We start from the raw sequence: 144179 nt of genomic DNA on the forward strand, positions 1-144179 counted from the left end.
ATTACCAATTGTCACCTCATTGTGTTGCGGGAAGAATAAGAAATACAGGCTGTGAACTGAATGCCCATGGGCTCCTTTCATTTTTATTTCCTTGAACAGAGGATTCATATGACTTATGCCATCCTCATGATTACTGCTCCTGCACACACACACAAAGAAAAGGCTGATCGATTTACCAGATGATCTGCAAACTAAAAACCTATGATTAAATTATATACCTAAGACTGTTTCAATAAAGAATACCTAGGTTCTTGAATTTAAGAAAACGTAAGCATTTTTTTTTTTGTCTCGGTCCAGTTAAATGTTATATATCAGAAACTCCTCGCTCCACTGAAATGTTCTAAAACAGCTGCATTACAGTAGGGCCCCGCTTCTCGGCGCCCCACTTTTCAGCGTTCTGCTAATATGGCGCCAGCAGGGCAATCAGCTGGAGGGGGGCTGGAGCTCCCCATATTCCAGCTGATTGCGCCGGAGGAGGGGAAGATCAGCTGTAGTGTGCTACAGCTGATCTCCTCCTCGGGTGCAGTCAGACTCCCGCACTCCAGCTGATCGCGCTGGAGGAGGGGAAGATCAGCTGTAGTGTGCTACAGCTGATCTTCTCCTCTTCTGGTGTGATCAGACTCCCGCTCGAACTGATCGCGCCCGGGGAGGGGAAGATCTGATCTTCTCCTCCTCTGGTGCGATCAGCAGGTTCTAGACCCCTGCGCTCCAGCTTATCAGCTTTCTGGCGGTTCTTGCTTTCCAGCAGGGGTATGGAACCTAACCTGCCATATGAGTGGGGCCCTACTGTATATATATATTATCACATTCTCAGTAACTATGTATCTAATGCAGGTGGGGGAACCTTGGCTCTCCACATATTGCTGACCTAAAACAAACAAAGACCTTTCCATCCAACAGGGCTCTAGAATTTTTTTTAAAAAAAGAACTTTAGATTTACTTCCTTAAGCCTAGAGGACACAAAATCTTACAGAACCTTGTGAACTGTCCTTAGAACACAGTGGGCTCTAACAACCCTGCAGTCTTAGCAGCACATGGGGATTATTTTAGTGAGCAATACCAGAGAAATACACAGAATTCCAAGATCATCTCCCCCAGATCCAATTTAGTAAGCAAAATTCAGATCTATGGATATGCAGAAGTAAATCCAAATTTTATTTCCCTGGTATAACTGGATATCAGAGGGTGTGAATGGAAGAGATAAAAAAGGCAGGAAGGCTGTAGATGTACTGAGAATTCCTTAGGGATCCTGTTTAGACTTTTGGATGTAAAGATGCTTCTGCAATCCTGTGTTTCTTATTAAACTCTTTTCTTTGATGGCTCATATTCTTATGAACTTCTTTGATATGAGGCATTTTGACTTCACCCTGAATTTCTTGATTTAGCTAACTAAGAAATTAGATTAAGACAGAGGACCAAACTACATGTTATGTGGGGATCCATTATTGACTCTTCCATGAGTTTTGTTTTTACAGGCTTGAGAGGCTCCACATTTGATCAAACTGCAGGCACTGAGTGGTTTCCCAGTGATATAGGTTTTCAAAAAGGTAAAATAAAATTGGGAACATTACCTAATGATGTGAGCCAAGCAGGGAGGGGGCAGACAGACAAGGGCAAAACAGAGGATGAGGGACTGGGAACCTGGGGAGGGGACAGATAGCGGGATGGACTCACAGGGCGCCCCAGCCCCCATCTTGGACAGCTCAGCCCCCTCAGCTCCTGACCCCCCTGTGGAAGCACGGCCACCACGGCCAGAGATTCATCCTTGTACGTCAGACATTGCCCAGCCGAGTGCTGTGCAGCTTCCCTCACCCAAACTGTCAGCTAGCAGTCCCCCTCTGTTGGAGATGGAAGCTAAGATCAAACCACCTTTGCCCCATGCTCGGAGGCATTTGAGATGAGTAGTTCAACACTCTGAGCTGAGGAGGAGTCTGTGTGTGCGTGCGAGATCCAAGCCTACTTAAGGAGACTCGGGGGGGGGGAAGGGAACCCAGTTACTGAGTCAACATCTTAGAGCCATGAAGACAAGCTTAGTCAGTGTTAGTTCAGGGCAAACGTTCCTAGAAAACTTAGTTATGTTAATGAGGTTCACTACTTTTGATGTATCTATAACTTTAATAAAAAGAGAAAAAATCAGACGTGTCTTTCGACTTTGGGCAGGACACCTAAGCAAGTTAGGATAATTTGCACAAGATAATTTGGACTGGAAAATTTTCTGACGTCCTAGAGCAATCTTTGCCAACCTGGAGCCCTCCAGATGTTTTGGACTACAAAACCCACCAGCTGTCGGATGACAAATGATGGAAATTGTAGTCCAAATCATCTGGAGGGCACCAGGTTGGTGAGAGCTGTCCTACACAGGGATCTAACGTAGCATGTTTATTTTACTAGCATTTACTAAACAAGGCTAAACACTTTAAGACTGTCAAGCTCGCCTAATATTGTATTTGGAATTGGTATCCATTCATTGTTACTAATGAATTTATGAAATGGATTTTTTTCTGCAGAAACATAGAGCATTGGAAATTTTTCTGCCCATTATTGCTCCTTTCTAATTCAAATACCGCCACCCCCCCAAGTTGCTGTTAGCCACACCAGGTTTTCCATAGAAATAACAACAGGATTTGGGAAGGGGATGATTTAGATCAGGAAAATCTATCCATCCCACACTTCTTCGCTATTCGCATGTGGAACCTGCCCCTCCCCAGGCTACATGTAACATTATTATGAATATAACAATAAAAATATTATTTTTTGTTGGGAGATATACTCATGGATCTCTCATATAACATGTGTTTTGCCCTAGACAAGATATTAGAGGGCTATTCTGGGCAAGCAAAATGTAATGATATCCAGTATAATATTAGGGATGTTGCATTATATACCACCTCACTTTGTCTTTTTCTCAAAAATGTAAGAAATCCATGTTCACAATCATTCCACAAAGGTACAGGAATACCCCGCTATACGGACCTTCACTTTACGGACACTCGCGAGTACGGACATATTTACAGTAGCACCATTCCCGTTTACGTACGCTCGCTTCGCAAGAACGGACACGTAACGGCATGACACCACCGCCCGATCAGTTTCCAACTACAAACTTTTCCTTAAAATAAGGCCTACTGTGTATATTTTAGTTATAAATGCGTTATTTACATCAGTTATGCCCGTATATGACGATTGCAGTGCAGTATATGCATCAATAAGTGAAAAAAGGTAGTGCTTCACTTTAAGTACATTTTCGGTTTACGTACTCGCTCTGGACCCATTGCGTACATTAATGCAGGGTATTCCTGTAGTGTAATGCATGTCCCCAATGATAAGAAGAAACGATGAGGCAGGGCAGCTGTCTTAATGCCTTGCTTGTGAGCACCCAGAAACATCTGATTCCACTGCTGGAAATAGATTACTTGAGTAGATGGGGTTTATATTATCAGGTGCATAGCTGGCAAATGCCTAATTTTGGCTAAGAAAACACACACACACACACACACCAAAAGTCATCCATGTGCAATTGGTCCCTTTGACAATATCGCAATCTTCCTTTGTATTTAAAAGTATTGTCTGCAAGATATAATGTTCTTTTCAAAGGCTTATTTTATGCAATTTTACCAATTGTTTCTTAAATGCATGCAAGTGCTTATGGTTTGAGAAACTAGGGATCCATTTTTACGATGAAGTGAAGGTCATACCCACAGCAACTTGGGTCTTTTAAGAAACATGATTTGACAAGGTCTGTGAACACACCATATATTTAAAGCACACTGAAATCACATTATTGTCCCCAAAGCATCCTGGGAAATGAAGTTAAGGGTGCTGGGACTTGTATTTCTGTGAGTCATGAACTACAGTTCCCATGATTCTTTGTGGGAAATAATGTACTTTCAATGTACAGTATAGTGTTCATGCAGCCATTCTATCCTGTACTTTCTACTGCAGTGTTTTGTTTTTTTTATCATGAATGAATGTAGGGAAGAATGGGGGTGTGGGGAAGTATGTGCAAAAATCTGGTTGGTACAAAGGCTAGAAGTCTGGGTATTTTTAGGATCGGAAATGGTACGATTACTCATTTAATCGAGATAGTACATTAGACAAATGTATAAAGTACATTTATATCTCTATAAAGTAGTCTCACGTGATCTCCCATACAGACCTTGACTGAAACCTGCTTAGCTTTAACAAGTTTGCTGAATCATGGACCTGCAGCACCTTAGCACTATACATTTTGTTTAGAATAGGCTTTAAAATATGATTAATGCAAGTTAAATGGAAATATTTTTTCATGTGAGAATGGCAACATATGTATATGCATTGTATAATGTTAGTAAACCAGAAGACAGTGAATTGACCTTACAGAATTGTCATGATTGTTATTATACTTGCCCCAAATCTCTGGGCACTGAGAACTCTAGGGTAAAGCTCTGATTCCTTGGGATGAAGGTCAGGGGAGAGTTGAGGTGTTTCTGTGAGATAACACAAAGGCTGAGCATAAGATGGGAGTTCACAGCATTAATTCCAACAGATCTTGCTCCTAGCAGATTTCTAGAGGAACTCCCAACACCATAGCATTGGTATCTTACAGACAGCAAGCCAGGCCTCTGTATCTCTCTTTCAGATTCCGTTTCAGGACTGTCAGGCTATTGTTCTCTTACACCCTGAGAGATCCTTCAGTGACATCACCTCCAGCCAGAGAAGAAGGGAGGAAAGAAAAACATGCCTCTCTCAAGAATGATTTTCAACCAATAGCTCCAATAGCAACAAATCACCTGTACATGGCCATCTACTTTACAGGGCAGAGCCAGACCAGTGCAGTCTTTTTTTACAACTAAGTCACAGGGTTGGATTTGGTGGCTCCTTGAGATTTCAAGGTTCTCACTAACACCTCAAATATACAAGAGTATCATTATCTTGGTCTCCACTTCCTGCATATAAAAATGGGAATAAGGATGACCCATCTCACAGAGTTTCTATAAGGATTAGTAAGATGTGATATTTTGTTATTCAATAAGGAATGTAAGGGTTGGGGTAAAAAGCATATATCTCTTGCTCTACAACTATAATGAATGATGGCTGGAAGAAGCAATAAAGGCTCTTTCCAGCCCTGTGTTTTCCTTTCCCCTTTTCTCCATGTGTCTCCTGCAGTGTCTCCTTTTGCAAGCTCCCCCCATCCCCTCCAAGGCAAAAGAGAAGAATCATAGAGGTCAACAACATACTGTACTTGCCACATCTAATAGTAACTGGAGACTCCAGATCTCTTCTAGGAGGTGGATGGGTTTTTTCTAGCTTATCCAGCTTTGCATCATGCACAACTTGCTTTTGTTGGCATTCATTTCACAGGTATCAATAAAGAGTGAAGTGTTTTCAGGTTATTCCAAAGTCAATTTTGTCATTTATACATGAGGCATGAAATATTTAGCAGCAATATTTATATTTTCATGAGATTTCATAATTTGTGCAACTATTTTGATAAAACACCGAATTTTGAACGTGAACGTAAATTTACAACAGGCCCAAGTTTGCAAAGTCAGTAATCCAAGATGAAATAAAAAATTAATTTGGGAACTGCAATTTAAATGTCAGGCATAATTAACATTATTTTTAAACTGTGAAACAGTTGTCTGCTATTAAAAGAACGTGCTGCCTGTATGAGGTCGGTGGCAATGAATTAGACACCACTTGAATATCTTCTGTCTTTAATCAGCAGGAAAGAATGTTGGGTCATAACACTTTGAATCACTTTTAAAGAAACACATTTTGCATCAAGTTCATAGCACAACCCTTTATTTCAATAGGACTTTCAGAAAGTGATGAGATGAAGGAGGGAGAAGCAAAGGTTTGGGGCTTTTTAGCTTAGGGAAAAGGTGAGTAGGAGGAGACATGATAGAGTTGCATAAAGTTATGCATGGTATGGAAAGAGCAGATAGAGAAATATTTTCTCCCTCTCTTACAGCATGAAGCTTGGGGATATCTAATGAAGTTGAATACTGGAAGAGATTCAGGACAGCCAAAACAATTTTTTTCATACAATGCATAGTTAAACTATGAAATTTGTTCCCAAAAGAAGTAGTGATGGCCACCAACTTGGATGGCTTTAAAAAAAGATTAGACAAATTCATGGAGGATAAAGCTATAAATGGCTACTAGTCACAATGGCTAGGTTCCACTTCCACTATCAGAGGAGGTAAGACTCTGAATGCCAGTTACTGTGAATCAGAAGTGGGGAAAGTGCTGTTGTCCTGATTTCGTACTTCTAACAGGCATCTGGTTGGCCTCTGTGAGAACAGGATGTTGGACCAAATGGGCCATTGGCTTGATCTAGCAGGCTCTTTCTATGTTCTTAAAGGTGAGAGAAGTGGTAGTTCCTGCACCTGGAACTCCTATGGCACCAAAGAATGCCAAGCTGGTACAAATCCAAGAGTGTTTAAGAAGAATGGTTTGTTGTTCTCACCAGACACCACAGTTGCACCTTGTGGGAGTGAGAAAATTACCTTCCCTCTCACCATTACACAGAATGCTGGTTATGTCCTGTACTCAGGGCATACCATAGAATAATAGAGTTGTAAGGAGATTATAAGGCCATTGAGTCCAACCCGCTGCTGAGGAATCCATATCTACAGGAATGATACTGAGCAGTATGAAGATGTGCTTAATAAAAAAAAATCCCTGAGATGACTTGGTGGGGTGCATTTCACTTCTTCCCAATGGCTTGTTAATCAAAGATTGGTAACATTGAGCCGGAAAGAACTTGGGGATACAGGTCCTGAATTTAATACTGGGTTTTATTCTTTTGGCATTTGATCACGTGCTGTCCAGAATACCTATTTTTTACTTGCAGCATTCCACAGTCTGGATTTTTGTTGTTGAATGAAACAATGAAACTGGGAACCCAAGTTAAAGCTGTGTTTAAATATTATTAAGAGAGGTCAAACATTGCTGTTATTTGATGGAGTAAAAAAAGTATTCTATTTCAATACGTTCACATATTTCATTCTAAATTCACACTGCCATTTAGGACTTCAGGCTTCAAATTAAAGGGAATAATTGTTTATGAATAATTACAAATGTAGCTGTTACATACCAAAAACATTCAACCAGTCTGTCAGACACAATTATGTATGCATGCATAGAAATGTGTAGGACAGAAAACAAGACCTTTTGCAAAACTATAATAAATGTTCCCACATGTCCCTTTGTTTTCTGTTAATTACTATAACTTGACTCTTTCACAGATTCCCCTCCCCTCCAGAACCATAAACCATCTGCCTGGTTAGTCTGTTTTCTTGATATCATTCCCATTTAAGCCTTCCCAGTTTCTGACTATTTTAAGCAAAATGCTCATTAAGGACAGTCACAGCTGCCACACAGTGGTATTTGAAAAGAAAGATTCTCCCTTTACTTCTGTGCCAAAAACAAAAACAAAACAAAAGAGTATCCCCTTTGTATGATTATTAAACTTCTCTGCTCTCTGAAACCTTATCTATCTTTATTTGTATTGCCCTGCATCCCACAGAACGTAAGCAATCACAAGTATCTTTTGGAAAGGTTTTTGGAAATGGCCATGGCAGGAAGTGAAAAAAGGTACGACCGGGTAATTAAATACTGTACATTATCTGACAAGACTGCAGATTAAAAAGTTCCTTTTATGACCAGAATCCTAGAATGTTTTGGGCACACCCATGGGTATTTCTGATTTGTTTTCTCCTTGCAGTGCAGAGCTCTGTACTATATCCTAAATTGCTTTTACATTTTCTTGCATTTTCAAAAGCAGTGTGTGATGTGACATGGGGAAAGAGGTTTTTGTTAAGAGAAACCTAAGGCAGGCAGATAGGCTAAACTGCAGTTATTTAGATCCTAGCCAATAATCTTGTGCATGCTGTAGAAATTAATGCAGTAGGGCCCCACTCATACAGCGGGTTACGTTCCGGACCCCCACTAAAAAGCAGAACTCATTTAATAGAATGGTGCGCGAAGCCCGAAAACCGCTGTAAAAGCGGAACAAGCGCCGTATGAGTGGGGCTTTAGTCTAATTGAGACCGATGCATTAGTGAAGCGCCGTAAAGCGAAGCGCTATAAAGCAGGGCCCTACTGTACATGTATTAGTCATACCTTTCAGGAAGTCATTTTATATACTTACCTGCATTTCTTTGGCAAATGTGCTGCATTCGTTTTATTTTTAGTTCCACATTCTCTTACTTTTCTAAAGCTTAGCCTGTAAACTTCACATTACCGACTTAGAAGTCCCTGGCATATTGTATCTTTAAATAGCTTCTCATGAAGAATTCATTTCTTGCTATACTGTATTATTACACTATCTAAATTGAGTGTTCAGAATCAGGCACTCTACATTATATATTGGAAGTCATGTGACAACAGCCATTTTGGATCTCTTGAGATCAGTAAATGGACCACAACTTAACTGTAACATAATTAATAACATCTCACAAGTGATTAGTGCTTTAAAAGTTTAATGGCACCATAGGGGTATGATTAAATATAATGGTATGTGCATTAATATTTTACATGCAACCAAAGGAAGAAAAAAATAAGCCTAAAGACAAATAATGCATCTTTGTAAATCAGTGTAGCTATATAGTTAACAATAATGCATCTTTGTAAATCAGAGTGGCTATATTGTTAACAAGCAAGATATTTTACTTGTTCTAACGGCAGCTCTCAGAAGAGACTAGTCAAACAAGCTTTGTGACCCCCAGAAAAAAAACAAAACTTTTAAGAACAGAAGTAGGAACTGCAGCTTGAGAATTTTACATTTATATTTTAAAAACAGTCAGTTTTGGTTTTATAGTATAATGTGGAAAGCTAACATAATTTTTTAAGCGTCAAATACATGGCACATTAGTCAGTATTGTTTTTACCCATGCTCTTTCTAAGAAGAGTTTGTGGGCTGTATTGTCACCAATGGATATGGGTGTATGTGTGGACATGGACACACAACTGCTCTACATCTGCATTTTCAAAATATATTCCCCAATGCCCTCCACTGCACCCCCAAGTTACCTTTTACACTCTGCTGAACTTTAAAGGGAGGGGGAAGAACTGCTGTGCTGTGGGAAAATATCTTGACATACAACATCAGCTGCCATTCTTATGGTCTTTTGGGCACCAGGTGAAGATGTTGCTCTTCATCCAGGCCTTTTAAACAACTTGTGCTTTAAATCTGGGCCTCTCAAACATACATTCTGTGTAAAGATCAAATGTTTATGCTGCTTTTAATGTCTTGGGTTTTTAATTTTGTACTTCTGGGGTATACTATGTGGTGCCTGTGGATGCCATGGTGCCCTCAGATACTCCTTCAGGCAGGGCTGTGAAGTCGGAGTCGGAAGCAATTTTGGGTGAAGTCGGAGTCGGGAGAAATGTACTGACTCCGACTTCAAAATAAAATTAATATTTTAATTTTAATATTAATATTAATTTATTAATATTAATACATTAATATACATTTGCCATTTATGAAGGAGTCAGAGTCAGACAATAGAAAAATGCCATTTATGAAGCAGTTGGAGTCGGACAGTAGAAAAATAGAGGAGTCGGAGTCGAAGGTTTGACATACCGACTCCACAGCCCTGCGGGTGCCCACAAAAGCCCCTTGCCTCTCCCATTCTAATTTTTACTTTAACCTTGGCTGGCCCTGGGTTGATTGGAACACAAAGTGGAGGCATTCAGCCACCCCACCCTCTTCCCTCACTTTCTTCAGAATGCCTCTGGGGTCGATGTGGGCTCAGAGGCATTCTTCATAAGAAAGGAAGAGGGCAGGGCAACTGGAGGTTGGTTCATGGCTTCTAATCCCCTGCTGAAACTCTTTAGAAAAGGAAACAGGCTCCTGCTGCTGAATGGCGAGTTTAGTGAGAAGGAGAATGAGTGGGTGTTTTGACACCTTGTGGTAGGGGAGTGTGGTGTAGTGGTTAAGGTATTGGACTACAACCTGGGAGACCAGGGTTCAAATCCCCACATAGCCATGAAGCTCACTGGGTGACCTTGGGCCAGTCACTGCCTCTCAGCCTCATGAAAACCCTATTCATAGGGTCACCATAAGTCGGAATCTACTTGAAGGCAGTACAGGGGAGTGTTTTCCTGGATTTTTTTTTCCAATCTGTGTGTTGCCTGCTTGTTTGTTGGGGTGAGGGTGCTTGGCCTGCTTTTTTATTTGGTTAGGGATATGTTTTGTTTGGCTGTGTATGTGTTTGCCTGTTTTGGGGTGGTGTTGCCTGCTTTTTGCCTGGTTTTGTTTTGGGGGGAAGCGCACAGGCAGCTTTTCTTCCTGTGAAATGGGGAATTTTGTGGTACCCACAGCAGGTTCTCAAATGTGTCACTGGGCCCCAAAAGGTTGGAGAACCCTATTGTACTTTGTTGTTTTAATTTTTCTGAGCTACTGAGAGAAGAAATGTTATTGGGTGGCCTTTTTTTCCCCATGGGTGATACAGGGTTGTTTGGAAAGCAAACTGCAGGCAGCCAGTTATAATATCTTATTTAGTTAAAATATTATTTATACTACCTTTCACTAAAACAATCATAAGGTGGGCCATAGTAATACAATTCATTAAAATCTGAAAAAACAAAACACAACCAGGAATACAACAGCTCCCTAAGTAGCTTGTCCTAGCTTCCTGGCAGCAGACCCATTGCCGCTTACCAGGAGAGAGAGGGGTAAGGCAACAAGGAAGTTGGCACAGTATGGGCACACCAGCAGAGCCAATCTCATGCTCCCATTGGTGTTCCCACACCATGCCAACTTCCCCACCCTCCCCATCCCCATAAGTGGCATTGCCAGGGAGCTAGTGCTGTGGTTCCACCCACTGGGTGAACCACTTCTGAACAACTCTATGGACCCAAAGCAAATATAAACCAAAACAGTTCTGGTAACGGTGTAAATTAAGGGCCAGTAAAGGCCTGGGGGAAAAGGTATGTTTTCAGCAAGCAATGACTTCACTGTCAGCGCCTACCTTTTGTCAGTGGGGAAATGATTCCCTAAATGGAGCACCACAACAAGGCTCTCTGTCTGGCTGCTGCAAGATCTATCTCAATGGGCTGCAGCACAACCAAGAGGGCCATTAAGTAAGTAAACAAATGTATATACGCTGTAGCTCACCTGCAGATACAATAGCTTTGCAGTTTACAAAGAGAGTTTCTAAAATACGTATTTTCAGATTACTTTAAATTGCCTTAAGGAAAATAACTGAAAGTAAAGATAGACATTTTGAACGTTTGTATGTACAGCATTCTTAACAATGAAAGTTTGCAAGGTTAATTATGTATTTGCAAAGAAGAGGCTTGTAGACTAAATACATTCAAAATGTAAGTAGCCACCTACTCCACCTCCAATACAGAGGAACTCTCAGCTTCATCTGGGCATTTATCATACAGACTGCTTACATGCTGTCATCACCACTAGACTCAGACAAAACATGGTATTCACTAATAGGCAAAAAACCTTGCGGTTTAAGAAGATATCTATAGCCCACAGATATTTCTATCAAACTTTAAAAAGCAGGGAAATTGGGCAGCTATAGTGAATGCACCAGGGGAGCAGAAGACCTGACCATCTCTCTGAGATATTGTACTGCCCTACACATTTGTCAAAATGCAAACACCATTTGGGTTGGTCTGTGTCAAATTTATTTTTATTAATTTCAAAGCCTTTTTATTGGTCAATGTCATATGATGGGGAAGACAGCCTTTTGTGTTTCAAACTGGAGGTTATGTTCTATTTCTATTTTGGGCGCATTAACAGTTGAATTTGAAAATGCAGTTTGATGTAAAATCAGATGGATTACAATATGTTGCTACTTCAGGAATGACTCTAGCTGTTGCAAAAAAGAGGATGCATGTTTTCAGCCTGCTATATTTAAACCACTTCATTTAAGGCAAGGTGGGCATGGTCAATTAAAAACATAGAACACATCTAGAATTTTGCTAGAATATATTTCACCTCCAAATCTTGTGCAAACTGAGACACTCCTGAGGTCCACTGGAGACTATTCTGCAGAATAGTCAGTGTCATTATTCCTAATTATTTTTGGAGTTTGTTTAGTGTAAATTTTGCAAAGTGTTGCTGTACTTCACATATTCACAGAAAAAAAAAACAACAAAAAATATTTCCTATAGGAAACTTCACTAAAATTGCAAAGTAAATCAGACATATTTAAAGTGACCATCTGAACTATATCAACTGTCTTAATAATGTTGCTTCCTCCCTGCTAAAACAAGATCAGCACAGCACGTCTTCTTTCTATTCTTTGGGCTGATTGCAGGTGTTGCCACAACTCACCATATGCTCAGAGGCACATGTTACCAAATCCTTCCAAGCTACACAGGAAATGGATTGGACTGTGAAGGACCAACCCAAATTATGTTTGCATTTTGACAAATTTCTGGGCAGTACAATATCTCAGAGAGGAGGTCAGGTCTCCTGCTCTCCTGGTGCATTCACTATAGCTGCCCAGTTTCCCTGATTTTTAAAGTTTGATAGAAATATCTGTGGGCTATAGGTAAATTCTTAAACCGCAAGGTTGTTTTGCCTATGAGTGAATTTCCCTGCTTTTTAATCTGGGAGGTAAGAAATTGGATCCTGCGCAAGTTTGCTGAGAATTTGCATGCTTATTGAGTTCAGTAGGATTTACTCTGCAATCATGCTTAGGATAGGTGAAACTGATGAGAGGATGGAGAGGGGAGGAGAAGGAGGGAGGGGAGGGAGGGCAGAGGGGAGGAGGGGGATGGGAGCAGACAGGAGGGGGAGGGGAGGAGGACAGGTTTGATCATTTGCATGTTTATTGAGATCAGTGGGATTTACTCCCATGCAATCATGCTTAGGATAGGGAAAACTGACCGGGGGGGAGGGAGGGAGGGTGGGAGTGGGCAGGGGAGGAGGAAGAGGGGAGGGGAGGAAGGAGAGGAGAAAGGCAGGTCTGTTCATTTGCATGCTTATTGAGTTCAGTGGGATTTACTCCTATGCAATCTTGGTTAGGATAGATAAAACTGACCATGGGGGAGAGGAGCATATTGGAGGGGGGCAAAGGAAGGGGGAAGGGAGGGCAGGTTTGATCATTTGCATGCTTATAGAGTTCAATGGTATTTACTCCTGTGCAATCATGCTTAAGATAGGTAAAACTGACCATGGGGAAGCAGAAGGGGAGGGGGAGGACGGGACTGGAAGGGGATGGGGAGTGGCAAAGGAAGAGGGAGGAAAAGGGCAAGAGGGGGGGATAGAAGGGAGGAGAAGGGAGGGTGGGTTTGATAATTTCCATACTTTTGATTTCAATGGGATTTATTTCTGTGCAATCATGTTTGAAAATGGAAATGGACTGCCTTCAAGTCGATCCCGACATATGGTGTGCCTATTTATTTATTTATTTATTTAATTACATTTCTAGACCGCCCTATAGCAGAAAGCTCTCAGGGCGGTGTACAACAAATAAAATCACAACTAAAATATGAGCAAGTGTGGAAAAAAAAATATATAGTACAATTATAAAACATTAATAAAATTGCCATTGAGATTTAAATTAAGATCATATTAAGTTTAAAATGTTAAATTAAAATATTTAAAAATTTACAAAATTTAAAAAGCCTGGGCGAAAAGGTAAGTTTTTACCTGGCGCCGAAAAGATAACAGAGAAGGCGCCAGGCGTATCTCGTCTGGGAGGGCATTCCATAGTTTGGGGGCCACCACCGAGAAGGCCCTAGATCTAGTTGTTGATCTCCGGGCCTCTTTATGGGTTGGAACCCGGAGAAGGGCCTTCGACGTCGAGCGTAGTGAACGGGTAGGTACATAGCGAGAGAGGCGCTCCATCAGGTATTGCGGTCCGATGCCGTTTAGGGCTTTATAGGTAAGAACCAACACTTTGAATCTGGCCCGGAAACATATCGGTAGCCAGTGCAGCTGCGCCAGGACAGGTGTTATATGGTCAAATTTCTTTGTCCCAGTGAGAACTCTGGCCGCAGCATTTTGCACTAGCTGAAGTTTCCGAACCGTCTTCATAGGTAGCCCCACGTAGAGTGCATTACAGTAGTCCAATCTAGAGGTTACCATAGCATGGATAACTGAGGCAAGATGCTCCTTGCTCAAATAGGGTCGTACTTGGGCTACCAGCCGGAGCTGGTAGAATGCATTCCGTGCCACCGAGGCTACCTGAGCCTCAAGTGACAGGAGCGGATCTAACAAGACCCCCAAACTACGTACCTGTTCCTTTAGGGGGAGTGTAACCCCATCTAGGACAGGTCGAACATCAACCATCTGGGCAGAGGGTCCTCCCACCAACAGCATCTCAGTCTTGTTAGGATTGAGTTTCAGTTTATTAGCTCTCATCCAGCCCATTATCGCGGCCAGGCAGCGGTCTAGTACATCAACAGCCTCACCTGAGGAAGATGAAAAGGAGTAGTAGAGCTGCGTATCATCAGCATATTGCTGGAAACGCACTCCAAAACTCCTGATGACCTCACCCAGCGGCTTCATATAGATATTAAAAAGCATGGGGGACAGAACTGAACCCTGCGGGACCCCATATTGGAGTACCCAGGGACTCGAGTAATGTTCCCCCAGCATCACCTTCTGGAGACGATTCCCGAGATAGGAGCAGAGCCACCGCCAAGCAGTGCCTCCCACTCCTAAATCCGTAAGTCGCTCCAGAAGGATACCATGGTCGATGGTATCAAACGCCGCTGAGAGATCAAGGAGAACCAACAGAGTTACACTCCCTCTGTCTTTCTCCCGACAGAGGTCATCATACAGGGCGACCAAGGCCGTTTCTGTACCAAACCCTGGCCGAAAGCCCGATTGAATTGGGTTTTCATGGTAAATGGCATTCAGACGTGGTTTTACCATTGCCTTCCTCTGAGGCTGAAAGGCAGTGACTGGCCCAGGGTTACCCAGTGAGCTTCATGGCTGTGCGGGGATTTGAACCCTGGTCTCCCAGGTCATAGTCCAACACTGACCTGGGGGAGGGGCAGGGACGGTAGGAGGAGGGTATTGGGTGGGTGGGCTCTGGACAGAGGGGAAGCCCCTTTCCTTTCCAAAAGAAAAACATTGTGAACAGTATCACTACTTTTCAGCATTTCCCCCACTTTTTTATTCTACAGCAGGCACATGTAGCCTTCTACCCAGATTTAAACCAGAGCTGTCCCTGGCCACATCCACACCAGGCCTTTATTTCACTTTGGACAGTCAGGGCTGTTCTCAAAGAATCCTGGGAAATGTAGTTAGTGAAGGGTGCTGAGAGTTGCTAGGAGATGCCCTGTGCCCCTCACAGGCCTTCAATCAGAGTGGTTGACTGTTAAACTGGTCTGGCTACTGGAGCTCTCTCAGTGGAACAGGAGTCTCCTCTCAGCACCCTTCACAAGCTACACTTTCCAGGATTCTTTGGGCAAAGCCATGACTGTCTCTGTCTCAAGTGAAATCAAAGTGTGGTGTGGGTGTGCCCCCCTGATTACCCAAGCCAAGCAGTTGGGACTCTGGCTTTTAGAACATTGACAGTTGGTTCTTACTGAGCATGCTTGGCGTTATCATTCAATAATAATAATAATAAAATTTTATTTATCAGACGCCCATCTGTCCGACTGAACGGACACTCAGGGCGACGTACAATATAAAATACAATCTCAACATATACATAATCATCACAGTATTAATATCATAACATCTCGTCTAACAGAACCATCCTACGCTAACATAGTATAAAACCTAACCCACCCCAGAGATCCCATAGGCCTGCAAAAATCAATGTTCAGTTCAATTCAGTTCAATGCAAAATTACTTAAATTAATTAAAAATCAGCCAGGTATTTTTTAAACTTTTAAACTGCAGAAGATGAAGGTCAGAGTATGGGTCAAGGTCAGTAATAGGATTACAGGTACTCTGTGAACATGGCTGATTTTAAATTAATTTCAAAATTAAACATTATGAGAACTCTGACAGAAAAATGTCCAAAAGGGCTCAGGGTTTCTCTCTCTCTCTTTTTAGACTTTGAACTCTCTCTTCTCTCTGACTGTTTTGTGTATCACCATGAAAATGCATTTCTGAGTTCAGACCATACATTTAGTAAAGTTTTGTTTTGAAATGAGCTTATGGGAAGCATCAGAATGGCATGGGGGTATTTTCAATTTAACATTGTGAAAAATCCATGCTAGCTATAGTATATAGCCACCCTTGTGGCTGTATAATTTATTCATATGCTATATATAACAATTCCCTCTACTTTTAATAAATGAACTATGTTGGCACAGAAAAACATAGTAAATGCCAACTTGTGTTGTGCGATTATTGCAATATAACCAGAATACTAGATGAATCTGAAGTGTGGCATCCTGTGCATTTTATTCGGCTGAATCCTCCTTTGTGCAAAATCTACTACTGTTCTTATAAATTGACAACTATTTTGTTGACTAAGCAGGGCACTGACTAATCTCACGTGGCGCCTGCCATAAAATCTAACACCATCTAGGCCAGACTGCATGCATCACATCATAAGGAGACAGTGAAAAATGAATGCTAGTGTATTGTGCGTGTCCAACTTCAGCAAAATTGCATTTTCTTTTAGTACAGTAGGGCCCCACTCATACCGCAGGTTACGTTCCAGACCCCCGCCTAAAAGCAGAACTCTGTCAATAAAATGGCGCCCGACAACCGAAAAACGCCGTAAAAGCGGAAGAAGCGCAGTTGAGAGGGACCTTAATGTAATTACTCTAATTGAAAGCCGCCTTATTAGTGGAAGGCCGAAAAGCGGGCTGCCAAAAAGCAGGGCCCTACTGCACTTTAGTTTGTATATGTGAACATGGTTCCATGCTTTTCTTTACACAACGGTAATGCAAAGGTTAATCAAATTGGTATCCCCCTCCTCCCCATAGTCTGAAGATGTACAGTTCTGTCTCCCAACACCAGTGGGTTACAGTGTTGGACTGAGATCCAGATTCAAATCCCCACCCAGCCAAGAAGCCCACTGGGTAATCTTTGGCCAGACAGAGTCTCTCAGCCTGACCTATCTCACAGGGTTGGTTAAGGATAAAATGGAAATGGGGGGGCTATGTGCAGCACCTTGAGCAACTTGGAGGAAAGGTGGGATATAAATGCATTAATAATTAATTAAATAAATACATTCCAATTGAAGTATGTGGACCCCAGCTTCAGCCAACCTGCTGAGCATTTCATAAACAAACAAACAACAATGAAGCAGCAGCAGCAGCAATGTGGTAGTGGTGGGGATGCTAGATAGTGAAGACAAAAGAGTGGATAGATTGAGGAGGGGGGTTAGTGCTTTTAGGCCTTGGGATGATCATCAGAACTGATGAGTTAGCATGCACTTGGGGAATAAGAGTGGAACAGATCAGCACATGCACACACACAAAGACACTTGCCCCTCCAGAGGTGTGCATGCATTTGAGCATGTGGGAGGGGGAAAGCCTTCAACTGCTGCAGCATCTTGGAGAGGGAGATTGGGGGGGCAGAATGTAGGTAGAAGAAAGGCAGGGATGCTGACATGCACATTTAGCCGCAGAGATGGGGGAAGAGCAGGTCCTGAGCTTCCTCACTGCACCTTGGCTCTGTCTGGGCTGAAGGCGAGATCTGGGCAGCCTTGAAAATAAGAATAATTTTTAAAGGGCAATGGCAGTGAATCAGGAGCCAAGAAAGACAAGCAGGCTGGCTGCCAGGAAGGAAGATGACAAGCAGCCTTTCCTTGCAGCCTTGTTTCTTTATGCTTCACAAAAAGCCCTCTTCTCTCATTGGGCGTTGTCAGCAGCGGCAGTGAGAGAGAGGGGAGTCGGTGATCGTAATCCCCTCTTCTTCTTCCTGGTAGCTCCACCCTCAGCTACTCTGGCATCTGCCTCCTGTTTTATAGGCAGATGCCTGCCCTCAGTGCGCCTGAAATATGCTCTGGTGCTTCAGCAAAAGTCCTCCCCTCTCATTTGGAGCATGGGGTGGTGTTGTCGGCAGTGGCAGTGGGGAGCAGAGTGTCCAGGGTGTGAAGACTTTTTTAAAAAAATAAATAAATAATTCATTTCTTTACTATTTGCGGCCCCCTCTGGCTTACTTCGTGACCCCTCAGGTTGGGAGCCACTGTTCTAGAGTGTCTCAGAATTTTCTCTTCCTCCATCATTTTTCAGTTTTTCTTAATTCGTGCCCAATTTTTTTATTGTTATATGAAAACATAGTTTCTTAACTTCTCCAGAGCTTCATAACCTGCAACATTCATACCCCAACATTCAAGGGATGTTTTAAGTAAAATGCTGTGACTTGGAATACTTATTTTATATTCTTATTCCTGGGTAAAATGCAGGTTGCTTCTCTGTGTTAAGCTTCACTCTTCCAGTGAAATATTTTGCTCTTGTACAATTATACCAATAGACCAAAAAACCAATCCCTTTCCTATATCTGCCCTACTTTGCAGAGTTGCACGTTTGGCAGTCATTATTGTGGTTTTGGATTCAAATTCCTCTTTCTATATTTATCAGTACCCAAAATATATGGAGGAAATGCCATTGCTGAGCAATGGCAGGGTGCATCTGGAATGAAATACCTTCGTTCAACAAGTCTTTTAAATAAAGACCTTAACCAGTCTCGGTCTGTTCTGGAATTGCTTTTTCAGTTGTTTTTAAGAAGCTTTGTTTTAATATGTTTTAAAGTTTTTCGTTTTTAAGATGTCTTAAAGTGATTTTAATGTTTTTGTTTGCTGTCCTGGGCTCCTTCTGGGAGGAAGGGCAGGATATAAATTTAATATCTGTATGCGTGTACCCCAATTCGCTTATACAAATGCTTTGGAAATCCACGGTGTGGCATTTGGAGTAGTTTCTGGGCTTGGTTGTTCAAGCAGAAGAGATAAAAGAACGAAAACAAGCACATTAAATACTTTACTCTAAAGATATACGAGTGAAAATAAGCATGATAAAGAAGCTGGTAGAATACCGTCTGATGGGACTGTTCCCGTAAACCCAGTAAAAATTCAAGTGTTATTTGTGAAATGCTGAATAGCAATTTTTTAAATGCATTATAACCATCTAAACTTAAAGTTGTTTATTCATGGATGTTGATCAATATTTCAGGCAGCCATGTTATAACGATGTAACTAATAACTTTGTCTTTGGAAAGTTGGACGCATGGGCACTTAAGACTGTCCTGGTTACAATAGCAATGCTCGGAATGCTTTGGCGATTGGGACAAAAGGCATTAGGGTGCATCTATAGATTGGCTGACAGCAAAAATATAGTAATAATAGTACAGTAACAACGAAGTGTCTTGTGGCACCTTGAAAAGTAACAGATTTGCTTATAAATTTTCGCGGGCTACATCCTGCTTCGTACATGTGACGAGGTGGGCTCTAGCCTACGAAAGCTTATGCTACAATAATTCCATTAGGTCTTTCGGGTTGCAATCCTATAGCCAGTAAATTCAGTGGCAGTAAGCACAGACAAAGCTTACCCTAAGAAAGATCGGTACCTGCCTGAACAAGCCACCGCCTCCTCGAAAAGGTTTACTTGTAGGTAGCGGCAGCCGCTTCAAGGATGAGAAGCGCATGCGCTTTTCGAAAAAGACTTGGGGGGCGGACACTAGCAGCCGAGAAACAAGGAAAGCGCTGCTTCGGCCACAGTCCCCCTTCCCGAGAGCAGCCAACCTGAGTCCGAGAGAGACCAACCGAGTGAGAGCATGTGAAACTGTTGAGGAGTCTAGACCGAGAAAAAGGAGAGGAGATGAAGCGCCCGCCACGATGGGTTTACTTCACCACACGGGCACTGACTGACTGGCTGCGTCTTTGGGCGGGCACTCCCATTGTTCCCATTCACCGTCTCAAGCGGCGGCTCTACCTTGGCTCCTCCTTCCCTCGTAGCTAAGGCGAAAAGCCTCGGCCGTCGTTTTTTCCCCTCTCTCCCCCTCTTCGTCCCTTTGTCGCCTCCTCCCGGCAGCGCGTTGCCAAAGCAGGGGCGGGGAAGGGGTGGGGCGAGCCGGAGCAGCATGATGGCGGCGGCCGAAGCTGGAGGCGAAGAGGGCGGCTCGGGAGCGGCCGGAGAGCCCGGCGGGCACTGCCCTCCCGCTGCCGCCTCTCGGAGCAACAAGAGCGCCGCCGCCTTCTTGGGGAGCTCCGGCTTGAGCGCTTGCCCTGCGCCGGGTTTCCTCTCGTTAGTTTCCAGGCCTGCCCCTGCGGAGATGTCCAAGGGCCTGTCGCCGCCGGCGCTCCCGCTTCCCGAGGGCGGCGGCGGTGGCACCGTCACCACCGCCGCCGGGGGCTTCCCTCCACTGCCGCCACCTCCGCAGCCGCCGCTTCCGGCTGGGGGGCTGAGCACGGTGGACGAGGGCGACTCGCTGGACGGGCCCGAATATGAAGAGGAGGAGGTGGCCATCCCATTGAACGCGCCCCCCACCAACCAGTGAGTATCGCCTTTTCCTTTCCTCTCTCTTTTCTAACTTTCCCAAGTCCCTGGAACCGGGACCCGGCTGATTCAGGTCCGGCACCGCACCCAGTGCGAAGTAAGTGTGTGCGCGCGTGTCAAACTCCGGGCAACTCCTGAAAGTTTCTTAGCGCCCGCCTCTTTCTCCTCCTGCTTCGCGTTGGAAGCAGTCTTGGTTGGCTTAGTCAGCTGCCTGCTTTTCTAGGAAAAACCTGGGATCAAATGTCCCCTCCCCTTTAAATAAAAAATTCGCTTGGTGCCAAATATGGATGCTCTCCTTCAGAAGCCCCCCGCCTCTCCGCGTGTGCACTCCCCCAAACCTTGGCCATATTTTCCACAGCCTATACTACCATTTTCTCTAGTCCGGTTATCTTCTCTCCCCCCCCCCCCAATCCAGAACACATCTTTCATCTCGACCCTTTTGAATAGGGTCCTCCTCCATTTTTATTTATTTTGACAGCTATGTCTGCCTATTCCTATGTTCTTTGCAACTGCAGAAAATATTAGTGTCTTGCCATTTTCATTATATATATATATATACATATATATATATATATACATATATATATATATATACATATATATATATATATACATATATATATATATATACATATATATATATATATACATACATATACATATACATACATATACATATACATACATATACATACATATACATATACATATATATATATATACATACATATATATACATACATATACATATACATATATATACATATACATACATATATATATATATATATATTGGTACATAGGGAGCTGTTTATGCCTTGTTGGACCATTGCTCCATCTTTCTCAGTGTTGTCCACAGTGGAGCAGCTCCCTGAGGTTTCCTGTCTGCCTGAGTCCTACCTGGAGATGTTAGTGATTGAATCTGGGACCTTCTACATGCAAAGCTTTCTGAGCTTTCTGATTGTGTTAGAGACTGTTTGCAAGTGTAGCTGGTCATGTAAAGTGTTAAAAAAAAAGTTGTAGCTATCAAAATCTCTTCTTTGACGTAACTGGCAGAAGAAGTAAAGGAATGTACAGTAGTCTCATTTTATATCTCTCTGGTCACCCATCTTGCTTTCTTTGAATGTCTCCTTTAAAAAACCCCAATAAAAATAGTTGTGATGCCACTGGCGCAGACTGCCATGGCACATGCAGTCTGCTTGTGGGTCCCAGCCTACCACAAAGACCAGTGCTCTTGTCTTTCCAGATGTTTTCCGTCTCAGATCAAAGCTCGAGTGTACAATATATGCATAAGGGTGTGTGTTTAAAAATAAATAAAAGGGAGATTGTGGCATACTTCTAGAAATTCTAAAGATGCACACTCAAGATAATTTTGCGTGAGTTAGTTTAACACCTTATTTTTTAACATCCCCTTTATTACCCTTCATTATCCAAAAGGATGCTTAAAATATGTAACAGTTATGTCAATACCTATTTATAGTACTGTAGAGGGGGGACTTCAGTATGTTTTAGGCTGCAGTCCTGCTTACGTAGAAGAAAGTCACATAGTGGGGTTTCTTTGTGAATAAAGATGCATAGTAGAGGATTGTGAGTTATTTCAGTGCAGTCAAACAAGCATCTGACTTCATGTAGCACAAGTTACTAAATATTATATTTTTCTGCTCTTCCTTGACACGGAATGAGTTGGTCTTGATATAATGTTTTTCTCCACACAGTTGTAAGCTATAAGAAATGTTAATGCTGGTATGTAAAAACATTTTCAGAGAAGTAGCCATTGGTTGGAGCAAACAGGAATCTAATTATTCATGAACAAGTCTACAGTTTTTGGCTGGGCTTGCCATAAATTGTGCCAGGTTCATCTCTGTTCTCCTCTCCTGTTGGGTTAATGGAGATTGCTCAGCTGTAACCATGGAAGCCCCTCCATGCTGTTGTGGGGGGAGAGAAGTAGGGAGCAGTCTGGTTTCAGCCACTGCTTGGTGAAGTGACTTGAATCTCCATCACTAAGCAGTGATGGAAAATGCCCCACTGCCTCTCTTTTGGCTGGAGAGTGCTTTAGCCACTGTGTGCTGTGGCAGTCGTGTGGTGGCAAGCTATAACTGAAGAAGCCTTTGCTGCATTTTCCTGCTCTGGGTAGGAAAGGGTAGTAGGGTAGGGCTTTCTGGTTTGATTCTGTTGCCTACAGGCATCTTGGCCACATAGTTCACCCCATCCTTCCTTCCAAACATGGGGCTGTGGAGGGTTGGAGATGAACATGTGACTTCTGGGAAGGAAGCCCCATTGCTTTTTACACTTGGAGGGGATGTTGCCATATTCTCCATAGTGATTTTGGTGAATGTAAATGCTGATGCCTGTTCATGTCACTTTCTTACAAAATTCATATAAAGCTTGCTTTCATATGTATTGCTTTGTAGGTGTGCCTTTATAGAGGAAAAGCTTTTAGTTTATTTATTACATTTATTTATATCTTTTATTTCAGGATACAAATATTTCCAAGCCAGCTCAGAAGTCACATTAATGTGCATTTAGAAAAACCACAATAGCAATATCAACATACTGCAAGTCATAAGGATCCTTCCCACAGGGCCGTTAGTGGTAGTTGACCTTGTGGCAGCGGGGAGGACAGCCCAGCTGGGGCAGGCTGTGGTGATTTCTTTGCCTGCTCTTTTTGTTCTGCTTTCCTTCTAATGGGGCATTTAGCAGTAGCTTGCCCTGTGGGGGAGGGGAGAGGGGATTCTGAATTGTTTCTGCAAAGAGATGAAGTGTGGCTACCGTTCTGGTAGCATTCTGCTATAATCGAGCAATGTTAATTGCATCTTAGTGCATGTTAGATCATTGGACTGATGGTGTTTGTGTACACATTTTTTAAATTTTATTTAAGAAATGTGTTACCTGCTTTTCAGCTAAAATTCTCAAGAGTGGTTTATAAGGGTCTTAGAGAAGGGCCTTGGATGCTGACTTGAATATCTGGACATGTTCATATGAGCAGTGGTGATCATTTAGGTAGCCAGCTCCCAAGACATTTTAAAGTAATCTATCATGTATTTTTTGTTTGTCTCTGTTTAGAGTGACCCACACAAACTGACACAAATATTTATGGGACTGAGTGTTTTTTATTTGGAGTTGGTACTTCAACCAGGTACATGTGGGAATTTAATAAAATTCCTGAAGCAAATATATGAGATCTGATAGGATTATGTTTTAAAGTTATTTCTGTTCTTGAACGGTAGGACTATCAGTGTAGCATGAACTAACAGGTGCATTTTAAACCCTGATCCACATGTTCATGAAGATGTCTCATTGATTTCAGTGTGAATGAATAAAACTGAAGTCGGCTGTTTTCACATACATTTATTTAGATTCAGGATCATAAGATATGCCGCAGCCACACGGTGTTAGGATGGATATATCAAAAGCTATATCAGCACAATCTCATCTAGAACTGCTATTGCTTTTTAGAATTGGACAGGTTGTTATATAGTGTGGGAGGGAAACTGATTAGATGTGATATGATCATTTTTATATGATGTTTCCCTTGGAGTTCAAATTAACTTTTCCCTCTTTCACGTTATTTTATATTAATATGAACCCAGGATACTTAGGTTACTTACAAAAGAGTATTGCTAATTCTTAAATTGTTCATGATGAGCTGACTATTTTATTGTGTTCAAGAAAGATTTGAAGGTTTGGAGACTTTGCAGGGTAATTTAAAGGAAATTTAACAAACCAGTGTGATAGAGATGGGACCAAATTAGATGATATGTTAGATGGATGACTCCTTTGGTTTTGTATTTTGTTTCCCTCCGACCATGTTCCTCTCCCTTCCACTCCAAACCGTGTCTGTATATATCTATATATGTCTATATTTTCTGTGCATCTGATGAAGTGGGCTCTGGTCCACAAATGTTTTTGCCATAATTTGTTAGTCTTTAACACAGTATTTTTCCTTTTGCATTTAATGTATCTTGCTTTTTGTCTGTAAAAATTGCAGCTTGTAGAAGGGTCCCCAGTTGGGAATGTGGAACATGGCAAGTATTGGTACATATTTTTCTCCTGTACCAAGGAGAAACCAACACCAACACACAAGCACCCAGCTGCTGTTCTTCCTAGGAGGGAAGCTTCCATTGGTGCCAATGGTACCTTTGCTCCTGAGGGAGTAGCAGTTGTAAGGTGACACTCATTAGGGCATGTGGGAATGGAAAGTGTTGAGTCTCCCCATCTCATGTGCTGTGGTTCTGATCCTGATTCAGGCCCCTGAAATGGCTGACATTTAAAAAAACAAAGCAAGACAAGCTAAATGGAGTTACACATTTAATATTGTCTACTTTGGCCCCAGCTGATGTGTTGTAACATGAGTTTAGATAGGTAAGCTCTCTATTGTTTGACTTCTCTGGAATAAGCTAATTCTACAGCTACTGGCATTGCTGTTTACCAGTAAGATGTCATAGTTTATGATCTTGGGTGGAATGAGATATTCAGTTAGGACAGCCATAGTATAAAAAATTCCTGAGAGTCAGATTGGCAATGGTCCTTTTGCCTTTGGGGATCATACATAAGGTAGCAGCGCAATAAAGTTTTATATGAAATATACATCGCGTATTGCTTCTGAGTAGTTACCGCTTGGGGCATTAATATTATACCTTATCCAAGTCTTGTGTGTAAATATATGAACTGAACCATAGAGATAGAGCCAAACCATGGTATGTCCATCAGATCTGATCCAGCTTATATGCTAATTCCCTCCCTGGAAAACCACGGCTTGCTCATTTTGAATGTAGTAATAAACTGGTTGCTGCCAACCAGAAATGTGGGAAGGGAATTACTTGGTGTGTTTCCTCACTTCCCTTGCACATTCCAGTTCCTTTTCCAAAATACTGAGCACAAAGACCATATATATTTGCTCACGAAATTGTTGAAGAAACAAAGATGCGAAAACAATTCGTATTTCGAGTGGCATTTCTTCTTTGTTTAAATGCCCCTCCTCGCCTGTAGGGCATGCCACTGCTTGCTAATGTCGGATAGGCAATTTAATGAGGAAGAAATGAAGGGTGCTTGGCAAGAACTGTGAAGATTTTCAAATACTGTGTACACTATTTACTTTTGTGAATACATTTTTAACTTAATAGCTATGAATGTTTTTTTTCTCGAGGTGAGAGCTTTTAAATCTTTTGGGACCTGCGGAAAACTCGTTTACCCTCCCAAACCTTTTCTGGCAAATAATACCAGTCTCTTCTTAATCTGTTTGCTTGGGATTTACTGTTTATATGGTTATTACTGCATATGTGTTGATTTTATTGTAATTATGGTATATACCACTTTGCGATTTTTCAGTCAAAAGTAGCATAAAAATATTTTAAAAGAAATATTTGGTGTAAATTAACTATACCCTTCCTCATTACTTGTTGTGTTTAAAATTACTATGTTAGAATGCAAAATATGTTTTATTATTGTACCATGAAAAGGCAGGTATGAGCTAGTATATCAAGCCTGCAAAACTGCTTGTGGCCCTCCCTACATATTCTCTCTCCTGTATATCCTGTTCCTGACGTCATTCATTACAGTATATTAGTAACTGGAAATTTTTGCTTCTGACTGTGGTTCTCTTTCCCAGTGCAACTTTGTTCCTTTAGTGTGGCAGCATCTATTCTTGGGAACTCCCTGCCTATTGACATCAGGCAGGCGACTTCGCTGTATTCTTTTTGGCGCCTGCCTAAAACTTTTTGTTTGGGCAAGTCTATCCAGACACATAGATGTTGATCTGTTTTAATTGTTTAGTAGCTGTTTTACTTGTTTTAAATATATTTTTAACTACTTGTTTTTTATTGTTTTATTGATTATTTTAATATTTTGTAAACCACATAGAGGTCTTTATATTCAAGTGGCATATACATTTGTTAAATAAACTTACCAGAGAGAAATGAACGCAACTGTAGTCAAGTGTGTGCATGCTAATGAAAAGAAAACCTACTGTGATTTTTCACAACAGAAACAAAAACTTTCTGGAAATGACAAACAGCTGTAGAAAACCTGTATCTGGCTAACTCACAGTCCACAGTAGACACATTGAAACCAGTGGACTTAACGTTAGTCATGGCTAACTTACATTTTTTATTTCAGTGTGTCTACTCTGAATATGATTTAGTTGTATATAACTCAGGGTCTCTCTCTTTCTCTATGTATACAGTTCCCATTATTCTTGACCATGATGGGGCTGGAGTGTCAACAATACCTGGAGGGCTGCAGGTTGGTGAAGGCTGGTCTAGATTCTGTCTCTCCTTACTTTCATCAATGGTTGGATTTCCCCTGTGCAGAGGATTAGACAATTTATTACTATAAATTGAACTACACCTCTTGTTCTGTTATTGAACTTGCACCATTCCTTTGGTGTGAACTAGACTTTGGTGTGAACTAGACTTGTTGCATAATATCTCCAGCTATTTGAAATAGTGGGCATGGTAGAATACCTACTGTGTTGCAGATATGCGAAGGGATTTGACATATGATGTAACAAAGACAAGAAAGATAGTTTTTAAAAGCCTGTGTATGTGAAACTTCCATGCCATGTCACACTAAAGAGATAATAGCTACTTTTCCAATGACTCTCAAGACAGCCAAACTAGAAATTTGCAAACTTGAAAACTAATTGCATAGTGCAGAGGGGGCAGAGATTTCTTGATTGCAGGGCAAGGTTGTGCCTGCTGAAATCCTGTTATGTGCTTGGTTTTGCACTCCCAAACTTCTGATGCTTTTGGAGATAGTTTGAACAATTTTTTTGATAAGCCAGTGTTTTTGAGTGGAAAGTTTGCTATGAGAATACTTTTGATGTATATGTACAACAGTTGCAAAGGCGATGAAAGATAAGAACAAAGATCACAGTGGCTTATTTAAAGGCCGGTAGACATTTCACTACATAACAAATGCATATACAGTAGACACATGTTATACTGCAGGGATCGGGAGACAAAGAATGCACCTGCATTATAGGGCTTCTGCATTGAAAGGCACTTAGAATGATTTTTTTTTTTTAAAAAGAACATCAGGGCAGAAGCAGAAAAAGCAACCAAATCTAACAAAAACAGTAACTGGAGCAGAAAGAGGGAACTGGGAACAGATGTAGGGTTGCGGAGGAAGAAAGTGAGAGAAACTCTTCAAAAAGGCAAATTGCTGCCCTCTACAGCTGGGTCAAAACCACTGTCAATGTGGATGAAGGATGGAACAGGAAAGGAAAAAGCAGGAGGAGTAATGCTGAGAGAAGAATAAATTAACAAATTAAACTTCTTAGATGATAACGAAAGGGCTTGAGAAGTAACCAGAGCGAAGGAGAAGTGATAAATTACCCCTAGAAAAAAGCCACCAGGATGAAGAACAAGGTACAACACAGAGAAAACATAAAGTAGAAAGCGAGGCTGGTACTGTATAGTATAAGAGTGAATGAGAAACCTTCCCCAGCTGCATTTCAGCTCAGGCTCACCTTTAAGGGTTAAAGCCATCAAGTACAGTACTGGTACCTAGACAGGAGTGAAGTGAGGAAAAGTGTTTGGAAGGTTCCTAGACAGGCACTGAAATGAGGAAAATTGCTTGGAAGGATGAGAACCTCCGTGTTTTTTGATCTTGTGAGTTAAAAGATATGTGAACTACTATACTGTATATTTTACTCAGGGGACATGGTTATACCCATGGTATATACAATACCGTGGTACATTGAGACATGTTATTATGAGCTTCTACTGTAAAACTAAAGATATTCAGAATTCCAGTTTAGTTTTATTTATTAAGAAGCAGATTATAATTTACTATTGAGGTTTTTTGCTGCTACTTTGTGCACAATATAATCCCCTCTACTTCTGTGTGCCTACTTTGTGTCAGCCTGTGCCAGAGCAATTCCTTTTAAAAAGCTCTGGCACCACAGGTGAGTAGTTGGGCTGTATTATATTTCCCCCCTTTAGAAGTTCAGTTTTGTATGTCCACTTCTGTTTGACAGTGATATCAAACTGGACTATTAAAAGACCTTTTGGACTTAATAACTGGACAGGTATTTATACTAAACACTAGTGAAGATTCCTTATGAAAGTGGTTACATTAATTAGAGAATAAGCAAAAATCTAAAATGTGCTTAAAATTAGAACACATTATACAATTATCTTACTCTATATAGTTTATTTGCACGATCCTATGCAGTTACAGGTTTACATGAATTGTATACTAGGCTTATATAAAAGCAAGAAAAGGAGTTAGAAAATATACAGTGCCTTAAAAAAGTAGTCAGACCCCTGACCAAAGCACTCACGTTACTGAATTACAAATGGTACATTGCAGTTTTGTTCTGTGTGATATTTTATTTTGAAACACTGAAACTCAAAATCAATTATTGTAAGGTAACAATAGTTTTATGTTGGGAAATGTTTGTAAGAAACATAAAAAAATGAAATGTTGCTTGCATAAGTATTCAGCCCCCACACATTAATATTTGGTAGAGTCACCTTTCACTGCAATAACAGCTTTATGTTCTTTGAGGTAGGTATGTACCAGCTTTGCACAGGTTGAAGGGATTTTGGCCCATTCTCCTTGGCAGATTTGCTCCAGATCATTCAGGTTGGTTGGACGTCACTTGTGGACCGCAATTTTCAAAAAGTGCCACACTCAATGGGATTAAGATCAGGACTTTGACGGCCATGTAGGACATGTACCTTTTTGTTCTTGAGCCACTCCAATGTTGCTTTGGCCTTGTGCTTGGGATCATTGTCCTGCTGAAAAGTGAATTTCCTCCCAAGCTTCAGTTTTAGTGGGCTGAAGCAGATTCTCTTGCACTGTTTCCATGTATTTTGTTCCATCCATTCTTCCTTCCATTTTAACAAGATGCCCAGTCCCTGCCGATGAGAAGTATCCCCACAGCATGATGCTGCCACCACCATACTTCACTGTAGGGATGTTTTGAGGCATGGACAGTATTAGGTTGGCCCCACACATAGTGCTTTGAGTTTTGGCCCAAAAGCTCTATCTTGGTCTCATCTGACAACAAAACCTTTTCCCACATCGCAGCTGGGGCACTCTCAAGCTTTCTGGCAAATTCCAGACGTGCTTCCTGTTTTGAGTAACGTCTTATTTCTTGCCACCCTCCCATACAGGCCAGTGTTATGCAGAGCTCTTGATGTGGTTGACTGGTGCACCTTTACTCCACTCCCAGCCGTTGAACTCTGTAGCCCCTTCAAAGTGATTGTTGGGCTCTCTGTGGCTTCTGACAAGTCTCCTTGTTTGAGCATGGAGTTTAGAAGGACAGCCTTTTCTTGGCAGTGCCTGGGTGGCATGATGCAGTTTCTATTTCCTGATTATTGATCCAATTGTGCTCACTGGAATATCCAAACATTGGGATATTATTGTGTACCCTTTCCCTAACTTACGCATTTTATTACATTATCTCTCACTTCTGTAGAATGCTCTTTATCTTTCTTCAGATCCACAGCCTGACCAATGATCCTTCAACAGTGGGCTTTTTATCCTGACAGTGTGACAGCAACTTTAATGGTTCATAGATGGAGGCCAATGGTAAGCTAATTGTGTCCTTGTTAGGGCAATTTCTTTCATCTGTGTAAACTGGGAGCTTCCACAGCACAGAGGTCGAATATGCAAGCAACATGTTTCAGTTTTTTATGTTTCTTACAAACATTTCCCAACATAAAACCAATGTCACCTTACAATAATTGATTTTGAGATTCAGTGTTCAAAATAAAATATATAGAACAAAATTACAATGTACCATTTGTAATTCAGAAATATGAGAGCATTGGTCAGGGGTGTCAGCTCTACACTGCATCAGCAGTGTCAGGGGGGGCTGGAAATTCCTGGGTCTTTGGCAGGGAAGGAAAGTCCTTAGCCAGCAGTTGGGTTGTAAATCTGTCAGGCCTATCCGAAGCGTACTTGCCGAGTCAGAAGTCCAGAAGCGAGGTCAGTGGAGGTCCGGGATCAATTGCCAAGGAGGTCAGTCAAAGAGATGCTGCAGGGAAACTAGGTTTACACAAAGCCACGCCTGACGTTGCAGTCAGCAACAAGCTGCAGCCAAGGTGTGCCTTATAAAGAGCAGGATGGACAGCAGTTGTGAGTCCTCAGCGTTTGGGCCTTAAGGAGACAGGCCTGCCCCTCTTCTGCTTGACCTTCTGCTGTCTACATTCTCTAGGTGAGGGGGGAGTATCCTGTTCACTGTCTGTGTCTGGCTGCAGGGACTCTGCTGTATCTGGGGTGCTCTGCAGCTGAGGGGCAGAAGGAGCTGGATTCTCAGGAGGCTCCTCCATGTCTCCTTCTGAGTCTGCTGCTCCTGGGTCTGCTGCTGTTACTCCCGAGTCGTCCTCATCTGAGGAGTCCTCTGACGGGGCCATGACAAGGGGTCTGACTACTTTTGCAAGGTACTGTAAGTGAGTAATCTGGTCAATACACGTGCATACAGGCGGGCCCCGCTTATACGGGAGGTTCCGTTCTGGACTGCCACTGTAAAGCAGTGTACGGAAATCGCCGTAAAACGAAACCCATTGAAAATAATGGGGCGCGTTGTGCAAAAATGTCGCAAAATGTCACAAAAATGGCCTTAAAATGGGGAATTTCCCCTCATTGAAAGCCGCCGCATCAGCGGAACGCTGGCAAACGGAACGCCAGCAAGTGGGGCCCTGCTGTAGTTACTTTTTTTTTTTGAAGGCAAGGTTGAGATACAGATATAAAACACATGACTTTCATTAGAAAGAGTATCAACATGGCAGGAAGTAAAATAACAGCCAAAACACAGCTATCATTTTAGATTTTTTCGAAGGGGTTTCAAATTGGAACATGATGTGAAACGTTTATCTTGTAAATCAGAGTTAAACATCTAAGAGAAATATTTCAGGGATTGCTGAAGGATCTCAAGAGTTTTGTTTTCTGACACATTAGAAACTAGAGTTGGTTGGAGGAGTCTGGGATAGACTCTTTAAAGAATTCAGTCTTTATTTTGTCGGGCTATCTTGGGGGGTGGAATCCTGGCTATTCTTGCTCCTCCTAGCAGCTTGTGCGTGTTTAGGGCAGGGATGGCTAACCTGTAGTTCATGGGCTAAATCTGTCCCACCTAGCCACATTAAGTGGCTCACCAGACTCAATAGCTTTCTTTTAATCTGATTGGGAGAAAAAGTGCTCTCTCTGCTATAAGAGTAAAAGGCAGCATTAGAGTGGAGGTGGGGAGAAATGCTGTCTTTTAAAGATCAAGCAGAGGGTTTCTGATCATACGCTAAGGGTGGGAGCTAAAAGCCCTCTGCTAATGTTGAGGTGATGTTTTTACTGTTATACTATTTTTTAAAATCTTTATGCTACCTTGTTACATTTTCTAAAAAATTGTGATTTGTAAGTACTTAAATTAATAAAAACAAATAACATTAAAAACAGTATTATCCTGGAAAGGTATTTGAGGTGTGCGTGTGTGTGTATTATAGGGGTTGCCAAAATGGTACACGCTAGGCACCAGTTTGCCTACTAGTACCTTCTGTGATGCCCACAAAAAGTCGTAAGTAAATAGCCACTCAAAAATCAGCAATGGAGAAAATACTGTTTGCTCATCTTGCTCAGTTCCTGTTTGCTCTGGTTCAGCTTCTCCTACATTAAACATGCCCCCTTAAACATTTCATTGGATGCCAGGATTGGATACCCATCTTCCCATCTGTTTTGAACAGAGGAGAGGTGCAAATAGCTTCTTTCTGTAAGCAAGCACAGCAGTGATTGATATGTGCCTTTTCCTCCATTGGTGAGGCCGATATGGAAGCCATCTTGTTTTAAGCCATATCCCCATGGCAGCCATTTTGTGGCTGGGTACCTATGACATTTCCTCATTTTCTGAATTGTAAAAACTTAAGGTCCAGTGCAGGTATATCATTCCTGATCTCCTAACTATGATGAGAGGATTGGGAACAGTCATGAATGCTTCCTTCTGTACTTCTTTCTTCATCTATATTTTGCTTTAACTATGTTGGAGTGTTATATTTGGATTGCCGCTAACCAGATTTCATGCTCTGATTCATAGTCTGACATGAGAGTTTGCAGCAGGTTTCTGACCAGTTTTGAGATGATCTAGTAACTTTACCCATACTTGGCCCAGTACAGGCATTTATTTGCTGTACCATGGAATCATGGAAGAGAGAGAGAATTTCCATGAGAGTGGAAGAGGGTGCTCATAAGCCCATTGTACTCTCACAATTATTAAAAGAATGAGGATATTGCATCTGCACAGGAGTGAAGGGATCATTTTAAGTGTTTAATAAGTTTAATTGAAATTACTGTTTGGGAAATGACTTTAATCACAAGAATGGAAGTTACCTATAATTGGCAATTAAGCAAAAATTGATAAGATTGTTTCTTGCAATCTTTTCTAAACAAATAGTAATCAGTGATGTAACTTTGAAGATGCTATATCCTAGGCCAGGAATGGGGAACTTTTGGTTCTCTAGGTATTATAATAATGATAATGATAATAATAATAATTTATTACATTTGTATACCGCCCCATAGCCGAAGCTTTCTGGGCAGTTTACAACAATTAAAAACATTAAAAACAAATATACAAATTTAAAAACACTTAAAAATAAACAATTTAAAAATACATCCTAAAATGCTTGGAAGAAGAGAAGACATGATACAAACAAATCACAATGCATGCTCAATAAACAGTGGAAATTATATAACCTCTCCACAAACTTTGTGCAAACAAATAATGGTGAATGCTCAAAAAACAGGTTGTCTGGAAGTGATGAGGTTTTGACTGCATTCTTGAGTCCTGCTAGATTAGGCAGAAGAGTCCATCTTGGCCTGTATCCTGTTTCCAACAGCAACCAGGCTGCCAGGGAAGGCTTGAAATCATCTGGTATGAGGAGTTTTGATGTTCGCAGAAAATTCAGGATATATCTGAACATTTGGCCATCTCTGTCAATGAAGTAGTGCTGCTTCAGGCTGTCCAAAACAATTGGCTCTGTGCCATCAAAAAGCCTTCCAATTCTTGAATCAGGATATTTAGTAAGTGTGGCCAGGCTGCTGGTATACATGTGCCCACCCATGCCAATACGTTGCTGAACTATAGTTCCCATCAGCCCTAGTAAGCATAGTCAGTGGCCAGGGATGATGGGAGTTGTATTTCAGCAACACCTGCAGGGACACAGGTTCCCCATACCTGCCCTAGGCTGTCTCATTAATTTTAGTAGGCTTGCTCATGTACGTGACTGCTGAATGAAAGTTTTTGTGTAAAAAGATAGTAAAAATATTTTATTTCTCTTAAAAAAAAAAACCGACTGAGTACACATAGATCTAACTTTTCACTTGTTCAGATGCTGCTACTCTGACCCCTCTCTGTATCTGTATGCAGTGAGATAATAGAGACAGTAACGGGACATTGAAGGTAGGCTGGGTTCTTTGAGGACTTGTTGAGCCCCATATGGCACAGAGCTTTCCCTACATAGCCTTCACTAAGAAATATATGAATTTTTCTTGGAGTCCTTGCAATAAGTACAAAAATAATAAAAATGGGGGAGAGGAAACTAGCAAAGTACTTGAGAGTGGCAGAGATCACAGATGGAAAGCTGAGCAAGACTGAAGCACCAGTTCTAGATGGGCTTTCGTATTTTAGGCTCCATTATGTGAGGGAGGGGTTTCTCAGAGGAGAAGGAGGAGAAGAAGAAAGGAAGGTGTTGATAGTGCTTGTGGAATTTTTTATCACCTGTTATGAATTATGGGTGCAAAGATACGTTGGATGCAAGTGGAATTCTCTAACCTTAATTGGTCCTTTTATGGTTACTAGTGGGTTGCACAGTGCTTGCTGGTTTCCCTGGCTGAATTGTTTGTCAGTAGGTGTGCCAAATGGCTTAAATGTTAGGAACTGAATAGGGTATGGATGTACCATAGGTCCAAGCCTGCTAAATAGAGGATGGGGAGATTCCCATAGTCTGTGTGTGCATGCTATTTTCTTGTCCTGCCTGGCTATCACTCTGCTTAGTATACTTCTTCCAGACAAAATTGAGATTTTGTAGCCAAAGTGCTTCATAACCATTATCATTATTAATGTCATTTGTTAGTTGCCTGATACCAAATGGTCTCCAGTTGACTTCTGAAAGATGCAAATCATACATAGATTTACAATGAGAATCATAGATAAAAACTTAATCAATAAAACTCATCAATACATTGAGAGCTGTACATAATAAATAAAACTTAAAACCCATCAAATAACAAAAAGGAACAACTAGGACAGTGCACATTAAGGGCCAAAGGTCTGGGTGAAGAGGAAGGTCTTTGCCTGGAGCCTAAAGATAGATGGAGAAGGCGCCAGAGTATTCCACAGCTTGGGGGCCACCACTGAAAAGGTCCGTTCTCACGTTGCCACCTTCTGAGTCTCCTGTGAAGGGGGCACATGAAGAAGGATCTCTGATGATGAACGCAGGGTCCTGGTCGGTTCATATGGGGAAAGCAGTCCTTGGTGCTTTGACAAACACTTTAAAAGATAGTGGGCCTAACCCTCTAGGTCAGGGATCTCTTTTGGAACCCATGGACATATTTGGAAACCGGAGAAACTATTGTAGGCACTACATACATATCGTAACATATTATATTTGGTACACTAGAATGTCTCCTTTGAGCCTAATGTCAGTGAGGGGAGGGGACACAGTGGAACCAGGAATAGAGATGTAAAATTTCCGGAATTTTACAGGGGGGGGGGTAAGTGTTGTACCCATTTTTTTCTGGGAAAAATAGAAATTATGGGGGAAATTAAAACATATGCAAAACTTATTTTTTTAGCACCCTTTACAGAGTGAAAGTCATTTTGTTACTTTAGGAATATACAGTGTATAATGTATAACTTAATTTGCCCAAAGAAGTATCTTGTTTGGTATACTAAAGAATACCTTTATTTATTAGTATTATTCAGGCAATAATAACAAATTAAAATTACTTTTCATTTTTTGTTAAATGCTTACAAATTGAGCTACAAGCTGCTTAACTGTGAGGACCCTAGTGTCTCTTTGTTTTTGCCAGTTTATAAAGAGTAGGCAAAAAAACAATAAAACAGAAGAAACCATCTGCATTATATTTATTCAGTTATTTATAAGTTAAATTTATATCCCTCCCTTCCTCCTAAAGAGCCCAAGGTAGCAAGCAAACAAGCAATAAAATATCTAAAAACATATTTTTAAAAGTAAAACAAAGATAATTATGTATTATGGAAATTATGTCTCCTTCAGTCCTCCACAGTGTCAATCAGTCTCTTCACTATCGGTTTCTGCTTTTTTGTGTTGCTCTGTACTTTCTCCCGTCTTAGTCCTTTGAGGCCTAGTCAAGAGGACAGAAAGAGGTTCACCAACTATGCCAGCAAGAGGAAGCCCAAAAGCAAAGAAGGCACTGAATCCTTCTTCCTTCTCTTGTGTCAGTTGCAGTGCCTCTTCAGGACATGCATGCATTTTGCTCTTGCATTTGAAAGTTGTACTCTCCATGTACAGTTCAGGACTTGCTTGTCCTCAGTGTACGGTAATTGTAGTGATCTGACTCTGTACATAGTCCTACTTAAAGAGTCTTCTTGTAAGTGGTTTTTGAAATCATTTGGGAGAGTAAATACAGTGGGACCCTGCTTTATGGCGCTCTGCTAATGCAGCGGTTTTCAATTATATACATGTTCCCTATGATCTGCACTTGTTCTGCTTTTTTGGCGTTTTTAAGGTAAGGATGGTGAGCGGGCAAGGGGGAGGATGAGTGAGGGAGCCAGCGTAGGGCGAGCGAGGGAGCGAGCAGGCAGGGGGGAGGATGAGTAAGTCTGTGTGTGAGCTCATTGTGTGTGAGCTTGAGGGAGGAAATTACGTTTTAAGGGTAAAGGGATTATTTTCAGTGCCTTGTCGGGGCTGTTCATGCGGCGCTGCTTGGCCGCCTGAGGGAAGAACAGCCTTTCCCCTGGAGGAGGAGCACTAGCTGCCGCTGAAAGTGCCTTTTCTCCTCAGCGGCTTCCTCATCAATGCTTTCTGCCAGAAAGATGCTGTGGTGGTGCCACCATTCGCCCACCCCTTTCGTCACAGGCCCCCTCAGAGCGTCCAGTTGGGTGTGGTCTCTTACCAAGTATTCCCCGCTGTAGCACGCCATCCTGTCTTCCCACCTCTGCCTTCTCCTCTGGGCGGCTCTGTCTTGCTTTGCCAGCCTTGGGAAGCAAGGCTTGTGAAAGCAGGGCTGTGCCAAAGCTGGGCACAGATTCCTTGCTTAGCAGGAGTCACCCACCCACCTAGTTACCTACCCGTTGCCTCATCCACCCTCCTGCGCCCTGGCACCCTGAAGGGAAAGCGCTGCCGTTTTTAATTCCCCTCCCCCACCCCCTTCCACTGTTTCTGGAGCACACCATTTCAATTAAGAAGTTTGAGGTACAATGCAGCGAGCGAGCAAGCGGGGGTGGGTGGGGGGAGGGCAAGTGAGTGGGGGAGAGGGTGAGTGAGCGATCAGGCAGGGGGGAGGGCAAGTGGGTGAGGACTAGCCAGGGAGTCGGCAGAGGGCGAGCGGGCAGCTCCCTCCCTGCGAAGGGGAGCACTACTCCCAGGGAGGGTGAGTGAGCAGGCGAGGAGGACGAGCAAGTGAGTGGGGGGAGAGTGCGAGCGAGCGAGGGAGCTGGCAGAGGGCGAGTGAGTGGGCACAGGTGGGCGGACAGCTCCCTTCCTGCGATCCTGTCATGGAAGGGGAGCACTACTCCCAGGGAGGGTGAGTGAGTGAGCGGGTGAGGAGGACGAGTGAGTGAGGGGGGAGCAAGTGAGTGAGTGGGCACGGGTGGGCTGGCGAATGGACTGCTGTGGAAGGGGAGCACTACTCCTAGGGAAGGTGAGTGAATGAGTGGGCAAGGGGGAGGGGGAGTGTGCCGGTGAACAGGTGGGCAGCTCCCTCCCTGTAAGCACTACTCCCCCACCATAACAAGGGCGAGTGAGCAAGTGAGCGGGGGGGCAGGGGAAGAGGGTGATGCTATGTTCCACCTTATGGCGCTTTTCAGCAGGGGGCTGGTCCCTAACCCGCCGTGTGAGTGGGGCCCTACTGTATAGGAACACCTTGTCTTAAACATTTTATTAATGTTTTTTAAAAGAAAATATTGGAGGGGGGAAACACTCCCTCCTAATTTTTCTGTTTTTTTTCCGGCCCTTCACATTTGTAGTCAGGGAAGACATCTGTGTTACCCTGCTTTAGGCATGACTATTCAATAGCACACTCCTCTCTTATGTTTCTTTAGATTTCAATGGGAAAAGTTGCTGAAAACTGTAGTTGTAGTCATTTTAGTATGCCTGAAAAGGTTGGTGTGAGGAAAAAATTAATTACCTTTTGATTTTAAATTTAATTGTATTGTATTCATTCCAGTTGCTCAGTTTGACCAGTATTGTATCTGTTCATTATGTTACTAATTATATTATGAAACAATACATTTTTAAAATTAGAAAATCTGTGGGAGGAAAATATAGCAGCAGAACAGTTTCCACCCCATATTGTTGTTTTTTACTTATGTCAGATCTTAATACTTTTCTTGGATTCAGCTCTGACTACGATTGGGCTGTGATCCAGTGTATACTTGTTTGGAAATAAATGCCATTGAAGGCAATGAGACCTGTTTCTAAATAAAAGTCTTTTGGAATTAGAGTTTAGGGTTTAGAAAAACTATTGATAAGTCTATACTTGTTTTGTAGCTTTTTAGCACTGTTGTATTATTTTCATAGATCAGGAATGAAGCTGCTTTTCACTTCCCTCCACCTCAAGAAAAATGAACTTTGCTTACCACAAAACTCTTTCAAAGGCTGGCATTTCAGTGTATATCCTGTTTTCTAGAAAAAGTGTATTATCTACAGGAGTTTCCTCAGGATATTTGCTAGAACAGTTTACTGCCATGTTTTCAAAGTATGAGCTACTTCCATGGTCTGTTCCACTTTTCCAATCAATTTTAGCCACAGTTATGCTAAGGTTTGCTTGTATATTAAGAAGTATGAGTGGTGTAAGAAAATAAAAACACAACATGCCTTTATTTATTTCTTATATAACAAGTTTAGCAAAATATACCACCTTGAGTTATTTTTTTCAGAGAACAGTAGGTTTATGCACATGGTTTTATTTTCTTACCAACTCAATCATTAGGAAATATGTAGTATGTTGCATCTATTATAACTTCTTCCAGAGAACATCAGCAGCATTATCAGGCAATGGTCACTTGTTCTCAGAAGCAATTTTCTACAACTGGGTTTGTTTCTAGAAGCGGGCTGCCCTGTGCTAAAATAAATGATGCATGCAGCATCCCCAGTTTGATCCTTATATCTTTCACATGAGGCTTTGAGACTGTATCAGTTTTCTAGTGCAGTAATGTGAGGATTATGTCTAAAATCATAGGTAGAATCACCAGGGAGGAGACTGAATTAGGCCACCCTCCAACAGGTGATTAATGCTAGAAAGGATGAAAGCATGAGTCATCTCTGCAGTATTATGTAACAAATTGCTGTGTGCTGAGATTTTGGATTCAGGTTCATGTGTTATGGAGAAGAAATTCATTTGATCTGCTTTTTCTAGTGGACTGATGCTTTCAAACTTACTTGCAGATCAAAATGCAACTCCCAGTCGAATTACACACTTCTCCAGATTTTGCAGTTCAGTTTTTGATACTCACAAGGATGTACAAAAATACATATTTTAGGTAAAAATGCATTCAAAGTATGTATTATACGTAAGGCATTTTACTAAGTCTGTACAAAGTACATGCAAATGCATAAAATTTAAAAATGGACTTTTCCTTTCATTTTTCAAAACATCTGCACAGAACTGAACACAGCAGACCTATGATTGAGTGCCGATGAAACAGAAATGGATTCCTGTATTGAGCAGGGGATTGGACATGATGGCTTTATAGACCCCTTCCAACTCTGTGATTCCATGATTTGGATGAGTTTGCTCACTCCATCCATATGTTAAATCTTCAGCCCCACTACAGGTTTAAGTGTAGCAGAAAGAATTTTCCACCAGAGCTAGTTTGAGAACTGTGCCTGGGGTTGGCAAAAAAGAGGAACACATTGGGTAATCCCTTCATCAGTGTATGTTTTGAAATTCTACCTTCCTTTTGCCTTTACAAGGATATGGGCTAGCTCAGGGGCAACTGTGATTGGAGGCAGTACAGTTGAAGCTTGTTATAACATGGGTTGATGGACAAAGGACGCACCTGTATTATAGGGCTTCTGTATTGTTATGAAAGCTGCACTCTGTAAACAGTATTTTACTTGAGGGACATTGTAATCCCCATGGCAGGGCTGCCACCAGAGGGTGGCCAGGTTGGGCCCTGGCTGAGGGCCCCTGTGGCCCAGAGGGGTCCCTAAAGGACCCTTCCTTAGGGTGAGAGGGTAATGCTGCCATTCCATGATCTGTGAGAGCATTGACTCCCAACCCTGCCTCAGATCACAGAGAGGGAGCTCCTAGCCCCTACCCACAGCCCACAACGCCCTCAGCACATACCACTTACGTTTCCCATTGCTATGAATGCTGTGCACACTGCACACGGATACCTGCAATCAACTAAGATGGCAGTGGAGGCTTCCCTAAGGGGCTGACACCCCTGCCACCATCTTGGTTGATGGCAGGCATGTGTGCATGATATGAAGTGATGGGAGAGGTAGGTGGGACGTGTGGGTGAGCACCGCAGGCCTGGGGCAGTCTGGTGCCCAAGGGTCCAATCATGCCTGCTGCCAGTCCTACCCCACAATATAGCTGAGTCCATGGTACAGTGAACTGCATTATAACGAACTTCTCCTATAGAAGCAAGAGATATTGCTAGATAGCGAGTGACAGTATTTTATTATTCAGTATCATATTTGCTGCATGCTGGCTAGATATGTGTAGCAGGTCAACCTCAATTCTTCCTGTAGTATCTGTCATGGGCCCCAAGGAGAACCTTTGGCAAAATTTTGGGAGGATGAGGAGTAGATTACACATGTCATTGAGGGGGTTGGGGAAAACATAGGAGAAATGTTTCCAGAAATCTCTGGTATCTCTGAGTCTGGTGAGACACTTCCCAAAGCCTCTAGCAACTCTGAGTTTAGTGAGGTTAATGTAGGCCATCCCCTAACCCCCCATCTCTGACAACTGACGAGGTTTCCTCACGGGCACCCAGCCCAGACCTAGCCATTGAAAAGATAACTCTTAGTGAACAAACGAGTCGTCCAGAGAGAGGAAAGCAAAAGCAGTCTGTCTGAGTCTGTAATTATGCTTTCACCAAGGTCACAAAGATTAGGAAAAAAGACAGCTTCAGAAATTGCTCTCAGCTCCCCGAAAGAGCCCCCGCCTTGCAGCAAAAGCCAGAAAGTACTAGAGAATGTTCAGACAAGCGACTTCCGGGAAGGGTGACTTAGCCTGTGCCTGCTTTTGAGACGGGCTCCTGCCTCAAAAGAAGCTTATTCAGATATATCAGTCAGATTTTTTTTTTTTTTTGACTGATTAAACTTCTCCCGGGTAGGGAGAAACGAAGAGATTAACCTCAAAGCCTATTTTTGTTGGGACGACCAGATCTCATTAATTTATGGGACGAGGTCCAGCCGACGAAGGTGGGACGGATTTTCAACAACAAGCTCTATCTGATAAAGCGAACGTTCATCTTATCTTCTAAGAGAGAACGCACTAACAGGCAAGCACCCTTCTTTCTATATTTTTCTTTTACTTGACTTAAATTGTTGCTGTTTAAAAGAGATTTGCCAGATTGATCGGTTTTTGACATCTCACTGGGGAGCCATAACTTCTCTCTGCTACTCACTAATTAATAGCTTATCTCTGTTTTTGTTGCAAAAAGCTGTCCTGGATTTGCATTCTAAAGATATACACAGAAGAGGGATTTCTATTCCAGATTTTTATTTTGAAGAATATTATATTGTCTGAGACTACTCTCTTTTTGGTCTATTTTATTTTGACGAATCTGTTTCCTGACGACCGCCATTAATTGTTTCGATCCTGGGAACTGCATTTTGTTTACTTAAGCATGGAGAGATAAGGCTGTCTGCTCTGTTTATACTGTGATGTCACCAAGTTTGGAGTATTAACCCAATTGTTGCTGAAATAAGAAGTGGTTTTCCTATATTTTTCTTTTAAAATGGCAATTAAGAAAGTGGCTGAGAATCTGGAAATAACTATGTTTCAGAAAATAATGGATGAGATTGAGATAACGAAACAAAACCTGCGACAGGGTTGTAAGGAGCTGAAAATTGAATTGAGTAAAATGAAGCAGGAGATTAAAGATATAGGGGTCCCTGTGAGAGAGGTGACCCTGGAAGGGGTCCCTGTGAGAGAGGAGACCCCGGAGATTGGAACAAACGTGGAACAGGAAAAAGATTTGGAGTCTATGGACTTTAGAAACAAAATCTATTGTTTGGAGACACAGGAGATTAAAGACATAGGGGTCCTTGTGAGAGAGGAGACCCTGGAGACTGGAACAGGGGTCCCTGTGAGAGAGGAGACCCTGGAGACTGGAACAGGGGTCCCTGTGAGAGAGGAGATCCCGGAGATTGGAACAAACGTGGAACAGGAACAAGATTTGGAGTCTATGGACTTTAGAAATAAAATCTATTGTTTGGAACTCAATGTTATCTCTGAAGAAATTAATGAAGATTCTAGAGATAAAGTTATCAATGGCATGGATAATCTTCTGGACTGGATTGATGTGATGGAGCCCAATATAGAGAAAATCTATGGAATTAACTGCAGCCATGTGACAATGGAAAAACTTTCAAGAGATGACCCAGTGTATTTTGAAAAAAAGAACAGAGATATGATTTTACAGCAGTATTTCAGCAACCTATTCAGAATGGATGGCAAGAAAATATTTGGGATAGAGGTAATTCCCATCAGACTCTTATTATATGACTATGGCTTTGACAGCAAGATTATTATGGAATACTGATAATGGAAGATTGGATACTGAAATTACTGGACTTAACAAGACTACTGAAGATGGAAGATGGAAAATGGAACTAATAGGGATAATAGAACAATGGCTACTGAAATTACTGAACCTAACAGATTCTGATGTGATGGATTAATTGAAATGTTTATTTTGACTATGGTTATGACAATAAGATTATCATAATTAGTAATGAGATGGATTAATCGATATGCTTATCTGGAAAAAAAAATTGATAGATATATTTCTTAAAGAATTGAAACCTCTCTTTGACTTTTTGTGGAAAGAATAAAGTAATGTTTATGAGATTTGATGATTAAGTAAGATAACTACTGGAGGAAAGTGATTTTATAATATGACTTAAGAGACAGGATTGTTATATATTATAGACTTATAACTGATTTGATCTTTGACAAATGGGAAGTCAATATTTTACTCTTTATTTTTTATTTTTCTTTTTTTTTTTCTTTTTTTTTTTTGTTTAACTATTTTTGATTTTGTTTTTTGTCTTTGAATGTTTTATGATTTCGTCTTGTATGTTTTATGAAAATCTGAATAAAAATTATTGAAAAAAAAAAAAAAGAATGTTCAGACAAGCATGTGCCCGCCTATCTCTCTTATATATTAGATGCGTGGGTGAGATTAAAGTGTTGCAACCACAGTCTATCGCCTCTGCATACTTAGTTGTGTCCAAAAAAGGTAGCCTGCTGTTGCTTCCATTTTGCATAGTCTATATCCTGAGAAGATGCCTAGGCAGTTTATGAGAGATGACTAGCCTCCTTTTGAGATATGTCTAGTCTGCTGCTTTTCTGTATCCTGTATCATGCCTAGTATGCCTGATGTTGACTTCTGGAATAAAACTCATTAAAATCCAGCCTTCGAGTCCTGAGTCTGCTTCTCTGGTTGGAAGCTAGGACTACACCACCACATATCACATTTGATGCCCTAAAATTTGCTTTCTCCCTCTCCTTCATCGTCTTAGTTGCCTTAACTGATCTGCGTTTATACATTGAGGTTTTATTGACTTTTATAGAATTGTCTCCTCTGCAGCTATTTGGAAAAGTCTCCTGTTTCATAACTGATAAAAGGAACATAGTAATTCTTCAGAAGGTTGACTTACTGTGGGAGCAGCTACCATAGGTCTTCTGTTAGCCTTTAACTTAGCCTCTTCATCTCTATAAATGTTTGTTTTTGCTCCAGAGTATGCTGTGATCCTGATTGTCTGACAGACATCTGGGTTAAAAAACCCTATGCCCACATGTTTTTCACTTTATTAAATTGGTTGAAGATAACATATTTTTATGCTTTGTTTTCCAGATGGTATCATGGAAAGCTTGACAGAACAATTGCAGAAGAACGCCTTCGGCAAGCAGGGAAACCTGGAAGTTATCTTATTCGAGAGAGTGACAGGAGGCCTGGATCATTTGTGCTTTCATTCCTTAGTAAAACCAATGTTGTTAATCACTTTAGGTGAGTGTTAATGTTGAAAAAGCTGATAAAAGATAAAAGTGTGGGTTTTGAAACTTAGCAAGCATCTGTAAATGAATTGGAGTGGGAGGCTCTTTTCTGTCCCATCACCCAAGTAGCATCATCATAGAACCATTCTACATTTCTTTGACAGAATCAGCAGCAATAGGAATTGGGGGAAGCAGTGAGTGTATTGGTTGCAATAGTGGGATGCCAGTGAGACAAATAGAAGCAGCAGAGGTGTGTGAACTCAGTGCTTTTCAGATTTTCTTCTTTCAGAAGACACTTTCCATATTGACTGCCAAGGAGGATTCTGGGCACATGTTTTGTTCTTGCACTGGCCAAGTCTATGGGACCCCATTGTTTCCCTGTACAAACTAAGAATGTGTCCTGAAACATCCCCCTGCAATTCAACTAAGATTGCAGAAGTTAATAATGAATCCTCTGTTATGTTTCCTAGAGTTCCATCCTCATACCATCCCTTACTTCAGATCTCCTGCTTTTCTAGTCCTTCACTCACTATTCATCTTTCACAGTCCTTAAGAGAGTGGGACTAGAAGGCAGAATTATGGCAAGTACACCAAGAGTTGCTTCCTTGGTGTAGTGCTATAGTAGTCTGGGCTACTTCTATTGGACTAGCATCCTTGCTGTGTGGTGTGCATTTATCCCTTTCCTCTATCTGCAGAGGGGGAACGCTTGTGGAGTATACAGTTAGATGCTTGACTGGCTGGTTGCCTCTAATCAGTGGTGGCTTTCTAAACTTCTCGTCTTGTCTTGAAAGTACAGAGAGAGCCAGGCTGTTTGGAGACAGGCAGCTGCCAAGGCGCTGGCTGTATGTTCCACAGCTGTTATTTCTATCTCTCTCAGAGCTGTTCCTTCCCCACCTTTGCACACATGCAACAGAGTGGGCTAGCTTGATCTAAAGGCTAGAAATGAGAAGAGAGGCTCATCTGGTTGCCTGGAGGCACTTTTTGCCACTGTTGGTGACTAGCAGTGACTGATTTGTTAAGTCTGACATGCCCACTGTTCCCCTGCATCTGCAGATCAGTAGTAATGGGTGAGGGCTCTAAGAAACACGTTTGGAAAACCACAGTCACTTGGCTGAATACAGTTGCTGCATGCCACAAATGAATAGGCAAATAGGAAATTGCTCTAGATGTAGTGGTTAAATTTTTAGGCTTGATTTCCCCAAATTGTGAGGTTTCAAACTGTCTAAAATAGTAGTCAAAACCTGAGGGAGGCAATGTTTCTCCCTTTCTCTGAATTCCCCCCCATGCATTAATCTTAAGCATATTTGTAGCCTGAATGAAAGGACTTATTTATAACATTAATGGTGAATCTGTGGTTCTCCAGATGTTGGGTTACAACTCCCACTATCCCTGACCATTGATCATACTAGTTGGGGCTGATGGAAATTCAAGAACAACATATGGAGGGTGACAGGTTCTCATCCCTGTTTTATGAGAATGGGTGGTTCTTCAAATAAAGCTTTGAAATGTTAATATGGGGTTTTATTGGAACTATTTGGTTCTTTTAAGTACCCTTAACTCACTGTATTGCTCTGAATGAATATGTGGATAATTCTTAAATTCCTTAAGACATGTATAGTGTTATAGTTGTTTTAAAGTTTTTCAAAGCTAATATTCAAGAAAGATTAAAATACCAAAGTAATTATTTTTGAATTTATTTATGCTATCTTGTTAAAAAATTTCTACTAACATAGGCCATAATCTTTCCTAACAGGATTATTGCAATGTGTGGTGACTATTACATTGGTGGGCGACGGTTTTCTTCACTTTCTGACCTAATAGGTTATTACAGCCATGTGTCTTGTTTGCTTAAGGGGGAAAAATTATTGTTTCCTGTAGCACCTCCAGAGGTATGTAATTTTTTTAAAAAACAAATATTTCTGCCTTTTTATTAAATGATCTTTTAAAGAAATACCTGTTTTAAATTAAAAACGTGCAGTTATTTTATGTATATATTGATGGATAATTGGATACTATTGTTAGAACACTGTCATAGAAGTAATCATATTTAATGATTGATGTGATTATTAAAAACTTTGCTATATTAGAGAAATAATATGGTACTGTGAAATATACTGCATGGTAGAAAAATAAGATCGAATACTTGGATCAGAAATCTGAAACAGATCAGCTTGCTTCTTTTTCTCCATGGATGAAAGCAGGAAACTCAGGAGGAAAGTCTTCATCCTGCTGGGTTCCAAGCAGCATGGGGGATCAGCTCCCATCCCTTCCTCTTGCTCTGTGAAAGAAGGCACACATTATAGAGAAGAGAACAACATGCTTCTAAGTTCCCAACAGGTTTGCAGCTGAGGACCATAATCTCTTCTTCCCACTATGGTGGGAAATGATGAGACTCAAAAGTGTGGAAAAGCCCACCCTAAAATAGAAGAGAAAGTCATATGTTGCTACAGCCCTCTGTGATTTTAAAGTTGTGTTTTGAGGACATTAATGGCAAGTAGAAAATAGGAAAATAGGAGTGATGGTGGAGCTCATTTAGTGGGTTGGATCTAGATTATCCATGGATGGAATTCCACCCATGGGATGCTCTGCTGGAAGAGGGCAGGGGAGAGCCAGTTTTTGCCAGTTTCTCCTTCCACCCCTTATGCCCCCTGAAAAACTTACCTTGAGGGTTAAGAGATGCTCCAGAACAGTATGAGAGTGGCACTGGGGGCTGAAGAGGGAATTAGTGAAAATCATCAAACATTCCCTCTCAGAAAATGGAAGAAGCCTTCCATTCATGGAAAAGCAAGTCTAGATCCAATCTCGCATCACTGATGCCTCTATGGTACTCTGGTTTGAATAAGAATAGGTAATGGTAAAAATATGTTAGTAGCAGTACATTCATAACAGAACATTCTGCTTAAATTCTTAGGGCAGAACAGTTTTGCCATAAGTCTAGTGCTTATGCCAGCCATCAGTTAAGTCACACACAAAAAAATCATGTCAGTATCCAACACAAATAGTGCCAATATTTTATGTGTTGAAATACAGCAGACTTAATCCAGAAAGCTGTTTAGTGTGCTCAAAATTTAAAATTAAATCCAGTTTTTCTTTTTTATTAACTTGAAATAAAGAGACCAGTTCTGATCCATATTCTGCACTTCTGGTTGCTTAATAAGCAATTCAGTTTTCTTTGTTTACTTTGAGTAAATGTTGTGACTTTTAAAAAGCATTTAGGCATTGGCCATCTGGAGATAATGGTGTTATTAAAGGCATCAGCACTTTAGGGAGACTTTGTTGGGCAGCAAAATATGAGGTACGTATTCAGGATCTAGTTTGTATCGGATCTTTTGTCTTGAAGCCATATTGTTCACATGGCAATCCAGATTTGAAGTCCTACATCATTAGCAGAACATCTTTGTTTTTTTATAGCCTGTAGAGGACCGCAGAAGAGTCCGAGCCATTCTGCCATACACTAAAGTGCCAGAAACAGATGAAATAAGGTATAGTTGTAAGAATTATAAATAGTTCATGTGGTGATATAGGTGCAACAGGAAGCAATGTTTGTGTTTGAGGACACATTTGTTAATACTTATGTAAGAGTTGAGAGGGTGATGAGCTGCACTCTATTTTACTGTTAAAAATAGTTGGATAACTGGTTTGGTTTAATAGTTCTTCTGTTTCAGCATAAGGGTGCCTTTTTGGGTGGAAAATAAGTCCCAGGACCTAGCAAGCTGCTATTAAAAATGGCAAGGTGGCTGATTATTAAGTGAACTCTGCCTGTCTTGAGGAAACAATGTACAGGCATACCCCGCTTAATGTCGCCTCACTTAACGTCGCCTCGCTATAACATACATGCTCCATACGCCACCATACCCCGCTTAACGTATGCGTGCTTTGCAATTACGGGCACTTAATGGCATGACGCCACTGCCATCTAGTGGCGATTGCAGTGCAGTACATGCATAGATAATTGCTTCACTTTAAGTACATTTTCACTTTACATACACGCTCCGGTCCCATTGCGTCTGTTAAAGCGGGGTATGCCTGTATTATGATAACATTCAACATGGTATCATAAATCAGTCCAATCTATTTCGGCTTAAAGAAAAACTCAGAATTAAAAAATACACTTCAATGATTGAGAGCCATTAAATCTAGCTCAGTATTTAAAACATACTAGGCTGGATCCAGATTTGGATCCAACCTTTTTCTGTTTTCACCATTTTGGGTTTTTTTAAAGGTAGACTCATGATTCCGGAATGTTGACAATATATGTATCTACCCCTTTCTTCATTATAGTAGGGCTTGAATATGGCTCTTGATGGAAGTAGACTTTGTACTATCATTTTGTTATTATTAAAATGGTAAGTGCTATACAAAGAGACTCCCTAGCAGTTTGACATGGTGGACTTCATGGGGCATTTTGGTTTAGAAAAAAGTGATGAAGGGGGTGGGCAGCTGGACATTGCAGAAATTTATACAATTATCAATGGAGAAAAACAATCCAATAGAGGGAAAAGTCTCTCTGATAACAATAGAATTTGGCAACAATCAGTAAAGCTGATCAGTATTTTTTTTAAAAAAAATGTATTTTTATCCTGCTGTTCAGCTGGAAAGACTCCCAGAGTGGCTTATAAATATCAGTGAAAAGATGGTCCCTTCCCTCAGGGTGACAATGTAGAAGACAAGATACAAAAGAAAAGGAATTAGTAGAACAGAGGAAAATAAGCAAACTCAGACACTAGTTCTTAGGCATATAGTTCTTGTAATGACCAGCTAGAATTGAAAGATTTGGAGAAGAGGCGGTTGCCAGTTTTTCAGTAGAGTCAATAGAGAGGCCCTGCTGTCCCATCTCTCTCCCTCTCCAATAGCCAATGAAATGGCTGCTGATAGAAAAACAAGTACATCACATAGTACATCCCACAAGATTTGGTGATAACCACCACTTTATATGGCTTTGTAGAACAACAGGACAAATTTATGGAGGATAGGTCTATAAAAGACTTACCAGTCAGTACAATCAAATAAGGACTTCAGACTGAAGTAGCATATCTTTGACTATCAGATACTGAAGACAAAAAAGCATGCCTTGTCAATGGCCTTCATGGTCTATATGTGAGTTTCTAGATGTTTATAGTTTGTAGTAGTCAAATGCACACACATCCTGTGGTACTTCAGATACTAGTAAACATACTGTGGCATTAGCTTTTGTGGGCTTTGTAAGATACATTAAATGTTATCCTTACTTGGGGTGTATCAGAAGTATCCTTCCTGTAGATGCGCACATACACACAGAGTTACAAAACGAAGCTAATAAACAATGGACTAAAAAGGCCATTAAATTAAACAGGTAGCAATAGATGTGACACAGGTTTATTCTATACAGTAGGGCCCAGCTTTACGGCGTTCCGTTTTCCAGCGTTCCGCTGATGCGACGACTTTCGATTAGGGGAAATTTTCTGTTTTAAAGCTGATTTTGTGCTTTTGCGGCATTTTCGCGCGACTCGACCCATGGGTCAATGGGTTCCGCTTTATGGCGATTTCCGCTTTACGGCGGGTGCCTGGTCCCTAACCCGCCGTATAAGCGGGGCCCTACTGTGTGTGCATTTATATACCTGCCTATTTAAGGGCAGGTGTTTTTCATGCATTTGATTAAATGGGCTGCAGTCAACAAAAGTCGACACAGCAATATATTAGTAAGATTTTTAAAGTTCCATAGGACGGTTTAAGTCATGGCCACTGCTGGGGGAAAAATGCTGTTCTTGATGGGCCTCCATATTCTCCAGCAAGTATGGTCTTTTCATTTTTACTGAGATTGGACTTGCTGATCAAATAATGCACATAGGGATCAATGCATTCGTGGATCTTGCTTTGTCCAAGAGTCTATTCAGTTTGTGTGTGTTTAATTATGAAACACTCACAGCGATCATTTGAACTAGCCAGGCATGACTTTAAAAAAATGGAAGCAGTCATATTCAATTGACCATTTGAAATAAAAGTTGTTAGCCCAGTTTAGTTAATTGGGTTCCTTCCCCTCATCTGAGACGCACAGTTCTGTGAAGATAAATGGAGGAGACAGAAGAAATGTCAATCACAGCAAATCTCTTCCTTTCTCCACTCCAGCGTTGTCTTCAATATTTTTTGAGAAATGCAGCATTTTCCTTGCGTCAGTATGAAGAGGGAGAGCTCTTCCTGAGTTGTTGAAGCAGTTAGATTTAGGTGTTGTGTTGAAGGCAATGAAGAGTTTTTAGGTTCAAGTTCTGAACTGCTTTTGGGGTTTGGTTTTTGGTTGAGTTTGATTCCCTGCCTAAGACTCTGGTAATGTTAAGGCATCATTTTATTTTATTTTTTAAGTGCATTTGATTTCTGGGGACATAGAAACAGCTTAATCAGGGAATGACTGCATGTGTATAGCTTACTGTGCCAGACTTGGTTCAATGGAAATCTGTTTCATAATCTTACCTTAATTACCTATAGCTTCCTTAAAGGAGATATGTTTATTGTCCACAATGAATTAGAAGATGGATGGATGTGGGTTACAAACCTACGTACAGATGAGCAAGGCCTTATAGTAGAAGACCTAGTAGAGGAAGTGGTAAGTTACTTTATACCCAGTGTATCTGAACATTCAAATAAAAACACATCAATTTAAACATGAAATAAGTAGGTGATTCATCAAAGTACTAAACAAATTCAATTGATTTTCCATTACTTCTATGTCTTGAGTGGAGGTGTATATAGTTTGTCTTGATTCCTAACTATACGTCTATTTATGATTGAGACCTCGGTACATACACTTTCTTCTGTCTTTATACACACTACTTAATTATTTACTTTCTGGTATGCAGCCAGACCAGCAAACTGTAGTTTCTGTTTGCTCTGCAACCTAGAGTTTGATCCTGGTTTGCAGAGTGAGTAAAAATCACAGTTGGAATTAACTAAGCACAGTGCATGAGGAGATGGTGTATGTGAGCTCGGCACTCATTCTCATAATTCCAGATCATGGTTTGTCATTGCATGTGAACTGACCTGATGCACTGAAACTATGCAGTCAAATTCATGACTACACTCCGGACTGTCTTTGATTTAATTTTTGCAAGTAATGTTGTATTCATTGCAGCTGTGAGGGAGAGGAATACTGAAAATTTGACATTGTTTTGTATGCCATAGGTGAGTGATCTTAAAAACCCTTCAGTAAGGGAACTCATCATTGGCATGTGGGGTTCAAGAAAAAAATGAGGTGTGTATAAAACATTCAGAGGGAAGTAATTTTCTAAGGCAGTAAGCAGATGTGGGTGTCCAGTTAATTGCAGTGTGTTTGTTAGATGTGTTCCAATAACTTAAATTTTCCATACCAAAAAAAGGCTTTGTTAATCTTTGGGTATACTTTAACTTGGTTCCCTGCATTGAGCAGGGGGTTGGACTCATTGGCCTTATAGGCCCCTTCCAACTCTACAATTCTATGATTCTAAGTGTGAGTAGGTTTGCACTGTTAATTTCAGAAATCTCAAATGGTTCAGGTTTCAAAATTATTTTAATATTTCTTAAAGCATTCTCTAAACTTTAGGTAATGAGTTCTCCCATTTGTTGATTTGATTGTATTGCTTTGTTTTGTTTGTAAATGTGTGTTTTCCATAGGGTCGAGAAGAAGATCCACATGAAGGAAAAATGTAAGTGTGCTTTCTGGAATAAACCTGTAACACATCCTAAGTGTCGGAATAAATGTTGTTATAGAATTCAAGTCCTTGATTTCTTAATATGCAAGTGCAGAATTCCAGTTGACCCTAATATTAAAGAGAGATGTGATACGCATAGCAAGTAAGACATATGTCCCAAAAGGCCAGTACTTTATTAGGGTGGAAAGACTCTTGCGAAAATGTGCTACTTTAATCTAGACTGCTAAATCTTAGCTGGATTTCTCTGTTCAGTTCTGACCAAAATAATTGAAAATGAATATGGACAATTTTGAAAGGATCTGTAACTGTGAGGATGATAAAATGCCTAGGAATAGGAATTGAGTGTATTAATCTGGAGAAAAGAAGAGCAATATGCCCGTAGTTTTTGAAAAATTTCAGGTTGTTGTCTACCAGATCTTGCTGACGTTCACAGTAGCAAGTATGGCAGAAAATGGCCATTACTTAATTGTATAAGTGATCAGTGTATACCCCCCATACATATGCACATGTACGTGTGTGTGTATGTCACATGCATTGTGTATGATCTGAATTTAAACACTATTATGTGTTAGCAAAAATAGAAATATTTAGGCCATTCCTTAGTTATCTTCTGTATTACCATCTAAGCCAGGGATGGGAAACCTCTGGTCCACAGGCTTCTATGTCTAGACCTCAGGACTCTCGCCATAACTTACCCTCGGGTTGCACTCATCATCAGTCATAGTTCATATGCTTGAGTACTGGCTGGAATGTAAATGTTTTAAAAAGTTTCTTGAGTAGCCAGTCATTTTAATGATTGTTTTGAGTTGCTTTTAAATGTGTTTATGTTGCTGTACACCACCCTGAAGTTTTGTGAGAGCATGATGCGTAAATTCTTTTATAAATAAATAAAATTAATGCATCCTTGAACTGTGAAAATATCTGTTGCTTACTTGGATGGAGAAATGTGTGTGTTGGAGTGTTTGCATGGCTGTAATGTATCCTACTGTGCAGTGTAAGAGTCACATCTGTTCTGCCCGTTTTGCCTCTGCCCCTGCTCACCATTCACATGCTGCCCCCAGAATATTTCCCATGAGGGAATACGGTCCTCAGACGGAAAAAGGTTCATCATCATTAATATAAGTGAACAAGATCACAAATCTAAGTATGGTGTTCCTAATATTTTCTAATTTATCCTGTTCTCTAAGATGGTTCCATGGGAAGATCTCTAAGCAAGAGGCTTACAGCTTGCTGATGACAGGTGTGTAATGTGTAAATGTAATTAATAGAATATATAATACTGTATTTCTGCATTGACTCCACTACTTAATTGTAGAGTATTTTAAGAAGAATGGCTGTTACAGGGCATAAATTGATAAAGAACTTCTTAATGCAAATAAAAGCCTATTTTAAAAAATATTTGCTTAGATGGTCTATTATGAAAGCTCTATGTTATGTTAGCAAAAGTTTTGTTTCTGGGTTCCAGTACACTTCAGTATATGGGAGGGGTTATTTGTATATACATGCCATATAGGCTTGGCTTCTGTTCTTTTAGGAAGGATTCCTGTAATTTGGCATTGATTAACAGACAGAATGCTGTGAGAACGAATAACACTGGCTTTTTGCAACTGATTGAATTTGTAGCATTCGTGCTAAATTTCAGATGTATTAAATAAAGCTGTTACATTAACACTGAGAAAGTAAAATATTTGTAAGCAGCTAAGTACTTTTTTCTGTAATTAGTTGGTCAGGTGTCAAGTTTCCTTGTGAGACCTTCTGATAATACTCCTGGAGACTATTCTCTCTACTTTCGAACCAGTGAAAACATACAGCGTTTTAAAATATGCCCAACACCAAACAACCAGTTTATGATGGGAGGCAGGTACTATAACAGGTATGTTGTGAACAGGCCTTGATACGCTACAAGATGTGTATTCTCATGTATGTTGATATTTCTTTTTGGCTTGGTATTTCTGTTTAATTCTGACTTTGTATTACAAACAACACTGGATTGCATATGGTTCTTCATCATGAATTCAGGAGATTCAGAGATGATCATGTATGGAACAAGAGAAACAGGAATTGTGTGTATATTTAAAAATGAACAAGAATATATGTTCTTTCTGCAACCTTGTGGGATATGCTATAAAAAAAACTTGGTCTGTTGATACTATAACAGAAATGCTAGGGGGCGAAATAGTCCCATGTGTCTGAAGAAAACAGCCACTGAATTCTAATATGATAACATGGAACTTAACTTTTAACAGAACAGAACTTTGAACAGAACCTTGAACAGAAGTTTAGGAAGGAGAGTATTTTGCGCTAATGTATGCCTGCCTTTAAATAAATACTATTTTTCAATTCTAAAAAACATGACAATCGAGAGCTTAATGTGTTCAACAGCTCTTCTTAGTGATGAGGTTAACTCCCTCTTTCAAAAGAGATGGCTGTTGCCTAACCTACGGATGATGGAATTTACCAAACCTGAACCAGGGAATTTATATCCATCCCAACCGAGAATTTCTCTCGCTTCCAGCTTGGCTTCTGAGTGGTTAGAGATCCTGCAGCTGGTGTGATGGAGAAAGTATCAAGTTCTCCTAGCTGAGAAGTTCATTGGACTGTCATAGGACTTCAAGTGGAAGATGGTATGAGGCTAAACAATTGGATCCTTTTGCATATCCCACATACAAGCTACTTGATTACCCTTTTTATTTAATCTGTCTGGATTTCAAAGTTTTGCAACATTATTCAGTAAAAGAAACCCTGTTTCCTTAGGATCAGAATTGGGTAATGTGCATTAGTAAGAGAAGAATTAAAAAGAACTTTCCCAGGTGGAGGGCTTCTTAAATTATTCTTTACAGATTTTTGGTTTATTCAGTTAATGAATTCTTGATCATGGTTTTGGGATTAACAGTTCAAGCTGAACTCCCCCCACCCCACCTCTGATAGTGAGTCATGTCAGATGATCATACCACAGTTTAATCAGCCAAGGCATGAACAAGCCTTTTGTCAGTGCACATAGCCGCTTGGTTGCTCCGTTTGTGTGAGCGGCAATTACACCAGGAAGCCTCTAATTAACTATAGTTTTATGTTTCATCTGAACAAGGTAACTAGGGCTACAAACCAGGTTATTAAGCCTTGGAGCAAGCCAGGTTATTAAACCAACTTAAACCATGTTGTAATATTCTGGCTTGTTTCTTATGAAACAGGAAACTGGTTGATTGAAGGCTTCCTGGTTTGTTTGCTCACACCATTAAGGGAGGAGCAAAGTTGCTGCATGTGCGGACAAAATGCTTGTTCATATCAATGTCATTTTAGTTTAGATATTGAAATAGAAAACATTGGCTTGTGCGAGCAGAAAGCAGGGTTGATAAAAATCAATGATTTTTTTTTAAAAAAATTAAAAATTATTTTTTATTTAAATCAGATTTTTAAAATTTAAATCAGATTTTAAAATTTTCTTAGAACAATTAGTATTAAAAGAATCTAGGTCAACGATATCATCATGAATACTAATTATACAACTTCCAGTTATATTCTATGAATATGTTAACAGCAATTTATGGAGATGAGAGATAACCTGAGGGGTCCTATTCTGCAGGTGGTGTACATGACGTGCATGCATTCTCTCTCTCAAGGCCTTGCCTCTCTTTAAGTGCAAAGATAGAGAAGGTCAATGAATACAGCATTTGGGGAGATGGAGTAGAAGTGAACAAGGAGGAGACCACTGAAGTGGTAATCCAGCTCTTAACAACAGTAGCCTCTTCTGCAGGTGTAGAGAGAAATTTTTCTTCCTTTGGACTAATTCATTCTAAATTGAGAAATAACCTGGGAACTGAAAAAGCAGGAAAACTTGTATTTCTTTTCCAGACAATGAACAAGGAAGACAAAGGTGAAGAAGAAGACTGAGTTAACTGTACCACCTAGTATTTTCTTATGTTCTCTCTTGAAATTGCCTAAATTCATTTTTTAAAGAACTTTACATTTTTCTATAAATTGAAATAGTTAACCATTAAAAAATCCATCTGCATGTTTTGTTAATGTTGTTGAAGAAGAAAATTAAACAGAAGAATAAACAATCTCATTAGTAAAAATTAAAAGCCTGTTTGGTGGTAGTGATTCTGACACATCATGACAAAAATATCAGGATTAATTGGAGTTGACTCATCTCCTGAATGACTTCACAATTTCATTCTGTTTTAGTACTAAAATGACCAAATTATCATCCCATTTTTGATGAAAATTAATCTGAAAACAATTCAGAATAATTGCTTAGTGTGTACTTACCTTCTAATGCAACCCATATCTCTGGATATGTATTAAGGTTATATTAAACATAAAATAATAATGTACATACACTAAACATTATGATTAAATAAAATCTTCCTCACTAGTGATTTAGATCATTCACATAAAATCAACCCTGGCAGAAAGGAGCTTATGCTTTGCAATGGAGCTCCCTGAATTCTATTGATTCTCCCCTCCCACTGCAGTCCCCTATGCCTCATCCTTCCCTGATTCTCAGGAGTAGTTCTTGGGGCCATAGGAGGAGGGGCCAGTACCGTTGCATGAGAGGAGTTCCACTCAAGCTTCTCTGGATGCAACTCATTATTTCTCTTTCTCCATCCCAATAAAATATTTTTCTACTGGTTGATTCTGGTCATTTTTAGCAGGGTAAAACATGTTTGTGTTGTGTTTTTTGTGTGTGTTCTTAAGTATTAGTGTGCCTTTTCATCCCTCATGTTGGAAGAAGGGCTAATGAGGTTCACAGAGTTCTGCTACTTTGGCAATTTTGTTGTATTTGTCACTTGTTATAGTTACTTATTGGGGACATTACTATGCTGATTCACAAAAAGATATATAAATGTAACTCCCAAAATGAAAACAGCATTTTCAAATGCTTCAAACATTAATTATGTCATTGCAGACAGAAATTTGAATGCTTTAGGATATTGGCATGATTTAGTATTTATTGTGGAATAATCAGATTCAAAAAGGCAGGTAACAGAGAACAGGGTGTGTACTCTGCCAAAGTATGTCCTCTTTACTTGGAGGTGGAGTGGAGGGCAGGGAACGAGGACAGAAAGAGACGCTCCAAATGTGACAGAGGATTTTACCTTAATTGTGATACTGCCTATGGGATGTTTAGATGTAACTAACTAGAGTTGCAAATGTGAAAAATACACTGATAAAAATGTATCTAAAATCTAGATTGATGAAGATCTGTTGTAACAATAAAACATTTTTATTGAGAAATAACATCCATGCTGCTATACCTGACACATACTGATATTTTACTCAAATTATAACTTTTATAATGTCAACCAGTATCCAAACAGGAGGACTTTGGATTTGTGCTTCTGGAGCAGCCGTCCAATGCTACATAGTAAACTGCTTTTGAAACAGAGTTTCGAAAGGAGTTTGCAGTGGAGTAGGAAGATCTTTTTTTTTCCAAGTCAAAAATATCACTGAGCACTGGCAAGATCTTTGGTGATCTGTTTATAGCTCTGGGGATCCCAAACACAATTTTTCCTTTTCAGATACTTAATCCTGTAGTTCTGTGTCACTGTAGATAAATTCCTGTTTACCCGTTGAATCAATTTTCATTTGATTGATCCACCTTTCTAATTCTTTCTTACCGATTTAATACACAGTGTAAACATTTTGTCAGCTTTACATTCTAAATGTTTTCATTCAAGCACAGTAGATCCAAACAAATGCACAGTAGTTCTGTTAATGTTTGAGCTAATAATTTTCAAACTTGCTTGGTGGCATAATTTCTTTCTGTAACTTTAACATTGGGGTGTTTCCCTTGTATGCTAATAGGAAGCTTTTATGATCGGAAATACCATTCCGATCTAAATTTTTCAAGAAATAGTTCTGGCTGGGAGGCTCTTGGAAAAAACCCTGTTAGTTAAAGCACTATTTTTGCCACCTTTGCAGGTATATATTTCAAAATCTCAGAAAATATATTCTAGCACTTAGACAGGTTATTCAGATCTATATAAACTTTTGTTACACTTAGTAACACAGTATCACAGGATACATTAACAATGTACTAAAGCAGAAGTTATATAACATGTAATCTATATTAGATATAACTCTAATATCCTCACTTCTAAATTTGGCCAGTGTCGACTTACTTATCTGATTGATTGATTGATATCCTGCTCTTCCTCCCAGTAGGAGCCAAGGGCGGCACTTGTGGATTAGTGAGAACTATTTTTTATGTGCATAAAAATTCCTGTTTTATAAAAGTCTCTCCAATATGTTTCTTTGTATCTTCATCCCATTTATGACTGATAATCCTTGAGGTTACATGTTCTTTTACAAAGTAAAGTAACGAAAAGTGTAGAAAAATGAAACGTTTAAAACTATGATACCAGCATTTAGTATGGCCAAGGAAACTGTCAATTTTTAAAAATTCTTACTTAAATTAAAAACCCTTGGAATTCATGACAGATACAGTCCTTTTAATTAGTAGATATTTTCAAATTTGAAAATGGATAGAATACAGTAATATCATTTTTTTAATTGACAGTTTTAGTTACATGTAACAATATTGATTATTGAGAAAAGGCAATTGTGGAAAATGTTTTAGTGAACCAGAAAGCTTTTCTCAGAGATGTGTTCAAATACTTTGTAGTATTACTATTGCAATATTAAGCAAGTGTACAGTATGTAAAATACTATTTATAAAATGAACAGTGCATAAATATGGTAAATATGAACCTCTGAACAAGTGAGATACAGGATTTATTGGACCAAGTCAATAAAAGTACTAGAAGCAAGTTTTTCATTTAACCACTTATATGCCAAAATATTGTGTCCATGTTTATCTTAAAATATCTGGCTAACAAATTTGTGGAGTGTACATCAAGCCATAAGTCTTACCTGACATGTGTTTGTTGACTGGACTTCACATTTCTGTTCAATGTACTTTCAGTATTGAAAGTGTGTTCTTTCACCATGACTTTGTTACATGTTTGAGGCTGAGGTTGAGAATGCAAAGAACAGAATTTTGTTTCTAAATATACTATGCTTATTTACTTTATTCAATAAGAATGATGTACCAAATAAGTCAAATATGTGGAATATCAGGCTTCCTTCAGACATCTTCCATCTGTGTCCTTCAAAATGTGATTTTAATCTGGCCCTAAGTAGTATTTGGAATGCAGTTTTTTTGTGTAAAACGTCTCCACTTATAGAGTATTTAATTTAACATAATGGCTTCGTATTTTCAAAATGCACTCTGCATAATGTGTTAAGGGCCTTCTCTGTTACGCATTCCTGCTCTTTTAGAAATAAATTGCTTTGAAGTGACTCCCATTCCTCTTTTCTAGTTGCAGAGAAATTTGGGGAATTACTGCTAATAAACTTCAATTTTTCAGTCTGGTGGAAAAGAAGAGAACATTTTTGCCTTTTCTTGACTATGAAGAAAGTTGATGTCTGATGTATTTGAATATTTGTTTTAAGCTGTGTCTGATTGTTTTAAAATTGCTGAGTTCTTTGCTGCTAATGATGTACTGAATCCTCATGTCTCTTGATGTGGAACTGAATTTTGGATATTATGAGAAAATATTAATTTATTATTATTATTTATTTATTAGATTTATATCCTGCCTTTCCTTCCAGTAGGAACCCAGTCAAAATATATGATTGTTAGAAAATATATTTACTTTACATCAGTTCCAAACACACAGTCTTTAGAAGCAAGATATAATTATTGCATTTTTATTAAATATATTTCTAAGTAAATAAGTTTAGGATTTTAACTGTCATTTCATGTTCAGTGTTGTAAAATAGCATTTATTTTATTCAGAGCTCCCTGTTGTTGTTTTTTTTTTTTAACAGTATTGGTGACATCATTGAGCACTATAGAAAAGAACAAATAGTTGAAGGCTACTATCTTAAAGATCCTGTTCCAATGCAGGTGAGATATTGCATGCTATCTAATCTTAACATTAGCATTTCCAAGACAGGGCGTTACCACTGAAAAGGAAGTCACTCCCATACTCATTTCAGATGGACCTACAGAAGGACCTCTGAGGAAGATTTCAACATCTGGGAAGGTTCATGTGGATCCAAGCAGCCCTCATCCATGGGTTCAATTCCATTCTGATCTCATACTTGTTTCATTCTACTTTTAACCTGGATGAGGGTGACCAGAACAACAGACAAGTTCTATTGTTAAGCTGGGCAAAATGTATAGAGATGTCGTAATAATCACAGATCTGTCTGCTTGACCAAACTCTGGATTATGTCTACTTTTCCTTTGCAACAGCAGTATTGCGTTTCTAAAGTTGTCCTAGGAGTTCTAAGATATAACAACTCCCAAGAGAAGTTTTATAGCACCATGAAACATTTAAAAGACTGGCCTAAGCTGTGGGGAAATGTTGTGTGCATTTATGTATTCAAAATTATGTCCATGCTGCTTTTCACTTAAAAATAAATCTCAAGTCAGTTTACAGCAATAAAATATTAACAATGCCCATACTAAAAAAACAGTAAACAGTAAAACATCACAAATTACATTATCAGAGTTGTTAAAAGTTGGCAGCAATGGTTGGGAGATGCTTGTGCAAAAGATACGTTTTTGGTAAATAACAGAAGCACATCACTGTTGCTGTATTGTATTGGGGAGATCATTCCAAAGAGTGGGTACCACCACCGAAGAGAACAAGATAGTATCCTGTGGGCCATAGCATAACTAATACTGAAGATCCTCTGAAGATCTTAGTAATTGGGCAGGTCTATCTGGGGAAAGGTGTTCTCTCAGGTAACTGGTCCTGAGTTGATTAGAGCTGTATATGTTATTTACAGAACTTTAAGCTTGGCTTGTTAACAAACTGTCACCCAGTACAGCTCTTTTAATCATACAGCCACAGTAGTGGCTGTATACTATAGCCAGCGTGGGTTTTTTACATTCCACAATACTAAATTGAAAATATCCCCCATGCCATTCTGATGCTTCCCATAAGCTCATTTCAAAACAAAACCTTACAAAACTTATAGTCCTGAACTCAGAAACGCTTGCTTAACAACCCTCTCAATTTTCATGGTGATACACAACAGTCAGAGAGAATAGAGAGTTCAAAGTCTAAAAAGAGAGAGAGAAACCCCAGAGCCCTTTTGGACTTTTTTCTCTCAGAGTTCTCATAATCTGTTGAAATTCATTAAAAATCAGCCATGTTCACAGAGTACCTGTAATCCTAATACTGACGTTGCCCTTCATCTTCTGCAGTTTAGAGGTTAAAAAAATGTCTGGCTGATTTTTAATTAATACATTTTGGCTGGAACCCTATGATAACACGGGGCATGCTCAGTAAGAACCAACTGTCAGAGTTTTAAAAGCCAGACTCACAGCTGCTGGGCTTGCCTAATCGGGGCCATACCCACACCAGACTTTGATTTCACTTGAGACAGTCATGGGAAGTATAGCTTGTGAAGGATGCTGAGAGGAGACTGCTATTCCACTGAGAGAGCTCCAGCGACCAGACTGGTTTAACAGTCAGCCACTCTGATTGAAGGTCTGTGAGGGGAACAGGGCATCTCCTAGCAACTCTCAGAACCCTTCACTAACTACACTTTCCAGGATTCTTTGAGAGAAGCCATGACTGTCCAAAGTGAAATAAAGGCCTGGTATGGATGTGGCCAGGGACAACTTTGGTTTAAATTTGCGTGGGAGGCTACATGTGCCTGCTGTAGAATAAAAAGGTGGGGGAAACGCTGAAAAGCAATGATAGTGTTCACAATGTTTTCCTTTTGGAAAGGAAAGGAGCTTCCCTTCTGCCCAGTGCCAATCCACCCAATCTCCTCCCCCTCCCCTGCCTGCCCCTCCCCCAAGTCAGTGTTGGACTACGACCTGGGAGACCAGGGTTTGAATCCCCACACAGCCATGAAGCACACTGGGTAACCTTGGGCCAGTCACTGCCTCTCGGCCTCAGAGGGAGGCAATGGTAAAACCACCTCTGAATACCATTTACCATGAAAACCCTATTCATAGGGTCAACATAAGTCAGGATCGACTTGAAGGCAGTCCATTTCCATTTTCAAACATGATTGCACAGAAATAAATCCCATTCAACTAAAAAAGTATGCAAATGATCAAACCCACTCTCCCTTCTCCTCCCTCTTATCCCCTCCCTCTTGCCCCTTCCCTCCCCCTTCCCTTGCCCCTCCCTCCCATCCCCTTCCAATCCCCTCCTTCCCCTTCCTTCTCCTCCCCCCCTTCTGCCCTCCCCATGGTCAGCTTTACCTATCTTAAGCATGATTGCATGGAAGTAAATACCATTGAACTCTATAAGCATGCAAATGATCAAACCTGCCCTTCCTTCCCACTTCCTTTGCCCCCTTCCAATAAGCTCCTTCCCACTCCCACTCCTCCTCCCCCATGGTCAGTTTTTCCTATCCTAACCAAGATTGTATAGGAGTAAATGCCATTGAACTCAATAAGCATGGAAATGCTCAGACCTGCTTTTCCCCTCCTTCCTCTCCTCTCCCTTCCTCCTCTCCTCCCTTCCTCCCCCTCCCTCGCTCCCCCCTGGTCAGTTTTACCTATCCTAAGCATGATTGCATGCGAGTAAATCCCCATGAACTCAATACACATGCAAATGATCGAACCTGTCCTCCTCCCCTCTCCCTCCTGCCTCTTGCCATCCCAGTCCTTACCCTGCGTCTTCTCCCCTCCCTCCTCCTCCTCCTCCCCTCCCTATCCTTTGTGGTCAGTTTCACCTATCCTAAGCATGATTGCAGGGGAGTAAATCCCATTGAACTCAATAAGCATGCAAATGATTGGTTCATTCTCAGCAAACGTGGACAGGATCCCATTTCTTATCTCCCGGATTAAAAAGCAGGGAAATTCACTAATAGGCAAAAAACCTTGTGATTTAAGAACGTACCTATAGCCAACAGATATTTCTATCAAACTTTAAAAAACAGGGAAATTGGGCAGCTATAGTAAATGCACCAGGAGACCTGACTTCCTCTCTGAGATATTGTACTGCCCTACACATTTGTCAAAATGCAAACACAATTTGGGCTGGTCTTTCACAGTCCAATCCACTTCTTGTGTAGCTTGGAAGAATTTGGTAACATGCCTCTGAGCATATGTTGAGTGTTACCAAATTGTTCCAAGCTACACTGGAAGTGGATTGTGAAAGACCAACCCAAGGTGTGTTTACATTTTGACCAATTTGTAGGGCAGTCCAATATCTCAGAGAGGAGTTCAGGTCTCCTGCTCCCCTGGTGCATTCACTATAGCTGCCCAATTTCCCTGCTTTTTAAAGTTTGATAGAAATATCTGTGGGCTATAGGTACATTCTTAAACCACAAGGTTTTTTGCCTATTAGTGAATATAGGTGTTATGTTTGCAGTAAGATGCCTCACTTAGCAGCCTACCCGATGAGTTTTGCATTAGATGCAGTTTCTGAACTATCCTTAAGGAAAGCTGCAATATAGAGCAATATAGTGTTACAATAGCTTGTAGAGTTATTTTTTTTTCAAATTGGAAAATTAATGCCCATTTGTTCCCTCTGCAGCATCAAGGACAAGTGCTTAATGACACAGTGGATGGGAAAGAAATATATAATACAATTCGTCGTAAAACAAAGGATGCATTCTATAAAAATATTGTTAAAAAGGGATACCTTCTGAAGAAAAGTAAGTATGGTAAACAGCTGTGTGTTCTAGGACAGCGTTCCCAAATTAAGCCCCTCCCCTTGGCCCACTTGAAAATTGCTGAGGGGTTATGGCTCCACTTCATTATTCTTCTATCAGTGGTTTAGAAATTGTAATGCACGCTGTGTGTGCACTCTCTCAACTTCCCTCTTTCTCTTTCCTTCCTTCGTCCCTAAGTACTGATATTGCATTCCTTTTAAGTGCCTGGTCAGCCTTTTTTTCCTTCATGGGACTTTCCCCCATCTTGCTGCCAGGTACGGCTTTTTCTCCTGTGCATGGAAAATCTGATCTTAGGTGGGTAGCTAGCTCCACCTAGCGGTTGAAGGCAGAAGAGTGCTAAAGAGGTTTTTTTTACAAGGACTTCCTGCTCTGCACAGCTCCTTATTTCAGTTTCTCTTCTGCCTTCCACCAAGAACTGTTGATCTAATTCCTTTCTGCTTTCAGGCCTGTATAGTTTGGGTTTTTTTGCTATTGTGTGTCTGTACCTTTTCCTTCCTTTACTGTTTTCCTACGTGTGCCTGCCACCCCCTCCTCCATCCTCTTGCCTGTGGAAGGCCTCAGCAGGACGTTCCAGCCGCAGGGAAAGCGTATTTGCCCCCCCCACAGCTCGTCAGCATCTGACCTCGCTGTTATCACAGTCCTTGGCTCCCATAAGACCCGCAGCATGGTTTGTGCCCATGGGGAAGGCAACACGCAAATCGGAGCACCCACCAAATAAACCTAAGTCACTTCAGCCTCACACTACAATGGAAGTTGTGCCTCCGCCATTATCCAGCCAGGCCCTAGAGCCTTTAGGTTCTATTGAATCCCAGGCAGAGGTAGCCATAGCCCGCCCCTCTTCCAGCAGGCATGAGGTGGATGAGGCGTGTACTGTTGTGGGCAGGGTGGCTCCACAACGATTGGCACCTAAGAGAAGTAGGAGAACCAGTCACAACAGGTAACAGCCTGGTGATCCACAGGGACTGCACCAAAGGAGGCCCATAGCAACACGTGCAGGTCACAGAGGGACCTGGAATCCCTATCTGAGGAGGAAGGCACCCAATTCCAGCCCACCCTGGTGGTGATTTTTTCTTCATCGTCTTCTCCTGAGGAGTTTGAAGGCTTCCTCGAGACAGCTATGTCTCACTAAGCATTACAGGAGAAGAGGGGTGAAGCATCCTTCATTTCACCCTCTTCACGTCAGGAACTCAAGGTTCAGGGGGTGGTGCACAACCCACACTGTTCTCATGCTCAACCTCTACAGTTTCAGTTATCAGCGCACATGCTACAACAATTAAAGGAACAACTGAGAGATTCCTAATGGATCTAGCCAGAGATCTTTCCACATCAGTGACTGAGACTCAATACCCCACACAGGACACACCAGCCATAGCACCCACTCCGCCACCTTCAAGAGCTCAAGTGGTGCAGGGCCTCACTACACCCCACTCTTCTTCAGATGTGCCCCAACCACCGAGCAGGGCATCACTGGACCCTTATGCCACCTCACAGGGCAGGCATTCTCAACTTCAGGAGGAGGCAACGGTGGACCCCAACAACTAGCTGATTGTCCTCGATGAGGAAGAACAGAGTGGAGATTCAGAGTCAGAGGAAGTAGTGACCAATAGGATTTTCCAGGAGGCTCTTTTCCTTCTACTCCTGTGCAAGGCAATGGAAGCTCTGGATCTAAATCCTCTGGAAGATCCTCCAGCTCCCTCAGCATCTAGAATTTCGGCTGTGTGTCCAGACCCGAAACCGAAGTCAAGTGTGCTAAAACTTCCATCGCTGTTGCCTAAAGTGATCAAGTACAAATTTGATGCCCCACTGCACTTCAAGAAATCGGTTGCAACTGCCAACAAATACTATATGTTGGAACAACACATCATGGACCAACTCAGTATTCCTCTGGTCGACGCCCCCATAGTCAATTTACTAAATCTATCCTTGAACCAGAAAGACTTGGATGCCCACCCAAGGATCTGTCAGAGTGTAAGCTGGATCTAGGCCTTAGGAGGATTCATGAGGCCTGTGCACTCTCCATCAGAACAGCAGCAGCCTCCTCGGTCTTCGCAAGAGCATCCCTGCTGTGGCGAGAGGACCTATTGGACGGCCTGCAGCAGGATCCGCTCGAATCTGGAAGTCTCTTCTGAAAATCTCGAGAGCAGTGACCTTTATGGCAGATGCATCCGTGGACGCCATGCAGTTTTCGGCAGAGTCATTAGCAGCGAGTGTTTTCACTTGAAGGACTCTATGGTTATGCCATTGGCAGGCCGATACTGCAGCCTGCTCTAATCTTGCATCTGAACCCTATGTGGGTGGCAAACTATTTGGCGACGACGCCCTAGCTGGGGTCTTGGAGTTGAAGGAAAAGAAGAAAGCTATGCCTTCTGCCCAAAAATGAGACAACAAAAGATTCTTCCGTAGACCTTTCCATCCTTATTTGCCCTCTCAGTCCTTTCGAGGCTCCAGGGCATTCGGAAAAACAAAGGAGTCCTGTACCAGCCGTCCCTTCTGGAATAGGCAACGTACCCAGTCTAAAAGCCAACAACCTTTCCCCAATAGATCGGGTTTTGGATCCCAGTCTTGGGGGAATAAGCATAAATTCTGACGCCAGGGTCCCTCAGGTGGGAGGACGCCTTCAACACTGCCCACTGCTGGAGGAACGTGTCTTCGGACCAATGGGTACTGCACACCCTCAGATAAGGACTGAGGCTGGAATTCACCTCCCTTCAACCAAGTTTATCCCCTCCCCCCTCTCAACGTTTCCGGACAAGCGGGAAAGGACTCTTCAAGCAATTGCCCACCTTCTGCAGATTTTGGCAGTAGAGCCCGTTCTAAGAGGCGAGACGTTTTCAGGAATCTATTCGGTATTCACCGTTGCGAAAAAAGACAGTTATTTCAGGGCAGTACTCTATTTGAAGAACTTAAATCAGTTCATAAAATACCACAGGTTCCACATGGAAACTTTACTGTCCATCAAGGAGGCATTGAGAAAGCAAGACTTCCTCTCATCTATTGATCTGAAGGAGGCCTATCTGCATGTCCCTGTTTTTCCGCCTCACAGACATTACCTCCAGTTTGCCGTGTGGGAGGATCACTTTCAGTACAGGGCCATGCTCTTCGGCCTGGCGTCTGACCCCAGAGTATTCATCAAGATTGTGAGTGCTCTGGTGGCACACCTCAGGACGCAGGGGGTCCATGTCTTTCCTTACCTGGATGACTTTCTGCTCCAGTCTCCATCCCTCCACAAGGCTTCGGAAGATCTGCACATCACCCTAGCATGCCTCAAGGATCACAGCTTCCTTGTCAACCAAACCAAGAGCCAGCTTTGTCCAGCCTACCGCATAATACTTTTGGGGGCCACCATAGACTCACTCATAATGTTAGCTCAAGACAGAGTAGACTAGATAATTACAGCTGTCACACAGCTCCTATCTTCGTCTTTGGCAGATCTTATCATCTGGCAGGTATCTTGGGGTTGATGGTCTCAACCTATCGGACTACACCATGGACACGTCACCACTCTCGACCATTCCAGTGGGTGCTACTGCCTTTTCAAAGCGACATTGCAGCCAGGCGTCACTGGAAGGTAGCACTTTCATCAGTGGTCCGTTGCTCCCTGCTATGGTGGCCCACAAACCCAATCTACTAAGGGGAGTGCCATTCCAGGACCCTCCACTGACCCTGATCACCTCAGATGCCAGCCTGACAGGCTGGGGAGCCATTTGTGATGGCCAGATGATACAAGGGACTTGGTCACCACAGGAGTAAGTACTTCCAATTAATCTTCTGGAGCTTTGTGCAATTCGGCTAGCCCTAAGGCACTTTGCGGAGATCAAATGGTTGGGGGCAGTGCTTGTCAGGATAGACAACGTATCGGCCAAATCACATTTGAATTATCAGGGAGGCACACGCTCCCCACAACTACAGAAGGAAGCTGCCCTGCTGTTCCAGTGGGCAGAAACACACATGGACTCGATTCTCACGGAATACCTCAAGGGGGAGGACAACTGCCAAGTGGATTGGCTCAGCAGACAGAAGGTGCATCAGGGAGAATGGAAGCTTTACCCGTTGGCCTTTCAGGAAATAGTGAGACACTTCAGCAGAGTCGAGGTGGACCTATTTGCTACACACCTCAACTGCCACGTGAAAAGATTTTTCTCCAGATATGTGACACCAGAGGTGGAAGGCATAGATGCTCTGGCGTCCCAGTGGCCCCAAGGACAACTCTGCACCTTCTTGTCTCTTCTGATCATTCCCAGGGTACTTCAAAAGATCCAAGCTGAAAGGGCAAGAGTTCTACTGATAGCTCCTTGGTGGCCAAGGAGACTCAGGTTCCCGGAGCTTGTTGATCAATTATCCATGGCAAATTTCCCTCAGGGAAGATCTATTATCACAGGGGCAGCTTCTTCACCCAGACCCGGGATGGCTGACGTTTTATGTTTGGAGATTGAGAGGACGCCTCTTAAAACGAGGCATTCCAGCTCAAGTGGAGGAAACTATGATGGCCTCAAGAAGCCCTTCCACAATTAGCATATATGAGACTACATGGAAGGTCTTCTCGACGTGGTCAGAAAAGAAGGGTTTAATTCCAAGGAAAGCAGGTATAAACAACATTCTCTGCTTCCTACAGGATGGCTTGTCCTTGGGTCTTAGGCCAAACACTCTCAGATGCCAGGCTTCAGCCCTTTCGGTGGTTCTGTCTGCATCTCCATAGAAACCGCTGGGTTCTCATCCGTTACTCAGGCATTTTCTACATGGGGCAATGACATTGGCACCTCCTAAAATCCATTGTTACTCAATTTGGGATCTACACAAGGTGTTAACGGCCCTACAAAAGCCCCCTTTTGAACCCCTAAGTCAAATTTTCCTACGTCCCCTATTCTTTAAGGTTTTGTTCTTTGTGGCCATTACTTTGGCCCAGAGAGTGTCTGAGTTGAATGCTCTGTCTGTTGACAAGAATTTCTGTGTGTTTCATAAGGATAGAGTAGTCCTACATACTGTCCCTTTTCGTCCTAAAGTACTGTCTACCTTCCACTGTCAGCAAGAGCTGGTACTTCCTTCTTTTTGTCCTAATCCCATTCACCCCACAGAAAAAGCGTGGCATTCACTGGATGTGCAAAGAGCCCTGAAAGTGTATATCTCTAAAACAAAACATCTCCGTCAGACAGATAGTTTGTCTCCTTCCACCCAGCGTCTTTAGGGAAGAAAGTGTCTTCGGCCACGCTCGCTAGGTGGATGAAGGCATTTATCACACTGGCCTATGCCTCTCTATAGTTTATTTGTCTCCTTCCAGCCAGCGTGTTTAGGGAAGAAAGTGTCTTCGTCCATGCTTGCTAGGTGGATCAGGGCATGTATCACACTGGCCTACGCCTCTCTAAAGTTAGCCTGGCTGGCCAAGATAGTGGCCCACTCAACTACAGCAGCAGCCACATCGGCAGCATTCTCATGCCACACATCTATCACAGAGATTTGTAGAGCAGCTACATGGGCCGCACCTAATACATTTATTAAACACTATAAGATTAACACATATGCGTCAGCGGAAACAGCTTTTGGGAGGAGAGTGTTACAGCACGTTCTCCCAGATCACTAGTGTAATCAGCCCAGCGATGTTCCCACCCTACATGGGTCAGCTTTGGTATGCCTCACCTGAGATCAGCTTTTCCATGCACAGGAGAAAAGACATTTGGTCTTACTGTAAAACAATTTTTTCTGTGCATGTCAAAAGCTGATCTCAGGGCCACTCCCTAGGAGAGCTGGGCTGCCATCACTGTCTTTTTCATCTTAGGCCTACAGCAGTGAGTGTATGAGTGCTGTTGTCTCCTGTTTCGTGTTGATGGTTCCCATTATTTCTTTTGTTCTTTCCTCTTGTTGGTTGGCTTGTTATCAAAAACTGAAATAAGGAGCTGCGCAGAGCAGGAAGTCCTTGTAAAAAACATCATTTCTTTTGCACTCTTCTGCCTTCAACTGCTAGGTGGAGCTAGCTGCCCACCTTAGATCAGCTTTTGGCATGCACAGAGAAAACCATTTTATGGTAAGACCAAATGTCTTATTTCTCTGAGAAAGGAAGAACCTCCTCCCTTGTCACTTCTGCAGACCACCTGAATGAACCTTATAGAATGGGTGATAGTCTGTGGGCCATACTTCAGGAGCCCCTGTTCTAGGAACAGCTGTGGATCCATACCACCTGAATAGGCTCCCCTGCCTTTAAGGTCCTGTGGCAAGGTGCTCCACAGGTAGTAAAAAAAGTAGTGATTTCTCACACATGTAAGTCTAGTAGTCAGTCTCTCACACAGACCCCACATGCCAACAGTCTTGTACTGTCCATCTGTATTTTGTCCTGTAGTTACTGAAATTGTCTAAATGTTTGGTTTTTTGCAACATATCTAAATAGTTGAAATTCAGTTTGAATATTTTTCTTTTCAGGTTGCTCTTAGACAGGTAGGCACAGAATTGGTATTGGTAATAGGGGTGTGCACAGTCCATAAGATTCAGTTGAGGCCCTGATTTGGTGCTACAGAAAACAGCGTGATTTGGTTCTGAGTGATTCGTAGATATCTCCGTTTGGCTTGTGTCCAGATCCAAAGCTTTGTGTCTCTCTATTCACTATTATGGGGATTTAAAAACATACAAAAATAATAGCTCCTTCTGAGTGGGTAAAGCATAGCAACTGTCTGACAGATACATCTGGGGGATTTTGTGCTTCAGATTTTTTTTAAAAGGAACCTTTGCAGCCGTGGTAGCGCTTATGAGGGCATGAATACTACTACATTTCAGAAGGATAGCTGCAGTGGTTTTCCTGCAAGGACAACCTTTACAGTTTTGTGGTAGTTATAAACAGTCTTGTACCTTCCCCTATTGTTTTCTGGGCAATTTATATGAAAATAGCGTTCATGAGAGAGGTCAGAAATATAGATGCATGGGGTTTTGTGCTAGGCACTTTAAGGTTTTTTTTGGGGGGAGGGGGGCAGGGGGAGAACTAAAAGGTATTTGTTTCCATTCATGTGGCTTTATGGACAATGAATTTATTAAAAATGGCATACATCAGGGTTGGAGAACATCAGACCCACCAGTCCAGTTTGGCACATGAAGCCATTTTCCCGAAACCACGCCTACCCACCCATCAGCTGATGTTACTCAGGGGCATCATTCATGCACATGGGCAGGAGGACAGAATTAAATCCTGCATTGGCTGTGTGCACACCTGTTCTCAGCAGAGAACAGCATGCAGCCAAAGAGAGCCTGTAAATTGTTTTTTCTCCCTGCCCCGCGGCTTTGCCAACCTATGCCAATCTTTGCTTCCCAAAGTGCAGAGCATAGGGCTAGCATATTTTACATTTCCCAAGTGGGAACCCTGCCTAAGGGATTTTGAAGAGTCAGCAGGACAGCCCACTTGTCAATCATGTGGTGCCTCTGCCCCCTGTCAAATTTGGCTCATGAGGCCGATATTAATAAGGATCTGACCTGTGAATCTGTGAATCTTTCTGAAGCTTTGGCTCAGGATTCAGGATTTATCCGAATCAGATGCACACCTCTAAATGGTAATATGAATACATGTTATTGTACTTTAATATGATAAAAAGCAACGTTACTTGCATTCTTTTCTAGTGGGGTTCATAAAACATAATGCTAAGAGCATGGGCAGAAAATGTAGCTACTTAAGCTGCAATACAATACACACTTACCTGAGAGTAAGTCCCATTGAACCCAGTGGAGCTTTCTTCTGAGTAGACGTATTGGATTGTAATCTTAGTCACCTGAGTCTTAAAAATCTTGCTTAGGACTCAGGCATTTGAAATGTGTGTTTCCCCATTCTTCACTAAATTGGTTTGGTTGTTTTACAGGTAAAGGAAAGCGGTGGAAGAACTTGTACTTTATTTTAGAGGGGAATGATGCTCAGCTTATTTATTTTGAAAGTGAGAAGCGAGCCACTAAACCCAAAGGATTAATAGATCTTAGTGTGTGTTCTGTCTATGGTGTTCATGATAGTCTGTTTGGCAGGTAAGATAGCCACTTCTATTTTTAATTAATTATGAAGCTGAAAAAGTCCGGTGTTTTGTCGAGTAGTTGATGTATAACCCTCATAACACACATGCATGTAAGAATTTCTTGTTTATCCTTTTAAGAGGTTTTTTCAAAGCATTCCTGCCACCTCCTTAATGAGGTTATTACACATTTTTATATGTAGCGTACTGTTTGGATGATATCCAATGTTACTCAGAGTAGACCCACTGAAGTGAATGGATTTGTTACTTAAGGCCATTAATTTCATCAGCTCCTTTAAAATGTGGTGTTGGAGGAGAATTTTGTGGATACCATGGACCGCAAAAAAGACAAATAGTTGGGTATTAGAACAACTTAAACCAGAACTATCACTGGAAGCTAAAATGATGAAACTGAGGTTATCATACTTTGGACACGTAATGAGAAGACATGCTACACTAGAAAAGACAATAATGCTGGGAGAAACAAGGGAGTAGAAAAAGAGGAAGACCAAACGAGATCGATTGACTCCATGATTCATAGGGTTGCCGTAAGTCGTAATTGACTTGAAGGCACATAACACACACACACACACACTGTGACTAACATTGGATATCACTCTCTGCCTTCACTTCCATGTCATTAACATGCTACTAATTTGTATGGATGCCATTTCTATGTTTAGGTTTTTGGATTGTTATGGAAAGTATGTTGTCTTAAAAGCAGAGTACTGTCTCCATCATATATCTTTCATGTTCACTGAAACTTGAAAACCTCTCCGTGTAAGTTTCTATGTATGTGTGAAAATTATTGAAATGTTTTTTTTGTCCTCAGATTTTAATTTTATTTTTAAATCGTACTCCCTATACATAAACTATAAATCTGCCAACTTTAAGCCTAGATGCTGATGTGTCAACATCTAGTCAGGTTTTCTGAACACATATTGTTTTCCTCCAGATCTTGTCCAAGAAACAAATGAGCTGGTAATGTCAAATTTACCAAATATGCTATGAAACGGTTTATTTAAAACTAGTTTAGAAATCAAAACAGTCCAGTTCTCTGCTTGTTTAACTCAAAGTCACATTGAGTTTAGTGATTCATGCTCCCAAGTAACTATGCATAGGTTTGCGGTTAGATAGTCTATGCATTGAACACTGTCTGTTTTATATTCTTCCAAATATTCACAGTGATGTGTGCAGTGTGGTTTCATCAGTATGCATTAATAACAATGATATAAATATTGATGTTAGTAAGAATTCAATAAAGATTGTGCATAAAAACACCTGTTGAATATCATAGGCATATTGGTAAGAAGAAGAGGATATTGAATATATTGTCTAGACAATATGCATAACCTCCAAGGCATGTTAGAGGTTGGTCATATTGGTTATGAATGCTGTACTCATTGACTCAGGGTTAGGGAACCTATTGTTGATGTGAGCGTTGTTGCGTGAACAGCATACGTTACGTTGGAGTTAAGTTGAGCAAGAAACTTCACAGAAGCTTGAGAAAGGTTTAAGAGTCTTTACTAAGACATTACGGCCAAAGGCTTAAGAGGATAGTTACAAGTAGAATTCTCCCCCCCCCTTCAAGGATAGAACTGCTTGCTTCAAAGACACACACAGAAGAAAGAAGAACTAACAGCAGTTACAACTTTCCCAGCTGTTATCTCCCGTTACCATGACAACTACTGTCTGGCCTTGAATGAGCGCTCCCAGGCCAGCACAGCAGATAAGGCTGCTTTCCCATACATCTTGAAACATTTCAGACCTGATGAAAAAACCACATTGGTAGTAAGGCCTAGTAAGCCAACACCTGTGGCCCTCCAAATGTGGGATACTCATTAGCCCCAGTTATCAGGGGCGATGAAGGCTGTAGTCCAGTAACATCTGGAGGACCATAGAGTATTCCTTCCTGCTTTAACTGCTCAATATACATAATCTCTAAGTAGAGAATGTGTATACTGACCAGGAACTATGTGAAATAATCTTTCGTTGGTTGCATATTCTGCATGTTCCCCAACATAATTTAGAGATTATACAGGTTGACCAGAAAGTATGCAAAATCCCCCATTAGTGCTATTCATTTTTGTAGATTCTCCACCACGTTCAGTAAATGTGTACAGTGGCTGGTCTTCATTAACATTCTCCATTCATCAGTAACTACTGTGTTTATGTGTCTAAAGCGTTATTGCTGAAAGGATACATATTCACTAAGGCAAAAAATCTTATGGTTTAAGAATGTACCTATAGACCACAGATATTTCTATCAAACTTTAAAAAGCAGGGAAACTGGGCCGCTATAGTGAATGCACCAGGGAAGCAGGAGACTTGACCTCCTCTCTGAGATACTGTACTACCCTACATATTTGTCAAAATGAAAACATAATTTGGGTTGGTCTTCCACAGTCCAATCCACTTCCTGTGTAGCTTGGAAGAATTTGGTAACATGTGCCTCTGAGCATATAGTGAGTCTGGCCACTGGAGCTCTGTCAGTGGAACAGGAGTCTTCTCTCAGCACCCTTCACAAACTACACTTCCAGGATTCTTTGGGAGAAGCCATGACTGTCTCAAGTGAAATCAAAGTCTGGTGTGGGTGGGGGCCCCTGATTAGGCAAACCGAGCAGCTGTGAGTCTGGCTTTTAGAACACTGACAGTTGGTTCTTACTGAGCATGCCCAACATTATCATTGTGTTCAAAATTTCTTAAATTAATTAAAAATCAGCCAGGCATTTTTTTTTTTTACTTTTAAACTTCAGAAGATGAAGGTCAGAGTATGGGACAAGGTCAGCAACAGGCTTACAGGTACTCTATGAACATGGCTGATTTTTAATGAATTTCAACAGATTATGAGAACTCTGACAGAGAAAAGTCCAACAGGTGTCTGTCCCCCCCCCCTCTTTTTAGACTTTGAACTCTCGATTCTCTCTGACTGTTTTCTGTCTCACCATGAAAATTGAGAGGGTTATTAAGCAAGCGTTTCTAAGTTCAGGACTATAGGTTTTGTAAGGTTTTGTTTTGGAATGAGCTTATGGGAAGCATCAGAATGGCATGGGTGATATTTTCAATTTAACATTGTAGAATGTGAAAAATCCATGCTGACTGTAGTATACAGCCACTCTCATGGCTGCATAATAGGCATGAAGATAACACTTGGTAATGAATTGGTAATTTTGTTAATGTTTAGTTGGAAGTCTCATTGATTTCAGTGATGCTTATTCCCAAGTAGCACAAGTAATTGTGATTAGGTTTGCCACCAGATATTATTCAAACATACATAAATTTGGAAGAAAACCATTGCATGTAATAAGACTGAGTGGCACAGTTTCTATTCTGTTAATAGTATTTTATTTTGTTTTTGTTTTTTTTCCTTTCAATAGGCCAAACTGTTTTCAGATAGTAGTTCAGCACTTTAGTGAAGAGCATTACATCTTTTACTTTGCAGGAGAAACTCCAGAACAAGCACAGGTAAGAGGTTTTTCCCTTTCACACTGTTAATACATCAAAGTGATGTACCGTTCTAAAGAGTGCTATGATGTTTTTATCAGGACTGTTGTAAATTCTCCACTCTATATTCTTACTTTGGTTATGCACTAATAATGGTTTGGATCCAGACTTCCATGAGCAGATTTCTGCTCATTGAAACATATTTTCTCACCTCTGCTGTCCCATTGCAGGACCCTGTGTCTCCTGTAAAGCTATTCTAGGGTGGGAGATTCTCAGCATGATGACCTTGATGTGAGATATGGCACAAGTGGATGCAACAGGAAGGTTCCAGCAAAAAAAAGGGAACCCCTCCTCTCTTGTGTGAGCCATTGTGCCTTCCAGTGGTGCAATGTCCCCTTTGGAACTATGCCAGGTGTGCCATATGGATTATTCATGCATAATTAGGACTTTACATCTGTAAATTACTTTGGAACATATATGTGGATGGTTACCATCTGGAATGAAACAGTTCAGGTAGCCTGATGGAAAGGTGACAGATGAGGAAGAGCCAAAGGCAGTTGATGTCTCATTCAGTCAGTAGAATGACCCTGCTTTGCCTTATCTCACTCTGCTACATCCTGATGGAATGACCACTGCTAGGTGACTGTTGTGGTGTGAGGCAAACACAGCTGGTGTCTCAGCAGAGTCCTCTACTGCACCATGGTGGAATGGCTGTGTTCACTATGGAAATGGACTGCCTTCAAGTCGATCCCGACTTATGATGACCCTATGAATAGGGATTTCATGGTAAGCGGTATGCAGAGGGGGTTTACCATTGCCTCCCTCTGAGGCTAGTCCTCCCCAGCTGGCTAGGGCCTGCTCAGCTTGCCACAGCTGTACAAGCCAGCTGGGGGGCAACTGGGCTCCTTGGGACTATGCATCTTGCCCACGGCTGCACAGGTGGCAGGACACGTAACCACTGAGCCGCTCACTGTGGGGTGATCTTTAGCTGGCCCTTAACATTCAAGAGACACGAGCAGGGATTTGAACCCATAGACTCTGGACTCCCAGCCAGACTCCTCCCCACTGTGCTATACAGACTTAGTTAAATTGATTTTTAATGACTTTCCCAAAAAGAAATCCTAAAAAAACTCTTTGGACACCATGGAGTGCAACTGAAAACTGCATAATATGATAATTTACTGTCTCCTTCTGAAAAACTGTGAGAGCCATCTGATTGAAGAGAGATATATTGCCCAAGACTGCTTCCATATGACATCATTTTTGGGAGTGGTGGTGAATCCCAAAGATCAAAATGTTTCAGGAAGTACACAAAAATGTTCAAAATAAGGAGAGCCTGCTGGATCAGGCCATTGGCCATCTAGTCCAGCATCTTGTTCTCACAGTGACAAGCCAGATGCCTATGGGAAGCCTGAAAGCAGAACCTGAGTTCAAGAGCTCTCTCTCCTCTGCAGGTTCCAGCAATTGGTATTCAAAAGCACACTGTCTATGAATATAGCTATTGCAGCTAGTTGCCATTGATAGTCTTATTCTCCATGAATTTATCTAATTCTTTTTTAATGCTATCCAAGTTGGCCATCACTGCCTCTTGTGGGAGTGAATTTCATAGTTCATGTGCTTTATGAAGCACTTTCTTTTGTCTATCCTGAATCTCCCAACATTCAGCTCCATTGGATGTCTACAAGCACTAGTGTTATGAGAGGGAAAAAAGCTTTTCTCTATCCACTTTGCCATACCATACATAATTTTGTACAGCTATCATGTTACTCACCTTTTCTGGTTGCTCTTTTTGTGACTCTTTTCCACCTCTACAGTATAGAGGTGACCAGAAATGTACACGGTATTCCAAGTGTCATTGCACCATAGATTTATATAACGGCATTATTATATCGGCAGTTTTATTTTCAGTTCCTTTCCTAATGATCCCTAGCATAGAACTTGCCTTTCGCAGCTGCCACGCACTGGATCAACATCTTCATTGAGCTATCCACTATGACCCCAAGGTCTCATATCTGGTCAGTCACCACCAGTGTAGACCTCATGACTGTATATATGAAATTAAGATTTTTTTTGTTTATTGATTGCCCTACATTGTTCTATACTGCTACTATTTAAAATGGTTATGGTTGACTGCATTGTATTTTATTCTGTATTTATATTGTATTTTATCAATTTCAATGTGTACGTCGCCTAGAGTGGCTTCGGCCAGATAGGTGACACAAAAATTAAATTTTACTTACTTACTTACTTTGCCTTGACATGCATCATTTTACATTTATTTACACTGAATTGCATGTGCCATTGTACCACCCATTCACTCAGTTTGTAGAGGTCCTTTTGGAGCTGTTTGCAACCCTTTTTTATTTTAACCACCCTGAACAACTTAGTATCATCAGTAGACTCTGCCAATTCACTGTTAAGTCCTAACTAGATCAGTTATGAACAAGTTGAAAAACACAGGTCCCAATACAAGTCCTCAGAAGGCTCCACTTTCTACATACCTTCATTGGGAGAACTGTCCATTTATTCCTGCTTTCTGCTTCCTGTTAGTTAACCAGTTCCTGATCCCCAAGAGGACCTCTCCTCTTATTCCCTGACTGCTTAGTTTACTCAGGAATCTTTGGTGAGGCACCTTGCCAAAAGCTTTTTGAAAATCCAAGTACGCTATTTCAGCTGGATCAACCTGTATATACTTGTTGATAAACTCTTAATAGGTTAGTGAAACAGGGTTACCTTTGTAGAAGCCATGCTAGTTCTGCTTCAACAAGGCTATATGCTTGTTTATTTTATCTTTAACATTACTTTCCACCAGTTTTCCCAGGACAGATGTTAAGCTAACTGGCCTGTAATTTCCAGGATTCCCCCTGGATGCCTTTTTTATAAATTGGTGTTACGTTAGCTACTTTCCAACTTGCAGGTATGGTGTCTGATCCTAGGGACAAGTTACATGTTTTCAATAAGAGATCAGCAATTTCACATTTGAGTTCTTTGAGAACTCTTGAATTGGATGCCATCCAGACCAAACAATTTGTCGGTCTTTATTTTGTCTATTAGAACTAGAACTTTGTCTCTTGTCACCACTATTTGTCTCATTTCCTCAAACTCCTTTCCTGCGTAAGTTATTTCAGGTCCAGGGATCTGCCCTATATCTTTTGCTGGGAAGACAGATGCAAAAAATTAATTCACCTTCTCTGCAATCTCCTTCCTTTAGCACTCCTTTGACTCCCTTGTCATCCATGGGTCCAATTGCCTCCCTAGCTAGTCTCCTGCTACTAATGTATCTAAACATTTTTGTTGTTGTTGGTCTTTTATGTTTTTAGCAGTGTGCTCCTCAGATTCTTTTTTAGTATCCCTTATTGTCTGCTTGCATTTCTTTTGCCAAAGTTTTCTAGTCCTTTTTGTTTTCTTCATTTGGACCAGACTTCCATTTTTGAAGGAAGCTTTCTTGCTGTGTACAGCATATTTGACTCTGTTTGCTAACAACACTGGCAGTCTCTTGTCCTTGGTGGTACCTTTCCTGATCTGCGGTATGCATTCCAGTTGAGCTTCTAATACTGTGTCTTTAAACAATTCCTAAGAATTGTGAAATGATTTGACCCTCTTGACTTTGCCTTACAGCTTCCTCTTTATTAATTATCTCACTTCTGGGAAGTTTCCTCTTTGAAGTTAAATGTGACTGTGTTGGATTTTCTTGGCAAATGGCCATTTGCATGTATATTTAATTTAATAGTACAATGGTCATTGCTCCCAATTAGTTCAACAACACTTACATCTCACACAATCCTGGTCACCACTTATGATTAAGTTCAGGGTTGCCATCCCTCTGGTAGATTCCATGACCAGCTGTTCTTGGGCACAGTCATAAGGGTATCTAGAAATTTTACCACTTTTTCATGAGTAGAACACATATGTAGTCAGCATATGTGAGGGTAGTTGAAGTCACCCATTACTACAACATTTCCTTGTTTGTATGCTTCATTGATTTAATTCTTCTCAAGATCTCCCTAAGCATTTTGATCAAGGAGACAATATAACATCCACAGTACTAAATTACTCTTGGGGCCTGGTATCGTCAATCACAATTCTGTGGAGGACCCTCTTGGCATATCCAAGACTGTGTATTATCCTCTGGATGTAGGAGTTGTAAGATGTGTTCCCTCTTTGGATAGTGTTGAAAAATTTCACTAAATGGTTAGAATCTGAATATTTTTGATTTCAAAACCTTAATAAAGAGGACTAACAAGCACTTCAGAACGAAAATGGTGAGTCTCTCAGAGTTGCTTAGGAAGCATCAGACGTCCAGAAGTAGGATGTGCATATATTAATTCACTGCAGCCTTTTACAAATCCTTACATTTAAAATTGGTGCCGCTGCCAGTATTAGGATGTCCTTGCTTCTTTCTCATCGTCTGCTTCCAGTAGGGGGCTAAACCTATATTCTCCTGGTGGTGATATAACACTTCCAGAAACACACACACAGTTTTTAATGATTAATTCAATTGTACATTTATGTCCTTTGACACTTCTGTAGATATTATGCCCAGGATCTAAATGCTTCATGTGCACTGGGCATTTCCAGCCTTCCTTCTCATTGTAATCACTTGTGCACCCTAAAATACCTCTGGAGCAGTATATGATGTAACACTTGCGGTGGGGCAGCACATGGAGAAGGAAGGAGATATCAGTACCCCAACTCCATATGCAGATGGGCATTTGAATTCCAATCACTAAATCAGGTTTCATGTGTGATGGCAGAGTCTTTTTAAAATCTTTTTATTGAATTTTTCTGTACGATAATAAAATTCAAACTAAACACGTAGAGTACATGTATGACTGTTGACAACTCAAAATAAAATTGTTCCAGTTAGACATTTTGTTATATATTTCCTTGATTTCTGATTGCCTCTTTAGGAAGGACACATTAAGTCTCGTATTGAATTATTCCTCTCTCCACAGCTTGAGACTTAGCAGCAACAGAGAAACACTGGTGCCACCTAACATACTTTAAAAATGACTTCCGGGGCAGGGCTAGATATGACACAGTTTTAAATCTAAGCCTCTGTGCTCATGCGGAAACACACTTGAGCATCCATGACCAGAGTTGGGTCACATTTACTGTGGATTACTATTTTGTGCTTTAAGTCAGGATATTTACTGAAATAGTTTTTGATTGTTAAATCAATGTGGTTTTTTTGGTAGATCATGATTCTAATGACTCTGGTGACTGGGGAAAGAGGAGAGACGGAAGAAGAATGTAAACACAAAATGTTAAAACAAAAACAAAGTAAATGGGGTTAAAATTCATTAAAGGATTAGATACTTTGTTTAATAATTGCAATTTGATTTGCAGAAACTGTACTGTACTGATAAGATACTCTTTTTTTTAGGATTGGATGAAAGCTTTGCAAACATTTTGCAATTTACGAAAAACTAGTCCAGGAACATCTAATAAACGTCTGCGTCAGGTAAAATAATGCATTCTTGATATTGTGGAATTTAATGTTTATGTTGGTTGAGATGATAATGTAGCACTTTGTCAAACATGCTATAAAATAATGTTAGTTTATTTTCATCTTTATTTTCAGAATAAGTTTATATATTTTTCTAATTTAACATTAAATTTATGATACATTTTAAAAAAATTAAAAGATTGATATGAGACCTGATATTAGATGCAGTTAATTGTTCTCTGAGGGCAAAAGTAACAGGGCTGTTAACTGTAAAAGAGAATCTAAATCAAATGCCCTCCGACTTATACTACAGTAGGGCCCCACTCATATGGCAGGCTAGGTTGCAGACCCCCGCTGAAAAGCGAAAACTGCCAAAAAGCAGATCAGCTGTAGCAGGGGGGTCTGGAACCTAACCCGCTGAACATGCCGGAGGAGGAGAAGATTAGCTGTAATGCACTACAGCTAATCTTCCCCTCCTCTGGCGAGATCAGCTGGAGCACAGGGAGTTCCAACACCCACTCCAGCTGATCGCCCTGCTAGCGCCGTATTAGCAGAATGCCGAGAAGCAGGGCCCTACTGTACTTGTTCTTCTATCACTTTTTATTTAATATATTAGCTTCACCAGTGTGGTTTATTTTGTATTTCTCACTTACATAAAGATCCTTACCTGTTCATACTTGTGGGTGTGATGCCACTGCGTAAAACAAAGTTTTAAAACTATTTTGTATACTTTCTCTAGGTCAGCAGTCTTATACTGCATGTTGAAGAAGCCCATACACTTCCAGCAAAGCATTTTACTAATCCTTACTGTAATATCTATCTGAATAGTGTACAGGTAGCAAAAACACATGTACGGGAAGGACAGAACCCTGTGTGGTCAGAGGAATTTGTGTTTGAGTAAGTCTTTCGCTATTTAAATTTGTTTCATTTTAAACAAAAAAAAACAATCTCAGTAATGGTTTAATATATTTTTATTTGTCCTTATTTTTCGCAACAGTAACTGAATATTTTAAAATAATTATTTTGTCACAAGCGTGTAATCATAAAATTTAATAGCTAGTGACTGTTTCAATTGTTTCTTTATATGGTGAAACTAAATTTAAATAACATACCAACAAAGTATCATATTACTTTAATTTAGAATGTCAGTGTAAGAGTACAACTGTGAATCGCATTTTTCTGTATTTTTTCCTAGTGATCTTTCATCTGATATCAATAGATTTGAAATAACTCTTAGTAACAAAACAAAGAAGAGTAAAGATCCAGATATATGTAAGTTCTGTTGTTTTTGAAAGAAAGATTTTACATAAGTAGTACAAGTTTATTTCTTTCCCTTTTTTAACTCCCCCTGTCTGATGCCTGGCATAGGTCATCAAGCAGGGTGACCAAGGCAGTGTCTGTCCCATGACAAGGCCTGGAGCCTGATTGAAAAGGGTCTAGATAGTCCGATTCATCCAGGAAAACTTGGATCTGAGCAACCACTGCCTTCTCAGTCACCTTGCCCAAAAAGGGGAGATTGGAGACTGGGCGGAAGTTGTTAAGATCCTCAAGGTCTAACAAAGGCTTCTTTAACAAAGGTCTTATCATAGCCTCCTTCAATAGTGTTGGCATAGAACCTTCCCTTAGGGAGGTGTTAATTATATATGCCAACCAGTCAACCACTCCCACTCTGGCAGATTTGATTAACCAGGATGGGCAAGGGTCAAGAGAACAAGTAGTGGCTCCCGCTTCTCCCAGAATCTTGTCCACATCCTCAGGCTTTACCAGCTGAAAAGTATCTATAGAAAAATGACCATAGGAAGCCTCAGGGACATCTGGTACAACTGTGATTAACGAGGAGTCCAAGTCAGTCCGAATGCAGGCAATTTTATTTGCAAAGTGTCTCGCAGACATGTCACAATGAGTGACAGGGCTCACAGTCTAATGTAGAGCTATTTATTTATTTATTTTATTTATTTATTCGATTTGTTAGACGCTCATCTGGCTGACTTCCCAGCCACTCTGAGCGATGTACAATACAGCATATAACACATCAAAATATCAGAAACATGAACAAACTATAACAGTATAACAATAAATATAATTAAGCAATGTCATAGAACCAAATTCAGAATATAGTATCAGGGCGCCTCGCTTGTGTCAATCCCAAGGGTGCGCCTTCAGATAAAAAGTTCACGGTGTGAGTCTTCCTGCACCTAGCATAAGTGCAACATAAGTGGTACTCCATTCACAAGGCCAAAAGTGGCACTCCCTCTTGTTCTTAGCGTCCAGCATCCAACAGCTCCAGCGGGGGCGGGGGGGCAGATGAACAGTCTCTTGAGGTTGTAGACCAACCGAGATGCTCTCCCTGAAAAAGCGGAAGCCAAAAGTGGAGGCGCTGGAGTGCAGGCGCAGCTGATACCGGGACGAAGCAAGTGCAAGCCAAGTGGTAAATCAACGGCAACGGCAGCTGCAAGGACGCTCCCTGGACGCTAAAGCCCAGAAGACCCTGGACCACCCAGAAAAGCATTGCCAGATGACACTGAGTAGACGCAGTGGTGGCAGAGAAGTGAACTTTCTTTGCTGCCATCACCACCACATGATAAGCTCAATAATGAGCTCTAGCCTGTGTTCGGTTGGAAGGAGATTGAGTTTTTCTCCATCGTCGCTCTAGCAGTCATCCCTGCCGTTTCATCAAGCCCAAGGTTTGAGTAAACCAAGGTATATTATGGGCCTTCCCTGGTGGAAGAGGGCGCTTTGGAGCAATAGTGTCCACCACCCAGGTCACCTCCATATTCCAGAGATTGACCAGGGCTTCGGCAGTATCCCCAGCCATGCTGGGAACATCGGACCATCTTAATCGGCACTTCACCCCTGCGAAGGTTACCCGTGGCACAAAGTCTAAACCTTGTCAGGTGGTGATCTGACCATGGCAACGGAGACACTAAGAACCCCTCCACCCTCAGACCACCCTCTTCCTGTCCAGAAAAAAACACAAGATCAAGTGTGTGTTCTGCCACATGCGTTGGTCCAGATGATATTAGAGACAGCCCCATGGTTGTCATGGCAGCCATGAAGGCCTGAGCTGGACCTACGAATCTAACCTCAGCATCTATGTTGAAGTCACGCAGGACAACCAGCCTTGGAAACTCCAACACCAACTCCGAGACCAGCTCCACCAGCTCAGGGAGGGAGACTGTTGGGCAGTGGAGCAGACGGTATACCAACAAAATCCCCACTGTCTCCCTGACCCAACACCAGGCACGCACACTCAAAACTGAAGGTGTTAGGGACAGGGTGCCTGACAGGGGAGATAGATTCCCTGCAGACAATTGCCACCCCACCTCCCTGTCCCCTGGATCTAGGCTGCTGGAGTGTCACAAAACCTGGTGGGCAGAGCTGGGAGAGACCTACCCTGCTTTGGTCATTTAGCCAGGTTTCAGTAATACAAGCAAGGTCAGTGCATTCATCTAGGATTAAATTCTGAATTAGAGTGGTTTTATTAGTCACTGACCTTGCATTCATCAGCAGAACAGTAAGATCCAGGGAGTTCCTGGTATAGCTACCAGTGTCCCAGGGGTTGGAAGGGGGACCGGAAGGGATGCAAGCATGAAGATGTCTTGTATCCCTTCCCCTGTAACAGCCAGTCTGCCTCCCACTGCTGTTACATCCCCTGCCTAATATTACCTCAGTGCCAGCCCCCCCGACTACTCCTACCCCGACACTGTAGCCCAGTCTTGCCTCACTCCAAGTTACCATTCTCTTGTGCTATAGCATCTTTCTTAACCCCAGAGACTTCTTGGTGTATGTGTGTGTACATATAATGTGTTCCTTTTTATCTCTTTTCTATTTAAATTATTGCATTATGGCATTTTAATGTGCTATACGCTGGTGTGTGCCTTTTTAAGGGCAGTTCCTTAACATTCTAAGCATTGACTGAATGGACTGTATCCTTCATTGAAGGGTAGTGCCTTGTGTACAATTTACTTGCATTGCTCCAGCATTGGCAAAGAAGGGCCAAGTGTGCAGCAAAATATTCGGTGGAGTTCTCAAGAACCCTTTTGGTTGTTAATTAGTATAAAGGACTTCAACAGAATTATTGGTTTATCTATTTCTGTATTTTCTGTTTTATCTATTTATGATAATTTGACATCCTTTTTTTCTTTGTTTAATTAGTGCAATGTAATTAGAAGCTTTTACTTTAAAAAAAATCAAATGGCTGTTATTGGAGGCCAGTATATTCTAAGAAACAGGAGAAAGTGAATGATGTAACTGTATCTTCTTCATGCTCTACGAAACTATACTTGTGAGAATTTAAAACTAAATATTACTTAAATTTTTTCTTTAACAAAATTATTCCAGTCTTCCTCCTTGTTCTCATTCTGAAAGAATATAAGGGGTAGCCTTTAAAAAAAACACCTTTAAGGGACAGTTGTTCTGATAAAAATCAAACTCCCTTTGGGTCCCACTTTGACATAAATCATTTTTTGTTTTATCAGTACTTCTTCAGGTTTCAGTTCTGGATCATAGACCTCTTGTGTCCCCCCCCCCCCCGCTTTTAAGGGGAAGAAAGGATGTTGGAATTACTTGCTAAACTATAGTGCCACATAATGCTATATCTCAAGTACAAAAGGCAATGAAATACTTTCCTGGTATACTTTATTGCATGTTGAAACTTTTAGGGTGGTTTCCAATTTAAGTCCTACTTGGATTAGGCCAGTTGAAATCCATGACTTCAGGTAGTCGTGATTAAGTTAAGTCATTGATTTCAGTAGACCTACTCTAAGTCACCATTTTCATTCTGAAGTCAGACATTACACCACATCACACTCTTGTGTGTTGGTGAACTCTTATCAAATGCAATATTCAGAACCAAAATTAAGGATAGAAGTGATTTAATTGTAATATAATTTTATTCCACTTGATGACTAACTCATCCCTGAACATTTTTATTTCAAGTGTTTATGCGATGCCAACTGAGCCGACTACAGAAAGGACAGGCAACAGATGAATGGTTTCAGCTCAGTTCACACATACCTCTGAAAGGTATTGAACCAGGCTCTTTGCGTGTCCGTGCTCGGTATTCTATGGAGAAAATAATGCCAGAAGAAGAGTACAGTGAATTTAAGGAGGTATTGAGTTCCTGTATTTTAATTACACTTTGACCATGGCTTGAAATAAATATTAACACTTTAAAAGTTGCCTGTCAGCACATGAGGGCTGGAAGGGTTTTCTTTCGTCTTCCACAGCATACATGCTGTTGTATAGCTCTCACTGAGGTAAATATAGCTTGTCCAGAAGGGATGTAAGTCAGATTTGTGTCCAAAATAAATTACATAGCCTTTAAAAAGATATTTCAGGAAACAATGGCACTGTCATTTTCTGGTAAGCTCCTGAATCATGTTCATAGTTATTTAGGGCTTTGCCATCTCTGTTTTTCAGTTGGTACTGCAAAAAGAGCTACATGTGGTCTATGCCTTGTCACATGTGTGCGGACAGGATCGAACACTGCTTGCTAGCATTTTACTGAAGATTTTTCTTCATGAAAAACTGGAGGCATTGTTGTTGCGAACTCTTAATGACAGGGAAATATGTGTGGAAGGTACAGTATGAATATATTAATTAGATTATTGAAAATAATTTTCCAAGCCATTCCCACAGCCCACAAGTACTTGCTTCTAGAAAGTCTTTCCCCCCATTAATTACCTTTAAATGTAAAAGAGTTGCAAGTTTATATCTGAGTATGTTTTTGTTCAGATGAAGCCACTACTTTATTCCGTGCCACCACATTGGCAAGTACACTTATGGAACAGTATATGAAAGCTACAGCCACACGTTTTGTTCACCATGCACTAAAGGACTCTATTTTAAAGATAATGGAGAGCAAGCAGTCTTGTGAGGTGAGAGGTTATGTGTTACTTAAGTACATCAGTTAGTTTGAAAAAAAGTTTGAAAAATATGTATATCTTGTGGTTCCTTCCAAAAAGCTTAGAGCAACGTTATAGCACAGACCAACCTTGTGACATAGGTTAGGCATTTGCATGTCATACTAAACCATAATTAGTACAATATGCACAGACAAGAATGAGTTGTAACAAGTCTCAGGCTTGCCTGCTGCCTTTCTCACTCTTCCTCCCAGCCTGCTGAGACGAGGAATTTAGGTTTTGCTTCCACTTTTGCTTAACTGCAGTTTGTTATGTCATGTAGACCGACAAACTGTGGTTAACTTCAGAAACCACACTTTGAAGCTAGCTTGTTTATACCAGCCATAGCTAATATTAACTGCAGTTCCAGGTCCAGAGAACATGGTAGGCTGTGGGTAACCAAAAGTAGAAGCAAAAGCTTCTGCACTCCTCCTCCCACCCATGTGAAAGAGGGAGGGGAGTGCAAGAGCCCGACATGCACTGTAATTTGTTTCTGCTCATGTATATCAAGCTAAAAATTGGTTTAGCATAAAGTGTAAACTGGGCCACTGATTCACCCAAGACCACCAATAAGCTTCATGGCTGAGAGTGGTTTTAAATCTTGAATCCCCTTGCAAACCTAGTGCCCTGTCGACTGCAGCATCTTGACTCTAATTTGGATAGTTAGGATGGTTTTATATCTTTTGTTGATTTGGCTGATGGTAGGAAGAAGGAATCTGTTTTCAGGCCTTATCAGACATACTAGATTTGTCAGACCACCCTGGAGAGACTTTGAAGAGGCTGGAGTGATTAATGGCATTGAGGTTCCTTGGGTTGTATAACCTGTGTGCTTGGCTGCTGGAGCGAGGAGTCCCATGTGCCACCAGTCACTCTAAAAGAAGTGTTTGTTTTTACTTTGAATAAACTTTGCCAGTTATATTTTGAACATGAATTTAATTTTGCCTTACTAATGGCTCTATTTTTCAGTTAAATCCTTCTAAATTAGAAAAAAATGAAGATGTAAATACTAATTTATCACATCTGCTGAGTATCCTTTCAGAGCTGGTGGAGAAAATATTCATGGCTGCAGAAATATTACCTCCGTAAGTTAACCAACAATTAAAATAAGATTCTTTCGAATTTTCTACTTGTTTCCAGTTCAGTCCTACATCACCCTTTGTTCTGATAAAATTGCTTTTAAAAGGTTTCATTGTTTGGCCAAGATCTTCACAATATTCTGAATGCCCACAGCCAAAAGTGTATATCAGTAAAATTGGCCTAGTAAAAAAATTAAAATAATTTGTCAGCCATGCTTTTGGAGAGAGAAAAACTACAAATTTTCCCTCATCCTACCATTGTACAGCAAACTGTGCAACCCTAGAAGCAATATTGTTATTTTCAGTTAAAAATAAATGTTCATTAAATCTCTCCCCCATGGATCTTAACAGTTCCCTTCTAATGACTTTTGTACAGGTGACATTGTAGGACCTAATGTGGCGTCTAAAGCACATACTTATGGAACACTCACAAAATTGCTCCACTTCATAATGAATTCCATAAATTAAAAGCCAAATGAAATAAATACTAGTTCTAAGCTAGCCATTAGATGTATAGTTTCATCAACAATAGAATCAGTAGGGTGGGGAAAAAGTCAAACCCAGGTTTATTTAGAAATTAATTCTGCTTACTTTACAACTGCTTCTTGTTAGACCATGCAAAGATTATGGGCCAAACTTCACAGGATTCTAAACTAATGGGAGCTTCTGTCTTGGGGGTAATAGCCTAGGGTAAGGGGAATTTTTGTCAGGACTGCAGTGGAGAGGAAAGGGTTAATCTCATTATGTGCTGTCTTGATTTCGACAATTTGTAAGCACCTGCTATTTAGAATTTTTTTTAAAGATGCATGAATTTTGAAGTGATGAATTTAGCATGTAGTTTGACCTAACTTGTTAAATTGCAACAAAAAATTCCCTATACTCCATTATGCATGTGAATGCACATTTTAGCATCTAAAGAGAGCTGCTGTAGTTTTAAAATACTGTACCTGTTACTGGGTTTACTCATATGGAGTGGAACTTGTGTGGTGCTTTGTTCATACTTGTCTTGAAAATAAAACTGCCGATACCATAACGTTGTTATAAAAATCTATGATGCAGCAACATTTGGAATACTGTGTACAGTTCTAGTCACTTTCCCTCAAAAAGGATATTGTAGAGTTGGGAAAGGTTCAGAAAATGATCAAGGGGATGAAGCGACTCCCCTGTGAGGAAAGATTGCAACATTCGGCGCTTTTTAGGTTAAAGAAAAAGCGAGCAAGAGGCAATATGACAGAAGTGTGTAAAATGATGCATGGTATGGAGAAAGTGGACAGAGAAATGTTTTCTCCCCCTCTCATAACACTAAAATTCATGGACATCCAATGAATCTGAATGTTAGAAGATTCAGGACAGGCAAAAGAAAGTGCTTCGCACAGCATGTAGTTGAACTGTGGAATTTACTCCCACAAGAGGCAGTGATGGCCACCAACTTGAATGGCTTTAAAAGAGGTTTAGACAAATTCATGGAGGAGAAGGCTGTTAATGGCTACTAACCCTGATGGCTATGCTCTGCCTCCACTGTTGGACGGAGTATACTTCGGAATACCAGTTGCTGGAAACCACAGGAGCACAGTGCTATTGTGCTCAGGGTCCTGCTTGCAGACTTTCAGTAGGCATCTGGTTGGCCACTGTGGGAACAGGAAGCTGGAATAGGTCTGATCCAGCAGGCTCTTCTTTTGCAAGTCTTATGTCTTTGGCGTGTTTATGAATTGAGATGTGTGATCGAAGTCACCCTTTACTACATTATTTTATGACTAAAACTGTAATTGAAAGTATTGCTTTGGTTTTATAGATAGAATATGAAGCAGGCATCTATTTATATCTGATTTTGCATTCATCTATAATTTCAGGTTCCTTTCTGTGCCACTGCTAGTTAATTGTATAGTAATCTAAAATAATGTGATATTCTAAGGTTCTTAATTGTATTATCTTGACAGGACATTGAGATATATTTATGGCTGTTTACAGAAGTCTGTTCAAAACAAGTGGCCAGCCAATACAACAATGAGAACAAGAGTGGTTAGGTACGGTGCCGTTGTTTTTGTTGTTGTTTAGATAGCGTAGCTTCAAAGTGGTGAACTATTTTTAAAGTTGACTTGACCAATTCACAACTGTGTTCTTTAGAGTATTACTGTTTCATCAGTATTGACAGATATATACCACTGTCTATGAATATAACAATTTACAAAATTAAAAATGTAAAAAAAGCAATATAAAATATTACAACCCATCAAGGCAAACTCTGCAGCAAAACGGTATAAAGCAAAGAATACAGCAGTTGATTCTCAAAGACTGATTAAAATTTTTAAAAAATGCCCTTGACTTCAAAAAGTCAACAGGCAGAATGTGATACAAACTTGTCTTAGAAGGGAATTCCATAGCATCGAGGCAAAAAAGGCCCCGCCCTGGTGGAATTGAAAGTCCTTAAGTGTCATGAAGACTTATATGTGAGGTTATTAAACTTGGCAGTTTCTATCTACTTGCTTCTTACTGCACAAGATTCTGGAAGGGTAGATTTGCAAAGTGGTAAATTACCATGTGTGCATGTCTGAGTAGATACAGATTGTGATTTTACTATCCACTCATACATGATAAATCTTTACCTTGGCAAGGTGATAGATGATCAGACTACTCTGGTGTGAAAGATCACTGCTGGTGTACATCTTCTTGGACTTTTGTATCATCTTGCCAAGTTAGTAATGTAGAATTTTACCACATACCAGGTACAGGTGTGTGGTGAAAAGGTCCTATGTTTCTGTCATGTTTTGAGTTTAATTACCATGAGCTGTTGCTCATATGAGGACAACCATGGAATCAGAATGAAGTTCTTATTAATCATTGTCATCCTAAACAAGTATTTTCAATAACATTGTATTATGTTCTTGTTCAAATATCAAGACATGTTCTTTCCCACCCCCTTCTCTCAGTGGTTTTGTTTTCCTTCGGCTGATCTGCCCTGCCATTCTGAATCCAAGAATGTTTAATATTATATCAGGTAAGTACTTTAGATACTGATAAAATAATATATAGTGTTAGGATTACAAGGTATGTGTATTTAGGTTAGGTGTGGGGAACCTTGGGCCTTCCAGATGTTGCTGAACTACAACTTCCATCAATCCTAGCAAGCATGGCCCATGGCCAGGGAAGATGGGAGCTATAGTTCAGCAACATTTAGAGGGTCAAATATTCCCCACACCTGATTTAGCTCTTGATACACTGCTGAGAGAATAAATTCTGATTTCTTGGTATAGAACTATGGTGGGTATCCTTTTTTGATGTTGAGGACTGCATTCCCACCAAAGTGGCCAACAATGCATGTTCACGCAGACACAAACAGCTGTCCTCAGCCATCTTGCCTGCCAGATTTCCTCTGGGACTCCACTGTTTATCCTTCTTCATCTAATCATTATCTGTCTCTCACACAGGTACACAAATATTCCCTGCCAGCCCACTCTGCTGCTGCCTTCCTCTCTGTACTGAACCTACACCTTCCTGCTGCAGCTGCCACAGTTGGTCCTGCTGCCAACAGAGAGTGTTGTCACTGAAGGAAAAAATGGCAGGCAGGCAGGCATTATTCCACACATGCAATCAAACCAGAAAGTGCAGACCTACAGGGGAGTTCCAAAGGACAGCTGTGTCTGCCATGCTCTGTACAGAAATGTCTGCCTGATGCCATTCTTTCCTCCAACAGCAGCAGGAAGATTTAGGGGGCCGCAGTGACAGAGAATAGCATCTGGGCCACAGGTTGCCCACTTCTGGTATAGAAGGAAACACTGTTAATGTGACATAACTCTTCACATTGGACAGGTGGGGGAGAAGTGTAATGGGCGTGTATTAATTTCTTTGTGATGAGTTGGCCCAACATGGACCATCAACTTATAAGCCTTAAACCACTACTGAACCTTCCTGAGGCCCTTGTTTGCAGCAACTTGAAATTATTGTTGTTGTTGTTATAAATGTAGCTTCAAGTGGTTGCTCATTAAAACTTGCATATGAATTTAACATGACACAGTGACTCAAATACCAAAAGGAAAGTGAAAAGTTCCAGATGTATCTGTCCACTTATTTTGAGTAGCCACTAGTTAGTTGATCATACTCTTGAGCCTTGTTAGTGTTTAGGGGGAAATCCAAAAAGGCCTCTTTGTGCCACTTTCCAGGCTGACACAAATACTACTGGCAGTTGCTTCTATCTGCTGTTTAGGTGCTTGTATTGGGTCACTTCTTGCCAGTGTGGCTTCCCTGCTGGTGATGGAGCTCCTCCACTGGTATAGCTCATCTGGGCAGGGTTAGGCAGAATGCTACCTCTTCCTCATGCAAATCCCCTCCAGCATGGTGGAGGACCTTTTCACTCTAGCTCTTCAAGGGGAAGTTGCTGCAAGCTCGCTTATCCACATGTTTCCTATTGACTTTCTCTAACTCTCTTAGAAAAATGGAGATTGTGCCTTAAATCAACTATGAGTACACCACTTGAGGTGGTGGTGAGGAGCATGCACTGACCTTAAGAGGGAGGGAGGAAGCACTGTGGTTGCTTACACCTGTATTTTGCATTACGTTGTCCTGCCAGCCAGTTTAGTTTTCAACCACAATCCTATACTGTAATTTCAGCTTGTATCAGTTATACTTTTCAAACTGTTTATCTTAGATTCTCCTTCTCCCACTGCTGCAAGAACACTGACGCTGGTCGCCAAGTCTGTGCAGAATTTGGCAAATTTAGTGGAGTTTGGAGCTAAGGTAAATATAAAATTTTATAAGTGACCTCTTTTTCCACATGTTTTTTTTCTATGTAGAGATTAAGTCACAAGTTTGGCTCTCGTTGAAGGATGATGTGTAATTGTATCCCCCTCTGCCTGTTGAGACCTCTGGAATAAGGGGGAGGACCATAGCTTTGTAATTGAGTAAATGCCTTACATGCAAAAGGACCCAAATTCAGTCCCTGACATTACTGATGAACAGGATTTTGAGTAGCCAGGCAGGAAGGACCCTGAAAAGTCACTGCAAGTTGAAGTAGACGAGACTGGGCTATATAGACCAGGTCTGACTCAGTGTGAGATAGCTTCTCACAAAGAAAATCAGTAGAGACACTAGTTGGGAAAGGCTGGTCCAGAGTGACTAAGAAACAGAACCCAGTGTAGGACTATGCAGATAGGAGTAGGTGTGATTCTTAATGGCTGGGGTTAAAAAACAGGGTTAGTGCATATACCCCATGGTGTTTCTGAGTGCACCCCTTTGTGTTATCCTGTGTAAATGAATAACTGCTGCTCAGTCCTGTAGAGAAAGGTACAATGCTGCACTTAGGGATACCTTTGCTGTGAGGCAGGGCAAGAGCAGCCAAGCATTCACATCTAAGGTCCTTGAAACGTTCAAGCCCTCCCTTTGCGAACATTGTGACTGTCGCCATGACTGGTATTCTGTTAATTTCCAATAATTTTTCACTCATTCTTTAAATTTAAATACATGTTTTTCTGGGGCACTGGTTTTAAAAACTTTTTTTTTAATTGTCTTTTTTAATTGTTTTTTGTGTTTTAAAATTTGTATGTTTGTTTTTATTGTTTTTAATTGCTGTAAACCGCCCAGAGAGCTTCAGCTATGGGGCGGTATATAAATGTAATAAATAAATAAAATAAATAAAAATAGTATATATAGCAAGGGTTCCCAAATTGTGGTCCATAAGCTTTATTCAGGTGGGTCGTAGTGTATCTGTGAATTTGTGGTTGAAGATGGGAGATGGCTCATTCATCTATCACATTGAATATTATAGTGATTAATTATATTTTATTGCTTTTATATTGTATATTCTTTTTATTGTATTACAATTTGAATTCTATGTAATTACAATTGCTACTAGAGGCAGAAAAATCATTAAGTGGTCTGCTAAGACCCTCAGCAATTTTCAGGTGATTTGTGGGGGAGGGAAAGTTTGGGAATCACTGGTATATAATATACAATTTTGTCAGTGCTGACAATAACATTTGGAAACTGCTTTGAACTCTCACTTTATCTCCATTGCTAGCAAGGGGATTGAGAGACTTAACACAGGTAGCTTAAGTACCAGTTTTGTTCTTTCTGGAAGTGGTTGCTGTTCCTGGCTAATAAGAGAAGAGCCACAGCCACAAAAGAGGAACTAGTTTGGTAGGGTAAAATCTATGGAAAAGTTCAACAGTCATTCTTTGAAATGGTAACTGATACTATAGGTGAATTTGAAAATATTTTGAAACACACTTTTGAAAATTCTCATTTCAGACTTTAGAAAACACTGTGGTTGTGTTAAAAAACAGCTGTTCTGGAATTACAAAAATAAACTGCAAGGAAACAAATATGTGCTTCCTCTTCTGCCAGGCTTGATTAAAATATGCTCTACAGGGAACTTCACTTGATGATGTGGAAGCTGCTGCAAAATGCCACTGCATGCCTTGGGCAGCAAGCACATAGTAAACCTGTATTTGCACCAGCTGCACTAATTACCAGTTTGCTTCCATGCCCAGTTTCTAACCTTTAAAGCCTTGCCCAGCCTGGAGTTCTCCTTCCTTAAGGACAAGCTCTCCTCATATGAACAAACTCATCAGCAGGAACAGACTGGCCTTCTGTCTGTTCCTCCTAAATGACAGGTTTAAACACCAGTGCCAGGGGTAGGGCTTTTTCATCAATCATCTCAAAACTTTGGAACTTCTTCCTAGAAGAGTTTAGGGCAGGGGTAAGCCAGTGTAGTGCCTTCTAGGTGTTGTTGGACTGCAAATCTCATCAGCCCCAGTCAGTGGATAAGTATGAGGGTAGTCTATTATCATCTGGAAGGCACCATGATGGCTGTTCCGTGGGATAGGAAGACATTAACATTGTTGACAGTTTATAAAAGCTGTAAGGCAACCTGTTTCATCAAGTTTTTAAAAGAGGATTTAACTTTTCTGTGATATCTTTATTTATGTGATCCTTTTTATTGTCCATAATAAGACCATGCTTGATCATGGATGAAGGGGCTGACTTAGCATGTATCACCAAGACTTGAATAGGTGAGCTGGGTGGGCCTGCCCTAACTCAGCTGTGCATATCAATCAAGAGTCAATACAGCACCAGACTAGGGGGTCAAGGGGTGATGGTATTCTCCATAGAAGCACCATTTCCTTCACCAGAAAATTACTTGATCTAGGGATGGGATTAGAGGGTCTGCCCTTGGTATTGGGCCAGAAAGGCAGACTAGGGGATGCCACTGGTCTACTGACCACCCTGTTGCCTAGCGGCATCCCTGACCAAGCTGGTTGAAGTGGTCTCTGGTGTGGTGTTGGAGAACCCCAGAATCAGTTCTGGGAGATTTCAACATCCACACCGAGGCTGCTGTTGGACCGGTATGGGATTTCATGGCCTCCATGACAACCATGGGGCTGTCTCAAATGGTCACTGGTCCAACACATCAGGCAGGGCATTGATGAAGACTTTGGTCCATCCCTCATATCACTTGGAGTAAAGGGAGGGAGGGTGCAGTGCACTCCCTTGTCATGGTCACACTAGTACCTAGTGAAGTTTGGACTGGCAGGGTGGTGGAACTATTTGGATGTCTGCCCTTGGAGAATGATGGAACTTGATGAGTTCCTGAATGCTCGGGGGATTTTCCAGCAGATAAAGCTGACGATCCTGTCAAAGCCCTGTCTCACTATGGAATAGCAAGATGAAACTAGCGGTTGACATGATCGCTCCTGAGTGTCCTCTCTGGCATTGTGGAGCCTGCTTGGTATTCTGGGGAGCTTCAGGCTGTGAAAAAAGCCGGACAATTACTAGAACACAAGTGGTGCAAGTCACACTGCAAAGCTGACTGAACACTGGTTAGTGCACACAGTCATGCCTACCTTGTGGCAATGTGGGCTCATTTTGCTGCTTGCATTGCATCCTCTAGTAGTTGGCCAGCGGAATTGCTTCAGATGGTTCAGTGGTTACTGACTCCCACTGTGGGAGAGGGGCCTGTGGAGCATTCAAGGACCCGTTGTGACCAACTGGCTATACACTTTGAGGAAAAAGCCGCTCGACTTCAGAGTGACCTTGACTCTGCTGATGTTGCAGTTTCAGATGAAGTACCCAATGCTGGAGTCGGTGATGAGGAATCCGTTTCAGCTTATCAGTCAGCTGATGTGGAAAAGGTGCTGGCAGCTACAAGTCTGACCATGTGACCTTTTGACACCTGTCCCCCCAGCTTATTAATTGAATAGAGCCACATCAGAGTGTGGTTAATGCTTTGCTATGTGAGGGGGGTGGTCCCTGCATCCTTGAAAGAGGTGGTGGTGAGACTACTCCTAAAGAAACCAGCCCTGGATCCCTTAGACTGGAATAACTATCAACCAGTCACAAATACCCTCTTCTTGAGGAAGGTGGTGGAAAGAGTAGTGGTGAGACAGCTGCAGGCATTCTTGGATGTCACGGATTATCTAGATCTGTTCCAATTTGGGTTCAGGCCTGACCATGGGACTGAGTCAGCCTTGGTTGCCATGATGGATGACCTCTATAGACAGCAGGACAGGGGGAGTGTGATCTTGCTGCTGCTTCTTGATCTTTCTGCAGCTTTTGATACAACTGACTACAGTATCCTCCCGGACCAGCTCCACGGAATGGGAATTGGAAGCACTCTGTTACTGTGCTACCATTCCTACCTACAGGACTGAGTCCAGGATGATTGTCTTTTGGCCTCCTGGCAATTTTGTTATGGGGTGCCTCAGGGTACCATCTTATCCTCAATGCTATTTAATATCTATATAAAGCCGCTAGATCCTCCGTGGCGCAGAATGGTAAGTGGCGGTAACGCAGCCAAAGCTCTGCTCACGGCCGGAGTTCGATTCCAACAGAAGGAGGAAGTCGAATCTCCCGTAAAAGGGGTCGAGGTCCACTCAGCCTTCCATCCATCCGTGATCAGTAAAATGAGTACCCGGCATATGCTGGGGGGTAAAGAAAGGCCGGGGAAGGAACTGGCAATCCCACCCCATATATATGGTGTGCCTAGTAAACGTCGCAAGATGTCACCCTAAGAGTCGGAAACGACTCGCACTAGAAGTGCGAGGACACCTTTACCTTTTTATGAAGCCGCTGGGAGTGGTCATTAGTGAATGACACTCAGCTCCTTCTTTATATTTATAACATCTGAATCAGGAGAGGCTGTGTGGGCCCTGGACCAGTGCCTGGACACAGCCGTGGGATGGATGAAGGAAAAAAACCTGCACTTTAATCCTGGCAGGATGGAGGCACTTTAGATTAGTGGTTCCCGTGTCTGAAAAATTTGTGAATTGCCCACCCTGGATGGGGTTGCACTTCGCCTGAAGGAGCAAGTATGCATCTGGGGGTGCTTCTGGATTCAGCTCTGTCACTAGAGGCCCAGGTAGTCTCAATGGCTAGAAGTGTTTTATCAGCTGCACCTGACAAGATAACTACAACCATTCCTGGACCGGGAGGGCTTGGCCACAGTAGTTCAACTACTGATGACTTCAAGAGTAGATTACTGCAATGGACTCCCTGTGGGGCTTCCCTTGCACCTGACCTGGAAACTGCAATTAGTGCAGAATGCTGCAGCCAGATTGCTGACGGGAGTGAGACACTGTTAGCATATAACACCTCTGCTAAGAGATTTGCATCGGTTGCCAATTTGTTTATGTGTTTATTAAATTTATATCCCGCACTTCCTCCCAGAAGTAGCCCAGGCCAAGTTCATGGTGTTACTACTGGTATATAAAGCTCTCAACAGCTCGGGGTCAGTTTACTCGTAACACCGCCTTACCCCATATGTGCCCACTCAAGCATTTCAGTCTGCAGAACAGGCCCTGCGTTACATGTGCCACATAATACTTGTTCCGCACTTGTAAGAAATTGTTCTTTTAGTGGCAACACCTACTCTTTCGAATATCCTGCTTATTGACATCAGGCAGGCATCTTCACTGTATAACTGCTTAAAACATTTCTGTTCAGGCAAGCCTATCCAGACACACAGATGTTGATCTGTTTTAATTTTTTAGTTATTAGCAGCTGCTTTAATTGTTTTAAGTATGTTTTTAATTGCTTGTTTTAACTGTTTTATTGGTAACTTTAATGTTTTTTGTAAACTGCTTAGAGGTCTTTTACACTGAAGTAGTATACAAATTTTGTTAAATAATTTGCATTTTTTAAAATTATATTTGGGTGTTAGTATACACTGCCTCTGTATTGTGGAGAGTGTTATTAAAAAAACCCTTAATAATATAGTATAAGTAGTTCTGTACATGTAAAAATCCAGAAGCCTTCACACGTAGAATGAATAAAGTGTTATCAACTTGGTAATTTTAATTTAGGAGCCCTACATGGAAGGTGTAAATCCTTTTATCAAGAGTAACAAACACCAGATGATCATGTTTTTAGATGAACTCGGGGTAAGAATTCTTATTTCATCCATCTTTTTAAATTTTGTAAATACATGCTTTAGGTATCTGTTTCAGAAATGACAAAAAAATGTTAATAAAAAACAGGGCTTTTGTAGCTCTTTCTATAACCAAAACATAATACATGTTGATGTACATTTTTCAATAGTTTGGAGCACATTTGTGAAATGCTGCTAATCTACTCATTATCAAAGGCAAGGGTGGCAGTATTTGGCCCACAAAGGTGCTTCCAGTGGTCAACCAGCCCTCTTCCAAAATCAAGTGGACCTCTTTTGTCTCCTACTTACTTTCAAAGGCATCTCTTCTCTCTCTGGTCCGACACTATTGCTAGAAGGTCTTAGCATTCAGGAAACAGGAAGGAGCACTCCTTCCTGTTGCTTGCATGATAAGGCCTTCTAGCAAGAGAAATGTGTCAGAAGCAGAAGAGGCATCTTTACAAAAAGGAAGGGGCTTTCTTCCCTGCTACAGCTGGTATAGCACAGTGGGGAGGAGAGCCTGGCTGGGAGTCCAGAGTCTGTGAGTTCAAATCCCCACTCGTGTCTCCTGGGTGTAAAGGGCCAGCTAAAGATCACCCCCACAGTGAGTGGCTCAGCCCTGCCACCTGTGCAGCTGTGGGCAAGCTCAGGGCCGGCCCCAGGCATGCTGAAGCCCTTGGGCCTCAGCTTGCCCCAGGCCCCAGCGTGTGCACATGTATGTGCATGCGCATGGGGCCTCCTATGCCTCCCCACCTACCTGTCTCTGCTTCCCCTTCCCCTGGAGCTACAGCAGCCCCTAAGGGGCCCCCCCACTCCCCTTCCGCGATCCGTGGCAAGAGCTGTGGATCACAGGGCAGGAGCTCCCGCCTGCCCACCATTCCCTCGCCCCACCTACCTGTCTCCTGTATTTTAGCATTGCCATTAACCAAGATGGCGGACACGGTTTCCCTAAGGGGATGAAGCCTCTGCCACCATCTTGGTTGATGGCATGCTTGCGTGCTACGCGCACATCTCTGCCATCAACAAAGATGGCAGCAGGGGCTTCAGCACCTTAGGGAAACCTCAGCCGCCATCCTCATTAGGGCGTAAAGGGGTAATTTCTTAAGTTACATCTAATATACCACGCTGAATATTAGCCACTTGCTGAACTGCCATTATCCTACAACCACAATTTTCACCTTGAAGTTCAGTTTAGAGTATTTTCCCCCATGTACTGCTTATGAATTTGAAACAAGCGTTCCCTCTGCTATTTAGGCATTGTATTTCCTGCAAGCAGGGAAAGTGGTAGTGGCTGTACTCATTCTCTGAATGACGGATAGTATACATTTTGGCAGCAGGGACTGTTTTTTGCAACTGTAGGTGGTGAGAATAAATATGACATTGATTTCTTTCATACTATTTATGAAAAGTGTTTCTAAATATTATTATAATTCTTGTTCAAGAATGTACCCGAACTTCCAGACACTACAGAGCCCTCTAGAACTGACTTGTCACGTGATCTAGCAGCCCTCCATGAGATTTGTGTGGCACATTCAGATGAGCTTCGAACACTCAGTAATGAGCGAGGGGTAATGCAGGTAAGAGCTGTTACAGAAAGAAAGCTTTTCTTAATATAGATACAGTGGGACTGGCTAACTGTAGCCTTCCATATGTTGTTGGACTACAACTCCTTTTATCCCCGACTATTGGCCATGCAGTGAGGCTCATGGAATCCAACATTGTCTGAGGGGCCACTTAGGGCTTATAAACTGTAAGATATAGGGGTGTTATCCAATTCTGCCCCCTCACAAAAGGCTCTTGCATCCAGAAGAGACTTCTACGAATGGAAGCAGAGAGAAAACAAGTTGCTGATTCTCCCCTCTGCAGTCTCCTTTGGAACTGTTTGGAAGGTGGCATCGCAGGGTAGAGGACCTGCAGGAGAAAGGTGGAATCGTGACAGATCCTCCTCCCTTCCATTCACAGAATATCTGCTGGAGCTAAGAGCCTTCCCTGAGTGGAGGATTACAGTTGGATACAACCCAGTGTTATGCACCAACTGCACACATATGAAACTTACGTATGGAGATGGTGATACATGACAAGCTCCAACTCCCATTACCTCAATTTAAAGATACTGCAGTGCATCTTTAAACATAGCTGAAAATGTAAGGCATGAAAGCGTACCACAACAGAACAGAATTGGTAACCTGAATTGCCTACAGACTACTGCACTACTTTGGACAGATTACTTGTGAGATTTCTGAAATATGGCATCTGATACTTATTAATTTTGGTATGAGTCTTTTATCAGTTTCACTGTGGATGTTTAGATCTTTCTCAGGGGTTGGCAACCTGTGTTTTAAGAAGTTGCAATTCAGTTCCTTTCATCCATGCCCATTGGCATGCTGGCTGAGCTGGAGTCCAACATGTGACCAGCCAAAGGTCATCCACCCCGATCATGCTTATGAAATCTTTGCTCTTAGAGTGCCTTTTGTTTTATACATGTGAAAAAGCAAAGCAGTATAGTACTTGACAAAAACTTTGCTTCCACAAGCTATGTCCTATGATGCAAAAGTGCTGTATCTAGATTTGTGAGTTTTTGAAGCTTCTTTGGGAATCAAGATGTGTGCTGCCAAACCATGTTCTCTCCTAACCTGTTGTTTATCTAGGTTTGCAACAGACTTGATTTCCCTTAAGCAATGCTTTGAGTAGTTATTTTCAGATGTACGTTGTGGACATATTGTCTGTACATATTGGGCTTTAGAATCTTAACATTCATGGTTTTAGCGTAGTTTAATTTTCCTCTTTACATATTTAAGAAGCTAGTTTGCATAGTTAAGCATCATTGTAGCTGAAGATGAAAACAATGTGGTAGACATGAAGGGGCTACTTTGAAACAATTTACTGGAAAAATGTGTTGGTGGTGGTGCATTGAGTGCAATTAATCCAGTTATCCCTTATGTGTAAGCTATGTTGCTGACCTACTTATTTAAATGTTTTCATAATAGCAAATTGTAATTTATTTCCCTTAAAGCTGTAGAACCAGTTCCAGTATGGTAGAATTAATACCTGCTACAGTAGGGCCCTGCTTTTCAGCGTTCTGCTAATACGGTACCAGCGGGAGCGATCAGCTGGAGGGGGGGCAGTCAGACGCCCACACTCCAGCTGATTGCGCTGAAGGAGGGGAAGATCAGCCGTAGTGTGCTACAGCTGATCTTCTCCTCTTCTGGCGCGATTAGACTCCCGCTCGAGCTGATCGCGCCCAAGGAGGGGAAGATCTGATCTTCTCCTCCTCTGGTGCGATCAGCAGGTTAAGTTCCAGACCCCTGCGCTATAGCTGATCCGCTTTTCAGCAGTTTCCACTTTCCAGCAGGAGTCTGGAACCTAACCTGCCATATGAGTGGGGCCCTACTGTACTCAGTTAGGTTACAGAACTATGAATTGTGCCCATGGGAAGGAAAACATAAGTAAAAAGATAAAGGGGAAAAATGAAATGTGGTTACTTTAAATTACATATAGAAAAACTTTGCTGTTGTCCTAATTATCTATTTATTTTTAACAGCATGTGCTAAAGAAGCTGCTGGCAATTACAGAACTACTTCAGCAAAAGCAAAATCAGTATTCGGTGTCTAACAATATCAGGTAGCAGCTTTCTGCATGATCCAGCATATCCAAAATGACAACTTTCACCAATATCACTTCCTTTTTGCTCTTGCCAAAAATAGCACACATTTCCAATGATGTGTGAACTATGCAAAAAACAAAACAAAGAACCTATTGGTGACTGACTATAACAGCAGCTTTAAGCTATCTGTGCAGGACACTTGCACTTTCTTCCACTTGGAATCAATTTTCACAACCTCTGAGCCTTGGTGTACAGATCACCTTCCACAAAGAAAATGCTGTGACTGTCTCTTTGAACTTTAAAGTTATTTCAACACCTCCAATTGCCAAAGTCTTCTTGTGTTTTGGAAAAAATTAGAGTCAACTGCCAAGGAAATGTTTTGACAGCAAAGTATAACTGGATAGAAAACACTTCTTACTGTAATTTGACTGGCTATAACTATATTAGGACTGTTCAACCACTTTAATTTGTATTTACAGCTTCCAGAGTTTGATAGGAAATCTTTGCTGTACGCTTTTTATACCATTCTGTTTCTCTTGTTTAGAGTTGTGCTGAAAGAATATGCAGACTGGGGTTTGTCAGCTTTGTTTTTTATGTGCCATCTATTGTTTTGAATAATTTTCCATCAAGGACTGTATATCCAGATAAATCATGATGCTTTTTGTACAATGTTTACAACAGTAAATAATTTGAATTCAGTAAATTTATTGATTATTGTATTAGGCATGCATGCATTATTAAAAACAGTTTTATAGCATATATATGACTTTTTCTGCATATGATTTAAAACTTAGTTATTTCCAAAACAGAAAAAATGCGTTATCCCTACAGATAAAAAGACTTGCCTTACGCGGACAGTAATATATTCTGATTCACTCTGGGTACTCTTAAGTGTGACCAATAAAGAGGCAGCAACCATGGTTGGATAAAGTGTGTAAGAACACAAGGAGCAGCCCTGCTGCTTGGACGTTTGATATCTTTATCACATTCACATCTTACTTTGACATATAAAACCTGTTATCAGAAAACAGGTTACTGTTGATTCAAATCCAAAACATTAATGACTATCTTTGTCCACTGACTGTTTCCTATTTGTAGCAATGACATTTGAGTAATTTCAAGTATTCCGGCTACTTTGTAAAGTAAGTGATTTATTTACATTAGCAATATATCTTTTTCACTGTAGTAGTGAAACATGTAACAGTTACTCAGGCATGAAGTTCCTATAAACTATTCAGGATGTCATCTGTATGGAGACTAATAATCAGTCTATAAAATCATCATCTGTCCATTCATCCTAAATGGAAAGGAAAAAAAACAAATTAAGTCTCTGTAAGGCAGTGGTAGGGAACCCACAGCCCCTCCAAAGGTGGTACTGAGGATGGGGAGCAGAAATGGTGTGGTACAGTGAGCAAGCTATGCAGTGCTGTAAACTCTACCCACTTTTGGCTCTGGCCTTGCAGCCCCCCAAGCACGTGGTTCTCATTGGAAAAATGTTCACCCACCTCTGATCTGTATTGCAAAAGGAATACACCCAAACACTCACACATACATGCATTCTCTTGTATAAGTATTTAAAATCAAAAGATGCTTTCAATTGTATAACTAAATGTTACTCAGCATAGACCTATTGAAATCAATTGATATTACTAACAACTCCGCTGATTTCTATGGGTTTATTCCAAATAAGGTTGAGTTGGAAAGGACCCTGTCATTTACTAGAGAAATTGTATACAGCAAACTGGTCAAATGGATGAACCATGCACTAGAGAAAGGGAACTACTCCCATCGCCTTTTGATAAATGCTGCTCTATTGCACTAAATAAATCCCAGTATATTGCCTTAATGGCATGGTTATGGGGAGAGTCTGGCTTCCATTCTTGGCATAGGTAGGAATAGATGAACACTGATGCTTCCTTTGTAATGGCACATAGAGGATAGGGATGATACCAGTTACAAGTTGAACTGTCCCCTTATGAAGATGCATTCAGGAAACAAGAAGTCATAAAGACTTATTTATTTTAAACTATTTACTCAAAAGAGTACAGAACAACTGACATGAAGTTTTGTTAGTATTGTTTTCTAAAGTTTGGCATATAAAAAGTTCAACATACAAAAAGAATCCAGGCTAAACAACTGGACTTTTTGAAAAACATTTCTATACAGTAATCATTCACAGTAGTAGAAAAAAATAGAAGGGGGGCTTCAGCCCTGTACAAAGTAAATGGGGATGGGCCACAGCTTATGCATAAAATTCAAAGTTCAGCTCCAGGCACTCCACTTAATAAAAGGATCTGGGGTAGCAACACTGCTCCCATTTGGAAAGGATTCCCTAAAAGGCAGTTTCCTATTTTCATATAGCAAATACTCTTTCAAAAGGTGGGTGCAGATATATTACCACATTGTATGGCTGTCGTATGTTTTTGCCTCAAGTCCTTCAACCTGTTTTAGGGTTGTTTTGCCATGACGTCTATAAACCACACATGGCTGATGGGAAGTTTACAACTGCAAAAATGCATGTAAGTACAGGAATACGTCGCTTCACTTAACGTCGCCTCGCTATAACGTACATGCTCCATATGCCTGTATTTCTCCAGAAACGCAGCGCAGCAGCAGAGGCTTTAGCGCATGGGGGTGGAAATAGACGCAATCGCGCCACTGCAAATCAGCTGGGAGGTGCGATTGCAATCAGCTGGGAGGCGCAGCAGTGCAGCAGCAGAGGCTTTAGCGCGGGGCTTTGAGGCTCCGCATGAAGGAGAGGTAAATTTTTTTTTAAAAGGTAGTGCTTCACTTTAAGGACATTTTTGGTTTACGTACTTGCTCTGGTCCCATTGAGTACGTTAATGTGAGGTATTACTGTATTTCATAGAATTTACACAGCAATTCATTTTTTAAAAAACCTCAGCTTCTATGTTTGTCCTCCTTAACTGTGCTTGAGGATTAAGCTCATCTTTCTTTCAATGAGGCTTTGGATATAAGGCAGAACACAAATATGAACAGAAGGATGAGAAAGAAATAAACCCAGTTTAGGTGTTGTGTATCCAAAAGCATTCAGCTGCCTGTCATGAACAGATGATGGGAATATTTGATAAACTTTTTTAAAAACAAATACAAACCAATCCTATGTAAAAGTACTGCCTGTGGTGTGAGCAATGACACGAATTAAGCTAAACCTTGATCGATGTGTAGGCGTAAGGTTAGAGCTGGTGACTGAAACATTTCTGCATCAGTTTCTATTGCACCTGCGAGTGAAACAAGTCCTGCAAGATAACATGCAAGAAGGCTGGAAGATGACCCTGACCTTTAAAGAGCAGTACCAATGCTATGTGGGGGTAGGGAAAGTACTACTGAAGGAGCACCAAAGGCTATGTAATAATTACAGTGTCATTGCCACAGTCTTTGGCAATTGTGGGTAAGGGGGATAAAGTAGGTCTGCAACATTTCGTCAGTTGGTTAGGTTATCAAAATGTTTTTAAATAGATGAGATTAAAAAGATGCTCCCTATTAATTGCCCTTACTACTCTAAGAAGGGAGAAAGGCAAATTTCCAGATGATAGTGTTGTGACACGTGTACATCATCTAAAAACAAGTATTAGTGCATGTTTTCTGCTCTAGAACTTTTCTATATGCAAATTTATGCTGATTTAATCAGTTAACTAAGATTCCTTTTAAAAAGTTACAAAATTCTACTAACCTCTTCCATTTTCGGTTTCTTTGTAATGTATTCATCATCTTCATAGCCTTTCCTCTTCTTTCTAAAAGCAACCCCAATAGTACAAAGATTAGTTGGATAACACGTTCCAGACATCTTCAGTTTCCTTCATACTGTATATTAGAGAAATTGGTAAGGAATCTAACCAAGCAGTGAGGGATATCACTGGTATTTGAAATGAAATGACTATTCCAGGGGCATGAGGGCACTCCCAAGTGGTAATACATTCCTTCAGTTCCTTGAGGCAGGAAAAGAAGTTTAACATTCCATAGGAAGTTCTCTGGTACCCCTCCCCTTACAGGGATCCATTTTACAAAAACAAGACAGTATAGTGGCATCTTAACAAGATTAACACATGTATTTGGCATACGCTTTTGTGGAGTGGAGTCCACTTCATCAGATGCATCACTTGTTACCCTCAGTTAAGTATATATCTACATGGCTGCAGCACAGAAATGTAAACAGTGAGGTCAGAAGGACGATTACCACTGCACCAGTTTGTGACAGTTACGTTAAAGCTTAAATGATAGAAAAAGTATTAATTTGTTTGCCGCCCTGGGCTCTTGCTGGGAGGAAGGGCAGGGTATAAATCAAATAACAAATAAATAAATAAATATCATGGGCTAATTCCCCCCCCATTTCATTTCCCACTGATCTTACTGTTTACATTTTTCTCTATACACATGGGTATATGTCAGTGGTTCCCAACCTTTAAGTGTATGGGACCCACTTTGTAAGCTCAAAAAATTTCGTGACACCCCCCCCCACTAATTGTAATTTTAGTCTCTGTTAATTGAAAGAGTGGTGCGTGGCAAAATCATATCTCCAAATACCCCTTTCTATTAAAGCTCCCTGCAGATGGGGAGGTGTTCCTTTCTTTTCTTAATGCAAAGGTCCAATCAAATTGGGATCCCCTCCCCCCCCCAAAGTCTGAAGATGTACAATCCTGTCTCCCAAAACCAGTGGGTTACAGTGTTGGAATAAGAACCAGGTTCAAATCCCTACCCAGCCACGAAGCCCACTGGGTGACTTGGACCAGACACAGTCTCTCAGCCTGACCTATCTCACAGGGTCGGTGTAAGGATAAAATGGAAACGGGAACCATGTGCATCACCTTGAGCAACTTGGAGGAAATGCAGTAACAAATAAATACATTTCTGCTGCAATGCCAGGACCCCAGCCTCAGCCAACCTCCTTAGTTTTTTTTATTTTTCTCTTTAATACTAATCATGATGCAGCAATGTGTTGGAGATGGGGATGCTAGATTGTGCACTGCAGACAACAATTGAGGAGGGGATTTAGTGATTTTAGGCCTTGGGATGATCAGCAGAACTGATGACTTGGTTAGCGTGCGGACTAGAAGACAGATCAGTGCATGCACACATACAAACACACCTGCCCCTCCTGCAAGCATTTGGGCACATGGGAGGAGGAAAGCCCTTGACTGCCGCAGCGAATTGGAGAGAGACTGAGGGGGGAGGAGTTTAGATGGAAGAAAGGAGGGGCGCTGGCACACATACTTAGCTTTAGAAATGGAGGGTGACCAAATCCTGCGCTTCCTCATTGCTTCTTGGTTCTGTCTAGGCTGAAGGCGACATCTGGGCAGCCTCACAAATAAGAATAATTTTTAAAAGGAGGTGGCAGCGAAGCAAGAGCCAAGAAAGGCAGGCAGGCTGGCTGCCAGGAAGGAAAGGGGGAAGCAGCTTTTCCTTGCAGCCTTGCTTCTTTTTGATTCACGAAAAGCCCTCTCCTCTCATTCTGAGCAAGTGCATTGCCAACATTGGCAGTGTGAGGAGATGGGAGACACTGATAGTAATCCCCTCTTCTTCCCGACTGCTCTGTCCTCAGCCTCCTTCGGCATCTGCCACGTGTTTTATAGGCAGACACCTGCCCTCGGCGTGCCTGAAAGACGCTCTCCCGCGTCAGCAAAAGTCCTCCCCTCTTCTTTGGAGCAAGGGGGAGGTGTTGTCTGGAGCAGCAGTGAGGAGCACACAGCATCCAGGCAGGGAAGACGTTTAAATATATATATATATATAGAAGGCTTCTCTTTACTGTTCGTGCCCCCCCCCGATTACTTCACGGCCCCCAGGTTGGGAACGACTGGTATATGTTATACCTACCAAATGAGGGGACACCATGCATCTGATAAATTGGACTACAGTTTTTTTCCAGGCAAGACAATAGCTAGGATCCAAAGAGGTGCCCTTTCACTACTAGAAAGCTTATTCTACTCATGGAAGTGCTAGTTCAGACCCAGTGAAGGAGTGCTGCGTAAGAAAAATGAGTAGTTCTATTTGTGGAAGACCTTTGCACAAACACTCCCAAGATTTTACAGTCCACTGGAACTTATATGCCACCTAGTCTGTATCTTTGTTCTACTGCAATTCGTTCCCTAAAACATTGTGATTTTTTACTGCTTTTTTTTTTCTTCCACTCACATTTCTTTGAATCCAAGTTAATACTCGTCTATGAAGAAATTACTGACAAGGGTCTGGAAGAGATCCTGGATTTGAACCGCAGATAAAGTACTACATTATATTATAAGATTCTGCACAGCATTTTGAGGACACCACCTGGAAGTCAAACTTTTTTTAAAAAAAATATAAATATCTATTGGTGCTCATACAAGATATGCTGTCCATAATCATTTTATGAAAGATAAATCCACCCTCCTGAGATATGAGCCCTTTGCAAGCCCCATGCTCAAGTTCAGCCAGTACCATGGGCTCCAAAAGGATGGCTAATTTTGCAGATGCTGCATCATCATATCAATTTTCCCAGACTTAACTATTTTAGGGATATGACCTCAGGAAATCCTTGCTGCCTTAGGGCAGGACCTCAGTCTATTTTGCCAAAGTGAGGAGGGAGGTAGTTTGTGTTAACTTTGAAATGTATTACAAATTATATTGTTTTTATTGTTTAATTGATGTATTAATGTTTTATTGATATATTATTGATGTTTTATTGGTGTATTTTTATATTGGTGCTCTTTTGTAAGCCACCTTGAGGGCCTTTTGGCTGGAAGGCAGGGTAGAAATATTAAAATCAAATCAAAATCAAAATCAAACAATGAGGTACCATGCAGCTTTAAACTGTTACTTACACATTTGTATTAAGAGCAAGTTCTGGGCTGTGACATTTCTCTAACTTCTGTTTTACAATTACAACTCCTTCTGGATGTGGTAACTCATATTTCTTTACCAGATTTTTCATGCCTACACAGGAATAATGAAACTGTGTCAAAATGATGTAATACTTATGTATACTATATGCCAGTTCTGCTGAACTCATAAGATATGTCCATTGTCAGAGACGCCACAGTAGAGCTAAAAGAACTGCAGCAATACAAGTCTAATCACACTCCATCCTCACACTCAAGCATCACATATTAGATATGACACTCTGCATTTGAACCAGTTTTGATTCCACAGACCTTGCCAGAAGGAAGGTGGGGGATGGGATTAAACACACAGTCATGGAAAGGTGGGGAAAAATGCTTCTCATGTCCTGCTCCAATTCCATTGGACACTGTGTACATGATGCACAACACAGTACTATCTGTGTAATGGCAGAAAGGACTACCGCTGGCCAAGCAGAGAGAGCCTTCCCTTTGCAGATGACTTAGGCCACTTGCTAGCATGGGGAAGACAATGTATTTTCCCTTCTTTCTTCTAACAAAAAGTCTACATACATAACCGAGATGTCAAGAAATCAGACGATAGCACAGAATATTTTGTACAATTTCTATCAAATTAAAAGCAATCTCTCTTGTCAAAGCAAGTGTTAGACAATTGAGAAGTGCTCCAGATTTCTTTTGGATAAGTTTCAAAGACAAAGTCTTGGCTTAAATTTGCCACACTACACTCTTCGCCCATTTACAGAAGCTAAGATTACATTTGTAAGACTCTTAGCTGTCATCTTACATCAGAAGATTTATACTAAGTAATGTCAAGACACAGCATAAACATGAAGTTAAGAACTATACTGAACTTGTTTTTTACATGATGTTTTTGGTTTTCCTTGAGGCTAATGGATAATGCAGAGTTGGCACTACTGTCCCAGGAAAAACCGTCAAAGATGCAGGCATGTTTTCTAAATCAAGCCTTCAAAATACAAATCAACTGAAGGCTGTGCTGTCTTTGATGCAAACAAAAGCAATAACAAGGAGAGTCTAGTATGCACCAGTCAACTGAAAAACTAAGTACAGTTGTTTTGATATTTTTATGTGCCCTGGACTACAGGTCGGAGGCTATTAATACCATTAAAAGCAGATAGGGTATCAAAAATTCCATTTTACGTCCCTCTGTTAAAGACAGCTACCAAGCTTTGCTTTTCATTTAAACTATTTGTCCTTACTTCAATGAAAATTCCAATCTCCCTTAGCCTAGAAGACACTGACTTGCATCCAGTACTATTTTCCATTCATGAAAGGCTCTTTGAATCAACAGAATGGAACAGGGAGAGAGATAATTTTTGCATATTCTCCCTTTTTCCTGCAGCCCTCTATGCCACCATCCCCATTGTTCCAGAGAGTCAGTGAACCCTCTCAAACAGAATTTGGGAGCTAAGGAGTGAGAAGGGAATCAGTGCAGATTGGCGATTGGCACTGGAAGTGTACCTTTAAAGGAGATTGCTGTAACCACCAGTTAGATGATCAGCAGTTACAGAACCTCTTTTGAACGTTGAGCCTATTTTACAACTAATGAAAATGCCACTGCCCTTAGATAGGAATAGCTTTCCAGATGTCTTGCAGTAAGACAGGAATAAGACAGCTATGGCCGTTTCTGATTGGGAAAGCCTGACCACTGTTGTTCATGCACTGGTAACCTCCAGGCTGGATTACTGTAATGCACTCTATGTGGGGCTGCCCTTGAGGATGGCCTGGAAGCTGCAACTGGTAAAAAATGCAGTGGCATGACTGCTCACTGGGGCAGGATATTGCCAACATGTTACCCCACCACTGAAATAATTGCACTGGCTGCCCATTAGCTACCAAACTAAGTTCAAGGTGTTAGTTTTGGTGTATCAATCCCTATACAACTTGGGACCAGGATATCCGAAAGATCATCTTATCCCTTATATACCCAGGCAATCATTGAACTCTGCAAGAGGAGAGCCTCCTGCAGACACCATCTCATCAGAAGGTCCATTCCACACAACACAGGAAAGATTAGTGTTGTGGCACCTACCCTTTGGAATTCACTCCCCTTAAATATGTGCCTATTTTATTTATTTATTTAATTAATTTAATATGTGCCTATTTTATTTATTTATTTATTTTATATCCCACCCTTCCTCCCAGCAGGATCCCAGGGCAGCAAACAAAAGCACTAAAAATGCTTTAAAGCATCATAAAAACAGACCTTAAAATACATTAAAACAAAACAACTTTTAAAACGCTTTTAAAACATCTTAAATAAAAAGGGTTAAAAAAACATATTGTTTAGAAAAAAAGTTTTTTTTTTTTTAAACATTAAAAGCAATTCCAACATGGAGACAGACTGGGATAGGTCTTAATTTAAAAGGCTTGTTGGAAGAGGAAAATCTTCAATAGGTGCCGAAAAGATAACCGAGATGGCGCCTGCCTAACATTTAAGGGGAGGGAATTCCAAAGGGTAGGTGCCACCACACTAAAGGTCTGTTTCCTATGTTGTGCAGAACAGACCTCCTGATAAGATGGTATCTGCAGGAGGCCTTCAGGTATCCTGGTGCCAAGCTGTATAGGGCTTTGTACACCAGAATTAGAACCTTGAACTTGGCCTGGTAGCAAATGGGCAGCCAGTGCAATTCTTTCAGCAGCGGGGTGACATGTTGGAGATACCCTGCCCCAGTGAGCAGTCTCACTGCCGCATTTTGCACCAGCTGCAACTTCTGGACCAACCCCAAAGGCAGCCCCACATAGAGCACATTACAGTAATCCAGCCTGGAGGTTACCAGTGCATGGACAACAGTGGTCAACCTATCGCGGTCCAGAAATGGCCGCAGCTGTCTTATCAGCTGAAGCTGGTAAAAGGCACTCCTAGCCACAGAGGTCACCTGGGCCTCTAGCAACAAAGATGGATCCAGGAGCACCCCCAGACTACGAACCTGCTCTTTCAGAGGGAATACGACCCCATCCAAAGCAGGCAACCGACCAATCATCCGAACTTGGGAACCACCAACCCACAGCGCCTCCATCTTGCTAGGATTCAGACTCAGTTTATTGGCCCTCATCCAGCCCACCACTGAGTTCAGGCAGCGGTCAAGGGCTTGCACAGCTTCTCCCAATTCAGATGTTACAGAGAAATAGAGCTGAGTATCATCAGCATACTGCTGACACCTTGCCACAAAGCTCCTGATGACCGCTCCCAAGGGCTTCATATAGATGTTAAACAGCATGGGGGACAAGATGGTACCCTGAGGCACCCCACAGCACAATTGCCAGGGAGCTGAAAGACAGTCACCCAATGCTATTCTCTGAGAGCAACCTTGGAGATAGGATCGGAACCACTGTAAAACAGTGCCTCCAAAACCCAGCTCACCAAGTCGGCCCAGAAGGATGCCATGGTCAATGGTATCAAAAGCCGTTGAGAAATCAAGTAAGAATAACAGGGTTGCACTCCCCCTGTCCTTCTCCCAATAAAGGTCATCCATCAGGGCGACCAAGGCCGATTCAGTCCCATAACCAGGCCTGAAACTAGACTGGAATGGGTCAAGATAATCTGTTTCATCCAAGAGTACTTGCAATTGCTGCGCCACAACCCTCTCAATCACCTTCCCTAAAAAGGGGGTATTTGGAACCGGTCGGTAGTTGTCACAAACCAATGGGTCCAGGTTGGGCTTTTTCAGGAGTGGTCGGATCACCACCTCCTTCAAAGTGCCTGGAACCACTCCCTCCCGCAATGATGCGTTGACCATACTCTGGATCCACTCGGTCAAACCCCCTCGGCAAGCTTTAATAAGCCAAGAAGGGCAAGGGTCGAGAGGACAAGTTGAAGGCCACATCATCACAAGCACTTTGTCCACGTCATCAGGCCGCATCAACTGAAACCATTCCCAAGAACCTGCAGCAGACGATGCACTGGACACCTCATTGGGGACTACAGTAGATGTGGAGGGGGCTATTTAAGGCCTTCCTCTCAAGCATTTTAAGTAGAGACTGTATCCTGGTCTGCATCTGTGTTGTTATTGTTCTTAGGGTTTTTTAAACATGTTTTTAATGTTTTTGCTTGCTGCCCTGGGCTCTTTCTGGGAGGAAGGGCAAGGTATACATTTTGTTATTATTATTATTAATATTAACAACAGCAGCAGCAGCAGCTCTCTAGATGTCACTGGACTCCAACTCAGGGATGATGTGAATTGCAGTCCAGCAGCATTGTAGAGCCATTGGTTCACACACCTGAACTAAGCCATCTTTCTGCTCTTGTCACTTTGTGCTGTATATAGGGGAGTAGAAGAGACAATACAACCCACTCAAGATTCTTTCACAGTTGGGTACACGTTTCTTTACACATGTGTCCCAGTGTTAATTTAGAAACATTTTAAAAAATCCATAATCTTTCAAATGGATATCATGGCTTTGGCAAGCGTCTTTCCTCTGTAATATGAAGCATGCTTTTTAAAAAAAAAAATCTGTACACGCTGCCTCATTTTCATAATCTTTACTTACATTTCATCCCATCTAGTAACTGGGAGAGGGAAGCTTTGTTCTCTTTCAGCATTAAGGTTTCTGACAAGTAACTGTCAAAAGATTGTGAAAATTAGATCCCAGTACCACTTTTTGGATGAAGAACCTTTACATTACCATACACCTCATAAAGAGAATTAGTTTGCTAAATATTTCATGTTAGATGATGGAAAGGAATTTTTCAACAGTATTTTTAAAAATGCTCAACTACACACACAAGACAAGACAAAAGCCAATGTCAAAAATATTTAAATTAAGCTAATGATGATAGAGTTCTCTACAGCAATTTCTTTCATTTTCAAATAACTACACCCCTCCAGGAATCAAAGATAACATTCCCAAAGCAAAACAATGGCATTCTGACATGAAGTAGTTGTCTGGAAACATTAACTTCTTTTGATAGTGTAAGATAGATGTTTTAAGGAGCTGCAAACATAATCATTTTATAGGTAGCTAACATATGACAAATTGAAGGAGCAAAAAGATATAGAGTTGTATCCAACTAAATCATTGTGCGTGTGTAAGTTCTGCAACCTCAGAGGAACTTCCCCTCTACCCCCCTTCTCCCCCCCCCAAATCTGCTCCAGAAGGTTGAGGGAAAACCCAGAGTAGCTTTAGGGGAGCGTGGGGGAGAGGTAGTAGAAGTTTCATGATGCTCACAGAAGTCATTCTGCACACACAATGATTTAGTTGATACAACCCTTAGTACTTTCAAAAGTCATACATGCAGTTATTTAAACAGTCAAATACTAGAATGCTATATGTAATTGTTCTTCTTTGAGCAGTACCACACACAGTGTAACATATTAAGAGGCTGATCAGGTTGGCCACCTTGTGTGAATCTGTGTGGATGATTCTTGAACAGTAAAATGTAAACCACTCTTAATCCATGCTGAAGCAAAGTCTTATTAGCACAATAAATATACCCATCTATTTCAATATAAACAGAGCTAGTTTCTCACACAGGCTTAACGCAATAATCTACTAATTTAATTTGTATCTTCAGTGTTTAGAATAGTATCTACCTTTCCATATTAATTCCTGCCCTAGATGCACTGGACAAGATGGCAGTGAGAGCGATCTGAGAAGGTGTATAGAGAAGAAAAGCATCTGTTAGAGCAACCCGACTGAGAAAGTCATCAGCTGTCTTCCTCAGCATCTCAGGATTCTCAAGCAATGGATAACGAGTCTAGAAAATAAGCATTCAAATGTAATGCTTTAGCATCATATACTGCTATTACTTCTACTATTCAGGACAGATTTCAAACATTTTTTTTTAAAAAAGAGGCAGATCAAATGCTGCTTTGTTTCAGGCAGAATATCTAAGATGATTCTGTCTACTGCAGCCCTTCCAACCCATGTCAAATTAATCTAGAAAGCACAGCACTAAGATTTTACATATCAACATGACATAGCTGCCAAACATCTACAGAAATGGAAATGTCAAACCACAAACAGTTGTCTACCCCATTCTTAAGGAGAAAAATAACCCTCATATATAGAAATTGATATATAAAAATATGAAATGCAAATCTTATGCCAATACTTCCTAAGCAGCTAGTCAACATTGTCACCAGAGGTTCTACCATATACAAAGCTCAGAACATCACAGCTACTTGAGGTGGCAGATGGTTACTAGGGCAGATAGCTGCAACAACTTTTTTATAATCTCTGTAGCATCCATAACACTTGCTTCATTCTTGGTCTGCCCCAACAAGGACAGTTTTGGAAAACACCCTTACAAAGCAAGCATCCTACATGAGTAAAGCCTATGCTGATCAGAACAGTTATGCACAACCATCCAATACACCGGGAGCTCAGCCAATTCTGCCTTGGGCTGTTCATGTGCTAATTCACTAATTGTCATTTTGCCACTCAAATGTATATGTACTATTTGGCAATTTGTACATATGTATACTGGAGACTAATCGGAGAAACAGATTGTAAAAGATTTACAAAGCCAGGCAATTTTAGATGTAAGCTCTTACACTATAACGAACAATGCAGCAGTTTACTTCTTAAATATCACAGCGTGACTGTTTGATCCAAAAATACTTTAGCTCAGAAAACTGGACTCAGCAGCTCCACTGTGTTCTCTGAATCGTTCATGTTTCAACGTTTTAAATAGTTATTGCCATCTAAGGTGCATTTCTTAAGCAACAAAAATTGATTACCTTCAAATCAATCAAGAAGCCTTCAAATGGTCTGTAAGGGTTGTGCACTATAAGATGGAAGTTCAGTTGCTGAATAAGTAGCAATTCATATTCCAAGATCTGTTCCAGAGCCTTTTCCTGTCCTACTGCACTTTCACGAAGGTTTCCAACAAACTGGCTACTAGACACATTAAATTCATCTACTTTACATGCTAAGAATGCACACGTTAACCTTAAAAAGAAAAAAGGGCAAACATTTGGTTCCAAGGAAGATAATTTCATATACACTGTGTAGCTGGAAAGTATTTAACCTAAATTGTAAAAGGACACAGAAGGAATTTCCTATCTGATATAAAAGCCAGCCCTGAATCCTCAGTGTCCTGTAGCATTTAAAACTAGCATTTAAAATGAGTTTTATGGGGCAATTTTCTACCCCACACTGACATGCATTGTATCTTGAGGCAGCTGAATGTCCCAAACAAGCCATGCGGGTTGTGCCAGGAGAAGAGCACTTTAATCTACCTCCGTGGATCAGCTTCCCTGAAAAACCATGCGAGACATGTTTTTTAACTCAACATGTTCATTCTTAAAAACAGGAACTAAGAATCTGACATAAACAATTATATGGGATATTTTTCTACCCCCAAACTGAATTCAAATGTGTCTCACTGTAGTAAAATGTCCCAAAATAAAGCCATGTCTGGTATATCAGAAGAACAACACTTTGCTTCTCTGCATCAGTTTTGGCTTGAAAAAAAGAAAGTGTGGGATATTTTTTACCCCAATATATTAGCATTACTTGATTTTCTTTTTTTTAAAAAGCACCCCATTTGTAAGATTTAGTTGGGGTTTTTTTTGTTCCAAGTGCTTTTTGTTTACAGAATTAAAACTATATATGGTAAGTGGCTGAAATCTGGAGACACTGCTTACAGCTGCGCAGGTGACAATACCCTGGAAAAACAACTTCGTAGAACTAGTTCTGCATAAATTCTGACATAAAAGTGACTCCAGGGTGGATTTCAATGCTGTTTGGGGGAAAGGGTTAAACTAAAACACAAAGGGTATCAGTTACTTACATAATAATGCGAGGATGATACTCCATCACAGAGTTATTGAGGTAAAAACGCTTGAAGTACATGCAAGCTGATCCCTAAAAGGAAACTATAATCAGAAAGTTCATTCACACAATAGCATGGCTGCTATTCTCTGCCGTCACATAGAATGCATCAAGATAAAATAAATGCAGAATGTGTTGGACAATTCAATCAAAAAACAAAGTAATGCACAGCTTGGTTCAATGCATGTTTATGCAATAGAAAGTCCGATTCAACAGAGCCAGAGGGGAGAGGACAAGGAGAGGAGGGAAGCGGTTTAGCCCACTGCCAGGTGCCAGCTGGTGTGCTAAGTTACTCAAGGTCCATAAAAATCCCAAGATGCTGTTTGGGGCGGTTTGAAAAAACTCTCACTAGAATCTCTCTTCCAAGCAGCTTATCTACATCAGAGTTCCTGCCCTTCTTTGACTCAAAACCAGAGTATTCCTGAAAAAGTCTCCACAAACGTCAGATTAATGAAAGGCCCACATATTGTCTGCATCTGTGTTGGAATTGCTTTTTAAGATACTTTTAAAGTTGTTTTTTTAATAAGTTTTTAAGATGTTTTGTGTTTAAAGATGTTTTGTTTGTATGTATTTAAAACATCTTAAAAACAAAAGACTTTTAAAGTGCTTTTAGTTATTTTGTTTGCCGCCCTGGGCTCCTTCTGGGAGGAAGGGCGGGATAGAAATTAAATAAATAAATAATATTGTTTTTATGATCTCAGACATGCTAGATCCTTCAAACCTGTGTTTCTCCAGGACTGATATTTGCTTGTTTGTGCACACCACAAGATCCTGATAGCACTAAAGCCTCCTTTGGCGGAGATCAAGTGATGGTAAAACAATTTGCTTTTCTGATCCCCCACAGCCCTTTCTGGCCATTTACCGCAAAAACATAGTCACACCCCCATTTGTTGCAATGTTGAAAACTAGAAGGCTGAATTGCTGCTGCAGCTAACACATTTGCTACAATCTCCTTTCCCTTCTTTCACCTAGCATAGTTTGCAGAGATGTCTTTTGATACCAATTTGGAGATTATAGAAACTCTGGAGAGGACAGTCATAAGTGGTGGAAGGACTAATCCAAGGGGATCCCTTACTAGCTCTGGCACCTGCTTCCCCTATTCTTATGAACCCAAGAACAAGACTCTGTGAGCATTCCAAAGCAAATGTCACTGTCCCTGCACCGGGTGATTTCCCCCACCTTGTGTTCTGCAAGTACCTTCCTTGCCACCATTCTGTCTATAAAGTTGAAAAGTATGTCTGGAAAGAATGGAGGGTACATGCGGCAACCCCAGTAACGTGGTTGAAATCCTGAGGGATTCACTGTTTGTACCAGCTCAGTGGAGATCTAGGTGAGAGAATTCCCTGCAATGCTCATCCTTGCCCTTTAATTATGTGTGTCTGGAGGTAGATAGGAATTGCTCAGTTGTAAAGACATAGACTTATGGGCACATGCCCATAAACTGTATGATATTATTGTAAATCAGGAATGGGGAACCTGTGGCCCTCTAGATATTGCTGGACTACATCCCATCATACCAGATCACTGGCCACGCTGGCTAGGGCTGATGGGAGCTAGAGTTCAAGAACATCTGGAGAATTAAAAGTTTCTTATCTCTGTTTTAAGTAAACCCTGTTAAATATTAGTTGCTGTCAAATTACAATTTAAGGATTTTAGATCCAGGAGGGACAGCCCAGTAACTGGAGTAAGTTTTGAGAACTGGGGTGGGGAGGGTGGAGAAAAGGAAGTATTGCTAAGCATATTTCTATCAAAAATAGAAAAATATCCAAATGCTGCTTTCTCCAAAACAAATACAGTATTAGTAACTCACCACCACAGATCTCGGCATTGTTGGCTTGAAAACAGAGCAGAAATCCAGTAACCTTTTTTCATAATATTTACAAATTATCAACTCTTCATGTGGCTCAAGAAGAAATGAGTCAGTCTGTTGAACCTTGTAGAAGAACAAGAGTTAACTTTAATCAGAACCTCCACTAACATACACATGTTGGAATTCCAAGGAGAAATCAATTAGCAGCACAATTCTATACACGACAACTGAAAAATAAGAATGGGTTACAAAGGTATTTTTATAAAAACAGACTCACAATGACACACTACAGTACAGTACAGAAGAGCAACCAAAAAGGAACTGGGTGTGGGAAGAGAACTAGAAGGGCTTGGGAAATAAAAAGGCCTTCATCTGGTGCAAAAGACACACACTCCCCACCACTGAAAAACCATACCAAAGCCAGGGTGCCATTACCAAAAAGGCCCAGTTCTAAGTTGCTAACCATCTTGCCTCCAAATGTAGATGGTCCAAAGGAAGGGGCTCTGCTGATGACCTTAAAATTTTAGAAGGATCATCTGGAACAAAGCAGTGCTTTAGGGACGAAGCCATTTAGGGCTTTAAATGTTATGACCAGCCTCTTGAATTTTGTCTAGAAACAGACTGGAGCCACTCCAGCTGTTTTAAAACGTTTTAATACGTTTTAAAGATATGTTTAATTCCACTGGGTCGCAGTCAGTTGTTGGGCCTTGTATATTGGACTAACTGTAGTTTCTGAGCATTCTTCAAGGGCCAGTCCAAGGGCAGTGCAATGCAGCTTACTAAAGATTTTACCAGTACATGGATGTCCAGAAATGGTCATACTGGTGAAAGGTGTTTGAAGCTATGGATACCACTTGGACCTCCAACAACAGGACTGGATCTATAAGCACCCCTAAAAAGTACACCTGATCATTTAAGGCAGCCTTTCCCAACCAGTGTGCCTCCAGATGTTGTTGGACCACAACTCCCATCAACCAGCATTGCCAATGGTCAGGATGATGGGAGTTGTGGTCCAACAACATCTGGAGGCACACTGGTTGGGAAAGGCTGCTTTAAGGAAATTGCAACCTAATCCAGAACAGGCTGAATAGCACCACCCAGGTCAGCCAAACTAACCCCCAGTAGCACTTCTATTTCATCTGGGCTAAGCTTCACTTTATTGGCCCTCATCAATCTATTAAAGTCACCTGAATAAGATGAAAAGGAAAACAGAGGTAGGTGTTGCACACCGGCTAATGACACCTCACTTCCAAATCCCTCCTGTTTAGAGGTTAAAATAGGGTACAAAATATTATTTATTTGAGTTATTAGGTTGATTGATATCCGAAGGTCCCCAAGCAACTTACACAATGGGATTTCTTAAAGAACTCACAGTTGAAAACTGCTGATTTTTTACCAAATGTGTTGTGTAAAGTGATGCACACTAGGACAAAAATAATAACAATCTCAAGCATACACTAATATGTCTGAGCTGGCAGTGACTGACCAGGAAAATGATCTATGGGTTGTCATGAATAGGCTCAAAGAATTTGTTAGTGTGCAGCAGCTGTGAAAAAGGCAAAATCCCAATGCCAGGAATCACTTGGAAACACAGTATAAATCAACAGCTGCTTCTGACTATGACCATACACTACACCTCCAGGATCCAAGGACCATGCCTTTAAATATCAGTTGCTGGGGAACAACAGTGCAAGCTATTGTCCTCATGCCTTGCTTCCCATAGGCACCTGGTTGCCTACTTGGAAAAACAAGGTGCTCAACCGGATAGGCATTTGGTCTGATCCAGAAGGACTTCTCTTATGTTCTTCCATTTAAATACTTGCTCTAATGTTTTAACTTCTTCAAAATCTGTTTTACTGATTGTTTTCTTCTTACTGGTGTTGTATTTTATCTTGGCATTAGTTTAGTTATGTCGACTGACAACAGTACCCTGACATTACAATAAAGAATTTTAAAATAGATTAAATTATTATATTTATCATTACTACTGTTGCAGCTGTTGTTCTACCAAAGGACTGCAGTCCTGGGCAGAGTTCAGGAAACTACTTATTTATTTTACAAGAAAGTCCAGAGTCCACAAACTTGAACAGTTCATGGGCATTGACAGCCCCATAAAAAAATAACCACAGTCCGGGATGTCTCTGAGCACATGCTCATGCCAGGAATTTGTTTTAAATACTGGAACTCAGCTCAAAAATCCAAACAAACAAAAGTGAACACCACCTTATCTCTCCCCCCCCCATAAGAGAAGCCTTATTTAAAAAGTAAATTGTGGCTTTTTAAATCATTTTTAAACCATTAGGATTCATTGGGACCTACTGCAAATAAATTACTCAGAAATTCATCAGTAGATCCAATGTACCTTCTGTTCACCTGTAAAAGTACCCAGAAGCACTGGATGGAACAGGTAAGGGGAAATACCTTAGCTCAGCGATAACATCATTTTAACATGGACAACCTGATTTTAATACAAAAATCCTGGTGTTCCAAGTATGGCTGGGAAAGACTCCTTCCTGAAACCCTAGAGCTGCTGACAGTATTGAGATAGCTGGGACAATGTTCTGACTCGGACCAAAATATTTTCCTACGTGAAGTAGCGACACAACATCCGAAGTAATAAACTTGTTTTTGTTCCAGAGGTCAAGAAGAAAGTCCAGCCCTTGCTTAACACTCCTGACGGACATTTGGGCAGCCCGCGCCCTCCGACCCCACCTTCCCATTGGCCACCGCTTTGCACCGGAACTTGCGGTTGGCGTCAACCCGGCGTCGGCTCAACTTTTCTTCGCTGCTGAAGGTCCAATGCCGCCTCTGCGTGCTGCTGTGGTACATGCCGGCAGTGGCGGAGGCCGCGGCAAGGAGACACACAAATCACCCGCACAACCAGTGCTCAGCAAGCCCGGAAGCAGCCAAGTACTTTTGGTGGCGACGGCCGCTTCCAACTCCTCCCTCATGATGCTCCCGGCGTGCCCCGCGCGAAGGCCGGGACACGGCTTTTCCCGGCATGCATAGAGATTAAGTTTACCAGTCTCCGGAATGTCAGGAATCGCTTTTGTCCAAAGAGATAGGAAAATTCTATGGTCTCAACATAGCTCTACACTTCCGGAGCTGCCAAGTGAGGGGTACAATGCAGTTACAACCCAATCTAATTTAAAATGGTTTAATTAAACGTTAATTTAAATGACTTAACTGACGGCCAAGGGCGTCCGTCTAAATGTAATGGAGAGTGAGATGGGTTGCCAATTACCGGTAGTAACAATTCATAGACTTTGCTCCCTCTAGAAATATTTCTGCGGACATTCTTGATGACGGCCGCTTAAGTAAGTGGTAAATCGGGCCGTGTCCAAAGGCAAGTGGACACGAACCATCCAACGTTTAAGTTTTGTTGATTTGCACAAGAGCGGTGGTACATAGGCGCCTTCGGAAGTTTGGTTATCCCAAGCCTTGAAAATATGGCTCACGTGGTTCTTGTAATAATATAATCAAGGTATAATATGTAAATTAAAAACAAAAACTGATTTTGAATTTATGTCCTGCTCCTTCAAAATGGTGCAATGTCTGGGCATGTCTACTCAGAAGTAAGCCCTATTGAGTTCAATAAGGTTTACCATCAGGTAAGTCTATGAATGCCTTCAGTGAGGCTTCCATCTAGACAAGTGTGCAGCCTTAAGGAGTTACTGCAGAAGGTCCAGTGCCGCCTCTGCCTCTTCTCCTTGCCTCTACATTCACTTGGGCTGCAAGCCAATGCACGTCTACTCAGAAGTAAGCTCCATTGGATTCAATGGAACTTACTCCCAGGTAAGTGTGTATTGGATTGCAGCCTTGATGTCAAGATTCTCACTACTGTGTGACGGTTGTTGCTTAATTCTAGGACAGGATGCGAGAGCAGAGTAATATTCTTATAGAGTTATAGAAGGCTAGAATTTATATGCGACCCTCGATCATAGTATTTTCATTTGAGCTCTGCTACAGGCGGGGCAGGAAAAGAACGCAGCCCTCTAAGAACCACTCCCTCGTCCTCGTCTTCCCTATTTCTTTACATTGACTGCCCCGCACGTTCAATTCACAACCTAAGCATTACGACAGTTTGCGTTGAGTTTCTTCCCTCTCGTTCGCCAGGGGCGTGTACTAAAAAACACGCACTCTGGGAATGGTAGTTAATAAACATGTGCAGCCGCAGCAACAACAACAAAATCATAGAGATAGAATTTGTAGAGGAACGCACGCTGTAGATAACATCCGATAATGCTCTACAGCTGCTTTGGATTAAGCCATGATGTATGTTGTGTGGGCGGAACACGGCATTGTATCACGCTTCTCGACAGTGAGAATCCCAGAGCGTTGTTGGGCTCACAGGAGTAGATTTTACACTGCCAACGAGGAGTGCCAAGAAGGCATCGGAAGTGTCAGGAGGACTGTGACGCTATGTGGCCCTAGAGATGCAATCATATCTGTGCATGCTTAGTGGGGAGTCTGCACGATTGATCTCGGCAGGGTTTACTTTTGAGTAAACCTGCAGAGGCTGGGGGAGGAAAAACAGCCCTCTTCCTCCTCCCTCCCTTAAGTATATCAAGGCGCTAGAGAGGAAGGCTATTCTTAGAACGCACAGCTTCCTAATAGGAATCCTCCTTTTCCCGCATAGGGATTGGCTCGCAGGTCGCACGGGGACCGGTGGAGAAGGATTTCTTGACTCAGGCGACAGTCTCGGTAGCTCTTTCCAGTGTTACAATTACAGTGTTGGTGGGCGGAGGAAAGATGCTAGCCTTACCTATGGTCATATCAAAAGTCAATAGGAAAAACTATAGCGCTTAATCCTATCTTCTCCCCCCTCCCCCCCTCTTCAATTGTTTATCTTTTCGTCTTGGTCGCTCTGCTGAAACAGCAGTCAGCTCTGTGCATGTTTACTCCGAAGTAAATTCCATTGGGTTCAATGAGGTTTACTCCCATCCCCGGTAATTGGGCATGAGTCTGCAGCTTCAGTTACCTGTTTTTTCCCCGAGAGGCAACAGGAGGCATTGCGTTGGACAAAGATGCTACAGTTTCCCTATCCATTATTATTGTTGTTGTTATCGTTATTGTCATCATCTCAAACTGCAATAGGAGAGCTGCACAGAACAGCATCAGTTCAGCAAGGACAAGTACAGCACAAGCAAGAAAAAGGTTAACAGACTGATTTATATAGCAGCTCCCTGCCTGACATACACTTGACAATCTTTTACCAGGGAGTATGTGAAAGGAGATAGGAGCAAAGGAGTGAGTAGATAACGTGGAATCGTAAATGGATTCAGGTTACTTGGGAACTAATCCTTCCATTGTTTTTAATGCCAGATAGGGATGGAAGATAAATTTGATTCAGTTCACATTTAATTTTAGTTATATTTATTTATTGAATTTATATTCCACCCTTCCTCCCAAAGGAGCCCAAATCTACTGATTTGCACATTTTGAAACAATATCCATACCAAAACATACCAAAACATTTGCCCGCCTTCTCTGAAGACAAGAAATGTGTACAAAAATGGATATACTCAGGTAAACGGTGCTTAAAATACATATATTACTAAAAATGCATACAAAAATGTATTTTATTAGGGGAAATTGCTTTGCAAATGGGTGAATATTTAGCCAAATTGCATACAAACATATACTATATATTAGGAGAAATTCACACTAAAATGCCAATGTATTTTCATGAGGATTTCTTTTTTAAAAATTGCAAACTCATGTAGAAATGGTGAGAACAAGTTAAGAGGAGAAAAATGAGAGATTGAAATTGACAGATTTTGGAGTATGTATGTATCTATCTATCTATCATCGACATGTAAACATTGGCATGTAAAAATGACCATTGACTGTGAAGAAAGTTTGGCTGACAGATCCAGAATCCCATGGCACAATTGCCTTTCTCTGCCCACTGACCCACATCATTTCCCTGCCCTGTGGTTAGAGAACATGAAAACACCCATGCAAAAAAATATGATTTGTATCTCAAATTAAATGACCAAGAAAAGCTATTGCTGCCCTGGGCTCCTATTGGGAGGAAGGGCAGGATATAAATCTAATAAATAACTGAATGGTTCTCTCCATAGAAAATAATACATGACAGAATCTGCAAAAAAGGATGCAGCTTTCAAAAGACGTGAGCAAACGGAGTATATCGATTTCACCAGTTGGAATTAGTAGTTAATACTGAAATGTTCCTCAGCTCACAAACCAAAACATTTGTATTTATGGGCAGCTTTGAAAAATACAGAATTGATTCAGCCATAGGTGACCACCAATGGTTTCTCAATTATTCCTAAATAATATACCTCAAAGAGATATGGATTATTACCCCAACACAAGCCCCATCTCTCATATCCTCTCAGCAAAAGAACCCTCCCATCCATGGAGATTCTTATTAAAGAAAATCACGCCAATTAGGAAGAGGCACATAGAAACACTTCTATGAGAGGAACTTTGGGAACACTGAAAAAGACAACATCAATAGATCAGTGAGTAGCATCAGTGAGGAATTACAGGACAGAGCATGAGCTGGAGGCTGCAATCCTACATCCACTTACTTGGGGCCAAGTCCCAATGAATTCAGTGGGACTTACTTCTGAGTAGTCACCTATAAGATTGTGGGCTGAACAAAACCACTGGAGAGATATTTATTCATGTTAAAGGATTTTTAGCTTTCTCTCATTGCTTCCAAAGCAGCTTACAAAAACCAGCAACAAGACACAACACACAAGGGGAAAAAGATGGGGAGGGAGGAGGAAAAAAGCAAGCTCAGACACCACCTCTTAATAATACAGTTATTATAATGACCAGCTGGGATAGGAACAGTTCAGGTAGCCTGATGGAATGACTGCTGCTAGATAACAATTGAGGGAAAATCAGAAGCAACTGATCTGACTATGTAGATTATGTATACCTTGTATTAATTTACAAAGCCCTGAACATCTTAGGTTCAGGGTACCTTAAGGACCACCTGAACCCTTATATCTCAGATGTGAGATCATCTGCAGAAGCATCATTGCTTGCTCCCCAAGTTGGCGAGGTTTATCTGACAACAACAGAAATTGAGACTTAGTGCCATCAGCCCACTTCAGGAATGCTCTGCCAATGGAAATTCTGTTTTAACTTTTAAACTCCTGCTGAAAACTTTTCCATGTCACCAGGCTTATGCAGGCAATTGAGAAGATGCCTTTCTGCAATAATTATTTCTGATTTAAAATTTTTATATGGTTTTATTGTGTATTTATCTATGCTGTAAACCTCTTTGATTTTTTTTATGAATAACGGTATATAAATATATGACAGCACACAGCTTGACATCAGGGACATAGTGGCAAAGACAATTTATCAGGTGAGTGGGCAGCCGCAGCGGTGACTGCAGCCTTGGCAAGATAATGGCAGTGGCAGCTGCAGCCTAGGGGCAAGGCCAAGTGGGAGGCCAGTGGCAGCGTCTGCAGCCTTGGCAGGAGGACAGGAGGAAGGCTGGTGGCGGCGGCAGCAGCAGCAGCAGCTCGGAGGCTGGCCTGCAGCTTTGGTGAGCCCTGTGAGGGAGCAAAGGGGGGAGCTTTGGCGAGCCCTGTGAGGGGAACAAAGGGGGGGCTTAGGCAATCCCTGTGGGGGGAAGTAAAGCGGGGGAGCTCTGACAACCCCTGTGTGAGAGCTTTACTAAAGTCTGCAAGGGGAAAGGGAGTTGCAGAAGGTGAAAGGGGATGGTCTAAGGGGTTAACATGGTGGGATTTGTGATTGGTGAGGGTTGTTGACAGTAGGTAGGGTTGGCAAGCAAAGCAAGAAGGAGTGGCAGCCCCTAGTAAATAAATATATATATGTGAACCAGCCTGCTATAGAATCTGAAAGTGTAGATTCATAACACAATCCTAAGATGTCATATGATCTGTGTCTCTAAAAGTACAATTTCAACACATTAGCATAAAGGTGTTGTAAAAAGCAATGGTGATCCTGTTCTTAGTTTGAGAAGTAGTGATAACAAATTATTTTTAAAAATTGTGCCAAACCATTAAGGAGGAGAATAATACAAATAAATAAAACTTCAGTGCTTGGTTTAATGGTACAGTTTTAATGTATGAATCAGAAAGATGCACCACTGAAAATTAAACTGGAAACTAAAATGTGCTAGTTAATTATGAACGGCTGAATTGCTTGTTGTGCAAATTGTCCACAGGCAGGAGAATTAGAAATGCAGTGTTAATTTTACAAGTATTGTAATCTCATTTTCATAACTAGCTGTAAAAGTTATTAATCAATTGCTCTGGCCAATCATGTGTAAAAGTTCTTAGTCTATGAAGATGTTTTATTTTGCCATTAAGTATTACATGTGCAAGAATATTTGGCCAGAATTATGAGAATACTGGAAAGCAAACTTGGAAGATAATGAAAATTATCCAATTCCTTATGCCTTTAAAATGTGCTACCTGAGTTATTTCAGTATCTGACAGAGAATGGGAATTTTGCTAAGGTATTTCTTTAAAAAGTGTACCCAAAGTCCTACACTCTTGGTTTAGTGCTTTGTTACCAAAGCAGAATTATAGGAGAAATCATTACATACACATGGACACACCCAGCACCTCTGCAAAGGAAAGGGTAAAGTATGGTCCAGGTTCTGCCATGAGAGCAGATTCATCAGGGCTTGGATACACTGTAAGAGCAAATTCAGCCCCCACCCCATCCTACTCCACCAACTTCCCTTTTAAACAGCAAGTCCTCTAGAAACATGTCCAGAAACAATCCTGCACAACTTGCCCACATGAGCAAATTGCAGTTGAGTCAAGATAACCTGAAATCAAAACACAGTGAACTTACGTTGAAATCTCTGGCGTTGCATGTATACATATCTGAATCAGAGTTTTCCTCCTTATTTCAATAATGTATTTTGCATTTTTACTTGTCTGTCCATAGAACTATTATATGAGTGGTATATAAAAGACATACAAGAATCTTGTAAAAAGTCAAAATTCTGTCCCAATAATGCAAATATTGCCCCCGCCCCCGGGTTATGTTTACAACCTATAAAAACTGTATGTGTTCTTATACTTGCTGGTTTGCATATGTTTTCCCACTTCTGATAATCAAAGGGGAGCAAGGAGCTCTGTAGACCCTTGAAGCCCCACCCCTGATGCTGGAAACAATACTGGGCTTATCTCCCACTCTTAAATGCAGTTCAGAGATAAAGGTTGAAGTGTTGGACTAGGGTGAAGAAGAGTTAGGTTCACCCCCTTACCCCATGATAAAGATCCACACCATACATTTAAAGCACATCCAACACACATTTAAAGCACATCCAACGTGCATTTGAAGCACATGACTTCCCCCAATGAATCTTGGGAATTGTAGTTTGTTAAGGCTGCTGGGTAGTTGTAGCTCCCTGAGGGAAAAACCACAGCTCTCTGGGTTCTGAAGTCATGTGCTTTAAATATGTATTAAATATGATTTAAATGTGTGGTGTGGATCTGCCCATGATTTCAGGCCAGTCACCATCTCTGAACTGTAGCCTATCACTCGAGAGTCATTGTGAGGTTTGAAAATAGAAGGCAGAGTCATATCTGTTGCTCTGAACTCTTTGGAGGAAGGGTAGAAAACAATGTAATAAAAGGCCTGTTCAAGTGGTGGTGGGCTCTCCAACACTGGAGGCCTTCAAGGGGCAGCTGGACAGCCATCTGTTGGGTATGCTTTAATTTGGATTCCTGCATTGAGCAGGGGGTTGGACTCAGTGGCCTTATAGGCCCCTTCCAACTCTCCAGTTCTATGATTCTAAGTGTTGCTTGTTTGGAGAGCACTCACAAGTTGAAACAGGAGTGGCAGGACAAGCTACACCTACTGAAATGCCCTCTTCTGTAAAGGTGCAGGAGCCCTGTCGTCTGTTGTATCTGGACACACTAATTACAAGGTTGGAGTGAAACTTGAGCCTGTGCTGAAGGTAGGAAGGGAGGAGAAATTTGATTCAATTTACATTTAAAGGTGAACTTATCAGATTTGCACTTTCTGAAACAATACACCAAGTAATGTGTACAAAAATGCATATGTTAGGGTAATGTGTGCATATAAATGCATATATTTGTGAAAGTAACATACAAAATGTATTATATTAGGGGAAATTGTTTTGCAAAAATGTGTATATAAGGGAAAATAACATACAAAAATGTGTGCATTAGGAGAGATTCTCACTAAAGTGCTGACAAATTTTCATGAAAAGTATTTTTTTTAAAAAAAAATACAAACTGATGTGGAAATGTGGAAAACTGAATTTAAGGTTGGAAAAGTGAGAAACTAAAAGAAACCAAAATTGACATATTTGCCCATCCCTAGCCGAGGGCCAGGTAGAAAGCTTAATCATGGGTGCCCCCCCCCCACACACTTCGAGGTTGCTTATTGCCTATCTCTACATTAGGCCAATGTTTGTGCTTGCCCCCCCCCCTGCTTCTTAGCACTATACATGAGAAATATTTTCAGATTACCAGTTAATGGTAAGTGGTGTATAAATAGTCCTAAATAAATAAATAAAGATTATGTGGGCTTCACAACAAGCATCTGTTTATATATACCACTTACCATTTTTTTCTCCCTTCCACATTAAAGTTTTCATTTTAATATACTGCCACTAGCTTACAAGTATTCCCCTGGCACATATTCACTAATAGGCAAAAAACCTTACAGTTTAAGAATATACCTATAGCCAACAGATATTTCTATCAATCGTTGAAAAGCAAGGAAATTGGGCAGCTATAGTGAATGCACCAGGGGAGCAGGAGACCTGACCTCCTCTCTGAGATATTGTACTGCCCTAAAAATTCACTATAGCTGCCCTATTTCCCTGCTTTTTAAACTTGATAGAAATATATGTTGGCTATAGGTACGTTCTTAAACCCCAAGGTTTTTTGCCTATTAGTGAATTTCCCTGTTTTTTAATCCGGGAGGCAAGAAATGGGATCCTGTGCAAGTTTGCTGAGAATGGATTGACCCTTTGCATGCTTATTGAGATAAGTGGGATTTACTCTGCTGCAATCATGCTTAGGATTGGTGAAACTGTTCACGGGATTTGGAGGAGAGTAGGGGTATGAGAGTGGGCAGGAGGGGGAAGAGGAGGGCAGGTTTGATCATTTGCATATTTAGTTCAGTGGGATGTACTCCCATGCAATCATGCTTAGGATAGGTAAAACTAACCATGGGGAGGTAGGCCTGGAGTGGGCAGGGAGGGAGGAAGAAAGAAGAGAGGAGGGGAGGAAGAAGGGAGGAGGAAGAGAGAGAAGAGGGGAAGGAGGGGAAAGGCAGATCTGACCATTTGCATGGTTATTGAGTTTGGTGGGATTTAATCCCATGCAATCATGGGAAGAATCACAGAATCATATAGAATCATAGAATAGTACAGTTGGAAGGGGCCTACAAGGCCATCGAGTCCAACCCCGTGCTCAGTGCAGGAATCCAAATCAAAGCATCCCCGACAGATGGCTGTCCAACTGCCTCTTGAATGCCTCCAGTGTCGGAGAGCCCACTACCTCTCTAAGGATAGGTAAAACTGACCATGGGGGAGGAGGAGAAGGGGGAGGAGAGAGTAGAGGGAAGAAGGAAGGGGGGAGGGGAGCAGAAGGAAGGGAAGGGGAGGGGAGGGAAGAGATTGGAAGGAGAGAGGGAGGGTGAAGGAAGGGTGAGGGAAGGGAGGTGATGGAAGGGAGGAGGAGGGGAGGACAGATTTGATCATTTGCATGCTTATTGAGTTCAGTGGGATTTATTTATTTATTACATTTATAAACTGCCCCATAGCCGAAGCTCTCTGGGTGGTTTACAGCAATTAAAACATTAAAAACAAATATACAGATTTTAAACACAAAAAAACAATTGAAAAGCGCAATTAAAAAAAAGTTAAAACCAATTTAAAAACATTTACTCACGTCCAATTATGCTTGAAAATGAAATGGATTGCCTTCAAGTCAATTCCAACTTATAGCGACCCTATGAATAGGGTTTTCATGGTAAGTGGTATTCAGAGGTGGTTTACCATTGCCTTCCTCTGAGGCGGAGAGGCAGTGACTGGCAAAGGTCACCCAGTGAGCTTCATGGCTGTGTGGGGATTTGAACCCTCGTCTCCTAGGTCGTAGTCCTAGGATAGGTAAAACTAACTGAAGGGGGGGAGGGGGACGAGGAGGGTGGAGGAGAGGGGAAGGAGGGACTTGGAATGGGATGGGGAGGGGAAGAGAGAGGTGAAGGAATGGGGGAGGGGGTAAGAGGAAGGGGATAGGAGGGAGGAGGAGGGGAGAGCAGGTTTGAGTTGAGTGGGATTTACTCCTGTGAAATCATGCTTAGGATAGGTGAAACTGACCTGGGGGAGGGGCAGGGAGGGGTGGAGGGGGGCAGGGAGGGGTGGAGGGGGGCAGGAAGGAGAGGGGGAGGGAGAAAGGGGGAGGGGAGGGGGAGATTGCATGGGTGGGTGGGCACTGGGCAGAGTGGAAGCCCCTTTCCTTTCCAAAAGGAAAACATTGTGAAGAGTATCATTCTTTTTTAGGGTTTCCCCCACCTTTTTATTCTACAGCAGGCACATGTAGCCTCTCACCGAAATTTAAACCAAAGCTGTCCCTGGCCACATCCACACCAGACCTTTAGACAGTCGTGGCTTCCCCCAAAGAACCCTGGGAAGTGTAGTTAGTGAAAAGTGCTGAGAGTTGCTAGGAGATGTCCTGTTCTCACAGAGCTTCAATCGGAGCAGCTGACTGGCTATTGGAGCTCTGTCAATGGAACAGGAGTCTCCTCTCAGCACCCTTCACAAATGACACTTCCCAGGATTCTTTGGGGAAAGCCATGACTGTCTCAAGTGAATAAAGGTCTGGTGTGTGTGTGGCCCCCTGATTAGGCAAGCCCAGCAGTTGTGAATCTGGCTTGTAGAACATTGACAGTTGGTTCTTACTGCCCAGCCTTATCATTGAGTTCAATGCTATTTTTTTAATTAATTAAAAATCAACCAGGCATTTTTTTAACTTTTAGACTGCAGAAGATGATGGTCAGAGTATGGGGCAAGGTCAGTAATAGGATTAGAGGTACTCTGTGAACATGGCTGATTTTTAATGAATTTCAACAGATTATGAGAACTCTGACAGAAAAAAGTTCAAACGGGGTCTGGGTTTTTTCTCTCTCTTTTTACACTTTGAACTCTCAATTCTCTCTGACTGTATCACCATGAAAATGTAGAAGTTTGTTAAGCAAGCATTTCTGAGTTCAGGACTATAAGTTTTGTAAGGTTTTGTTTTGAAATGAGCTTATGGGAAGCATCAGAATGGCATGGGGGATATTTTCAATTTAACATTGTGGAATGCGAAAAATCCATGCTGACTGTAGCATACAGCCAGTCTCGTAGCTATATAATTAGGAATGCGTAAACTGACATATTAGCAATGTACCAGAACCAGATTGGCTGTCTTATCCAGAACAGTTTCCCCATACCTCTATCTGAAGAACCACGTTCTCTGGAAAGCAACTCTGTTTGTTTTCCTGCAGCGTTCATTACAATTAGATTCATGTGTACCCATGCCCTTGCTGGTGCTGGTGTTGTTGCCATGGTTATGTCCTCAGCTTGCTTTCTCAGCAGAAAACTCCCCTTGTCCGCTTGTCTGCTTAATGTATTAAGCACAAATAAGATGCTGTTTGTTCAAGAGACTGTAGAGGAAGAAAAGAACTGGCAAAGGAAGACAGTGTTAAGTGCTTCCCTCTTCCCTGAATGGTAAGAAGTCCACATTCATGTTTAGCCTCTGTAGCATAAGACAGAGAACAATGGAGACTTGGAGTAATGTTTTGTAATCTACAAATATTCCAGTTTACCTGCTGGAATCAAGAAGACTCCAAAAACAAGGCAGCAAAACCAGTGATCCTACATCAGAATACCAGATTAGAAAAGTGTTGATGCTTTACAGGCTGCTTCCAGTCCATATAACTTCAGGTAAAAGCTCTCATCTTTTCCTGACTTTGCTTGCACCCAGATTCAAACTGCCACTATCTCTAGCTTTCCCTTGTCTCTCTCTTAGGCCATATTCACACCATACATTTATTCCACTATTATTCTACTTTAAAAAATCATGGCTTCCCCTAAAGAATCTGGGAAGTGTAGTTTGTAAAGGGTGCTGAGAGTTGTTAGGAGACCTCTGTTCCCCTCACAGAGCTACACGTGTCAGAGTTCTCTGGGAAGAAGGACTGACCATTAAATCACTCTGAAAATTTTGGCTCTGTAAGGGCACCCTTCACAATCTACCCTTCCCAGGAATCTCTGGGAGAAGCCATGGCTGTTTAAACTGGAAATAAATAGTGGAAAAAATGTCTGGTGTGAATGAAGCCTTAGTTCTGATGGGTGACAGATTTGCAAGGTTGGCAAGAGATTCCTGAGCACTAGGGACAATTAAAGCCTTATTGGTGTATCTCTCATCACTCTACAGGTTTGTCAGGCAAAACCATAAGATAATCAAGACAGCCAAATTCATATTAACAATATTACATAGCTTCAGCCACATATCCACAGAGTATATGGAATTAAAGAACTGAAAATATATTCAGTTGGTATTTTTCTCAGTTTAAATATTTATTTTTATTGCTCAAATTACCACCAAATTTACAAGACAAAAGAGATGGGGTTGGATCCAGACTTTGCCTTCCATACTTGGAGAAGCGCCTTCTGTCAACAGAAGGCTTTTGAGCCAGTGGAGGGATCCCACTGATGGAGGGTGGGGGAGACAGGTTTTGCCAGTACCACCTTCCACACTGTTCTGGAGGGCCCACACAGGAGGCTGCAGCAGGAAGGGGAAATCAGCAAAAGACATTGTCCCTCCCTCTGCTGGTGGAGCATCCCTGAGTGGAACTCTGCTGAGGGGTTGCTCCCACTGGCAGGAGCAAAGCCTGGATTCAACCCATGATTATTTCAGTAATTTCCTAACATTATATTGAGCTATGTGCTCTAGAAGTGATTCAACAGACTCATGACTTCGAGTTTCTGTTATCCGCCTGTTGTCCGATCTTGGCTTCTTTCTCTCTCTTCCAGTAGTGTAGTGGCAAATTCAGAAGTGCAGGGTCCTTTCATGTTAGTCACAACCATGCCCCTCCCCCTTTTTTGCTGCTGGTTTGGCAGTGAGATCCTTGTTAATGCCTTCTCCCACAACAACAGACATCCCTAGGAATCAGTAAGCATGGAAGGGAAGAATTAGCTATTGAGAAGAGCCTCCTCAGCGGCTGACTCACCTCCTTTCACTCTGATTGGCTCCAATCAGCAGAGAAGAACGAGGAAGCATATTAAAAGATTTTTCTCAGTGGCTAATACACTTTCCTTTCATGTTGATTGGTTAGTACAATGCTGGAGACAGAGACCCTACTGGGACCCTGCTTCCAAAAAAGTAAGGAGTCTAAGACTCCCTGAGACCCTAGATGACTATATCCCTGCTCTGTTCAGATTCATCACCTGTCAAACACAGGGGTTCACAGAGGCATGCAACTAATGAACAGATAAGGACAGACCATAAATCTGCCAAGCAGGAGGAACCAGGGGGTCAGTCAGTGTGTTTTACAGTTTGGGAAGTGCCGAAGGAGGAGGCAGAGAAGTCCTTAAGGGAGTCCAAATATCCAGAAACCAAGGGATTCTGTTTCCTGACTCCTAGCAGAGCAGAGCAGAGGGAGCTGTCTCAGTTGGTCTACAGGTGTGGAGATATAAGCAAGCCAGCTTTCAGAGAGCGAGCAAACAGAGTGAGCGAACAGGCAGAGCAAACAGAAGTTTAACAAAGGAGCTGTAGCGAGGAAAGGAAAAAGGCCAAGAGGGCTCTGAAGCCGTGTGCTCTGAAGGGCTCCATAGCAGCTTGATTGGAAGGGGTGTGGCCTGATAGCTATTGGCTTAAGGGTGTGGCCTGAGAATTGCTGAGGGCAACAAGCAGCAGCTGTGTGTGCTGGGACTTTCATTCTGTTTCCTGACTCCTAACAGAGCAGAGGGAGCTGTCTCAGCTGGTCTACAGGTGAGGAGATTTAAGCAAGCCAGCTTTCAGAGAGTGAGCAAACAAGGAGAGCAAACAGGAGTTCGACAAAGGAGTTCGACAAAGGAGTTCGACAAAGGAGTTCGACAAAGGAGTTCGACAAAGGAGTTCGACAAAGGAGTTCGACAGGGGAGGTTCCTTAAAAAAGTTCTTTTTTAAAAATTACTAATTTTCCTTGTACAGCACAGTACATACCAATGGGACTCTCAAGTTTACCCTGAAGCAGGACAGGAGAAAGCACAGGACACTCCAAAACAAGTAGTTAGAAAGAAACAAAAGGTAGAAGAGAGAATGAATAGGAAGGATGCTCCAGTGGTTGTGACCTGCAAGGTGTGTGCCATGTTTGTTTTCTTGCCTGAGAACAACATGGCGTACACGTCCAACAAGTGCAAGCTCATGGCACTGTTGGAAGAAAAAGTGAGAGGCCTGGAACGGCGGGTGGCCACAGTGAGGACTATAAGAGAAGATGAAGAGTTCTTAGACAGAACACTGGAACAACAGGAGCAAAGAGAAGTGGAGGTGGAAGAGCAACAGCATGTGGTAGCAGAAGAGGAGACTGCTTTGGAGAGGAGCAACAAAGTGGAGGAAACTCCATGGGAAAGGGTGACAGGAGTAGAAGAGCTAGAAGACACCCTTCACCACTGGAACTATGGAACCGCTTTCAATCGCTTGAGGATGAGACTGGAGGACAGCCTGTGGTGGAAAAATTACAGGAGACCCAGTGCGACAATGAGCGAGAGGCTGAAGCTCAATCAAGCAGGGGCAATGAAACCATGCCCCACAACAAGAAGAGACTAGTAGTGGGAGACTTCCTACTGTGATGGATCAAAACCCAAGGGTGCCGAGAAGATCCGTGGACTCACCAGGTATGCTGTCTACCAGAAGGATGGATTAGAGATGTGACGGAAGGGTTGCCATCACTCATCAAGCCCACCGACAGGTATCCCTTTCTCCTCATCCATGTGGGAACAAATGATACTGTCAAACGGAGCTATGACGAAATCATATCAGACTATGAAGCTCTGGGAAGGAAATCCAAGGACTTTGGGGCCCAGATAGTTTTTTCATCCATCCTTCCAGTACTTAGAAGAGGAGTAGAAAGGGAAAGGGAAATACTCCGTGTGAATGAATGGCTAGGAAGGTAGTGCCGACGTGAGAGATTTGGATTCTGGGACCGTGGGCTATACTTCCTGGAAGATGGACTGCTGGCAAGTGATGGGTTGCATCTCACAAGGACTGGGAAGAATGTGTTTGGCCACAGCATGGAAAAGTTCATCAGGAGGGGTTTAAACTGAATCCTAAGAGGGAGGGAGACATAAACTTGGTGGTAATGACTGATGAAGGCTAGTGCACAATAACAAGAACAGAGGGATCTGCTCTAATAGGGCCCAGTAAAAGTCCTCAGAAAAAAGTAGTAAGGAAGCCAAGCCATAAATCACATGGTCTTCAATGTCTGTATACTAATGCGCAGAGCACGGGAAACAAGCAGGACGAACTTGAATTCTTAATACAGGAGGACAATTATGACTTGATAGGTATAACTAAAACTCCCATGACTGGAATACAGCAACTGAAGGATATAACAATTGAAGGATATAACTTGTTCAAAAAGAACAGAAGGAATAAAAAGGGAGGTGGAGTTGCGCTGTATGTTAAAAATATATATCCCTGCACAGAAATTCAGGAAGATGAGCTTGGTAGCTCCACCGAGAGTATCTGGATTAAAATAAATGGGGCAAGTAATAAAAGGAATGTGGTGCTTGGAGTCTACTACCAACCACCCAATCAAGGAGAAGACGAGAATGTAACTTTTGAAAAGCAAATTGCCAATGTTTCGAGGAGTCATGATGTAGTAGTAATGGGGGACTTCAATTATCCCGATATCTGTTGGGAGACAAATTCTGCCAAACACGGCCCCTCCAAGAAATTTCTTGACTTTTGTTGGGGATAACTTTCTCCTACAGAAAGTGGAAGAAGCAACCAGAGGATCAACTGTCCTGGACTTGATTCTAACCAATAGAGATGATTTGGTGGATGCAGTTATGGGAACTCTGGGGGAAAGTGACCACACCATACTTGAATTCTTGATTTTAACAGAAGCAAAAGCTGAGAGTAGCCATACGCGCCCCCTGGACTTCAGGAAAGCTGATTTCAGTAAACTCAGAACAATTGTAAGTATGGTTCCATGGCAAGCCACCCTAATGAGAAAGGGAGTTGAAGATGGGTGGGAGTTTCTAAAAAAGGAAATTCTAAAAGCACAATGGCAAGCAATTCCAACAAGGAAAAAAGGGGGGAAACAGCAGAAGAAGCCAATGTGGCTTCACAAAAAGCTTCGAGATGACCTGAAAAAAAGGACACATACAGGAAGTGGAAAGAAGGCCAAGCCACAAAGGAAGAGTACAGGCAGGTATCACAGAATTGCAGGGATGGTGTCAGGAAGGCTAAAGCTGAGAATGAGCTGAGGTTAGCAAGGATGCTAAAAGCAACAAAAAAGCTTTCTTCAGGTACATCCATAGTAAAAGACAGAGAAAAGAAATGGTGGTACAGCTACTCAACGAGGAAGGCAAAATGATAACATGACAAAAAAAGGCAGAAGTGCTCAATTCCTACTTTGGCTCAGTCTTCTCCCAAAAAAGGGTCTATGACCCTCCCAGGAAATATGAAATAGAAGGGGCAGGATTGGAGCTTGAGCCTGACAGACAAACGGTCAAGGAATACCTAATCACTTTGAATGAGTTCAAATCGGCAGGGCCCGATAAACTGCATCCTAGAGTATTGAAGGAACTGGCTGAAGAACTCTCAGAACCGTTGTCTATTATCTTTGCGAAATCGTGGAGGACTGGTGAAGTGCCGGATGACTGGAGGAGATCTAATGTTGTCCCTATCTTCAAAATGGGCAAAAAGGAGGAACCGGAGAACTATAGACCAGTCAGCCTAACATCAATCCCTGGAAAAACTCTGGAGCAGATTATAAAGCAGTCAATCTGTAAGCACCTTGAAAACAATGCTGTGATTACTAGGAGCCAACATGGATTTATGAAGAACAAATCCTGCCAAACTAATCTTATCTCATTTTTTGACCAGGTAACCTCCCTTGTAGACTGTGGGAATGCTGTGGACAAAGTGCCCCATGATATTCTGATTAGCAAGCTAGCTAAATGTGGGCTTGATGGAACAACTATCAGGTGGATCCATAGCTGGCTCCAGCATCGTACTCAAAGAGTGTTTATCAATGGTTCCTTCTCAAACTGGGTGGAAGTAACGAGTGGGGTACCACAGGGCTCGGTCCTGGGCCCAGTGCTCTTCAACATTTTTTATTAATGACTTGGATGAGGAGGTACAGAGCATGCTTATCAAATTTGCAGATGATACAAAATTGGGGGGTATAGCTAATACCATGGAAGACAGAAACAAAATTCAAAGGGACCTTGATAGGCTGGAGCATTGGGCTGAAAACAACAGCATGAAATGTAACAGGGATAAATGCAAAGTTCTACACTTAGGAAAAAGAAACCAAATGCACAGTTATAAGATGGGGGATACTTGGCTCAGCAATACGATGTGTGAGAAGGAACTTAGAATTGTTGTTGATCACAAGCTGAATATGAGTCAACAGTGTAATGTGGCTGCAAAAAAGGCAAACACTGTATTAGGCTGCATTAACAGAAGTATAGTTTCCAAATCACGTGAAGTATTAGTTCCCCTCTATTCAGCACTGGTTAGGCCTCATCTTGAATACTGCATCCAGTTCTGCTCTCCGCACTTCAAAAAGGATGCAGACAAACTGGAACAGGTTCAGAGGAGGGCAACAAGGGTGATCAGGGGACTAGAAACCAAGCCCTATGAGGAGAGACTGAAAGAACTGGGCATGTTTAGCCTGGAGAAGAGAAGACTGAGGGGAGATATTATAGCACTCTTCAAGTACATGAAAGGTTATCACACAGAGGAGGGCCAGGATCTCTTCTCAATCCTCCCAGAGTGCAGGACACGGAATAATGGGCTCAAGTTGCAGGAAGCCAGATTTCGACTGGACATCAGAAAAAAACTTCCTAACTGTTAGAGCCATACGCCAATGTAACCAATTACCTAGAGAGGTAGTGGGTTCTCTGACAGTGGAGGCATTCAAGAGGCAGCTGGACAGCCATCTGTTGGGGATGCTTTGATTTTGATTCCTGCATTGAGCAGGGGGTTGGACTTGATGGCCTTATAGGTCCCTTCCAACTCTACTATTCTATGATTCTATGATCCGATCAGGCAGGGCAGGGTTCAAGGCACAGGTTTAACAGGAGAGCTGGAGTAATGTCTGCAGCAAGGCTCAACACTGACTCTAGTAAGGAGTCTCCCTGTCCTCCCAGCCTATTGTACTCTGCATGGTGGCCCAGGTGCTTCTAATCAGCCTGTGTTCTTGTGAGCTCTCCTGCTCCTTAATTGTGCTGATTGCCTTCGTTGCTGCAACACCTGTTGGTGTCTTCTCTCTGCTGGGGAAGGGGCAGCCGCCTGGTCATTTCCTGATTCTGGCAGGCAGGCTCCCTCAGGGGCTTGTCTCTGGTCTGATGAAGGGTCCTGGGCTGTCTCCCTGCTTGTTCTCTCTCCTGGGTCTGTGGTCTCCCATTCCTCTTCCTCCTTGGATGAGTCCTCTGAGGGGGGCATGACAATCTGTATGATAGGAAAAATATTATTATTTTTTGTGTGAATTACATTAGGTAATGTTGAATGGACATGCAAAATTGAATGTGAGCCTAGAATGTTTAAAACTGAAGTGAACGATTCAGATCCATGAATCATACCAAAAGGATTCTGTCTTCAAACACATCTTAAAAAATGGGTTTCATAATTTGAGCATTTGTATGCAAAATTTTGAATGCACAATTTTGTAAACTCCAGAGTCTCAAGACTCAAGTGTGTCTAATTGCATGCTGGACTGTGGTTGTCTTTGACTTGTTAAATCAAACTCGTTTGGTTCATGATTCAAATCTGTTGACTTTCATATTGAGGGCATACATGATAACTACACTTGATTTCTAAAATAGAAATTTTTCCCAAGCCAATACCAAACTAGAATGACATAGAGAAACATGATCAGATTCCTCATCTTTTTGCATGTCTTTGCAAACCAACTGCATGTGGAAAGGAGAATTGTATTGGGATAATTAAATACCAGAAGGGGGTTATCACATTCACTCTATATCCTGATGTAAATCAGCCCCATTCAACTGCCATTAGAGCAAATAAAGTTGTACTCATGTGTTTGCTCTAAAAGGACAAACAATAGCATGGGAAGAGGGACAGTTGTATCATCAAAACTGTATGGTGTGAAATGGTTAATCCCCCCTCTAGAGCATTGCAGGCCTGATGCAATTTGAGCATCTTGTGGCTAGTTTTTGGAGACATTCAAAGAGACAGGAGACCTGATCATCTACCATCTCATCTAGTTTGGCCCTCAGATTTGCAACTAATTGGGAAGGTAGCTCACAGTGTTTGATCTAGATTTTATTTGTCTGCTGCTAGTGTTGTGTGTGAAGGTATCTTGTTTGTGTGTATGGACTTGAAATATATGACTTTTAACAGGCATCCTTATTTATTAAAATCTCTTCCAACTTAGTTCAAAGACCAAGGGAAGGTTATAGTTTATCAGGATAACTATTTTTCCTTAGGTTGGGTAGGTTAGAGGTAGCTGCAATCCATGTCTACTCAGAAGTAAGTCCCACTAAATTCAGAGGGGCTTGCTCTCAGGTTGGTGGGGTTAGGATTGTAGCCTATATGGCTGGAGAAGCAAGCATTTTGTTCTGGATTTCCTAAATCCAAGCCCAACACTTCCCTTAGATCTAATGGTTTAGCTGGTGAAAGGATGAAAAGCAGAATCAGTAGAATGATTACTTTCTTCCGAAAGAGGAGATCTGCAACCTGTTGGAAACTGGCAAAATCAGTTGGGCCAATGCACTTTTTTTTTTAGGAGCATACTGACTCTTTCAAGTGACCATGCCAACATAATAATAATAATAATAATTTAATTTGTGGGTCGCCTATCTGGCCAATGGCCACTCTAGGCGACGTACAATTTAACAACATGAACAACATCATCAATAACAATAATGTATTGGTCCCTCAGAGGCAAGTAAACATTTGCCATAGGAAAAGACATATGAAATGATACCAAATGTTTTCCTCAAGCTTATATGTGAACATTTGAAGAAACAGTAAATTAAAAACCCAGCTCTGTTGTCTTCTAAAATTAGTTTGAATCTCAGGATTACAAGAAAACCTTTTTGTGTAAATAAAGATGTGGGGAGATAGAGGGAGAAATATTTTGTGTGTTTGGGCGTTTCCAGGGTATCACTATTTTCAGGTGGGATTCAGCCACATACCTCATTCAAGTTGCACAATTAAAGCGCATTTGGAGCTCTTGGCACAACAAACCCTCTTCCCCTAAAAAAAACCCCAGACTTTTTGCTAGAAAGAAAAGGACAGGAAAATGCAGCAAAAAAGCACAGGATAACACTTGCTTTGGTGCAACATTGTCTAGCCTCCCCACAAACAAATCAAAATCATCATTAAATAGCCAGTGTCATCTAATTTCCCTGCAAACAAACCAGGATGAATGCTCAATAAACAGATCATCTGGAAGCGCCCTTTGTGAAAGACTGGTGTGCTCTTCATTGGTGGAGATCGCAAAAAGATCTACACTTTGGAAATAGCAAGTTACGTGTACTAATGTTCTTCCAACAGCTGTGGGATCTGGAGCTGCCAAGTATATCACCAATTATCAGTGTCTGGAAAAAAAATGCATGCCATCTAAAAACCACTGACCTATGCAGTTTGTTTAGTTAGCAAGACAGAAAGCATTACTATTTCTGTAATTGGTTCTGATGAGTTTCTGAATATTTTGCTGACTAATATGTTTGTCTTTAGTTTTTCATGAATTACTTTCAATGGTATTTTCTTTCTGGGCAAGAATTAAATGAGGCTGTGCATCTCATGCAGGCAGCTTAAACAATATACTACAATTAATATCAATAAATTTGGGGAAAATGTATACAGTGCCACTAACTTCATACTTCCTAAATTTTGTTGCTGACCTAAGTTATTTCAGTTGTCACTGAAATGGTTTGAGTTAATTTAATCCAGATTGCTGAACCAAGATATCATATCTTGCAGGTTCTCAAAATGTGATACATATAATTTTCCCTCTCCAAGAATTATTGCCACATTAAGAACGTAAGAGCTTGCTGGATCAGGCCAATGGCCCATCCAGTCCAGCATCCTGTTCTCACAGTGGCCAACCAGATGCCAATGAGTAGTCCAAAAGCAGGACCTGAGCCAAAGAGCACTGTCCCCACTTGTGATTCCAACAAACAGCATTCAGGGTCATACTGCTTCTGACAGTAGAGGGAGAACACCCATCCCCTATTGGTTTTTGCTGTTTCATTTTGTTTTTTGAGAGGCTGAGGAGCTAAAGGGGTGATCAGGTTTTTCACCTCAACAAGGCTATTCCCTTCCCTGTGGCAAGACTTACCTTCTTGTTCCCTCTTCAAATTGTTTGAATACTTGCCACATTATAGGAGTGGGATTGGTGCACCAATAGTGCACAAGAAAAGCCATTGTCATTGCTTCTGAAAAACCAATAACCTTTTCCCAGCCTGTGAACAAAACCATAGCACACAGCACATAACTCTATGTTTTGGGGCGGGGGAAGCAGTATAGCCATTTTGCACTTCATCACTATCCCTTTTGCATCCTGGAGAGAGATTCTCCAGTCAATGAATGTTACAGAGCATCATGCATTTATTTTATTTAAACCACCCTTCATCCAAATAGATCCAAGTGTGGTGTACAATGACAATCACCACTTTCTGTGGTGGCAAGGTAAGTCATCTGGCATCTGTAAACCTGTCTGTGGTTGTGCATAATCAACACAATCAAAATATAACAAGACCATGTTATGTCACCACTGGGTTATATGCTCATAGGGATGGAGAAAGGCTTCATTTTCCATCCCACTCTTCATTCATTCCATACAGCACTGTTTCTGTTCTGCTGCAGTTCGTCTTCTGCCAAAACCTACATTGTTCGACTTGCTGTCCCCTGTGGTGAATTATGTGACTTGCATAATTTAAACAACTATTTTTTTAAAATTACACAAATTACATTGCCATTTGTAGGGACAAAAAACCATGCAAGACATCTAGATGTAACAAAGGAGGCTTAGTGTGGCATGCCACATTCCCCTGTCTCATAATTCTTATCTCATACCTCTGATTTATGGGGTGCTTAATTGGTTTTGCAAAGTGCTTGCAGAGTACTGGAGTCTGAAAAGTTCTGTTTAGAGCAGTAAGCTCAAAATGCAGGCTTTCTCGTGCTGTTTAGGATAAAGAGCAGGGAAAGAAGCTTTTTGCTCTACCTAAAAGTGGGGACTGGGAAAGGGTGTTTAATTAGTCAAAACAAACAGGATGAGCTCATTAGAAAGAAGGCTTTCACACACTCTGAGAGGGCAGGGGAAAGCTTCACAGCTGCATTCTCAAACCTGCCTGTAGCAACTTCAAGGCCACTGTGAGAAACAAAAGTCAAAAGTGAGATCTAAAGACACTTGCCCCTGGAAAAGTTAAAAATCTCACAGGTATAGGTGCCACCTGTGCCCCCTCCCAGAGGGTCTTTTTGGATATAAATAAAGGGCCCTCGATCTCGGCAGATAAGCCTTGACACTGGCCTGCAGGGAAGAGCTGTGCAGTGTAACTCCAAACGGGGCCATAAAGGAATCTCTCCTGTCTGCTGTCTGGGGGCTTCTAGCAGGGAAAATGGAGAATGTGAGCTAAGATCTCTGCTCATTGAGTGTAAGTGCCTTGTTGTCACAACCAATAGCTTTTGCTTCAATAAAGGGCTAAATTTTCTTTCCTCACCAGTGTGTTCCATGGTCATTCAGTTCTCGAACTTTGCCTCAGGAAACGGAAAATACCTTTGGCAAAACACCATTACATTATTCCACCCCATTAATTTCATTACAAAGGAAAGGAAATGCAAATAGGGGGGGAGTAATCAATTATGTATCATTTGCAGCCTGAAAACAAAACAGTGAATTCTGTTCATATTCACTGGATTGATTTCTATTCTGGACATGGGATGAATAAGTGAACACCAGCGATTTCCATCCCCATTTCAATCAGAATTCTCCAACATCTCTATGTGCTTATATAGTGTCCATCCTCTAACTGAATGGGAAATGTTTCATCCCTGTTTACTAGTCCACTGAGGATATCATGTTTCTGTGTACCCTCCCTCCCCCCAAAAATGCCAGAAAAATTTAGTATTACAGCCAATTCTGTCTAAACATTGGTTTAATCCAACAGTGTATCTTGGTTTTCCCATGTTGACAATGTCACATCATATGGTATAGTAATACTTCAGTTAACAAAGTTGGTGCATTCCTGGACATTACTTCTTTAGTAGAAACTTAGGTACGAGAGGTAGGAATAACATGAAAAGAATAGGGATAGGTTCTTACTCATAGATGGTGGGGGCAGCTTCAACAGAGGCTTTAACAGGTGCCTAACCAACACCTGCCCACTCCCTCTCCTCTCTTACCTCTTTTTCCTCCTCTGAATTGTATTGGATCCTTCCCTCCCCAACCCTGGGCAAAAGCAAGAGATCTTTTTAATGCAAAGCAAACTCACAGGCTCTTAGTTTCACACTAGCAAAGCAAAGGTGCAGGGTTATCAGTTTATTGATAGCAAACCAAAGACACTGGTGAGTTTCACCTTAAAACAAAGGCACAGGCTTGAAAGTTTGTCCATAGCAAAGCAAAGCTAGTCAGTTTCACCTTAAAAAAAAAAAAGCCTTCAGCAAAAGGAGCTTCCTTCCTGGAGGATTCCTTAACTACTGTTCTTCACCACCAGTTGTCTGGAAATGTGAAATGGCAGAATCAAAGCTGTATGTAACCAGATGTTCGACTTTTATGGCAGCAATTCTATACACACTTACTACGCAATAAACCTGATTGGTCTTACTTCCAAGTAAACATGCATAGGAAGGATTTTGCTGTAAAACATCTGGCTATGCATTCAGATACTCCAATATACCCTTCTCCAACCTGATGCCCTCAAAATGTTTTGAACTACAATTCCTATCCATCTCAGCCAGCATAGTTATGCTGGCTGGAACGAATCATAGTTGTAGTCCAAAAAATCTGGAGGGCAACAGGCTGGGGAAAAATTGCTCCAGTTCTATTAATATCAAAACAGGTTGCTTGTGTTTTCAAATTCTCTGCACATGAAAAGAAAGTTATAAACATGAATGGCGTTTAAATAATCAAAGTCGGTTTACAAATTATTTGTCCATGATATTAGCTTCTAAGAATTTTTAGTTCTTTCACAATGAATTACCCTTGCAAAAATATAGAAACCTGCTAGAAACACTGGTGGCAATATTAAGTGCAATGGAAACATCCCATTGTGATTGCTTTCTTATGATTAAGTTCAATTGCTAATCCCATGTTAAAAGTTAAACAGAAAACTCTGTGAATGCAACTAGAATGCACATTTTATTCGTGCAAATAGCAGCAGGGGTGGGGATGGGGAAGGGAAGTTTAACTTTGGCCACATCTGCACCATATCTTTAAGGCACTATCATGCTACTTTAAACAGTCATGGCTTCCCCCAAAGAATCCTGGGAACCATAGTTTGTAAAGGGCGCTGAGAGATGTTCGGAGACCTCTGTTGCCTTCATAAGACTGTAATTCTCAAATTACAGTCTGGGAAGAGGAGTTGATTCTTAAACTGCTCTCGAACTATCACTCTGTGAGAGGAATAAGGGTCTCTTGGCAACTCTCATGATTGTTGCCTGGGAAAAAGGATTGATTGTTAAACTACTATGG

At 41.4% G+C, this 144179-nt stretch overlaps 2 protein-coding genes across 3 annotated transcripts; one reads left to right on the forward strand and one right to left on the reverse strand.

Moving 5' to 3' along the window:
• Nucleotides 1-19523: 19523 nt before the first annotated feature.
• Nucleotides 19524-101594, forward strand: RASA1 (RAS p21 protein activator 1). Its single transcript, XM_061622036.1, has 25 exons — nucleotides 19524-20367; nucleotides 43604-43756; nucleotides 45497-45632; nucleotides 47155-47225; nucleotides 50203-50320; nucleotides 51364-51395; nucleotides 52589-52641; nucleotides 53124-53274; nucleotides 59235-59313; nucleotides 62921-63041; nucleotides 70886-71042; nucleotides 74404-74491; nucleotides 79857-79934; nucleotides 80659-80816; nucleotides 81115-81191; nucleotides 84858-85030; nucleotides 85341-85500; nucleotides 85656-85798; nucleotides 86789-86904; nucleotides 88836-88922; nucleotides 89826-89893; nucleotides 91541-91629; nucleotides 97191-97268; nucleotides 98695-98829; nucleotides 100794-101594. Exons 1-25 carry the CDS (start codon nucleotides 19955-19957, stop codon nucleotides 100875-100877), a joined length of 3018 nt encoding a protein of 1005 aa, XP_061478020.1. The 5' UTR covers nucleotides 19524-19954; the 3' UTR covers nucleotides 100878-101594.
• On the reverse strand, nucleotides 101545-120361 carry CCNH (cyclin H). Of its 2 annotated transcripts, none has more exons than XM_061622041.1 (9): nucleotides 120027-120361; nucleotides 117315-117437; nucleotides 115464-115537; nucleotides 114409-114619; nucleotides 113260-113423; nucleotides 112217-112287; nucleotides 107672-107783; nucleotides 104551-104611; nucleotides 101545-102153 (listed from the first exon to the last, which is right to left on the reverse strand). In XM_061622041.1, the coding sequence occupies exons 1-9, from the start codon at nucleotides 120141-120143 to the stop codon at nucleotides 102121-102123; spliced, it is 966 nt and encodes a 321-aa protein (XP_061478025.1). In that variant the 5' UTR covers nucleotides 120144-120361; the 3' UTR covers nucleotides 101545-102120. The 2 variants fall into 2 exon arrangements, with proteins under 2 accessions (XP_061478025.1, XP_061478033.1); XM_061622049.1 differs by lacking the exon at nucleotides 120027-120361 and adding an exon at nucleotides 119903-120019.
• Nucleotides 120362-144179: the final 23818 nt, after the last annotated feature.

This window comes from Rhineura floridana, chromosome 1 (genome assembly GCF_030035675.1).
Source record: "Rhineura floridana isolate rRhiFlo1 chromosome 1, rRhiFlo1.hap2, whole genome shotgun sequence".
Lineage (NCBI taxonomy): Eukaryota > Metazoa > Chordata > Lepidosauria > Squamata > Rhineuridae > Rhineura > Rhineura floridana.

What these genes read in the sequence shown, in the direction of transcription:
- CCNH (XM_061622041.1), bottom strand. Translation starts at nt 120,143, where the DNA reads ATGTACCACAGCAGCACGCAGAGGCGGCATTGGACCTTCAGCAGCGAA. An exon ending in CAATGCCGAGATCTGTGGTG is followed by an intron (nt 115,538 to 117,314) that starts GTGAGTTACTAA and finishes GTTTCCTTTTAG; the next exon opens with GGATCAGCTTGCATGTACTT. An exon ending in GTTACTAGATGGGATGAAAT is followed by an intron (nt 107,784 to 112,216) that starts GTAAGTAAAGAT and finishes ATTCCTGTGTAG; the next exon opens with GCATGAAAAATCTGGTAAAG.
- RASA1 (XM_061622036.1), top strand. Translation starts at nt 19,955, where the DNA reads ATGATGGCGGCGGCCGAAGCTGGAGGCGAAGAGGGCGGCTCGGGAGCG. An exon ending in AGTACAGTGAATTTAAGGAG is followed by an intron (nt 85,031 to 85,340) that starts GTATTGAGTTCC and finishes TCTGTTTTTCAG; the next exon opens with TTGGTACTGCAAAAAGAGCT. An exon ending in AATGTTTAATATTATATCAG is followed by an intron (nt 89,894 to 91,540) that starts GTAAGTACTTTA and finishes TGTTTATCTTAG; the next exon opens with ATTCTCCTTCTCCCACTGCT.